At 41.3% G+C, this 144,179-nt stretch overlaps 2 long non-coding RNA genes and 1 other non-coding gene across 4 annotated transcripts in view; all 3 read left to right on the plus strand.

Moving 5' to 3' along the window:
* The first annotated feature begins 2,963 nt into the window (after positions 1–2,963).
* LOC121826939 (U6 spliceosomal RNA) lies at positions 2,964–3,070 on the plus strand. The gene has a single exon (XR_006069100.1). It is a non-coding gene; the product is annotated as a U6 spliceosomal RNA (small nuclear RNA).
* A 3,632-nt stretch (positions 3,071–6,702) lies between these two features.
* On the plus strand, positions 6,703–94,655 carry LOC143272367 (uncharacterized). Its single transcript, XR_013049876.1, has 3 exons — positions 6,703–6,721; positions 87,903–87,963; positions 94,482–94,655. It is a non-coding gene; the product is annotated as an uncharacterized LOC143272367 (long non-coding RNA).
* A 37,770-nt stretch (positions 94,656–132,425) lies between these two features.
* Positions 132,426–144,179, plus strand: part of LOC121826840 (uncharacterized) — a 42,048-nt gene continuing 30,294 nt past the window's right edge. Inside the window, exons 1-3 of one of the 2 annotated variants that reach the window (XR_006068983.2) lie at positions 132,426–132,553; positions 132,761–132,838; positions 135,141–138,090. This is a non-coding gene — a long non-coding RNA (uncharacterized LOC121826840). Of the gene's footprint in view, positions 132,554–132,760; positions 132,839–135,140; positions 138,091–140,474; positions 140,611–144,179 lie in introns of those variants that run through there. The other variant, XR_013044746.1, reaches the window with a different exon arrangement.

Consider the following 144,179-nt stretch of genomic DNA (forward strand, 5'->3'; position numbering starts at 1 on the left):
CTAGGAGTCAGCATGTCATTAGGAGTCATTTTATTGCTTTGTTCTTTTAGTAGAAGAGTTGAACTTGGGTTTACACTAGGCCCCTGGGCTATCCAGTTTTAGGTTCTTGGTCACCCAAGCAGTGTCAGGTATTGGATCCATCTTGTGGAATGAGTCTTAAGTCATTTTTATTTGGTCTGGTAGATTGGGCATCAAAAATTGTCTACCATGCTGAGCAATGTCTACCGTCTTCTCAGCAATTCCAGTCTTTCCTCCAATTCCTTCTAGTCCCTGAAATTCATGGAGACCTCAGCTGGCAGTGGCCAATGTCTAATGGTTCATATGAGCCAGTACATCAGGGACTGTTTTTTCTTGAATTGACTCAGGTTCTATGGCTTTGGTCTCAAGGAATGACAAGTAGTTATATTACTCAGTTCGTCTCAGATACTCAGACTGATCCCATCCACCCCAATTTTTCCGTAGTCTCAGAAGCCAGGCTGAGAGAGAAGTTCTTCCATTTCTCATTTAAAAATCCTTCCCAGTTCAAAGAGTTCAGAAGCAGAATACTTTGTGATTTCCTGCACTGAGGCATCATTAAAGTCTTCATAAGCACCCCAAATCCTAGATTTTATCTTCGACTGTGTTAAAGGTTGGACTTCAGGCATTTTTCTGTCATTTCTGTTTCATTATCTTCCTCCTCACCATTGTAGCTCTTCTCACATGTTTCGAGTGTTCATATAATGATAGGGGTTCTTTAGCAGAAGTATAATTAGAACTTCTTCTTCCTGCCCCCAAGTTATAAGAAATTACAAACCAGCTCCTGCATCTCACCCTCTCTTATCAGAAGATAACATGGATGATGCCTGAATGTCATTTTCCCATTGTAAAGTTTTATTTCCACTTTATACTAGCAAGTTCCATCTGTATGGTGGACTTGACTTCAGTTTCATATCTTATAACCATTGCAATGGTGTGTCAAAAATGTAATCCCATATATACCAATCTCAGGAATTATAATGTATTCTGTAGTTCTTCAACCATTCTCAACGTGTTCTCATACTCAGAGAAGTGGCACTCCATACCATATGGAATAAAAAAGGTCACCCTAGGCTACCTCAAGAATGGCTCAACTTACAGAAAATATGATCTTGTCAGGATTTCCACCCTCAACACTCCTCCCTCAGTAATTCAGCCTCAGCTGTTTATCTTACAACTCATGGCAGGGGTCACACAATGCTTCTTGTAAACTTATCCTTGCTTCTGGTTGTTTTTATGCTTGTTATACATTTATGTTGCTTTTCCTGGGGAGACATTAACAGACATCTATTAATTCCACAAAAAGTACCAGTAACTGACCACAGAAACCATTCTATTCAATACCAATTTGATTAATGACTTTGGTTTTTCTAGATTACTTACAAGACTGTGGATGACCCATAAACCACTGTGTCACCAGGAAGTCCTACTCCATTGCAGATGATGATTTCATAGAAGATACTTTATGAAGCCCCCCTTCTTCTGCCTTCTGTAAACCTATTTTCCATTTGCTCTAGCACCTCCAAAGATCATGGGTGGTGGTCAGAATCTCAGGAGAAGCTCATGTGCCCTGCCCCCTTCTACTAAAGAGTGTTAATAGCACCACTTCTGTCCACATAGCCCTGGCTATTGCTGTATTGTTTTGATTATTCTATTGCCATAGCTACAGGGGCAAGGTTATCTCTTCTTCGTGATAGTGATGGGATACAGTCATTCAGGCCCTTGCCCAAAGGAGACCGTTTTACTGCATCAGCTATCATATCAGATCCATGGTATGGTTTATAGTGGTGTCTGTTCCAGAACCACATCAAGATTGTGGTCATCTCTGTGCTTCTATAAATCTACTGATTGCCTTCAAAGAATCCCTAAAGAAGGAGGCTACCATGCATATGTAGCTCTCCTCTATCTTAGCCAGGAGTTCCCCTGGCTTTTCTATTATGATAATAACTCCTACTTTGCTCATATTGCTTTTCTATCAGCTCTCATGGGTCTGCACAGCTCAGCTTTCTTGCATTAGTTCTTTCATTGCTGTGACCAAATACCTACCAAGAACCAACTTAAGGGAGAATATTATTTTAACTAATCATCAGGGTATGTGATCCATCAAGGTGGGGGAAGCATGGCATCAGGAACTGCTCAATGTTGTGGCCGTGGGGATGTGCTCACAAGTCAGTAGATCAGGAAGTAGAGAAAAGGGTGTGTCTTCCCTCCTCAGTTAATACTCTCTAAAACTCCCAGGTGATTCTGGGAGTCAAATTGCTGAAGAACTATGAAGAATACAACTCTGGCTACTTCTGCTCTGGCAATTAGGCTCATCTAAGCATGTTTTACTATCATATGGTCAGATGTTTATATATAAAATGAAGTCAGGGTTGATTTGTTGGAAGATTTTTAAAAGGTTCTGTATGTCTTTGACTTTGGGCAATGTTGACTTTTTCGGAGTGGCTAACACAGTAATGGGGCTGTAGATGTTTTCCTCATGGAGGAGGCTTCTGCTTGGTACAAACCAGAAATGGTAAAGTCATGAGAAAATCAAGTGAATTCGAGAGTTAGAGGAATGATTTTCAATGAGGCTCCATGTGGACTAAACAGGTTCACTGCACAGTCATATTAGGGTCTTCATTTTAGATTTTTATAATACTCAAATTCCTGGTTCTTAGATGATGCTTACCCCATTGTCCATCTAAAACAAACCCCACAATAATTCCCTGGGAATGTCTTTCTTTCAACCATGAAACAATAATGTAGGAAAATTAACTGGAATAGACAAAAATAAGGAGGCTTGATTGTTAAGTGAGCCCTTACTACTGCAAGATCTGAGATTCTTCTACAAAAGATGATGATGTGACTTAGTTTAGCTATTGAGGTTCTTCCAAAGTTTCATTCGTTATTTCATTGATCCACTCACTCATCTATTCTACAAATGTGTGTTGAAAGTACGCAATATTATGCTCACTTTGGCAGCACATTTACAAAAATTGAAATGACACAGAGAAGATTAACATGGACCCTGTTCAAGGATAACATGCAAATTTGTGAAGCTTTCCATATTTTTTCTATTTCAATAAAAGAGAAAAAATTCATAAAATAAAAATTGAAAATATGAAATTAGACATAAGAAGTTAACATATTAATGCTAAATACATAGTGAGAGTGGGATACACGTACATGTACATATACACATATATATGATATATATATTATATATATATATCATATATATATATGATTTCTATGAAATTCACAGTCAATCAGGAGTGATGGACAGTTTGTTTTTAGTCCTAGAAAAGAATCTAGGGCTTTAGCTGTGCTAGGCAAGTGTTCTATCATTGAGCTACACCACCAGCCCTAAACGGACAATTTAACCAAGTGTGCTACTTTATAATAAAGATTTCCAGAAGTAAAGTACCATGGATGATCATGCAAAATATGCCTTTTTAGGAGGTAAGTTGAGACAAAAAAACCCACTTGCATACAGTATCCTTGGCCTGCTAAAGCCATAGAGGAACATTCTAACATTCCCTGAATAGGTATGGAAAAAAGAGACAATATGGTGGATTGGCAAGGTGCCTCAACGCATTAGTAACCAGGCCTGGGACTCTGAGTTTGGAGTCCCTCAGACTCACATGGGGGAAGAAGGGAACCAATTCCTGCAAGTTGTTCTCTGACTTCTACATGTACCTCATAGCGTTTGTGCACATTCCTGCACACACAGGCCCATACCATACATATCATAAAAAAAATTAAAAGAAACAATATGGTGGATTTAAGGAAAACCATATTGTCTGCATGGCAGGGCATGAGAACAGTAACAGAATCCGAGGTTGAAGAAGAAAAGAAGAGCTGGCTGTAACTGTCTGGTATGATGACGTATTGTGCAATATGCAGGCCCCCGTTTCAGTTAGCCTAACCTTCTTCCTAGCCATCTGCGTTATTTTTGTACTGAAGATACCGGAAATGTGAGCTCATCCATTACCAGAACCCAGTGTCTTTCACACTTTCAGTCACCTCCCAAATGTCTCTGGCAATTGTGGTGTCTGGGCTTGGCCCAGCTCTCCTGGCAAAAGACAGAAACACACATCTTCCAGACTGGGCTCAGAACATGTCTTCTTGCCTTCTGGGAGAATTGCTGCTTGAGACATCTAATTTTACAGATCATGGTTTTGGAGAAAAAATATGTCACCCCAGAAGTGAGTGGGAAATTATTCACTTTTGGAGAGATAGAAATGTCAAGTTAGATTGGTCAGGCCTCAAGCTAGATTCCCAGGCAGCTCCGTGAGAGAGCCAGGAACCCTAGCACCCTCTGCTCCCATCCAATCCCAGGATGTACTGATGTAGGATCTGGAAGATGCTTGTCACTGAGCTCTAGCTCACCTTGGAGCAATTTCTCATGTTGCTGCTTGTCCTTCATGCCCTTAGAGAACTATTACACATCTCCTAGCTTAAGTATGGCTTCCAAGGACACCTTCATTGAACCCACAGGTGACTCAAAAGACCACATGTATCCTGTGCTCCCAGAGCATATTTTAACACAATGTCATCAAAATATCAATAATGCCATTTTGTGATTATGGTATATATTTAGTTTTATACCCACTTTAATATCTGTTAAAATATTCAATGTTTAGTAATTTATTTTTCTTAGATGAACAGAGTGATAAGAATATTAGTGGATGGATTCTTGGGCTTGAAGACCCTTGTTAGATCGTTGGCCACAAACATGCTAGCCTTTAAGGTACTAGTATCTAGAATAATCAGATGTCGGGTCTAGAAGAAACTTAGGCTATTGATAACCTATGAATCCACAGACTGGCCTTCCAGGGACACTTCTTTTTGGATCTGTATGGGTGGAAGCAGGAGAGTGTGCAGCTCAAATATGCACAGGGGATGCTTTGTTGTTGGAGAAACACGGAAAAATTTCAGAGCCTTCTAGAGGAATTATGTATAACCCGGAACCTGCAGAATCCTTGCAGCTTATATACTTCCAAAGAGGAGCTAAGAGATGGGAAGTTCTAAGGTGATCTGTCCTCTCATTGGAAGTTTTTTTTTTTTTAATGTATGTGTTTGCTGTGTTGTGTGTGTATAGTGTGTGAATTTGCTAGTGTAGCTGTGTGCACATATGCATGTAAATACATGTAGTGTGTGTGTGTGTGTGTGTGTGTGTGTGTGTGTGTGTGTGTGTGTGTGTGTTAAGGTCAGAAGTAGAAGCTGGGTATCTTTTCCTGGCTTGCTCTCCCCCTTTATTTTTTGAGGCAGATTTTTCTCACTGTACCTGAATTTCATCTATTTGGCTAGATTGATTAGCCAATGACCTTTCAGGATCCTCCTGCTTTTCCTCACCTTCCCTTTTTGTAGGTTAAGAACATGGAACACCTTTCCTAGTCTTTTTTATTGGTTCTGGGAATCCAATCTCAAGTCCTCATGATTGCCATCTCCACCACCTCCTCCATCAGGTCTTGATATCTTCTTACAGCATTGCCAAATGTGCTGACAGGTGATCCCTGCCTGGCCACCTTCCCTAATGGAGGAAACCCTATAGGCCAGGGCAACTTAGTGGTCTCAGCTGTAACAGTCTGTTGTACTGTGCACTGTGTACTTAAAAATGATGCCACACTCTCTCAGTGCCAGTTCACCTGTCTCCCAATTGTGACAATGGAAATTGGCTTCAGAAAATGGCCTATTTCCATGGGGATGGAAAGCAAAACCACCCTTGGTTCAGAACATCTGACTTAGAACCCTCCTAGCAGGATGTGGGCATCTTTACAGTGTGCAGCTATTGATTTTGTTTATGATCTGGTTTTTTTTCTTTTTTTTTTTGTCAAACTAAAACAACACAAAACCAAATAAATCTACCAGTCATTTTCTTTTTGAAAACATTTCTTCCATCCCTCCAGAACATTTAGACCTGATAGGCCTTTTCTGAACACACGGGGACAGAATCTCTCTGGCTATAGACTTCCAAAGAAAACAGTAAAAACTCTCTGGAGATACAAATAGCTGCTTTATCAGGGTTCATCTAAAACAGGTCTATTGTAGAGGAAAATAGGCCAGCATTGTGAGATTTCTGAAAATACCATCTGAGCCCTTGGATTAAGCTCGTCTCAAAGTCAAATTATCTAAATATAAAAAGTCCCTGTGCTTGTTAGTTGCCAACACAGAGCATATCCCTTCTGGTAGTTTATTGTAGCTGCGTCTCTACCAGTTACAACCAGAGAAGAGGTATGAGGGTTTTTTAAATCATATTTTTTTTTTGTATTTCCAGCTGTTTCTCAGAATTAATAAAGATGTATTTGTTCTTTTTCTCATAATCCAACCTCGCTGGTTTTTCAAGGTCTTGAAACAGATACATTTGTTGAACTCTGAGCCTCCCGACCTCTGGACTTGCTCTCCAAGTCTTCATTTTCCATGAAAGACCTTTGCAAGGCACAGTTCTATCCAGGCCGCTATTCTGTTAATACTCTTTGATAGCTCTGACTGCCTACAGGATAACTGTCCCCATGCTGGAGTCAAGCCTAGCAGATTTTCACAATTGAGTCTCAGATGGCACCTGAAGCTAGGATGTTTGGAACTATTTCCTGTGGGTCCTGCAGGACAGCACTGATAATTTAGCACACTGTGCATGACTGGGTACTGTGTAAGCCTTATGTGAGTCTTTGCTGAGTACTTCCATTTGACTGCTGTCTGTGAGGAAGAGACATCTTTCTAGGTAGGTGCTCAATTTCCTGCCTTTTCTGAATGTGTTTTTCCTAGTAAGAAAATGCTTAGAAGCAGAGTTGATGGTGGTCGCCCACATTCTATCTCCATCTAGCTGAAGGAGGCCTCTGATTACTATCTTCCTCCAGAAAAGGTCATTGCATGTCCAGCCTTAGATGCAAAAAGCTAGAATGACCCAGAATCACACACACATACCAGTCTGCCATCTCTATGCCCCAAACATCCTCTAGCAGTCTCATTTGAAGGCCTTTCTTACCACTGAATACTGTTTCTTTGATGATTATTTTGTCTCTGGCCTTTGATTTGCTCTTCCTAGCGCAAGCAGACTTAACTTATTATTGTTTGTACCAAGTGTCTAGATTAGAACATGACCTGACTGGGGTGAATTGTGATGTTGGAAAAATGAAACTTAGAGGCATAAAGAATTCACTCTGGGAATAGTAAAAGACAACCTGTGTTGGAATTTTACTTTATCACCATGCCCGGCTCATGAACAAACACTTTGAAAGATAATCAGACTTGGGCTCAGATCCTAATTCATGAACTTACCAGCTGTGTCAGGACTGTTAATGGTGGCTGTAGCGATGGTGGTGGCAGCAGATGCTCTGGACAATGGCAACGGCAGCAGCAGTAGCAATAGTGGCAGTGACAGTAGCCATAGCTGTAGCAGCTCTATAAGCAACAGAGATGACACCCATACCAGGAACTATCAATTACAAGGCATTATACACAAAGGAATTTATTTTTTCTCTCCATTACCATGGGGCAGGGCTTCTTATCTATTCTCTGTCACTGTACTGTCACCAATGCCAAGCACTGTGCCTGAAATTTGGAGTGTGTACAGTATGCATTCTTGAAAAAGATGAATGATTCCATGAAATGGATATTATTATTATTAATAATTATTATTATTATTACCATGTAACAGATGTGATCATTGAGAGTAAGGCCACTTAAATGAGAAAAACTATAATTATGATTTAATGCTCTTTGTAATTATGTGTTAAAAACAATGAACATCTGTAAAATGCTCACAATGGACATAATCTAAGAGATTTAGTTTGGTGAAAACTTTAAAAGTTGAGTGTTTTAATGAGTCTGAAATTAGAAGGACCAATCTGAGGCAGAGGAACAGAGCTGGATGGTAGCTCATCTTTCTGAACACTGGTCATAACTTCCTGGCTTCTGGGAGCTGACCTGGAATGCCAAAGCAGAAAGATCCTCATCCCTGGTAACTCCTCCCAGATATCTGTTACAGAGAAGAATCAATTACCTTTATCTGAAGGTCCATAACACATAAGAAAATGTGTATTTTAGGCAGTGAAACAAAAAGTACTGGAAAGAGGCTTTCTGTACAAATGCCTTCATTGTGCAACCCTACTTAGTTCTCAGAGGGGTGGTCATACTCTATTTTCCACCTTGCAGATGAGAAAACAGAAGCAGAAAAGGGGTAACTTACATTCAGTGAAGAAATGGCAGTGTTTGCTCTTAAACTATGAAATACTACTTATTTGTTTATTTATTTATATATTTATCATACAGGATCTCACTACATAGCCCTGGATGGTCTAGAACTCATAGTGTAAACCAGGCTGGTCTCAAACTTACAGAGATCTACCCGGTTCTACCTCCTGAGTGATGAGATCAAAGGTGCACATGTCCAGGCCCACCCATGGAATTCTATTTACAATTACTCATCTTGAACATGAGGAAGGAAGCATCCTTTTAAGAACCTGATGGAAACTGCAGTTCATCTTCTCAGGGCACCTTCTCCTCTATTCTCTTTCTCTACCCTCCCCCTTTCTTTTGGTTTTCAAACAATTTAATTCCACCAATAAACCCCTACTCTATATCACTGTGTATAAAAGTCTCAGAAGAGAACACTAGATATCAACAAATTCTTCTGGTGATGGTGGTCTCACTTTCCTTTGTGTTGAATAGAGAGATTTTATATGTGCCTGACTGATCCTCGATGACCTTGTACCACAAAGATATTATCATAAAGCTTTGAAGTACTGTTGCTTGAAGTAATAAGATGTTATTAAGAAAATATTCCAGGAATAAGTTGGAGACAAGATGTCTGTGTTCTGTTATCTACTCCAGCACTATATAATCACTATAGGACTTGGCACATATAGTGGGCATTTGGAAAGTGAAACTACTGAGTCAGGATTCTGAGGTATGGTTCATAAGTTAGGTGAAGAATGGGTCAGTGATTTAGAAAATCAGGAAATGCTAGAATGGTAATTATTGGGCCAAAGGAGTCTAATGACAGGCACCTTGGGAAAATTACAAGAGTGCTTCATTGGCTAGATTATAAAACCAGGTTGATGTACAAAAAAAAAAAAATCACAAATTAGAGCAACATAAATAAAAGATAGTTTTACTTCTTCCTAAAAAAAATGGCTCAAAATACCCAAGTGGCAAGGAGTTTGAGAAGATAGCTCTATCACCTTCAACATAAAGTTTCTGTTGATGCATAGCTGCAAGGGAGTCTGGAAATTGTCTAGCAGAAACTGTGTGGTTAAGAAGACAGAATGTACAATAGTAAAATATTAACACTCTGCTATAAAGGAAAAGCAACATTGCCTGGGGCTAGAATTTCAGAGATAGGGTTTCAGAGTCTATTTATATGGCCCAGAAGTGACAGTCCCAGTGACTCAGAGAATACCCGGGTCAGGACCTTACCTGAAAATAACAGAAGGTAGCATGTAAGCACTGTACTTGAGCTCAGGAAAATCAGGTTCAGGTCTCAGTCCTGCCTTTATGGATCCTCATTTGAATCTATCTGTGGAGAACACCTATTGTTTTGCAATTTTCTTGATTTGCATCTTACCTTAAAGCCCTAGTAGGCATGGCTTTTCCTTTGGAGGTTACTCAGTTTCTTTTTACAACATGTTTCACATACATTAGGATTGGGTTTGGCCACATGATTTTGGTCTGGCTCATTAGAGTCCTCCTTTTGTGTAGCAAGTGACTCAATGACAGTTCTACAGTTTGACACAGTTAGGCCAGGAGATTTGGTCTTGGGAAATTGTATGGAATTATTCTCATTCTGCCAAGGTTGCTAAGAAAACAGAATGAAAGCTCAAGCTTCAAGTCATTAGTATCTATTTTTGCTAGGATAGGGAAGTACCCATCTGAGAATAAAGCTGATCTGAGAGATGGAGAGCAATTGCAAATGACATTCTTTAGAGCTTCTAGATCTAGCCATACCAAAAGCCATTTATCCTGGGATTAGTTTGAAGAACAATGAATACCTGTTTTTCCTTTTGCAAGTAAAAATTAACAATGGAGTGAGAACACTTTTAATCTACCACAAAGTGTCTATTTTTTTTAACCTATACTGTGGCTCTCAAAGTTGGTTGCTCAGAGATATATCTAGGGATATTTTATTGTTTGGATATGAAGTACTCCCCCTCAAAGACTCCCACGGTGAAGGTTTGGTACAGCTGGTGGATTCAGTCATTAAGAGGTGACCAGATCATGAGAGCTCTGGCCTGATCAATACATAAAACACTGCTGGGTTCTCATTGTGGTGGCACTTTGGGGAGAGCAGAAATAAGGAGATAGAGCTTAGCTGAAGGGAGCAGATAACTGGGGCATTCATTAAAAGGTAGACATTGTCTCTAGTCTCTGGCTTTTCAGACATATTGAAATCAACAGCCACTACTGTCATATGTTCCCACCATCATGATGCTCTGTCTCCCTGCTGACCCATAGAAATGGGGCTAATGACCATGGACTGTAGCCTGGGAAACCGGGAACTGAAAAGAAAGTTTATCTTCTTTAAGTTGGTTTTCTCAAGCATTTTTTTGTCACAGAAAGGACAATTAATTGATCCAGATGCCAAATTTGGACCTGAATATAATGAATAACTGTTATTATCATCACAATTTCCTTAACCTGCCTATAATCCCACTCCTGGGTAGCCTCGGCTTTTCTCTGGGAATATTCTGCTTGTTCTCAGTCTGAGCAGAGGATAGCAATCATCCTGGTTTTCTCTGGGAAGTTTCTAGTTGGCAGTTCAATTTGGAAACAGCTATTAATAATTACCACACATTTCCTACAAATGTGATTATTGCTTGATGACTAAAAAATGTTGACAACTCCAGGTCACTGTTTCATCACCGATAAGAGAACGGAAAGAAGGGGGTGATTTTTCAATGGACTTCCTGTTCTAAAAGTCAGCCATCCTGGCAGGTCTCTGTCTGCTTGGTTGTTCACCTGTGCACATGTGCACACATGCATACACGCACATGCTCAGTGTGGACATGCAGAGCCAAGAGATGCACCTCTGAGTATGTTGCCCAAATTTTTGCAGCATTCTCTTACCTCCACTGCAGACACTGACAGGTGTGAGCTAAGAAAGATACAAGCCCTGTTTGAAGAATCCTGATAAGAGGAGCTGGGAGACAGGCTGAGGAGAAGAAACAGAAATATTGATCTCAGAGGCTGACAGGTTTCACTGAAAGATCCAGTGGTGGAAAAGGATAAGCCCAGACTGAAATTTTATACTTCCCCTGTGCAGAATTCAACTGTAGCAGAATCTTTATTAAAGCATTTTCTTGTGTTTACTATATTTCAGAAATATAGACTCCCCATCCTACCTATTCCTGCATTGACAGACCTTGAAGTTTGAGGTGTTAGCTATTCCTGGAGCCGGCAAGTGCTCTTTTGTGACTCTAAACCAATGGTTCTCAACTTTCTAATACTGCAACCCTTTAATAACAGTTCCTCATGCTGTGATGATCCCCAATCATAAAATTATTTTTGTTGCTACTACATAACTGTTATTTTGCCACTGTTATGAATCATAATGTATATTTGTTTTGTGATGGTCTTAGGTGACCCCTGTGAAAGTGTTATTTCACTCCTCAATGGGTCATGACCCACAGGTTGAGAATTGCTGCTCTAAACTCTGCCACTGCCAATTTGCTTTCCACCAACTTGAATGTCTGACCCTGTCTTCCTGACCCAGGTTGAGCAGACTTTTTCTGTGAACCTTGCTGATTTGCCTCAGGCAGATTTGTCAAATTCTCCCTCATCTGGGCTTCAAAGGCCTGATGTAGGTTCAGTGACATGTTTACTCTGTGTTATGATTATTTGTTCACATGCCTACCTTACTATGAGAGGTGAAATCTACATGCCAAGATAAAGTCATGGCTCAGAGGACTCTTACTGAGTAGATGAGCAGATCAGTAGAATAGTAGTGAAGTAATGAAGCAAAATCTCACATTGTTGTCACTGGATCTGTAGACTGAAGATAAGTGAGTGAAAATGCATATACAGAATCATCAGAGAATGATTTAACTTTTCTATTGTTGTCATTATGAGCATCCTTTAGAATGATAGTTCCCAGCCTTGAATTTTAGTAAGGATGATGTAGATTCTGGTTAAAACACTCCTTACTGCTTTCCAGCCCAGAGATCCTCATGTAGAAGGTACAAGAGATCAAGTATCTGTTATACTTGAATTAATACATATGAGTAAGTGAATGAGTGAATGAGGAAAGTTATATGGATGAAAAAATGATAAAACTTTGCAAAGGATTAAACAGGCAAAAGAAGTGAGAAAGAGGAATCATGAGAGATCATTGGAGCAGAAAGGTAGGTGAGTTGTAGTACCACCGAGCTGACTCTGTTCCCTCTGGGGATGCTTACCCATAACATCCTAGTGACTGGTACTCAGGATAATTCTTCTCAGATGGGCTAGAGTGACACACATTCTCTTATCTCACTCCTCCTTAAAATGTGAATTCAGCATTTCTCCATTCAGACATAGGTCTACTAAAAGTAAGAGGACTCTATGGGGGTGGGATTGGTGGGTAGAAGAGGAAGCAAAGAGGAGAGAGAGGGTAGAAAGGCAGAGGGATATGATTAATCCATGATATATTTACACTCAGGAACTCATATGAATCCCACTAATCTTTGCAATTAGCAATATATTAATAATCATGCCTTTTAAAAAGTTGAGTGTATTGCTTCATCTTTTAATCTAATTGGTCATAGGATTTGATTTGGCTGAGGAGAGACTGGCAAGTGTGAGTGATGCTTGCAGAAACTTAAATAGAGCTTGCTATAGAGTGCTCAGTCCTAAATGGAATGTCTATATCACATCCACCCCTCAAAGGTAGGTATGTAAGCAGAAAAATTTATACTTTCCCTGTGCAAAATTAAACTGCAACAGAATCTTGATTAAAATACTCCCTTGTATTTGCCATGTCTCCGAATTATAGAGTCCTCATGCCATTTATTCCTGACAATGAAAAGCTCTTTCTTCCATCTCCTTTGTTTTAATGTGCATAGGAGAGGGGGCACTGGAGAGGAAGGAGTTTGAGAGAGACATTTGCTCATGGACAAGCACTCATAGCCACGGCTGAGAACATGGGTTTTAACCTGTTTCTAACACATAGCTGCATGCACAGAGGCTAATGGCAATGCAGATGTATCATTTCACAATCTCAGCATCAGCCATGGCTTAACTGGGGGCCTAGCTGACAGCCTTTAAAGGTCACCTAGTAGAGCTTTTGTCAAAATATAGTCATCCCTTATGATTATAAGACTGAGGGCTTTAGTTTGTTGTTGGCTCTTGTCTGGGGCCTTCTCTCACCTGATAGAGAGAATGCTTAGCTTGTGAGCATGTGGCCTTCCCACCATAGGTGACTCACCTCATGGCAATTCATTTATTCAGAGATAACAGAATGGGGACAAGAGCCCCATCACAGACAGACAGCACACACACACACACACACACACACACACACACACACACACACACACACATCTCACATCTATACTGTCACCCCTACCACATTTTATGCTTTAGGAGCAAGTCATGGGTCCTACCATCACTGAAAGGACCCCATAAATGTGTAGATATTGGGAATCATGGATTGTTAGGAATCATTTTAGAAACAGTTAACTACATTAATTTTAACACACTGACCTGCAAGGGACTTCTGCCTCATTTACTCTTCACTGAACAAACATTTACTAAGTGCTTTCTGCATGGCAGACACTGGGGAAGCAGAAGCAGAGCCAGTTGTAGAAGGTAGCAGTGGTGATAATTAACCATGCTGTGTGTCATTGTGAAGGTCTGGCTTTCACTCTAAGAGGACAGAGAGGCTAGTGGAGAATGTCAAGGAAAGTGGAAATTGGATAATGCCTATGTTTTAACTTCACCACCAATCACTTCCATTGTGATAAGAGACTTCAGACAGAAGAGTCAGGAGTTGATATGTTGTCAAGAGAGAAGAAAAGGATGAGTGTGGGGCTTGCAGTACAAGTAGAGAGAGATGGAAAAGACTATTTTCTCGGCAGATACGTCAGGCTTCTCCTGGGTTTCTGGCTGCCTTGGGAGAGAATGAACATCATGCTTAAATTCTTGGCAACTATTTCATCAGGTTGGCTAGAGCCCCTGCTTCTGTCCTGGACAGTTGGAACACCTGCCTTGGATCTACAACTAGCCATTGCATTCTCCAATGCCTTCTGATAGGTCTCTGGCAACAATCCAGGGAGGTATAAAATTAAATGCTTATGCCTTTGGTGTCAAGACAATATGGGTTGAAAACTACAGATCACTGAATGAGTCTCATTCTTCTACCTCTACAATTGGGACAGCCATGTCCTAAGTCTGTTGGCAAACCCAGTAACGTAATGGGTTCAATTCTTTGTTGGAACACATTGTTCTCTTCTCCTTCCTTACAATTCCTGCCTGATTGTGCTTGATCTTTGAGCAAGTTTACCTTCTTTTTATAAAGCCTGTCTCTGTTCCTTCAATTTGTCTGTTTTGATGACACTGGGGCTGACATAAGGAAACCACTTGGACTGTGAAACATGCTTTTGATACATGTTGACAGCTTCTCTTGGCTGAAATGGCCAATCTTTACCTCCACCACTTCCCTCCCAAGGGCACAGATTGCAAAGCCAGCTGATGCCTGGCAGAACTGCCACTCAACTCAGAGCAAAGACGATCAGAATACCTTCGAGAGGTTGAGAGGGGACAAGAAAAATTACATCAAGTAGCAAAACAGAATGAAGGCTGCTTGTGACATTGGCTTTGTCTAGTGTCACAAGCACTTATGGAAATGCCTCAGCTAGTGCCCATGTTCCTGCCTAAAATTCAGAGAAGGGGGGGAATCTCAACCCAGACAGAAAGACATTGAGCATACAGTGAATGTCCTGAGTTTACACATTTTTTTGCGCACCTGGCACTGAGTGCTTACCTGACTTGTCAAAAATCCAGAAGGGCAATGGAAAAAAAAGTCCAGTTATCAGTGTGAAAGTGTTTATTGAACATTCTTGGGCTTGTAGCTGTGATAGCAACATTTAGGGTAGGAAAATAAGGATGTTATAGGATGGTGTGATCATGGCCATCACTGAGATTCTGAGAAAATTACATTCAAAAATATCACGTCAGTGGCTTGGGGGCAATTATTACTAAGCAACCAAGCAGAAGTCTAATGAAGCAAATTTTTGGATTTTGATCTTTAAGTAGAAACCCAAAGATCAAGTGTCAGGCAGGAAGAGGTTAATTAGAGCAGGGTTTAGCTATCCTCTCCATCTTGCTAGTGCTAGTCAAGCCTATATTTTCATTTTCCCTTGTAGGGTTAATTAGATTCATTAGGATTACAAAGAATCAGACAGGTAGAGACATGGGATCTGTGATAAAAACACAAAGAAGGCACAGAGAGAGCCAGATTTGACTCCTCAGTGACTACAAATTAGGACACATTAACACCAATATCCAAGTGACCCTAGCCTGGCCTCATTCAGATTCTGCCCTTTGCGTGGCTTTGCTATGGACGCAGACAACAACCTCATTAGGATTCACATAAGATATCAGTATTAGGTGCTCTATGGATTGGTGTGATGGTACACACCTTTAATCCTGGTGCTTTGGGGGCAGGGGCAGGTGGATTGCTTCAAGTTCAAGGCCAGCCTGGTCAAGATGGAAAGTTCCAGACCAACTATATACTTTCATGCTGCAGTGCTTGCACATGCCTCCGTTATATCTATGTCTTCTTCTGTCATTTTCTTGAAGGACCATTTCCTGACTTCCTAAAAGGATCCATCCTCAAATTGGATTCCATCCTAATGTCGCAAGAATTCTGCCCTGGTTCTTTGCTAACTCTTGTCACCTTGGCTGAAATGACTCTGCTATCTGTGTTCTAGCTTTTACAAGGGTGTCAGCTTTGGCAAATTTTCCCTACAGCTCCTTTTATTTTCCTCTACACAGAGAAGCTCATTTCTCTGCACTTACGTGAATAATCTAGGGGCATATAAATTTATGTAAATAGCACTGAGCATTGAAGTGTGCTATAGGGAGTTGTTGAAAGGAGCCATCCAAGGCTCCATGCTTTGCTCCAAGGCATCCAAGGTTCCAGCTCCAGTTCAGGGCAAATGCTCTACAGCAAGCAGGTATCATGGTAGCAGTCCCTATAGGATTCACAGTGGTACTATTCAGGGTTCAGTGGTGTCTCTGGAGTCTCACTGATCCCTAGAATCAAACTTCTCCATCTCTGAACATATTGTTTACTGAGAATCTAGTTGAAGTCCTACATGCACTGTCTGCTCAACTTCTTATTACTATTCTCCCCTGTGTGGGTATCTAGATATCTATATTGTCTTCTTGGCCTCTCTCTCTCTTGTGTGATGCCCATGAGAAATGATCTGTAAGTCATTTAACTCTCTAGTAGAGTCAGCTAGCCAGCATGCAATGTAGCTTGTTCACCCACAAGGGACAAAATATTAATTGAGTGTGAGGTCAACCAAACTCATCATTTATAGCCATGGCTCAAAGAAATGCCAGACAAACATAAATGCTTATTTATTATCTGGCTGCCTGGAAAGAGCCCGGATATGTAAGAGGCATAATGAGATTCATAAGTTCTTCCCCATTTTAGCCAAATTCCAGCTTCAGAAATTTAATTTTATGCTACTTATATGCATGTGAGTTTCTCAAAATTATCACATCCCAAAACTAACTCTTCACTGTTTTTACAAAGTCTTATTGTTTTCCTACATAGATACTCTTACTTGGGTCCCGTAGGCTTACCAGAAATCTTGGACTTTTCCTATTGATCCATCAGATACATTCAGCATGTCTTGTGTGCTCCTACTCACTTCTCAAATACCCCATGGGCTCTTGCTCTAATTCATAATCACATTACTCCATGTTTTGCCTACTGAGATAGTATGTGTGTAATCTTGCTGGCTCCAGCCAACCCAAAGTATGCACAGGTGCTATAAAACTTGTTTCTAAATATATCCTTTATTATGATATTGTCTATACCTAGATGGTCTGTCCTTTTACCTTTGACTTACTTCCTCTATTCTTTCATTGTGACATAAATCTACTTCTTCAGTGAGAAACTCCCAAGCTTTCTCTTCTTTTAGCCAACCATACCCTCAGTTCATTTTACTAAATCTTTGTAGATACTTCTGTTATGGTACTCATGAACTGAACCATTGATTGGTTTTTGACCTTAATCCACAGGACAAAGGTCCCCAAAAGGAAAATGTCAAGGAGGTAGACCAGAAATGAAAAAATAAAGAATACAGAAAACTAGAACCAGGATGTCTTGCATATGTTGGTGACTTACACCAAGTAAGTTTATTAGCAGTACCACTTCTTATGTATTGTTTGCAAAGGGAAAATGGACCAAGAGCATCAGAAAGCTGTGGTGATATTGTATTCCCCAAAATATTGTCTACCCTAATAAACTTATCTGGGGTCAGAGAACAGAACAGCCACTAGACATAGAGGCCAGAAAATGGTGGCACACACACCTTTAATCCTATCACTTGGGAGGCAGAGATCCATCCGGATCTCTGTGAGTTTAAAGCCACACCGGAAACAGCCAGGCATAGTGACTCTTGCCTTAAATCCCAAGAAATGAGCCTTTAATCCCAGGAAGTGATCGCAGGAGCAGAAAGATATATAAGGTGTGAGGACCAGGAACTAAAGCTGGTTAAGCTTTTTGACTTTTGAGCAGCAGTTCAGCTGAGATCCATTTGGATGAGGACTCAGAGGCTTCCAGTCTGGGGACACAGGATCAGCTGAGGAACTAGTGAGGAGAGGAAGCTGTAGCTGGTTCTGTCTCTCTGATCTTCCAGCATTCACCCCAATACAAGGCTCTGGGTTTGATTTTATTAATAAGACATTTAAGATTCATGCTACAGAAAGATAAATCAAACAATGTTAGCAAATAGAACACAAAATTCAACACAACTGCCTTAGGACTGATAACCACAGTCCTTCAGGGGGAAAGCTGGTTTATCAGGAACTGAAACCTTAACTTCTTTAAGGCCTTGACTGCATCCCTTCACCAGACCTTGCCAAGTCTGCCACTGGGCAGAGATGTAGGACAAGAGTTCCCTTTGTCCCTTCATCAGGATCTCTGAGAAAACCTTGGATAGGTTCTCAACAGCTTTCATATGCAATTCCACCCACTTTGCCACATCTTTGGGTTGAAGCTGCTGAGTTTACAAAGCATACATTCTATCTCATTGATACTTTAAAAAGAGGAAGATTTAGTGTGGCAATGAGCAACTTGGCAGCCAGGGTCATCTAGAGCCCATTTCATGATTTCTAGATGTCATTTCTCAGTCAAATAATTAGAAAATAGGCAAAAGGGATGTGATGTGTTCAGGGCTGAAGTAGAAGATTTGCGTTGTTACTTTAGAAAGTAAGAAAGCTGTAAATGAACTACTGGATTGAAGTTAGAGACAGAGAAACCAGCATGGCCAAGATCCTAGTGGCTAACCACAGAACAGCTAGGACATCACTGTGAATGCTGACTGTGACATATGAAAACATGAACATTTTCTCACATCCATGAGGACTCTAAAACAACGAAGAATTGACTGTTCACTGTTGAAAAATGCCAGAAACCAAATTATTGTTCTGAAAACTCATAAACAAAGGGAGGAACAGAATGTTTGCCCTGACTCTGTATGATGGTCCTCTTCACTATCAACTTGATTGTATTAGGAAATATCTGGGAAATTTACTGAAGCTCATCTTGGAGTATATCTGTGAGGGCATTTCCAAGTCACTTATCTGAGGAAGGAAGATCTACCTTAATTGTCAGTGGCACTGAGGGAAGTACACAGACCTTTAATCCCAGGAAGTGATGGCAGGAAGCAGAAAGGTATATAAGGTGTGAGGATCAGGAACTAGAGGCTTTTAGCAGCAGTTCGACTGAGACCCTCAGTGGTGAGGACTGAGAGACTTTCATTCTGAAGATTCATGGAAACGGGGTCAGCGGAGGAGTCGGAGGCAAATGGAGAAAGCCAGCTGAATGCCAGAACTTTCTCTTGCCTGCTTCCCAATCCACCTAGATGTGAGCAAACAGCTCCAGCTCCTCTGGCTTTGCCTGCTCTGCCATAATTGGCTGTTCCCCACACATGAGCCAAAATAGTCCTTCCTTCCTTCCATTGGTTGGTTCTTGTTGAGTTTTCATCATAGAAACTATTTATTGAAAAGTAACAATGAAATCTTTCTTATTATTTTTTAAATTCCAGATAATGAACTGAGAAAAATAGTATAATGTTAATGCCATATTTCCATGAATAGATATAGTCATTGATTAGCAATGGATATTACCAAGACAGGAATGGAAACTATTAATGGAAAGACACACTTCCCAATATTTTCTTGATGGTTATTTGAACCCAAATTTCATCAAGTCTCTAGATCTACCACTGATTTATGGGAAACATAGAAGATAAATAATTGGAAAATCTAGACTATGAGTAATCCATCAAAAAGTGTGATTGCTTTATCATAGATATCCATGTTTGTGCCTGTTTCTATATCTAAGCTTGATCCCTACCTCTAGTTCTGTTTGTGTATCTATCTCTCTGTATATATTTGCAGTATGCTGTACTCTGTATCTATCCCTATATCTAAGACTGAATATATGCTAAGATTTTATTTCTCATCCAAACCTGTCTTTTGGGAAGAATCAAGTCCAGAGTGCTCACTTTTTTGTTAGCAGATGAGAAACATATTGTTCAGCCATAGTGTTTGCACTTTGTTGATTCTGTTCTATTACACTGAATTATGGTGTTTATAATAACAAGTAGAATGTAAATAATGATATTTGATGATATAAAATAATAATAATTTTAATGAATCCTGGCATCAAGATTGAACACTTCTATAAATAGATTCTAATGTTCAGAAACATGCTTAAAACTGCATGACAACTTAGACTTCAAAACTGTGACACAAATACAGGGGCAAAGTAGATGACTACGAGTGTGGATGAAACCAGATGGGATTGGAAACGTTTGAAGTATGGTGGAGCAACTGGGGTTTTCTTACATTATTTTATCTACGTTTTCATGACTGACTTTTTTGAATGAGTGAAAAGAAGACTAAGAGGACGCCTCTCTTTCTTGCTTTCTTTGTTAGCTCCTATAGTAGTTTAGCTCAGCTGCACTGTTACTTTCTCAGAGTAACTACAATGGGCACTTGTCATTATTTTTGTGTTCCCTGAAAACTGACAAAACCAGATGCTTTTGTCTCCAGAATATCTTGAAGTTAAAAGGAAAGAGCACTCTTCAGCTGAGAAAAAAATACACATGCCTCAGTCTCCAAATTGAAATAACCAGGGACTGTTTCGTTTCAAGTGTGTAAGCTACCCAATATCCATTGATTAACATTCTCTTTCTGTTTAATTTGACCAGAGGTGGGTCCTGCTGCTTGCAACCCAGAGCTTTACTTAAACAAAAGCTTTCCCCAATTCCAGGGTAATTCACACTTCTGTTGCAGGTTGTCAGAGAATGAGAACGGTTCGCTTCTTTTTCATACAACTTGACACAATTCTAATTTGTTGAAATGCCTATTTAGTTAATAGATGTGTCTCTAATCATAGTGCTTCTCAACTGGAAAGATGGTATGTTTTTCTTCATCTCTGCATTTCTGACACTCAGCCCCCTGCCCTCGTGAATTACACTAACCCAGGAAATTATGCTGAATGAGTGAGGAAATGAATGGGAAGACAAGAGTGAGGTGTTAGAGAGGGTTTAGCCATAAGAACTCACCATGTTTCTTCTTGGACACATACACAACTTATGTAATCCTCTTACGCCTAGGTGGACCACTTATGTAGTTAGTAGTATCTGAGCCTAGGGTCAGGTGTATCTTTCAGCAGAAGGTGTTGATCTGTCAGTGTTCTATTTTCTGTTCAGCTTCTTTCCTTGCTTGATGGCCAAGAATGCCATGTTCTAAATGGTGCACTAGAAGAGGGCAGAATCTGCTAGCCTAATTGCCTGAGCAACCATGGAGCAAAGCTACACTGCTTTAGACAATAAGTAGTAGAGAGAAAAATCTTTCTGCTACAACAAGCCACTGATTTGTATAGACATGGTCACCTTTTGTAACCTGTCCTGTTCTGAACAAGTAGAAAGAAGTGAAAGAGGCAATGAAAGAGTCTGGTGTTCACAGACAAAGAAGAGACTAGGACAACAGAGTCTGCTCCAGTAGACAGATTTTGGAGCCATTGGTGGATGATTTCAAGGGTGAGTCTAAGCTCTTCCCCTATTAGCTGTGAGATATTAGGCTTCTTAATCTCTTTGATAGTCAGTTCCTTCATCTGAAAAATAGGAGAAAGACTGATTCCAACTTCCTAAAGTTATTGTATAAATGGAATGTAAACAAAATAATTCACATGTAAGTGCCTACCCCATCTCTGTATGGGGACTCTTTGAGTGTTTATTAAATGGGTGAATGGAGGCAGAGAATTTACAGGTGAGAGCAGAGAGGGACAGAGGCAGAGGAAACCATGCTTTGGTGAAGTTTTCCAATTGTTAAGCAGACCCAGGCTCTGAATTGCCCAAGTCTGTCACTGTGCATTGTAATTTAGTAAATCATTTCAAGCAGTGGGGTGTTTGCTTATTCAATCAAGAAGCAGATTTATGCCTGATTCTGGCAGCTTCTTTACAAAGTGCTATGAGCTTAGGAGGTTCCCCAGCTCAGAAGCCAGATTGCAGCACAGTGATTTATGGGATCTGGGAGGTTGGTCCCACAGCCATGAGCATAGGGCATAAATCTGAGGCTTGCGGGGAGCCCCGATTTGGCTTGGCACAGCTTGGCCATGCACCAGCCATGTGCACCTCCACCTTACTGAGTGTTTCCCAGAGCACGGGCTCCTTAAGTTGAAACATGAAAACCTGTGGGAGGAGAGAATGAGAAGCACATGCTGAAGAATTACAATATGAGGAAAGAGGGCCTGGGGAGCTGGCTCATCAGGTGAAATGTTTGCCATGCACATGTGAGGACTGGAGTTCAGAGTTCAGATGCCTGTGACAGCCTATCAGCAGACTCAGCTTATGGGGACAGGGAGGCAGAGAAAGGATACCTGGAGCAAGCTGCCTCACTAGACTAGAATCAGTGAGTTCTGGGTTCAAGGGAGACACCCTGCCTCAATATAAAAGATGGAGAGCAATGGAGGAAGACACTTGACGTCAGCCTCTGGCTCCACATGTACATGCTCATACATGTGTGCTCTTACACATGCACACACACATACAAACACACTTTTGTTTTATATCCTATATACACTAAAAGTAGAAAAATTTGGGACAGAATATCATTGTAGATAGCTGGAAAGCAGAATTAGAGGTGGCTTTGGAGCCATAGCTGGAAACTATTGGCAGGGAAATCAGTTTTCAGCTTTTAAAGACTTCTAGGAGCTTTTCTAGGCAGAATTAACTGGCGGGGACTCAAGACAGAACTTCAGGTGAGAGGTGATAGTGACTTGATTCAGGTGAGACATGGGGGGTTCCAGGCTGGCTACAGGGTAGACAAGAGCTGCTGAGCACTCACGGTCTCAAGTGCCACTTAACTGACTTGATTTTCACAAGTCTACCTTGAGGTTCTGCAAGTGTGTGAAAAGGAGGGCACAGAGAAGTTAAGCAGTTTGCTTCAGATCATACAGCATGTAAGAGACAGCAGGGAGTCAAGCCTGTGTTCCTTAATTTCAGGATCCATGCATGTAACCCAGGAGCTCTGTTGCCTGGCTGCCCACTAGTTTTTGAGAAAGTTATGATCCAAGATCACAGCACATGTCAGGTCACCTGGTGGTAATCATTTCCAGTTTCTTTTGGGTATCTGTGTATGTGGTATACAGGCATGTGCATACATGTATTTGTATGCACGAATGCTCATGTGTCATCCTCCATAGCTCTGTATTCACCATCTGTAATGAGGCAGGGTTTCCTGATGAACCTGGAACTCATGATTCAGCTAGCCTAGCTAAGCAGCTTGCTCCTAGAATCCCCGATCTCTGCCTCCAAAGTGCTAGGATTGCATGTTGGGTGTCTTGTGTTCACCTGGGTGTTGGAGATCTAAACTCCAGAACTTAGTATGCCTGTGTGCCAAACCCACCAGGCCATCTTCAAGCCTTCAGTTACTATTTCTTGAATGAATAACTAGATTAATGGACAGGGAACAACCCACGTGACTATGTATCACTACCTGGTTATTTTCCTGCTTTGACCATTCCAACCAAGTCCATTTTCCCTGCAAGCCTTGTCCTCTCCTCTATAACAGAGGCTTAATTGGGAGTTTCTTTGCACACCCCATGTGATAATGGATGTGAGGGCATTTTGTAAATGACAAGGCACTCTGCCAGGGTGGTTATTGCAATTGTTACTGTGCAGGCAGAGACCCCACATTGGGAAGCTAGGTGACATTTTTCTTTCTGTTGAGCAGCACAATCTCCCTTTGCCTGGAAATCTTCAGTGCAAATTAATTACTGTTATCTGTGCCCAGGGGCTGAGGCCACCTGGCCACCCCTCTCTTCTGGACAGCTAAGGCACTGTTGAGCTGAGGACTGGAGACCTCCTTTTTCCCTGAGGCAGCCCTCTCTCCCCCTCTGTACCTCTCCTTTAATCTGCATATTATCATCAACACAAAGCCCTCAGAATAACATCTGACAAATGATGCCTATTAAAAAAAACTGCGTGCACTTCTCTTTCCCCGCCTTCTAATTTGGAATAGCATTATAACTATGCATCGCTAGACAAGCAATATTATGTTAAGAACATGATAAAATACCAGCAGCTCTGTAATGGCACCAACCAAATGGTAATTTCTGCTTCAGAAATTGGTCATTTATTTTGCTGGTCTGTTCTTACGTTCAAATTAGATGAAGTTTAATATACTGTAAAATTGAATGTATTCTGTCCTTTTCAACAAATATGGCATGTGTGAAAATGATTTATGGCTCATGGGAACCTCTAAAATGTTAAATAATCTCTTTTTTTGTGTGTTTCTTAAGTAAGTTATGGCTCAGGAGTTTAAACACAGGAAAAGCAAAACTTTATTAAGCTCCAGGCTCTGGTTCTCCTGCGATCAGAATGGGAGCCCTGGCCCGGCACATATTACAAGGGGCGGTAAGAGCACACACAGTAATTGCTACATTAATTTTCTTCTATTAACTGTAATTGGGAGGAAAGCAAGTCTTCCCCAGTGAGTGTTATAATTTGCGACTTAATTTTTAATAAAGCTGTGTTGAGACTATGGGTGCTTACCACAGGTCATTTCCTCAATGGTAGTGGGGCATCCTATCTCTGATGGACCGTGAGAAGATCAACTTCAGTGGTGTGCACGTGCGTGCATGTGTGCGTGCGTGCGTGCGTGCGTGCGTGCGTGCGTGTGTGTGTGTGTGTGTGTGTGTGTGTGTAGAGAAGACAGGAAGCAGAACTTATAGGCTTCTCATGTTAAGGCACCCGAGTTTCCCTTCTGGCTTAACTAACCTTCTCCAAGACCCAATGAGAATCTAAGAAGTGTGGACAAATATCCAAGGATATGGTTCAGTGGCAAAGACAGTTCCTCTGACAGATTTGCTTCATGGCAACAACTAATTCATTTAAATATCTCAAGACTTAGCTTTCTTGTTCTTTAAAATGGGAGGATGATAGCAACAGGAACAACTGAGTCTTTTATCACAAGTACTACACACTGTTCTGAGCATTTTGCACACAGTACTTCACTAGGTGTACATGAATACTCTATGATGCCATTATATTCTCATTTTCATTTTACTCATGAAGAAACTGAGTCACTGCGATAGTGAGGACCTTGCCCCAAATACTAGAGTGAACAGCAGTGATAAAGCTTAATCCAGTCCACTCAAAGTCCAAGCTTCAAACTGTTGGGGTAAGACTTCCAGAAATGTAAAGGGACACAAAGAAGAGTGGGTGAAGCTGGACTTAGTGCTTTCTCATGCGGAAGTCTTGCACTCTGTAGACATTTGGTCTCTGTTGTCTTCTACTTGAAGCCCTATGCTCCATAGACTTGCAGATGGATGGCAGAAGGGCTAGGAGCCTTAACATACTTGAAATGCCCTTGGGAGACACCATATGAGCCCAGTTATCTTGTTCTTGCTGTCTGCAGAGTGCTGATATTCATACAGAGGTCCAGTTCAAGCAGTTGTGAAAGTGTTGGGGTTATTTCTTGTCACAGTTATTCCAGACACATGCCAGATTCTTATGCCAATTGTTTCATTCTCATAGCAGCCTGGCTGAGTATTCTCCAATATCTCTGTTTGACAGATTCATTAACAACAGGTCAGTCTTCAGGTACAAGTCTTACCCATGATCCTACAGCATCCTCTAAACTTGCATCATCATGATTCCCTAAAATTCACCCCAAAGCAGATTTAGTCAATAGGATCTTCCAAGGATCTCAAGGGAGGAATCAATCCTGAGCAAGCAGATGTTCTCTGGAAGCACAACAGACAACCAGGGCAACAAGAAGGCTGGGGGTAGACACAGAACAATGCTGGACAGAAAAGGATAGACATCAGTGATGAGTGCTTCTGACCATATCCTTTATGAAATATTAGTTTAAGATGTCTTACAAAAAAAGATGTGTTACAATTGTTTATGCTGTGTAATATTTCTTTAATGATGTAAAGTTGTGTTGTGTTATTTTATGTTGCATTTGTTCAACTCTATAAAGCTGTGTTACTGTGTCTGTCTGAAACAACTGATTGGTCTAATAAAGAACTGAACTGCCAATAGCAAGGCAGGAGAGAGAAACAGGTGGGGCTACAGGCAGAGAGAATAAATAGAAGAAATCTAGGCTCAGGAGAAAAGGAGAAGGAGAGGAGGAGCCAGCCACACAGCCACACAGCCCGCCATGGAGTAAGAAGGGTACAAAGACATATAGAATAAAGAAAGGCAAAAAGTCCACAGACAAAATGTAGTTAAAGAGAAATGGGGGTAATTTAAGTTAGAAAAGCTGGTTAGAAACAAGACAAGCTAAAGCTGGACATTCACAAGAAGAATAAGTCTCCGTGTATTTATTTGGGAGCTGGTTGGTGGGTCCTCAAAGAATAAAAAAAAAAGTAGCTTCAAAATCTGGACTGGAATCTATCATTCTCCACCCTGGATGGACTTAACCGATTTCTTAACCTCTTGGAGACTCAGGGCATGGTGAAAGGTTGATGTATTCCTTCAGAGCATGGAGGGTGTTAGGAAGTTCTTAACAATTAGAGAAGGTTGCTCCAAAGTGAGTGCGCCTTGGCCATTATCTTCTCTGAGTCTGTTTTCACTTCTGATAACTCAGTAGAATCACTACAGATTTCTGGATGTTCTCCTCATGCCACATGCACTCTTTCTGATTTGGAGTATCTTTCCTTGTCTGCAGATATTTCTTTCTCCTCTCACATTTGGATTAATGATTCTGGCTTTCTCGCTCACTTCCTTTTTTCTCTTATCTCTCTCCTCTTTTCCCCACCCCCTTTCATTGTCCTTTTCCCCCATTCCTTATTAAGTCCTAGCACATATCAGATTTTTTTTTCTGGTTTCTAATCGTGTGTTTTAGTCTCTCCACTCTTCTGGAGACCCAAAGATACTTTTGTCTGGATGTTTATAAAGAGTATGTTTCTTCTTACTGATTTTAAAATAAGTAAGTTGAATGCTTCATATTTCTCTTCAGATCAACAAAAGGAATATATCTCTTTACAATAGAATCAACTCATTTTCTCCCTGGGAATGTGACCCTCCACGAAAGCATAAGCTATTTCTCTGGGTCAGGTGCAGTGGCACCAGCATGTTTTCCAAAAAGTAAAAGAGAAAAGGGCATTTCAAGATGCCCTGGTTCCAGCACTTACTCCTCTGCTAAACCAGCCTTTAGAGTTTGAAAATGTCATTTGACTTTTCTGGGCTCCACTCCCATTCATAAAGTAAGTGGGTTTTACAAACATTTCTAAGGCATTTCTTTGTATGGAATCTTCCAAGAGTTTAATCTTTGATCAATTTCCTACAGAAATGCTATCAATTTTCAAATTTCATTAGCCTGAGAAGCTTCACTAGGCATAAGCAGAGGGGGTTTGGGAGCAAATAGAAGACTATTGGCTGTTTCCCCTCCAGTGTCCCCAGGAGCTAGTGCACACTGTTAAGTGTAATGTCTTCCTCTTACCTTTGTTAACATTTTTTTCCCTCAGAATTCCAAGAGCATCAACTGAGTTATTTAGGTCATGGAGGGTGTTCCCAGACTTTCTTGTCCTGAAGGCAGATACCTTCTTTTCCTGTTCCCTGAAGGTACTTGAAAGGCATAGCACTGTGTTATGATCCTTTAATGGTTTCCACACTCCATTCCTTTTTCTGCCCAGCAAATTCTTTCACTCCCGGTTCCCTAATGGGAATTTCTCTCATTGAATTTTTAGCACTGCTAAGGAAAGTCCTGCAGACTCTGACATGCTCCAGTGAGACATACTAAGAAGTAGCTGGCAAATACCTGGACACCCTGCTTAGTTCCTGGCCACCTAATCAACAGGTCTTTCTTCCTTGACTGTGTTTTAATTTACTAATTATCTATGTGAAATGAGACCCTGAGAACGATATCCAGTCCTTTACTACACATTACCTCCAGATTCCACATTCTTAGGTATTTTGGACACATCCCCAAATGAAAATGCCTGTTTGTAGAGGAAGCAGGCCACATTCCTGATGCCCAGGAACTTTTAACTTCCTCTGCACCAACATCCTTCTCCTATTTCTAGTTCTGATCATCTCTTAAGATCTGCTCAGCCATTCCAATCATAGCTACTTCTCTGCTTCCCTCTCTCCCTAGACATAATTTTATATTTTCCATCTGACCTCCAAATTATTTCTTAATTCAGAATTCTCTTCTCTGTGTCCTCGGTCATTATTTTAGTTCATAAGCTAATGTCCTACTTAAATTTCTGAATGTTTTAATTCATTATTTTATTCTTTATATTGATGTTGTTTTGTGTTTGAAATAGGGTTTTATAAAACCAGGCTGTTTTAAAACACATTGTATAACTGAGGATGGATTTGAACTGCAGATCCTCCCGCCTCTACAGCTTTAGTGACAGAATTGCAGGCCTGTGCCACTATGTCCAGCACATCTTTTAATACTTAATGTTCTCTTATATTTAATTTTCACAAGACAGAATTATATCCAAAATAGGAACCTTTCCATTCTTTGGAACATTCATAATAAAGTCTAACTTTCTTATCTTCTTGCTGTGGCACACAAAGCCCTTCCCAATCTGCTTCTTTAACATTCAGAGTTTTCAGACAATGCTGAGAAAGTGGTCTTCTCCTTTTGATAGAAAAGATAAGGTGATATGATACAAGTTTTAGTGGCTGGAAGATGTCTTTTCTATCCCATGACAGTATCATATGTAGTATGAAAGCCTAAATGAATGATGGAAGATGGAGTGGAGGGGAATCCTAATGACATGCTCTCTGCAGATGTAGATTCAGCTGTACATGAAGCAATTTTGAATTCCCAATGACAAGAATTGTGGACATTACAGCACCTCCTTCCTATCTCTCTTCTCCTCTCTTCCTCTCCTCTCCCCATCTCTTCTTCCTCTCCTTTTCCCTCCTATCCTCTTCCCTCCTTTCTGGCCCCTTCTGTCCTTTCTTCCTTCATATTAGAACTCATTGTGTTTACCATTTTAACATAATTTTTTATAAATTTAAAAATATTCGTCTATTAGTGTGAGAGAATGTGTATGATATGTATATGGGCACACATATTCTGGCATGCATAGGGAGATCAGAGGACAATTTTGTAGAGACAATTCTATTCTTCCACCTTCATGTGGGTTTCAGGAAATGAACCTGGGTTGCCAGGTTTTCACTACAAATGACTTTACCTACTAAACTATTTTGCCAGTCCTTTACTGAATCTTTACTCAGAAGAAGGGAAAACATCTCATTAGAAGCATTCTCCTTATTTTTCTTAATGTATTTATTAAAAACTAAATTGGACTCACCATATCATGTATTTCAGAAAGAATAATACATTACATTTACAATCCAATATCAGGCTGTTTTTAGACCTTGTCAAAGAGGTTTAAGCATGTGTGTTGAAAGTATGAGCATGAATATCAACATCCAGAAGAGCCTCTGTTGACTTACACAGTAATACTAGGCTCACAGACATATTACATCTAATAATTGCTATGATCCCTATTCAAATTAACTTCTTTTTGCATCTTAAAACATGAAGGCCTAAAATATTAACATTAAAATCAGATCTCCAATGGTTTTGGTGGATGAAATTTTATCTTGGAGGTATCTGCCTTAGAAATAATGTTTCCAATATGACAATAAACTGTTCCATATATACTGCAAACTAAAAATTGGAGCTAGGTTCTTCATAATAAAGAACAGAGCAAAATAAGTCATGTTCTATGTGTTAAATATTATTTTTTTTCATTTTTGGTGGAAGATAAGTGTATAGGCAATAATGAAAGTGTAAAATCCATTTTGATTCTTCACAGCACCAAAATTGTAAACCAAAGTTCACTGAGATGTATAGACTTTGGTATGGTTAATGTTGACGTATGATGGTTTTTATTTTCAAGTTTTTCTAAAACAATTTAATTGTATGTTTATCTCTCTCATGCAACAATTGAGAGAAAGACCATGCAAAACTGACATGGCATTTCCATGACATAAAATCTTCAGGGACCAACCCATTATGATCCAAGATGGCAGCTGGAACTCCAAATATGATTTCCAAGTTCTAAGTGTGGGCATGGAGAAATTGATGAAAGTATAAGGAGAAAAGGGTGAAAAAGACTTGGTATGTAAGAAAGTAAATAAGTGGCATCTCCATTCCACATTCCATTGGTTAAACCTTAGTCACATGGTCACACCCAACTGAGAAGGAAGCTGGGAAATCTAGTCCATTCCCCTATAATGTCGTATTCCTTACTAACCCATCCCATTATTGTGAAGAGAAATAAAACGGATAAACAGAGGGAGCTTCTATCAGTTTCTAACACACACACACACACACACACACACACACACACACACACACACACATACACACACACTTGTTTTAAAATAATTCATCATTGAATATAGCCACTATGTTTACTAAAAAACTAATGCTATATAAATGTTGGATTATAGCACAAAGGAAAATTCAGACATGAAAACTAAATCTCAGCCTCAGAAACAAGTCTCATGAAAAACAAATAATCCCCAAATGGCCCATCACAGCAATCCATTCTCAGCAAAGCTTAGGCGAATCTATTGACTTATCTTGGGAAGATTCATGTCATTAAACCTCAAATTCTTGTTCCTAAAGTGCAGATAATAATACACATCATCTAAAAATTTTTTGTGTGTGAGAATAGGGATGAAGTAGTGACTCTCTATGCAGGTCAGTTTGATTTTATAGTTGTGTTTTGTAAAACAATATTATACAGTTTTATTTGATCCAGAGGTTTATAAGCCTACAAGGAGATCAGATAAGCAAGGGCTGCTCTAGTCAAATAGCAGTATATCCTAAGCTAACACCATGAATGAAACCTTACAGAGGAAGCTGATTGGCTGTTATTTTAATGATTTCATAAATTACTGGGATTCAGCTCAAAGGATGTTAGGGTTTTTGTATTTCTCATCTTTGATCTACTTACTTCTCCATTAACATAATATCCATCAAGCCCTTTTGATCCAGTGTAAAGATGGTTCCAACTCTCAGTTTATTAATTTAAAAGGAAGGAGTCTTGTCTTCAGTGCTTCTAGTCATCTTAAAACTGTCTTCGGTTTTAGTCTCATTGGTTCTACTTTTGGAAATACACTGATACCTGAACCAACTGCAGATACCTCAGTAGACAGAATATGGCCATTGACTGTTCTCAAGTTTTCAACCATCTTATGGTTTTGGTATCTTGATTCTGTGATATAACTAGGAGAAAACTAGATAGACTAAATAGGTTCAACATAGAAATGAGTTTTTATTTTCTTTTATAAATCAAAGACTTTCCAGAGTCCAAGAAACTACTGATATTTCTGCCCTTTGTTTTGTATTCGTGTGTGGTGGCAGTTACTCTGCATTGTCAACCTGACTGGAATGAGAACCACCTAGGGGATTTAAGCACTTCTCTATATGTTTCTGCAAAATCTTTCCAGAAAGAACTGACTAAGTGGAGAAGACTCACATAAATATAGGTGGCATCATAACATGGTTTGTGAGCCTGTGGTTAAATAAATGATATAAATGAGAAGCCAGCCGGGCCAGCATCCCCTCTTCTCTGCCTCTTGGTCTGCTGGCATGAACTGATCTTCAGTACCACAGTTTCCTCTCTCTGAAAGAATGAACTCTCTAAAATGGTGAGCCAAGCCAGCTCTCTCTTCCTTTATTTGAGTCAGGTATTTTGTTGAAGTAAAGTGCAACTTGTGCAGGGTGAACTGATCTGGCTAATAATAGCCAGCTGATGAGTGACAGCACCAAGGTGAGCAATTGTTTCTCTTAGCTTCAGCTTATTGGTTTTTCTCACCATAAATCTCTGGCTCTTCTTAAAGGGAAAATGACTATTAACTAATTTGTAAGAAAACTCGATAGTAGTTTTCTCCCTTCTTTAAGCCATTGGTTCTTTTCTCTCAATTTCCACAAAGGACATTAAACAAGAATGAATTTAATGCCACAAAATGTATTTTTTTTTTACTGGAACTCTCAGCAATAGAATATTTGAGATTTACATTTTATTTCCAAGAAATGTGATTTTAAAATTCCTCTCTAAAATTATTACTGTTTTCTCATGGGAACATCAATTTTAAAACAACATTTTTTTCTCTTAAGAAATGAATTCTTATTGAAGAGGTGGCAGAAACACAGTGAAACAGAATGACCTTCACCACACACTGCTTGGGAATGACTTCCGTTGGCATGCTGAGAAGCAATGATGTTGTGTAAAAGGACATATTACACACAGTGTTTTGTAACATGCTTCTCCTGTTTACCAGCATGTTATAAACATATTGCAAGTTGATCCATATAAATCCACAGCTCCCACTTAAGTGTTTCCTTGTTTAATTAAGTATTTGCTTATAAGCCTGCCTTATGCTGTAGTACATTTAAATCACTAATTTTTCACCACTATGAACATTGCAAAAATGAGAAACTCATAGTTTTAGGTCATATTCCAGTTAGTATTACTTAATTGTGGGAAATGAAAGTCAACCATGGTTAGCTTGAAAAAGGAAATACAATTTTATTGAAATGATTGATACAATGTGCATATTTGAGTAACAAATTAAGTTATTAATTTCAGAAAGGAGATGAATCTGGGAGGTTGTAGAGATCTAATTGTAGGAACTAATGGAAGGTCCATGGGTCATCACCTTGGAGAAGAACCAAATTCAATGAGATTTTTCCTGTGAATCAATTACTGGGGTGCAGGGAAGACAGTCTGTGAGGTTTACCTTGGACCATTGTCCACTATTTGCTCAAGAAAATATCTGGGATATTTGTTTATAGTCCTACCGAAAAACAAAGATAAAAGGTTAAATTTCTAAGAAAATTTCAAAGGCTTACATTAAGGGGAAAGTCATAGATTATGAACAATTAAAAATCAGCAGAAAAATATGCTTTTCTAGATACTTCTTAAATTCCTTAAAAATAAAATGTTTAGAAGAAATAAAATAATTTAATTTTTTAAATGATATCAATTATTTGAGGACTCAAACAAAAGATAATTGGTTAAGAGTGTTTACTGATCTTCCTTTGAATCTGAATTTGATTCCTAGTCCTCATGATTGGAGACCTGTAACTCAAGCTCCAGGAGAGCTGATGTATTCTTCTGACATTCATAGGCACCTGTACACATCACAGCACACACACACACACACACACACACACACACACACACACACACACACACACACACTCATAAAATTAAAAAAAATAGCAGCATGCAAAATTAATGGACAAAAATCAGTAATCTTTCTATATGAAAATAGCAAACATATGAAGAAAGAAGTCATGGACACAAACTCATTTATAATCTCTCAAAATATAAAATATCTTGGACTTAGAATAAGTCTAACCACAGAAGTTTTACTTTTATAATGAAAACTTTAAGACACTGAAGAAAGAACTTTAAGAAGATACCTGAAGATGGAAAGCCTTCCCACCCCCATGAATTGGTAGTGATAATATTGTGAAAATGTCCATCTAACGCAGTCTACTGATTCAACTCAATACCCAAGAAAATTCCAACAAATTCTTCACATACACTAGAAACATAAGCTTACATTTCCTATAAAAACACAAATAACCAGGGCAGCCAAAATTATTCTGGACAATAAAAGAACTGCTAAAGGTATCACTGTCTCTGATTTTAAGTTGTATTACAGAGCTATTGTAACAAAAAATAAGCAAGGCACTGGCATTAGAAACAGACACTTTAGTCTGTGGAATAGAATTGAGGACCTAGACTTAAGTCCACACACTGTGGACCCCTCAGTTTTGATAAAGAGATCAAAATGAGCACTGGAGAAAAGACAGCAACTTCAACAAACAGTGCTGGTAAGACTGGATGGCTGCATGTAGAAGGAGGAAACCAGACTCTTCTCCATCATCCTGTTCAAAACTCGACTCCAGATGGATCAAGGATCTCAACATAAGACCTAATATCCTAAATCTGATAAGTCAGAAAGTAAGGAATAAACTTGAACTCATTGGCACAGGAAAGAACTTTCTGAATAGGACACAGGTAGTGTGGGCTTTAAAACTAATTGAAAAGATGGGACCACATAAAACCAAAGGCTTTGGCACTGCAAAGATCACCATCATTCAAGGGAAGAGACAGCTTGCAGACCGGGGAAAAGCTTTACCAGCTATACATGTGAGAATGGGTTAGTATCTATAATATAAAAAGAGCTAAAAGAATCTAAGCATTAAGAAAACAAACCATTTTTAAAATGGGATAAGAACTAAATAGAGAAATAAAAAATGGCTGAGAAATATTTTTAAATGTTTAATATCCCTAGCCATCAATGAAAATTAAAAACACTTTGAGAATTCATCATATTCCAGTCAGAAAGAAAAAATGTGAGAAGATGCTGGTAAGGATACAGGGAAAGGTGATCATTTATTTACTGATGGTAGGAGTGAAACTTGGTACAGCCACTTTGGAAATTAGTATCTTTAAATCCTAAAAGCTAGAAATAATCTACCACATGATCCAACTATACAACTCTTTTATATGTACCCAAAGACTCTATATCTACCTATAGAGATATTTGCTCATCCATGTTCATTGCCGTTCTAATCACAATAGCCAGGAAATGGAAATATCCTAGACATCCATCAGCTGATGAATGGATAATGAAAATGTGGTACATTTACATAATGGAACATTATTCAACTATTAAGAAAAATTAAATTATGAATTTTTCAGATAAATGGATGGAGATGAAAACATCATCCTAATTGAGGTAACCCAGACTCAGAAAAGCAAGATCATGTTGTTGGTTTTTTTTTCATATGTGGATGTTAGCATTTAGCCTTTAAATATATTTCTTTCATCTGGATTACCCACAGAAGTTAAAAAACCAGTAATGTGTAAAGGGAGAAGAGAAGAATCTTTCAAGGAAGGGAAGATAAAATATAGTGTTATAAAGGGGAAACATAGAACCAGAAGTATTAAATGAGCTGGGGATAGAAGGGCAGGGCAGATGAGTGATAAGGGGAGGAGTAACCGACACTAAATGTGCTTCAAAAAAGCCATATGAAACCCTACTACCGTAAAAACTTCCTAAAATATATGCATACATAGATACCAATATAGTTTAAATTGTGTTACCCTATAATGGGAAGACATTACCCCAACTAGACACCACATACTACCAATTAAAACTCCCAATACCAGGAATGAGTTGCCTCTTTTTGGTTTCTTGGCCAATGGGATCCTCTAGGCCCCCAAACATTATAGGCTGTTGTCATTGCTCTAGGTTACCCTCCTGAACTTTATAGGAATTGGCTGAAGATTCCACGTTGTCTAGTCATAGAACATGGAGAAGTCTATCTGGTGCTCAACTGGAAGCTTCATCATACATACTGATTGTCTTTCACAGAGCTAAAAAGGTGCTATGCACACTACTAGGAGAGAAAAGCACTCATCCATGTCATCCACTGTAAACTCAGGGAGCTGCAATAACAACCTGCCTAGCAAGGTATGCCTGCTGATTAATTAGTGGCATGACATCATCGGAGTAACTGATTTCAGATTGGACTTAAAGTCCATTTCATGAGATAGAATCTCTATATAACACTGTCCACAAGGGCAAGAAATGTGGATAGATAGGCCCTAAGGGAGAACCTACTACTACAGTTCTGCTAAATGGACATAGCCATACAATGGCTCCTAATGACTTACTGCTAGACTCATACATCAGTGACATTCCTCAAGGCTAATCAGAGAAGCATCTTCTTTAGTAGATTACAATTAACACAGCAACTCGTAACTGGCCAGCATACAGAGAATAAAAGAATTTAGGGTATCCATCCATAAATGAATGTCTGTATCACATACCTCCCCTCAAGGCTCAGGGATCATTGCCAAAGAAAACCGGAAAGACTGTAAGAGCCAGAGGTGGTAGATGACTATAAGGAAACAATGTTTTCTGGACACAAAAGGGTAGACGCACATATGAACACTCAGGGATTGTAATGGCATGCACAAGACCCGAAAAAGCTCAAACCAAACAAAAATACCAGCATGGAAGAAGGGAAGTGGGCAAGAAGTCCCACTCCTAGCTGAAAAGTTATTGGCACTTGATAGTTTCTGGGAGAGGGTGAGTCAGTTTTATTTAATGTTATAAACTTTGGCATATCAATCACACTCATAGTCCAGGGCAGGTTCCATGCCCAAGAGTAGTCAGCCAATACAAAGTGAACTCAATGGGGGACAGGACAGGGAGAGTGAGGAGAGAGAGAGTGAGAGAGAGAGAGAGAGAGAGAGAGAGAGAGAGAGAGAGAGAGAGAGAGATTGATTAGGTACAGGGTAAATATATTCTATGAAATTCTCAAAGAATTGATAAAAACATTCCTTAAAAATTATAGGCCCTCTGCATACAGGAGACAGTTGTGTAGCTTGGTCTGTTTAAGGGGCGCCTGGCAGTGGGATTAGGATCTACCCCTGGTTCATGAGCTGGCTTTCTGGAGCCATTACCTGTGGTCAGATGCCTTGTTCACCCTTGATGCAGGGGGAGGAGCTTGGACCTGCCTCAACTGAATGTACCATGCTCTGCTGACTCCCCATGTGAGGCCTTACCTTTTTGGTGGAGGGAATGGGGGGTTAGGGGGAAAGGCTGGGGTGCAGGAGGGGAATAAAGAGGGTGCTCTGTGACTGGTATGTAAAATGAATAAAAAAATTCTTAATGAGCCGGGCGGTGGTGGCGCACGCCTTTAATCCCAGCACTCGGGAGGCAGAGGCAGGCGGATCTCTGTGAGTTCGAGGCCAGCCTGGGCTACCAAGTGAGTCCCAGGAAAGGTGCAAAACTACACAGAGAAACCCTGTCTCGAAAAAAAAAATTTCTTAATGAAAAAAACTCATTATGGAAGCTACAGTGCAATCCAACAAGTCATGCTGTATATTCCTTGGTTCATACATCTCTACTTTCAAGTGTTCATTCCAAAGAATCATTGGTCTGGTTCGAGGCCCCTGATCTCCACGACCCATTCAATGCTGGGCCCCCACTAGGGACTCTTCCTGGGCATCCCACTGGAGACCTGTGTTGTAGAAATCCTGAAGTTTGAGTCTTCAGGTCAGGTCCCTCCACATGCTCCAGCAAATCATAGATGGGGTGGATATTGGGGCAGGCCAAGTAATAACCCTGGGTCTGGTCCTAGACAGTGGTAGAGTTGGTCCACCAGATGGGAAATGGGGACAGCTGTCCCATGTTCATGATTTTGGGGGTGGCTCACCCACACATCTACTAACAGGGTTGGATCTGTTGTGCAGTCCTGGTAGGGTGCAGGATCTACTCTCCTGAGTATTGCAGCTGATGGGGATTGGAGATGGGTCTCCCACACTTATGACTGACCACATAGCCAGCTCTTCCACCTGTCCCATGCTTTGATGGGTGGTGGGGTGGAGGGTGGAGAACTTTGTAGTTTCTTATATACAAAGAAATCATTCTTACCTCTGAGTTTCAGCTCCCTCCACAGTAAAGCATAAGGAATTAGTCATTACTCTACAGGACTATTGTGGAGATAATACAAAATAATTCTGGTGAATCAACTCAGAAGAGTGGCTTAATTCAAATAAATATTCAATGATGTTCTTATTTTTATGAGTGACTTGTGGCCTGACATAGCTTTAGGACTTCCCAGGAGAACCCCAGGTTTGTTACCATGCTACCCACACTGCAAACAAAGATATGAAGCAATTACTGATGTCCCCAAAGCACTATGAAACACACGTCACCTAATCTATCCTCTCCTGGCTGGCATTCCTGAGGGACGTTTCAAGCCACTTTCTCTTCTTAGCAGGTTGACAGTTGTTTTCTGATGGTTTTGAAATAGTCTTACTGCCTCAGAACTGTATAGTTCAGTAGAATTTAGTGTATGCACGGAGATCTCCAGAACTTTTCACCCAGAATATTGGGTTTAAACCCCTTTAAAGGCACTTCTCCTGCCCCTCCAACAGCCACCTCCTCTTCACTATCATGAACACTGCACCCTATGTTTTCTTCTAGGAGTTTACTTAATATGTGATATGTGCAAATAATGTAAAGTCAGAGTCTGCCTCCGTTCTTGTGCATGTGTGTGTCCAGTTTTCCCAAGACCATTTATTCTAGATACTGCATCATTTAGTGTAATCTTATATGTTTCATGATAACAGAATATTTTTACATGAAAAAATTTGGATAAAATATCTCCAGTGACAAAGTGATCTTATAGCACCAGGCATGAGTGAAATTGTCATGTGGCTCCAAGAGGGGACTCTACAGCATTAATTCTAAAATGGCTAGTGTCATGGCTTTCCCCTAAAGACTCATGCAAAGAAAATTTGATCACCAATGTGGCAGTATTCAAAGATGCAGTCTTTGGGAAGTATTTGGATTATGAAAGCTCTGATCTCACCAAAGGACCAATGTACTGATAGATTCATAGCATGATGATAGACTAATAGCTTTATGTGCTATTGGGAAACTTGAGGAGCAGGAAGAGAGGTCTAGTAGAGGGCTAGATCCAGGGAGGTACTCTCTCCTCTCTCTCCCCTTAGTCTGTCTCTCTTCCCATAATGTGAACATCTTTGGTCCAGGTTATCTTCCTACATTGATATTCTATATCACAACAGGACAAGAAACAATAAAGCCAGGGACCAAGGACTGAAACTTCTGAATAGTCTAGAAGTAATCACAGAATTCTGGCTTAATCGCTGGATTGTAAGTCACAGAGGAGCTCAGAAAAGAGTAAAACTGACTGCATTTCCTGAGGAGTTGGGACTCAAACTACTCCCACTCCACTATGAAGGCCTTAGTCTATGTAATTTACTACAAACTACTCGCATCTAAAGTGAACTTGAAAGGTCTCTGACTTTTGCTCTCTTTCCATCATAAACCTGGTTGCTCATAGCCACCAACATCTCACAATCATTTGACTAGTATTTGGCTCTGCTCAACAAGTAACAGAGAACAATTTTCTCCTGTATCTCCAGGGCTTGGGCCAGTGAATGAACTACAGCAGGTGTTGAACTGTTGAGAATGACTGTCCAAAATGCAAGTTAGTACCACAACTAAATACAGAGCCTATGCCTCCTATTTCCAGAGTCCACATTATCTTTCCCATGACTGAAGGTACTCCAGGTCCTTATACAAATGCCCCCAAAGAAGCCAGCACCACCCTCCACGGTTATGTGTGTGTCCTTTTCTCATTTTACATGATCTTCCTTCATATTCAGTGCCCACTTTGAGTCATGTCCTGTGCTTTTCTTCAGGCACACAGGGTCTGTGTCACTCCCTGAAAATATGTATTGCTTTATAACACAAGATGGAATGTAAATGTTCAATCTAGACTGTCTGTATCCAAACTCCCTTGTTTTTCAGTGATTAAGATCTTGGGAAAGATATTTAATTTCTGTCTCATTTTGCCTATCTATAAAGTAGAGATAATAGCAGCATATCTCATAAAGTTTCCTGAAGATTAAATCGTCAATATTTGTAAAGTACTTGGAGTTATACTTAGCTCATGATAAGAACTATTTATGTATTAACCACCACTGTATTATTAAATAAATAAGCCTTGGATAGAATAGCAGTTCTGAAAAAAGAGTGGTTGTTCTTTATTACTACCATTTTTTTACCTTTCTGTGGGCTGTTAGGGAGACAAGCGTTATCATAAACTTTGTCCACCTGTCTTAATCTTAATGACCAGACACTGTTGAGTGTTGCTGGAGGGCTTCTCTCCAGGTTCCCCAAGCCCCGCAGTCCCACAATCCACTTATAAAATAATCACTCAGACACTTATATCACTTATAAACTGAATGGCCGTGTTAGGCTTTTTGCTAACTGTTCTTTTATCTTAAATTAACCCATTTTTATAAATCTATACCTTGCCACGTGGCTGGTGGCTTACCAGAGTCTTTACATGCTGCTTGTCCTGGCGGTGGCTGCAGTGTCTCCCTCCTCAGCCTTCCGCTTCCCAGAATTCTCCTCTCTCCTGTCCCACCTACTTCCTGTCTGGCAACCTACTTCTTGCCTGGTCACTGGCCATCAGTGTTTTATTTATATAGAGCAATATCCACAGCAGTTGAGCCAATGTCCTTATCTGCTGTAAGATTAATTTTGCCTACCATCATTGTGGAAATAGTAATAGTATTCACTCTACAGACTATCCTGGGAGTTAAAATAGAAAGCATCCAACACATCCTAATACATAGTAAGAACCTAGTAAAAGACAGCTATCTGCTGAAGAATTTAAGAAAGAAGGATATTTCCTTGCTATTGGACACAGGGGACAACTCTCCATCTGTTTTCCATGAAGTAGACTTCTCTGAAAAACTAGAGGGCTTTCTTGATGTCAAAAAAGATATGCCATCACTTCAGCATGAACCCTTTGCTGCCACAGGCAATGAGCAGAACTGGTTTCACATCCTCTAACACCTCCATAGGTTTTAAATCTGCCAGTATTTTACTGTTGTGTGAGGCACTCACTAGATGTCACAGGGGAGACAGTTCTGAATCAGAAATTATTCTTTCTAGTTAATCAAAAGAATGAGAGACTCACAAGTGTCTCAAAAGTAAAGACAGAGCACAGTGTATGTGAGGGTGTGTTGGGTGGGCATTTTCCACTTAGCATCATATTTCAAGATTAATCTCTAATTTGATGATGATCAATGCTGTTGAATAGCATTTTATATTCACATATAGTGTAGTTTTGGGGTGAGGTGAGATTAACTGTAACCGTGCATGAGGACATTTTCTACAGATCATTTTTATGACATGTGAGTTACATCTCAGTAAGTTTTTAATTTGAAAGTTTAATGGAAATCTGAATGAAGAAAATATTTTTAGGTTTGGATAGTAAGGAAGTTTCCCTGAAAGAAGTGACCTGTAGTATGGAAAGCTTCCCGGAAAAGGCAGCCTGAATTTATGGGGTTGATAAATTGGATTTGCCTGAGTGCCAAAATATGGAAAGGATCTGTCGTTTAAGGTTTGGACATGGAACATTTATGACAGAATTGTCTCAAGAAGGCCACAGATAAAGAGTAGAACAGCAATGGAGGTTAACAGTAACCACAGTAAAACAGTTGGGAAATGGCCAGAAACAGATACATCCATGGAACAAAACAGCCACACAAACAATACTCCTTAGTTAAAATGGGGCAAACCACTGTTAGGACAGGCTGGGCTAAATCCCAAAGGCATAATCCTAAATACAAAATGTTACACTCAAAGACACACACACACACACACACACACACACACACACACACACACACACACACACACACACTGTGCAGCATGACTTTCTCAAGATATAACTCCAGAGTTAGAAATCAGAGCAGTGGTTGCCAGCTGTTAGGAGTGGTGTGTGGTTCTGAACATAAGGAAAACAATGGGCCTAGGAATATGAACCCTTTCTAGAACATCCCGTTTTACTCCTAGAACAACTGCATGTGACAGACAACAGAGCCTACCTGCAGACATTCAATGACTTACTTGAAACCGTCTAACAGATATGACAGAATAGACCATGTACCCTCACTGCAGCATCAGAGCCCACACCTGTAACCACTCTCGACTGCTGCCTTGGGCTACAGCTCCTGAGTCTCTGGGATATGGGAGTGGAAAAGGCTTGTGCACAATACATCATAATCTTGTTTGCTGAAAGATGACCTCATTTGCCATCATCTAACTGAATTCAAACCTCATGGAAAGGTGACATAATAAAAACACTCTCCTCAGAGTGAGCTGGCTTCAGGCAAATGAATCATTCAGATATGAAATTAGAAGTATGCTTTCAAAGTTCATAGAAGCTGCAGGACACATTGTGCCATGACACTGATTTCAATTACACCTTAACCTTCAGCATGATGATGTGACATTTTACTCCTCTGTCACTTACCGATCAGCTCTCTTCCTCTGATTCCTTTTGTTAAATATGAGCTTTGCTGCGCTCCATCGATCTCTGCAAAGATTCTGCTGTTTACAGCTTTGATAATCTTTGTTTAATCTGCAGGAGTAATTGGATTCCCACAATGGTGGCTGGATTTCCCAAACCACTGAGACCAGAAAAAAAAAAAAAAAAAAAAAAAAAAAAAAAAAAAAAAAAAGCATGGGAGAGCCAAAGCAATACGAACCCTGAAATTCAGAAACTTCTTTTGTGCTCCAGCTAAGACTGACCTTTTCCTCTCAGGTTTGAAAGGTTATGTCCTAATCAGTTTGGATGAAGTAACAAAAAAGATGTGTTTCCCTTAAATGAAATGAGGCTGTAAAAGTCACAGCTCTGTGGCCTGGATTCCTTCACTGCTGGGACTGATAACGATCTCATTCAAGAAAATAAGAATGAAAAAAAAAAAAAACCTAATTTCTCTCTTAAAAATCATTCTCTTACACATGGAAGCCAAGACTCCACAGTTATGGCAATTTTGTATAGTGACATTCACTGTCTCCCAGCAACAGAAGTGGAGGGAAGGAACATGGCTGGTGTTGGTTCTTAACTCGACTCTGCCCTTTAATGGAGAGGTGACCTTGGGCAAAGTGACCTCTTTACTATTGTAGTTCTCCACATGGAAAAATGAAAGGCACCAGTAAAATTTACAGAGACAAATAGTTCTGTTGACTCAGAAAAACACTGAGATCACTGGGAGAGTGTCACATGTCTGTTAACTAAAGAAGAAATGTAGAATGCAGATAACGTCCTGGAGAAGTTTAGGCAATAGGAAAGTTATTGTTTTTATATTACATGCAGAAAACTATGCGTACTTGGAAAAGAAAGGACCATATTGAGGCAGTGGCCTCTGGGCCTGTGGGACAGAGAGGAAACAGCCTGGAAAGAACTCTAAGAGACACATCCCTAACAGATGGGACCCTGTCTGCAAAATTCAGCAGTTGTTTAACACCAGGGTCACAGTGTAAACAGAGCATCTTTCCTGGCTGTAAAGAAGTAAGGAGCCTTGGCTTATAATCTGTTCCTGTTAATGCTTCATTGGCGTGCATTAATTATATACAAATAGGTTTCATTATGTTCATTCTCATACATGTACATATGGTGGCTTGAAGGAGAATGATCGCCCTAGGCTCCTATGTTTGAATATTTGCTTCCCATTGGTGGAACTGTTTGGGATTAGGAGGTGTGACCTTAGAGGAGGTGTGTCCTAGGGAGCAGGCTTGAAACTTCAAAAGCCTCCCTCCATTCCCCTTGTGCTGTGTCTCCTGCTTGCCAAGCGGTGAGCTCTCAGCTGTTCCTGCCTCCATGCCTTTCCTCCACCATCATGGACTCCAACCCACTGAAACCGTAAGCCCAATTAAACACTTTCTTTTGTGAGTAGCCTTGGTTGTGATGTTTTCTGACAGCAATGGAACGGTAACTAATGGGGTACATCACACAGTTTGGTCATCTTCACCCCTCCCTGTGACTGCCCATTGCTGACAAATCATTTTCTTCTTCCTAACCAGCACCTTTTATGAAAAGATATTTTCATATCTTTTTGGGGGGGTTAGGTTTGTCTATAGGAGCATATACATTTTACCAGTGTCTACATCACTGAAGAAAATGCCTCTCCCTCCCTCATCAACCATACAGAAACTCATGCAGCAGTGGGGCTCCATGTGTTTCTCTCTCGTCTATGGGAAAGTGTCAACAGGCCAAATCCTGTTCAAATCTTGTGCAAGTAAACCCAGCTGCTGTGAACTCAAGATCATGTAATACCTGGTTATCAGTGACTCACCCTGATCACCACTCCTTGCTACTTCTTCCTCTTGCATTCTTTTAACCCATTCTTTCATGTTTCTCAGGCTTTGGATAGGATGATGTTGATGTCCCATTTATGGATAGATATTCCACAGTCACTTATTTTCACCATTTGAGTTTCTGCAGTTCCTACTGACCACTGCAAAAGAGGTTTCTTGGACCAAAGCTCTAAGCAACACTAATCCAGGGGCATAAACATAATCATTTAGAAGGTAATTTCATGGGCACATCACATCCATTTAGCAAAACAGCCATAGTGCCTTCCCCCAATAGGGTCTATGACCTCTCAGACAGGGACATTTAACAAAAGTATAGTAACTGACATGAATTCTCTCAATATGTCCTTTTTATAGCAATGTCTTTCATATAAAATGTAGTTTTAACAGTAAGATATTACTGAAAATAACTAAATTAAATCCACTTACTAGAGTTAATTATAATGCTGCTACAATTTTTCAGGCATCACAACAGGAAGATGTTAATGATATATTGTGATGAGTCCATTTGGAAAACAGATATATAGTTAGAAAATTGTAGGGCTGATGATCAAGTTATAAAATACTGATTTTTTTTTTACTTTTCCTCCCTTTGTTGGCATATTCCACCATTGGTTTCCCTCTTCCTTCAACAATATCCACAAGCCCCTGAACTTCTTTAATCATTTAAATTCTTGCCAACCTGTGTCTTCATCTTCACCCCTGTTCCACTGTATCTGACCTCCTGTATGTCCTATGATAATGGGCACTGCTGTGTTGGTCAAATCTTCAGCCTCTAATTATTACCGTCATTCTGGGGCTTCAACATGGAAAGGAGAGCCCAGCACCACCCTGGCCTCATAAGACTTCCTTTGAGTCAGTGAGAAAGTCTGTGTACCACCATGTCAAACACTGGAAGCCAATCATTGCAAGGTCAACACCAGACACAACTTTTATCCAAGTAACTGATTGATGCAATTCTTCCTAATCACCTTTATCACTTCAATTTTTTTTTTGTGCATGTGTGGAGGCACATGTATGTGTACAGGTATTTGATTTCTATATGTGCATATATGTATGCATGTAATCCTTTCTCTGTCTCTCTGTCTCTGTCTCACTCTGTCTCTCTGTCTCTCTCTGTCTCTCTCTCTCTCTCTCTCTCTCTCTCTCTCTCTCTCTCTCTCTCTCTCTCTCTCGTGTGTGTGTGTGTGTGTGTGTGTGTGTGTGTGTGTGTGTGTGTGTAGGCCAGTAGTCATCCTCAAGTGTCTTTCTCTATCACTCTCCACCTTATTTTTGGAGGTAGGGTCTCTCTCTCTCTCTCTCTCACTGAACCTGACTGGAGCTTGCTATTTTAGTTAGGTTGGCTGGCCAACAAGCTTCCAAGATTCACCCATTTCTATTCCTCTCTTCTTCCAGTGATGGGTCACAGGTACCTGTCACTAAACCCACCTTTTATGTGGGGGCTAAGGATCTGAAACTGGATGTTCATATTTGGCAGTAAATATTTTATACACTGAGTCATCTCCCCAGATCCCAGTCACTTCAACTTTTCATGGGATGCATTTGCTTGGGTGTCTCAGATACCTCCAACTTCAAATGACTGAAATTGAGAGGAATCCGGCATACACTTACAAATATAAACTTTGACACAAATTTGTAGACAACAGATAGTTGGAACTTCCCTGCCTAAGGCTAGTTGTGTCATTGAAAGAAGCTATGAGGTATGGGATTTGGATATCAACAGTTCTAGTATCAGGTTAGTTTATTAACTGTGACATAGTTGAATTATTTTTCCCTCTTTTTTGAGATTATGACATAATTTTATCATTGTCCCTTTCTCTCTCCTCTTTCTAAACCCTCCCATGTGCCCCTCCTTTTTCTTTTTTAAATTCATGGCCCCTTTCAAATTGTTGCTATATGCATATATGTCTGTGTATATACATAAATCTTCCCAAATACAACCATCTCAGTCTGTACAATGTTACTTGCATGAATATTTACAGGGCTGGCCATTTGATATTAGATATTTAACTAGTATGCTATTCCCTGGGGATGATAGGTATCTACACTTGGGTTTGTGGCACACTACCATATCTACATTGTGTGTGTGCATGCGCACACATGTAGGGAGGGATGAAACAACCCCAGTTTGTGATGTGAGTCTTGTTGTCCACTTGCTTCAGAATGTAACCTGCCAGATGATAAAGACTTGCAGAAAGGAAGCTGAGTCTATGCAAAGATGGTTGCTGGGAATAATGGCCCTCCTACAGAAAGTGAACAACAAAAGTGTGATACAGCTTGTCTCTGTAAAGAAGGATATCTTATCTCATGGTCATTTTCCCAGATGTGCTGTTTAGAAGATTTTTTGATTGGTTCAACTAAGTTCTTTAGATGACCTGGACTCTAAAGACACATCTTCTCATTTCTATCTACAGCATTTTCATACCCCAATCCCTTACTGGATAGTGAACAACATTTATGATGTTTAACATGAAACACCTTGACAATTCACTTGCATCTACTGGCCACCTTTGGATCTGGGCTTAAGAGATTCTCATGACAAGAATTTGGTCATATTAATGAAGGATCTTCTAGAAAGAACTCTTTTTCACTTGGCTAACAATTTAGAAATAATAACTGTTTACATGGAAAACTTTCCTTGTTTTTTTTAAAGAGGACATTCTTCTGAATTCCATGGCTTTGGAATTGTGTTGTATTATATTTTATTGTACTGAACGGTAATTATTATACTGTACTGTATTGCATTGTATTGTTTGATATTATATTGTCCTGTCCTATAGTATGTTATACTATAGTGTATTATGTTATATCACACTACAGTATATTATATTGTACTGTATTACATTGTACTATAGTATATTATACTGTATATATATATATATATACACTGCACTGTATTATATTTTACTGTAATATATTATACTATAATTTTCAATACTTTACTATATTGTACTACCCTATACTGCATTATGCTATCACAGAGCATCGTTTCTTTGCCTATGCTGAGACTCAATCCAAGGCCTCCAGAGTGCTAGGCACAGACACACCCCTTAGTTGCACCCTGGCTTCTGTCTTGAAGCATCTTCACAGCCCTCCTAAACTTTAGGTCTCTGGTAGATCTCCTTTTGCAGATTCTGTCTTCTCCCACTGCTATAATAAAACCAATTTTGCATGAATTTAGGTATTCATTTTTCTATTTTTATTAATATTCATGTGTCTATCTTTAATTCTTTTCTTTTGAACTGGCTATAACATCTGCCCATTGCTTCATGAGTTGAATAGATATTTTGTGTTTTGTTCATTTCATAGCTCCATGCATGCCATGACTCCTGCATGTGTAAAAGCGTCCTTTGAGTCTTAGCACTCCCAACAACATGTCAGTAGATTCACCTTTGACAACCAGGTTAACATGGTTGGCTGAGAAGAGCATTTCATGCACAAGTCTAGCGGTGCTGCTTGCTTTATTCTCTCTTGAGGTAAATCCCACATGTCAACAGAATTATATTGATTTAATATTCATAGAAATTTAAATTTCTCTTTACTCACTTTGTATTTCTTTCTTATGATATGTTTATTCCAAATTGTTGAAGTGTGGCTAATTGGGAATTGATGGGAATTTACTTTTGTAATCCGACCACTGGGAGACTCTACAAGTGAATAAATGGTGTATGGAGTTTTAATCTCTGTTTGGTGAGAGTCAGGGGAGGCTGCAGTTTCTGGGCTTTTGTTTCTTGTTTCTTCTTTAACTGAAGCCACTTAAGAGTCTCACACTTTCTAAATGCAGAATGGCCCTTTGACATCTGAACTGGTAACTTTTCCAATTCTATGTTCTCTGGGTTTATGGTTGAAGTTACAGAAGCAGGAAGAAGACTCTGTGGAGTGTGTATCCCCTTCTTATCCCTCCTCCCACTCCCATCCAGCCTTCTCTCCCCAATCTCTCCCCCATCCCCTCCTTTGAAAAGGTAAGGCCTCCCATGGGGAGTCAACAAATCCTGGTACATTCAGGAGAGGCAGATCCAAGTGCTTACCCCTGTATCAAGGCTGTACAAGGTATCCCACCATAAGTAATGGACCCCCAAAAGTCAGCTCATGTATCAGGGATAGATCCTGATCCTACCACCAGGGGGGCCCTTAAGCACACCAAACTACACAACTGTCTTGCTTCTACAAAGGGCTGAGTCCAGTCCCATAGAGGCTCCACAGCTGTTGGTCTAAAGTTCATGAGTTCTCACTGGCTTGGTTTGGTTGTATCTGTAAGTTTCCCCATCATGATCTTGATGCTCCTTGCTCATAGAATCCCTCTTCTCTCTCTTCAACTGGACTCCTGGGGATCAGCCTGGTGCTCAATGTGGGTCTCTGCATCTGCTTCTATCAGTTACTTGATGAAGGCTCTATGATGACAGTTAGGTTATTCACCAATCTGATTACCGGGGTAGGCCAGCACAAGCACCCTCTCCACTATTGCTAGCAATCTAAGCTGGGGCCATCCTTGTGGATTCCTGGGAACTTCCCTAGCACCAGGTTTCTCCATATCCCCATGATGTCTCACTCTATCAAGATATCTCTTTCATTGATCTCCCACTTTGTCCCTATTTCAGCTTGACCATCCCATTCCCTTATGTTCTTATCCTCCATCCCATACCCTCTATTGCCCATTCCCTCATCCCGAGTTTATTCATGGAGAGCTCAACTGTTTCCCCTTCCCAGGGCAATCAATGCATACCTCTTAGGGTCCTCCTTGTTAGGAGCTGTGGGTTGTAGTCTGGTTATCCTTTGCATTACATCTAGTATCCACTTATGAGTGAGTATATACCACATTTGTCTTTCTGAGTCTGGGTTACCTCACTCAGGATGATATTTTCCAGTTCTATCCATTTGTCTGCAAATTTAATGATGTCATTGATTTTTACTGCTGTGTAGTACTCCGTTGTGTATATGTAGTACATTTTTTTTTATCTATTCTTCCTTTGAAGGGCATCTAGGTTGTTTTCAGGTTCTGGCTATTACTAATAATATTGCTATGAACATAGTTGAACAAGTGTCCTTGTGGTATGATTGAACATCCCTTGGGTATATGCTCAAGAGTGGTATCACTGGGTCTTGAGGTAGATCGATTCCCAATTTTCTGAGAAAACACAATACTGATTTCCAAAGTGGCTGTACAAGTTTGCACTCCCACCAACAGTGGAGGAGTGTTCCCCTTGCTTCAAATCCTCTCCAACATAAGCTGTCATTGGTGTTTTTGATCTTGCCATTTTGACAAATATAAGGTGGTATCTCAGAGGAGTCATTTTGATTTCTATTTCCCTGATGACTAAGGATGTTGAGCAATTCATTAAATGTCTTTTGGCAATTTGAGTTTTTTTTTGTTGAGAATTCTGTTTAGCTCTGTAGCCCATTAATTGGATTGTTTTGGTATTTTGATGTCTAGTTTCTTGAGTTCTTTATATATTTTGGAGATCAGTCTTCTGTCAGATGTTGGGTTAGTGAAGATGTTTTCCCATTCTGTAGGCTGTCGTTTTGTCTTGTTGACCATATCCTTTGCCCTACAGAAGATTCTCAGTTTCAGGAGGTCCTGTTGTTGCTGTCAGTGTCTGTGCTACTGGTATTATATTTAGGAATATCTCTGTGCCAATGTGTTCAAGGCTACTTCCTACTTTCTCTTCTATCAGGTTCAGTGTAGCTGGATTTATGTTGACATTTTTGATCCACTTTGACTTGAGTTTTGTGCATGGTGATAGATATGGATCTATTTGCAGTCTTCTACATGTTAACATCCAGTTATGCTAGCACCATTTGTTGAAGATGCTTTTTTTTTCATTGTACAATTTTGGCATCTTTGTCAAAAATCAGATGTTCATAGGTATGTGGATTAATGTGAGGGCCTTCAATTTGGTTCCATTGGTCCACATGTCAGTTTTTAATGCCAATACTAAGTTGTTTTTATTAATAAAGTTCTATAGTAGAGCTTGAGGTCAGGGGTGGTGGTGCCACCAGAAGTTGCATTATTGTACAGGTTTGTTTTAGCTATTCTTGATTTTTTTGTTTTGTTTTTCCATATGAAGTTGAGTATTGTTCTTTTGAGGTCCATAAAAAAATGTGTTGGGATTTTGATGAGGATTGCATTGAATCTGTAGATTGATTTTGGTAAGGTTGCCATTCTTATTATCTTGATTCAACCTATCCATGAGCAGGAGAGATCTTCCCATTTTCTGATATCCTCTTCATTTTCTTTCTTCATAGTCTTAAAGTTCTTGTCATATAGGTCTTTCACTTGCTTAGTTAGAGTTAGCCCAGGGTATTTTATATTATTAGTGGCTATTGTAAAGGGTGAGGTTTCTCTGATTTCTTTCCCAATCTGTTTATCATCTGTATTTAAGAGACCTACTGGGTTTGTTTTGTTTTGTTTTGTTTTGTTTTGTTTTTCTTTTTGGTTAATCTTGTATCCCACCACCTTACTGAAGGTGTTTATCAGCTGTAAGAATTCCCTGGTAGAATTTTGGGGATCACTTACATATATTATCATATCTTCTGCAAATAGCAAAAACTTGAATTCTTCCTTTCCAATTTGTATCCCCTTGATTTCCTTTTGTTGTCTTATTGCTCTAGCTAGAACTTTGAGTACTATACTGAATAGGTATGGGGAGAGTGGAAAGCCTTGTCTTGTCCTTGATTCTAGTGGAATCACTTTGAGTTTCTCTCCATTTAACTTGATGTTGGCTGTTGGCTTGCTGTATATTGCCTTTATTATGTTTAGGTATGCTTCTTGTATTTCTGATTGCTCCAAAGCCTTTATCATGAAGGGATGTTGGATTTTGTCACAGGCTTTTCAGTATTTAATGAGATGATCATGTGATTTACTTCTTTCAGTTTGTTTATATGGGATATTATATTGACAGATTTCCATATGTTGCACCATCCATGCATCTCTGGAATGAAGCCTACTTGATCATGTTGGAGTATTTTTTTGATGTGTTCTTGGATTTGGTTTGCCAGTATTGTATTGAGTATTTTTGCATCAATGTTCATGAGGGACATTGTTCTGTTTGTCATTTTCTTTCTTTTTTACATCTTTGTGTGGTTTGGGTATCAGGATTACTGTAGCCTCATAAAAAGATTTTGGTAATGTTCCTTCTGTTTCTATTGTGTGGAACAATTTGAGGAGTATTGATATTAGCTCTTCTTTGAACTCCTGCTAGAATTCTGTACTGAAGCCATCTAGTCCTGGACTCTTTTGTTGTTGTTATTGGGGGACTTATAATGACTATTTCTATTTCTTTAGGGGTTATATGTCTCTTTAAATTGTTTATCTGTTTTTTATTTAATTTTGGTATGTGGTACCTATCCAGAAAATTGTCTGTTTCTTTTAGATTTTCCAATTTTGTGGAGTACAAGTTTTTGCAGTATGGCCTGATGGTTGTCTGGTTCTCCTCATTGTCTGTTGTTATATTTCCCTTTCAATTCTGATTTTGTTAATTTGGATGTTCTCTCTCTGTCTTTTGGTGAGTTTGGATAAGGGTTTGTCTATCTTGTTGATTTTCTCAAAGAACCAAGTCTTTGTTTCATTGATTCTTTGTACCATGCTCTTTGTTTCTATTTTATTGATTTCAGCCCTCAATTTGGTTATTTCCTTGTGTCTGTTCCTCCTGAGTGAGTTGGCTTCTTTTTTTTCCTAGAGCTTTCAGGTGTGCTGTTAAGTCACTAGTATGAGATTTCTTCCAATTTCTTTATGTGGGTATTTAGTGCTTTGAATTTTCCTCTTAGCACTGCTTTCGTAGCGTCCCATAAGTTTGGATATACTGTACATTCATTTTTATTGAATTCTAGAAAATATTTAATTTCTTTCTTTATTTTTTCCTTGACCCATTGGTGATTCAGTTGAGAATTATTCAGTTTCCATGAGTTTGTAAGCTTTCTATAATTCTTCTTGTTGTTGAAATCTAATTTTATCCATGGTGATCTAATAAAAAACAGGAGGTTATTCCAAATTTTTTTCCTTTTATTTTATTTTACAATACCATTCAGTTCTACATAATGGCCACAGATTCCCTTGTTCTCCCCCTTCCTGCCCCCTTCCCCTCCCCCCAGCCCACCCCCCATTCCCACCTCCTCCAGGGCAAAGACTCCCCCGAGGACTGAGATCGACCTGGTAGACTCAGTCCAGGCAGGTCCAGTCCCCTCCTCCCAGATTGAGCCAAGCGTCCCTGCATAAGTCCCAGGTTTCAAACAGCTAACTCATGCAATGAGCATAGGACCTGGTACCACTGCCTAGATGCCTCCCAAACAGATCAAGCCAATCAACTGTCTCACCTATTCAGAGGGCCTGATCCAGTTGGGGGCCCCTCAGCCTTTGGTTCATAGTTCATGTGTTTCCATTCATTTGGCTATTTGTCCCTGTGCTTTATCCAACCTTGGTTTCAATAATTCTCGCTCATATAAACCCTCCTCTTTCTCACTAATTAGACTCCCAGCGCTCCACCTGGGGCCTAGCCGTGGATCTCTGCATCCAGATTCCTCAGTCCTTGGATGGGGTTTCTGGCACAACTATTAGGGTGTTTGGCCATCCCATCACCAGAGTAGGTCAGTCCCGGCTGTCTCTCGACCCTTGCCAGCAGTCTTTTGTGGGGATATCTTTGTGGATTTCTGTGGGCCTCTTTAGCACTTTGTTTCTTCCTTTTCTCATGTGGTCTTCATTTACCATGGTCTCCTATTCCTTGTTCTCCCTCTCTGTTCTTGATCCAGCTTGTATCTCCCGCTCTCTTTCCCTCGACCCTTGCCCTTCATTGCTCCCACTCATGTCCAGATTGTTCATGTAGATCTCAGCCATTTCTCCGTCATTGGGCGAGCCTCGTGTCTTTCTTGGTATCTGTCGAGATTTGCTTTGTCACTGAGTATGTGGTCAATTTTAGAGGAGGTTCCATGGAGTGCTGAGAAGAAGGTATATTCTTTTGTGTTAGGGTAGAATATCCTATAGATATTCCTTAAGTCCATTTGAGTCATAATATCTGTTAGATCCCTTATTTATCTGTTAAGGTTCTGTCTGGCAGACCTGTCCATTGGTGAGAGTGGGGTGTTGAAGTATCCCACTATTAGTATGTATAGTTTGATGTGAAATTTAAGCTTTAGTAATGTTTTTTTTACATATGTGTATGCCCTTGTATTTGGGGCATAAATGTTCAAATTTGAGACTTTATCTTGATGGACTTATCCTGTGATGAATATGTAATGTCCTTCCAGATATCTTTTGATTGATTTTAGTTTGAAGTCTATTTTGTTAGATAGTAGGATAGCTACACCAGCTTGCTTCTTAAGTCCATTTGATTGGAAAGTCTTTTCCCAACCTTTTACTCTGAGGTAGGATTTACCTTTGAAGTTGAGGTATGTTTATTGTATGCAGCACAAGGATGGATCCTATTTTCATATCCATTCTGCTAGCTTGTGTCTTTTTATAGGTGAATTGAGTCCATTGATATTAAGGGATATTGATGACCACTGATTGTTAATTTCTATTATTTTTTGGTGGTAGTGTGTATTTCCCTTCTTTGGGATTTGCTGCTGTGGGATTATCTATCGCTTGTTATTTTGTGAATGCATCTAACTTCCTTAGGTTGGAGTTTTCCTTCTAGTGCTTTCTGTAGGGCTGGATTTGTGGATAGGCATTGTTTAAATCTGGTTTTGTCTTGGAATATCTTGTATACTCTGTCAATGATGATTGAAAGTCTTGCTGGGTATAGTAGTCAGGGCTGGCATTCGTGGTCTCTTAGTGTCTGTCCTGGTCCTTCTGGCTTTCAGAGTCTCCATTGAGAAGTCGGGTGTTATTCTAATGGGTCTGTGTTTATAAGTTACTTGGCCTTTTTACTTTGCTGCTCTTAATATTCTGCTTTATTCTGTCTGTTTAGTAGTTTTATTATAATGTGACCAGGGGACTCAGGGGCATCTAGTCTATTTGGTGTTCTGTAAGCTTCTTGTATCTTCATAGGTATTTCCTTCTTTAGGTTGGGAAAATTTCCTTCTATGATTTTGTCTAATATAGTCTCTGTGTCTTTGAGTTGGTATTCTTCTCCTTCTATCTCTATTATTCTTAGGTTTGGCCTTTTCATGGTGTTCCAGATTTCCAGGATGTTTTTTGTTATGACTTTTTTTTTTTTGGCTTTAGTGCTTTCTTTAACTGACAAATCTATTTCCTCTATTGTATCCTCCATGCCAGTGATTCCCTCTTCCATCTCTTGTATTCTTTTGGTTATGCTTTCATCTGTTGTTCCTGTTTGTTTACTCAGATTTTCTATTTCCAGCATTCCCTCAGTTTGTTTCTTCTTCATTGTTTCTATTTCAATTTTCATGTCTTGAACTGTTTCCTTCACTTGTTTGATTGCTTTTTCTTGGTTTTCTTGACTTTCTTTAAGGGATTTATTGATTTCTTCCAATTTTTTGTTTGTCTTTTCATCAACTTCTTTAAGGGAATTTTTCATTTCCTCTTTAAAGACCTCTACCATTTTCATAAAGTTATTTTCAAGGTTGCTTTCTTCTGCTTCTTCTACATTGTTATGTTCAGGTCTTGCTGTTTTAGAACTGCTGGGTTCTGGTGGTGCCATGCTGCTTTTTATGTTGTATGTATTTTTGCACTGGCATCTGTCTACCTGTCTCTTTCTCTAATCAGTGCAAGAGGTGTCTGTGTCTGAGCTTCATCATCCCTTGAAATGGTATTATGGAGTAATGATAGCTTAACACTTACTAAGCACGCTCTCTACCACTAAGCTACACCCACAGTTCTCTTGAAGAAATTTATAACTTAAAATCTTCTTTGTGTGTTGTTAGTATAGCTAACTCAGGTCTGTTTTGATTATTCTGTGAATGAAACACACTCTTCATTCCTTCACTTTCAACTCATTTGTGTCTTTTTTTAAATTTTTTTATTTTTTTAATTTATTTTAATCTTTCAATTAGTCCAAATTGAGTCAACAGGCAATCAAAATTTAAATTTTTCTTTCTTTAAATAACATTGTAAGAGGAATGAAGAAATCAGCCACAGAGTAAAATAAAATATTATAGATGATTTATTGGATAAGTATGTGTATCCAGATATGGTTTTATATATATTTACAACCCCTGCAAAATTCAATGGTAATAAAGCAAACAAACAAATTTAAAAAATATATAAAAATAGACAAAGGCTGAGTGTAGTGGTACACACCTATGATTCCAGCACTTTGGAAATTGAGGCAGGATGATCATGAGTTCTAGGCTACTCTGCTGTACAGGGAGAGATGCTATCTCAGTACAAGGCCCACAAAATGACAAAATATTTTAACATATGCCCACCAAAGATAGTATAAAGATGGCATGTGAGCACAAATAAAAAGTCCCCAAATCATTAGTCATTAGGAAAATGGATGAAATGTCACTGTATTACTACTAGAATGGCAAAATGATTGCCAATACCTAGTGCTTATAAAGAGAGCAGCAAATGGGGCTCTCATATTTTGGTGATAGCAAGACAAAATGCTACACATACTTTGAAAAAAACACAAGATTATTTTAATCATACATTTCCTGTAACAGCCAGAAGTCCCATTTCTTTGTTTCTAAGAAAAACAAAAATTATTTCTCCACTGGAAATTCATATATATATATATATATATATATATATATATATGAATAACTCTATAAGAATGTTAATAATGACTTTGGTTGTGATTGTCACAAATTGGAAACAACTCAGACACCCTTCAACAAATGAATGCACAAATAAACCATGGTCAATTAAACCAGTGGAATGGTGTTGAGCAATAAAAAGGAACGAACTAGTAATACATGTGACATCTCAGATAAATTTCAAATTCATCATGCCAAGTGAAAGAAGCTGAACCCAGAGGCTGGATCCTTTGGATTCCATTTACATAACATCTGGAGAAGAGGAGGTTATAAAGAAAGAAAAAAATGTTGCTGCTGGGAAACGCTAGGTGGTAAGACACTGACTGTGACAGTAAGATTTTAGAAAGTGATGAACCATCACACGTAGCTTGGCAGTGCAGCTGATTATGGAGCTATACACTTTTGTCCACACACAAATAGCTACACACTGAATGGGTTGGATTTGACTGTACTTACTCACTATTCAAAAAGTGTGAGAAAGATTGGACATTCCTCTAAACTCTAACTAATGAAATCTTCAAAGAAATGGACACTGTGCTGTGTCAAGGCAACAATCCCCGATGTGAGTCTGAAGGCACTGGGATCAAGCAGATGCCAGCCCTCCCCAGGTCCCACTCCTTCTGTAGTTCATAAGTACCTAAGGACCAGAATGCCACAGCCCCTGTCTGCTGTGCAGTCTCCCAGATAGGAGTCCTAAATTGACATAGCATCAAAATGGGGGAAAGGGAGGACTACATTTGACAGATTTCCATCCTAAATTATCACAGGAATTCCTCTTTAAAGTAGAAAATCTTTCCTGATTACTGAGCCGACTTTGCCAGTCTACTTCTGAGCAAAGCTAAGCTCACAGCTTCGCTGTTCCAGCTCTTTCCTTTTCTCCTGTGCTGATCACAGTTGTCCAATTGATACTTATAAAGACAACTGGTATATGGATATAGATAAACTATATTCATCCCAGTGTCTAAATACAACTATCTTCCTCTTTGAAGCCTTAGAGATGTGATTTCATTTATTTCTGCATTTCACTATAAGATATTTAAAACTCAATGCCACAAACGTAGAGCTAGGTTTCAAGATGGGGCCTTTCATCTTCAAATTCTCTTCAAGTCTTTTTTTCCATTCATCAAAGATCATCTGGCTCACCTATCAGCCATCGCAGTTCAGAGAGCTGCCAAATAGTCTGAGACTGGCATCCATGCAAAGATATGATTGAATTTTACCTTCCAGAGTATAGATTCAAGAAAGAGCCACCTGTTTATTTTTCGCATTAACACAGAAATCACCAAAGGAGCTTTTTCATGAAGCCTGAGCTTCACGAACAAGCACTAGCATGCTCTCTTCAGATTATAAGTTTTTTTTAATCTTATTTGGGAATTTAGTATAACTACCAATTCAGAGAGAAATGGTCTCTGCATACAGCCAAATAAAATGTGAATCGATTGGTGAAATAGCTCTGCCTGTCTTCACAAAATTTATGTATATAGTAAGATATATCCAAGTGTGAAATACAGAAAAGGACACAGAATATAAAAATCACCTACAATCTCATCCCTGCTATAGTGTGTCTTTTACCAAATTAAGATCCCAAGGTACACAATACATTCTGGCTTACACTGGATCATTTTGTTTACCAGGATGCAATATGCATTATCTCATGCCACTAAATATTCTTCTGCAACATGATTTTAATGGCTTCATAATATTTCATTGTGTGGCCATATTATAATTTATTTCACAAGGCATTTGCAGTGAATATTTATGCTGTTGTGATTTATCACTATTATAAATAACATGGTAACATCACACTTGCATTCCTAAGTATTTTCTTTGGATAAATTCCTAGCAGTCAAATCCCTTGGGGAGAGTAGATAAATGCTAAAAACCTTCTTACACATTTTGTCAACTTGCCCCAAGAAAGGGCACAGAAATTTATACCACCACAATCAGTGGATGTAAGTCTTAGCACGTGGCATTAAGAGGTGTTCCATGTGGAACTTTATTCTTGTCATCTCAAAAGATGAGTAATGGTATTTCACTTTTGTTTTAATTTCCATCTATTTGATACAGAATGAGATTTTTTTATGACTGTGGTATCTGTGGGTCTTTCCACTTGTAAATAGCAATTTATATCCTTTTCTTCTTCACTATTGGCTGTCCATTTTCAGTCTTACTAACCATTAAATTGCAAACAAAAAAAGTCAAATACATTAGTTTGGAAGAAACGTTAGTGCTAAGAATGTACGTAAAAAATATTCTAGCAAGCCAGGCATGGTGGTTGGTGCATACCACTAATTCCAACATTTGGGAAGTAAAGGCAGAGGGCCAGGAATTGAAGAATCACCTTGGCTTCTTAAAAAGTTCAAGGCCACCCTGATCTACCTGATACCTTATTTCAAAACTGGAAAAAAGGACAACAACAGATGTTCTGATACCGTAAGCTCCAAATTAATTGTGGTGGGTACTGCTGGGTTTCTGGGAACTGAAGTCTGGAGCTCACAAGTGAGGGAAGGCTGGTCTTTCTGCTTTCCTTCTCAAGTTGGCTCAGTCTCCACTGTTCTGCTGCACTCTTTACCCCCAAGATGCTGATCTCTATACACTTGGTTGCTAGTTGGTTAATTTCTTAGTTGGTTTTGGTTAAAGTTCATCCATGGCAATAGACAAGTAGATAACAGGAGTAAGACATTGGGATTGTGTCCACTCTGCTCCCTGTCTGTCCTTCTGAATCTGCATTCCTTGTAGCCAGAGCGGTGTTGGGTGGACATGTCCATAGACCCAATTACTAATCTAGAACGCTTCCTTTATTACTGTATTTATACTGGAGTGTTGATAGTTTGTTGATGTTAAAGTTAATACTTCCTTTTTTCACTGTCATCCCCGCAGGTCCCCTTCACTGTGTCCATACCTCTGTACGCTACACTTTCCTTTGCTTTGTTTGTAAACCCCTCATAGAATCACCTGTGTTACATGGGAAGCGGTTCACTTTATACTCAAATATTCCTATAGTGTTTGTTGATTTCATTTTTCATAATAGCTATGCACTAATTGTATAGTAAACCAAAGATCTTGTCATCCCTTCCCATGGGTCACTTAGCTTTGCTTTACTGTGATATGGTAAGCTTTGTCAATTTTTCTATTGTGCAAATGGCCTTTGTAAGTTCAGTTTGTCAGTTTACTGTTTATTATAAGCTTTTAGCCACTTACTATCATCTCTGTTAAAATTATTCACAAATTCTATTTTTTGTATTCTGATTTTGTTTAAAATTATAATACAGTATAAAATTATGTTCAGTCAAGTTGCTTGTAGGCTGTTCAACCAATAAGGCTTCCAGTGCACAGAGCTTCCCTATGCTAAGAATTTGTACTTGTGATCCCCTGGGTTTTCTTTAATCTTTTAATTTATATTTTATCTATAAATCTGTCCATTTTCCAGTTAATAGACAGTAAGGTTTTTTCCTAATCTTTGAGTGTATTGAGTAACATTGCTCTGAATAACCATGTGAGCAGTATGTGTTCATATAAATTTTAATTTTGTGTATGAAATGAGTTAGGGTTCAGACACATTTATAGTCAAGAAAAGTAAAATGAATGCAAGAACAAAATGTCATTTTGATCTAAGAGTATGAGAAAAATAAAATTATTATTAAGTCTTATTCCTGGTGGGCATAAGAGCAAAGTCAGTGACTAGAAGTTACTGGAGGCAGTGTAAATCTTAATAGTGCTTTTGGAAAGTAAAATAGTAATAATTCTTAAAATTAAAAGTACACCTGTCACTCGACCCAGAAACTCCCTGCTGAAAATTCAACTCACAGTAATAAAGGTGCCAACATGTCAGGACACATATATGTAAACCAGCGTACTTACATCAGTGTGGCTGGCATAGCAAAGTCAATGCCAATGACAAAGACAGGGCAGAAAAACCTGTAGAATAGGATATTTTGCAGCCTTTTTTCAAATAAGGAACTGTAATTGTAGCAGTTAGAAAGCCTTCTGAGGAATTGTCCAGTAGTAAAGAAAATAAATATATGCCATATGATGACATTTTTGTTAGACTAACAGTGACAAAAGGGGATTGTGATTACAGATGCAAACAATTAGATAAAATGCAGAAGGATGGAGCCAGCTCTGTAAATGTGTTGTTAGTACAGTGTGTTTGCTGCTTTCCTTGTTACTAGGACAGAATACCTGACAAGAAGCAACTCAGAGGAAGAGGGGCTTAATTCTGCTCACAGTTTGAGGGTGCAGGTCAGCATGGTTGGCAGGATGGTCAAGAGAGTATGAGTGTGAGGCAGGTGGTCACATTGCATGCGCAGTTAGGAAATAGAGAGAAGAATGCAGGCGCTTGCCATACTTCATTTAGTCCAGGATCTGGTGGGATAGTCCTGTTCACATTCAGGGCATGTCTATCTGCTCAGTTAAATCTTTCTGAAGACAGGTCCATAGACACACCCACAAAGGTATTTCCAAGATTCTAAACCTAGTTGTCTACCATGAAAATGATCACACACAAGTTAGTTGTTCATGGGATTTGGAAGAGAGGCAAAAACAGTGAGCAAAAATAGATAGATAGATTGATAGATAGATAGATAGATAGATAGATAGATAGATAGATAGATAGATAAAGACTAGCCTACTCATATGTCTTACAATCTTTTTAATCAAGTGAAGTAAAATCATTCCCCAGATTAAACAACTCTTGGACTGTCACAGACACCACTGCTGCTAAACCCTGCCAGGAACTAACCAAGCTGACACAGATCCTGCATGCTCAGGGCTCTTTCTTGTAAAACCAAGCCCCTCACCTCAGCCCTCAAGATGCCTTCCATTGCTGTCTTACTTAGCTACAAAGCTGGAGACCCTCCTCCCCAGCTGAGACAGTTCATAGCACTTAAAGGACATTTTTACTAATGTTGATTTCAAAAGGGAAACTCAAAGTAAGTGTGTTGGAAATAATGTGTTTTCCCAATCTCCTGTCCTGAAGCAATGAACAGAAACTAGAGTTTCTCTTCCCCAAAGTAGATCATGGAAAACCAAACTCTTCATTCCCAAAGCCATAAAATAAATAAATAAAAATAAAATTACTACTTTACTGTGTAACGGCCAATCATAAAAAAAAAATTCTCGGACCAGCCTAGCTTAGATTGTCTAATTATAGGACTTAGGATTTCCATTCCAGAAAACTTCTGCAGAGGAACCTGACAGTGCTAATGGCTTTCCACACTCAATCTGTTCTACCCCTGATTCCTATTCCTGGGCTTGCTTGGACTTGCCTTGTCTAGGAATGTTTCTGCATGACTGACTTTAAGTCATCAAACCGATGAACAAAAATGAGAAGATCACCCTGGGTCACTAAGTCCTTATCTGGGAGGCTCCTCCTGTGCATGTAAAACTTTGATTAAAAAATTTGGTAAGCTTTCCTCTCACAAACCTGTGACGTTTGGTAGGTGAGGGAAGGTTCCACCTCACCACTCTCTTGCTCCCTGCATCCCTCTTCTCCCTACACTTACTAACTGATTTTAAGGATATTATAAAAGATGCAAAGAAACCAGTATTGATCTAGATCTGCATTCCTCAGGTGAAAGAGCCTCTGTCTCAAAGAGGTTAGGTGCTCTACCCTCCTAGCATGTGGAGATGACCTCCAATTTAAAATCTGTGGGACCTTGTCATTTAGGGTTTGTCTGTTTGTATGGATATCCCACTACACAGGTGTAATGGATTAAATTCCTGCATGTTGGTAGCTGAACTCTGTGGTGATATTGTGTTCCCCCAAATATTGTGTACCTTAATAAACTTATCTGGGTTCAGAGAACAGAACAGCCACTAGATACAGAGTCTAGAAAATGGTGGCACTCATGCTGTGGATATCGTTCTGTATAGATAAAACACTGATTGGCCAGTGGCCAGGCAGGAAGTATAGGCAGGACAAGGAGAGAGGAGAATTCTGAGAAGTGGAAGGCTGAGTGAGGGGGACACTGCCAGCTGCCACCATAACAAGCAGCATGTGAAGACACTGGTAAGCCACAAGCCACATGGCAAGGTATAGATTTATAGAAATTGATTAATTTAAGATGTAAGAACTATATAGCTAGAAGCCTGAGCCATTAGGCCAAACAGTTTAAATAATATAAGCATCTGTGTATTTATTTTATAAGTGGGCTGTCGGGCTGCCGGGGTTTGGCGGGACCCAGAGAGAAAACTCTCCAGCTACACACTCACGCCTTTAATCCTAGCATTCCAGAGGCAGAGATCTACGTGGATCTCTTTGTGTTCAAGGATACAGCCAAGCATGGTGACTCACACCTTTAACCCCAGAAAGTGAGCCTGTAATCCCAGGGAGTGGTGGCAGAAAGCAGAAAGGCATATAAGACATGAAGACCAGGAACTAGAAGCTTTTGGCTGGTTAAGCTTTCAGGCTGTCGAGAAGCAGTTCAGCTGAGATTCATTTGGATGAGGACTCAGAGGCTTCCAGGCTGAGGAAACAGGATCCGCTGAGGAATTGGCAAGGTGAGGTGGCTGTGGCTTGTGCTGCTTCTCTGATCTTCCAGCATTTATCCCAATAACTGGCCTCAGGTTTGTTTTTATTAATAAGACCTTTTAAGATTCATGCTACAGAACTCAGTATCCAACTACTTTTTTTTCCTTTGGTGGTTGGAGATGGGACTGAAAGTGGCAATCTTGTCAATGGGTGCTCCCTGGGCAGCCAGTCCCATCCTTCAAGGAGTCATCTCATTAGGGCTAAAGGTGGCTTTTACTATGAGCCAAAAGCTGTTACTCTTACCCTGTGAAACTAGAGGTACACCCAGTTTTGAGTCATCTGATGTGGGTCTGGGATTCAGGATGTTCCAAAGGATTTAGGGGTGCTGTACTAAAATCTTGGATATATACCAAATATTTCCTACTCTATCACAATGGATATCAGTTTGTAAATGCATAAACAAGTTAGAAAAATATAATGAATAGACATAAACTTATGCAGAAATTTGTTTATTGTGTTAATTTTTTTTCTAAATCTATCTCCAGATATATAAATTTTTACTTTAAAGGCTTCTCTGCATGCAAACAATGATAACTTGACATGAAAATATGCTGGAACCTGTACCAGATAGGTGACTTGCAGCTAATCACAAGAAGCCATGTTTGTGACCAAAGTATAAACCATGCTTTAAAAGACATGTAGGCCAGGCGGTGGTGGCGCACGCCTTTAATCCCAGCACTCGGGAGGCAGAGGCAGGTGGATCTTTGTGAGTTCGAGGCCAGCCTGGTCTACAGAGCGAGATCCAGGAAAGGCACAAAGCTACACAAAGAAACCCTGTCTCGAAAAATCAAAAAAAAAAAAAAGACATGTAGATGCTATTACCAATAGGGCTATCTCAGAACCCATTTCCAGTTTCGGATCACACTTCACTTTCTGTCTATGCATTTGGAGAGGGGAATTTTAAACCTTTTTTTTTTTGTCCTGAATGCTGCCTGATTCTAGAATCACAAGTAAAGTCAATTAAGATCACTCAAAGTTGATATGCTAGAATTTTTCTCTACTGACATTCATCAGGTTAGAGAGATCACTCAGTGGTTAAGAGCACAGGCCTGCTTTTGCAGAAGATCCAGGTTCAGTTTCCAGTACCCACATAGCAGTTTACAATTGCCTGTAACTCCAGTTTATGGGAATCCAACACCTTCTTCCCTCTTCTAACCTCTGAGGATGTCTGCATGCACATGGTGCTCAGTCATACTCTTGGGCACACACACATAAACATAAAATAGACACAGCTTAATGTTTCTGAAAAATCTAGAGTACACAGCTACTTATGCTAATTAATGCTAATTAGTGTTAATGAATTAATATAGAGTTATGTGAGTTCTGGAGCTTATCTAGGTGTCTACCAACAGGAATGGATGATGATAATATGGTATGTATACACACACAGAAATAAAGAGTTAAGTTACATTGTTTGCAGGGAAACAGATGCTACCAGGGACAATCATATCATCGTAAGCAAATCAAGACAGTTTCAGAAAGACAAATACTGTTAGGTTTTCTATCATTTGTGATTCAGGTAAAGTCACATATTAAAAGAAAGTAGAAATAAAATTGTCTAGGTGGAACAGAAAAGAAACAGGAGGAGAAGAGTCTAGAAAAGGGAGAGGAGGACTGGGATGGGACTGGGCAGGATATGTTCAAAATACAATATATACCTTATGGAAATTTTTTAAAAAAATTTAATTGAGAAAGAATATAAATGGTATTGATTCCCAATTGTTCCTCTGTGCAGGGGGAGGGGAGAGGGCAGAGAAAGGCAGGGGAGGGCAGAGAAAAGGTGGCTTTGAATACACACAGCTTTATATTTTATGTCAATCAAAGCATTCTTTATATTCATCTATTTATTTTACAGCCCAGCTGCAGCCTCCCCCATCATCCACTCCCAGTCCTTGTCTCCCATTCCCCCCTCCCTCCCAGTCTCCTCCTATTCCATTTCCATCTGGGAAAGGGAAGGTCTCCTGTGAGTACAAAATATGGCATATCAAGTTGCAGTAAGCTAAGCAACTCCCCGTGTATTAAGGCTCAGCAAAGCAACCCAGAATGAGGAGTAGGGTCCCAAAAGCCAGTAAAAGAGTCAGAGACAGCCCCTGTTCCCACTCTTAGGAGTCCCATAAGAGGACCAAGCTACACAACTATGACATATATACAGAGCGCCTAGATCAATTTCATGCAGATTCCCTGGTTGTGGGTTCAGTCTCTGTGAGCCCCTATAAGCCCAGGTTAGTTTAATCAAAGCATTTTTATAACCTGAAAAACAAATCTTTGAAATAATATAAAAGAGGAAAGAGAGAGAAACCTTATGATAGGGTTTCCAAAGGAAGATAGCTATTAACATTGCTTGCAGAAAATAAAACTGACTGAACAGGATATGAAGTGTCCCCAGAAAGTTCATGCATTAAAGGCTTGGTGGGCCAATGATGGGTTTTCAATAATGGGGTTTTGGAAAGTGAAAAGAGCCTTCTGAATCTGACCTATTCAGTGGAATCTTTGATATATTCAAAATATGATATCACTGGGAGGTGATGCCTAGTTAGAACAAAGAGATCATTGAAAATGCACCCTGGATGGACTGCCTCACGCCTTCTCCACCCCCATCTCTCTCTCTTTCTGCTTCTTATCTACCACAAAGTGAACAGCTTTTCTCCACCATGAGCTACCATTCCACCTGAGGCCCAGAAACAGAGACCATGGACTGGAACCTCTGAAATAATGAGTCTACGTGATTTTTTTCTTCTTTCAAGACATTTACCATAATGAAAAACACAGAAGAAGACAAGAATTTCCATGGCAGAGAAGTAATAAAAGGCATTCCAACTAAAGCAAGCAGTGTTTATAAAGACACAGTGAGAAAATGGGATCCTCAAAATTAAATGAGACAGTAGAGAAAGCAGTCTGGTCGTATATGTCACTGAGGATGTTTGGGTTTGATACTGTTTTTCAAACTCAGCAACAGTGAGACCTAGACTCCAGGACTTTGTAGAATGCTATCTTCCAGTATTCTGAAGAAGTCTGTCTTCCAGGATTCTGTAGAGGGCTATCCTCCAGGATTCTGTAGAAGGATATCCTGCAGGATTCTGTAGAAGTCTGTCCTCCAAGATTCTGTAGAGGGCTATCCTCCAGAATTCTGCAGAATACTATCCTGAGCACAGTAGGGTCTTAAGCAGCACCTCTGTCAGACATCAATAGTATCCCATTCCCCACCCCTAGCCAGCTTTGGAACCCGAAGTACCTGTACACTGCTGAGTACTGCCTTTGGGGCAAATCCTTCTCTTCTCCTTCTGTAGAACCACTATTTTGATAACAGGGTGGGGATGTGTGTGAACAGGTCTTTAGACCTAGGCAGTGGGTTTCATGCTGACTCTAAGTATGACCTTCCTGGTAGAAGACAAACTGGAGATGGAGAAGTGGAAGGCAGGGACACTCTGGGAGGCTGTAGCAGTGTTGTGGGTCAGAAGTGAGACCAATGGTGTCCTATGGCAGATACTAAACATTTGAAGGCACATTTCATTCTGAACTAATTTCAAATCTATTGCCTCCTCTCCATAGCTGCAGCAACATCCTTGTTCAAATCAACCTTATGAATACACCTTCTGTCTACCATCTCCTGAACCTTCCCTGTTCTTCAAATCAGTCTCTTCATTGTCTCAAATAGAACTTTCTTAACAACAAACCAAATTATTTTTATCTGCATCTAAAGAACCTATGGGTGATGCCTGTCTTTGAAGGATCAAGCAGAACCTCGATATGCAGAATAAAACCCACTACAAACCAAACTCTTCCTCGTTTCTTTGGTCTCCTGACTCAATTTCTAAGAAATAACTTGATGCATTCCAATCTCTTGAATATGTCAGAACATCTTTCATAATTTCCCTCTGGCCTGGAATGTTGTTCTCACCTCCTCTTTCATTAGTTGAGACTCACCTGGAGTTTCTTCTTCACGGAAGAGTCTTCTCTGCAATCATGTCTGTCTGGAAGTTCCTCACTCTGCTTCTGGTCCTGCAGTGCAGATCACACTGAAGTTTACTTCAATTGTTGTGAATCCTTCAAACTCAACCTTGTGTTCTGGCTCATCTTTCAAATCCAGTGCCTGGCAGGCACAGACTCAGCCCTGAAATACTCTTTTGGAGAGGATGAAAGAGGAGAAAACTAGCAGAAGCAGATATATGACTGCACTCACTTTGTAATCTCACAAGTATTGTTGAAAAGAAAAAAAAAATGTGGCGTGGAATGTAGGGTGCCTCAGTGATGAGATGGTCAGTACATTTGTCAAAGGTGGGCTACAGGAAGATAGGACCCTGTGTATCTGTCAAGAAAAATAACTCTTGTCAGAAGTTTTATATACTGAGGGACATAAAATTGAGCTTTGAAATTTTTGATCAGTTTTCCTTGGCCACTAAACCATCACTGACATTTCTAAAACAAAAACAAAAACAAAACAAGAAAAAAACCAAAACAATAGTACTTGTACACAATCACTTATGTAATCTTTAACTACATGTTAAACAATTACGAATAAGATATCAAAAATGGTGATTTGTAGCTGGGTGTGGTGGTACATACCTGTAATATCTTTGTAGTTACAGGCAAAAGCATCAGGAGTTCAAGACTCTGTCTAGAAAAAAAAAAAAGAACAAAAACAAAAATAAACAAGAATACTGATTTCATGTAAAATACCTGCAATCACAGCACATGGGGTAGATAGACAGGAAAAGCATAAGTATGAAACCAGTTGGGCTATAAAGTGTGCTCCAGGCAAGCCTGGCTTATAAGAAATGAGGCTATCCTCTTAGACAACAAAACAAAACACAGATTTCTGACAACTCTAGGAATATATTGCTAGAATAAGAATAAGAAATAAGACTTAACCAGTTGGGCTGGAGGGGGGGATGCTTCAGTAGTTAAGAGTGTTCTCGCAGATGATCCGAGTTTAGTTCCAAGCATTTACTTTGGACAACTCACAACTGTCTGTAACTCCAGCTTAGGGGATTCTATACCCTCTTATACTCTACAGGTACCCATTCACACATGGCAACACAGACACATACATACACATGAATTTAAAAAAATATTAAATTTTATGAGTTAACCAGACCAAGTAAATAAGATTGTTTCAGAAGTTAGAAGCCAGCAAGTATGCTCTTACTCACAATGGAGTCAATCAACTCAGAGCTACAGAGTCTGGGCTAACAGTAGAGTCTTCCTGCAAGTGAACATGGGGGTCAGTACTGATCTATGGTGGTTGAATCTGCAGTAACTTATGTATGGGAACAGCAACATTTTGATGCTCAAAGAACCTCCAAGAAGGTGGAATTACTTTGTATTTGTGGAACCAGCATATTCATGGCATGTTGAACTAGAGTATTATTTTACCCAGAGCAACTTCTCAAAATATGTCATGGGTGATCTGAGCAGAGTCTGTAGAATGGAGCCACAGAAGTGTGCTCTGGGGTTGCAAACACTTTTGCTGAGGTGTCTTGTACAGTGTTTTATGAATTGAGAAGAGCAGTAGCAGCAATTTACTTTCAATTCCCAAAGAAAAGCAACCAAACCTGGAATCGATTGCTTTGTGCTAGTTCAATACTTACTTAATGTTACATGTTAAGCAACAGGGTTTTACAACTCACTAGTCCTTCACTTACAGAGAATTAAGCAATAAAAAATCCATTCTCCTCCCAAATGCCAAGAGCCACAGCCAGGCGCTAATAAGTGAATGAAGGTATTGAGTGAGTCAGTCAGCACATTGATTCCTTTTTTACCTAAATATCTATAACTTCACAATATGTAGGGACTCTTTAATAGACTCCAAAAGCTCTTTCCTCTGACATACTGTAACCTCCTGCCTTCTTTCTTCTCCTCCCAAAGATGGAGCCTCAGGTACCTACAGATGACCACATTACTAAGTACCTTAAGTTAGAAACCTGGTTCATCTTGCTCAAGGTCCCTTGCATCAGGGAACTCTCTTGAACCAAGTAGAATTTTGCCTTCATTCCATCTTGTGAAATACATGCTGTTTATTTCATGATCATATGACACCCATTTGAGCTTTGTACAGGTTGTCAATGAGTGGCAGATCTATAAACTGAACCAACTGTTCTGGCTCCAGTCTCTGATGTCTGTCAACCTTCATGATATGCTTCCTCTCTGATAGTCACATGCAATTCTACAGGAAGATACTCTCCCTAAATGGTAGATGTTCAATGTTCATTCACAGCCTTTTATCACCTCCCCCTTCTTTTGGCCCAGTGTTCAGTGTATAAGAGCACATAGACACAGGTGGATCAGTGATGGACAGCAGGAAGTGATGACATTCTACAGCCATCACTCTGAGATGATAATTTATACATTTCTGGGGTTTTATAGAGTTCCTCAGGGTCAAAGAGAGAAAGGCTTACCATTCTTTGAGGTTTGATGGAAACATATTAGCTGCACAGTCCTTGGCAACTCTAACCAGGACCCAGCATTTGGAATGGAAAGGCAGTTATCTTTTAAGTAGGTCCTAGGCGCCTATCATGAGGCACTTAGTCAAAGGAGCCATCTTAACAGGACAAGAACATGGAAGCTTGGGAGACTGCTGTGCCATCCTGAGCCAACAATGAAGGCTTCATTAGTCTGCATTTTGGGTTTCTAGCTGTTGTCTCAGTAGGGCCCAAAGTTGCTGCACACATATCTGAGGGATCAGGTCATGAGGAAGAACATAAACACTGAGTATTTTCTTACCTGATCATGATCTTGTAGTACAGCTATGATTTTGATAAGAATAAATAAAAAAATAAAATATGCTAAAATGTTTGTTTTCTTTCAGACAAGAAAGTATAGATTTAAATAGAAACACACACATATGCACTTGTACACACACATGCATGCACACCAGAACACACACACACACACACACACACACACACCCCACATACCATGAAAGTAAAAGATCAGCAAGAGACTTCAGATGAGGGACAGGTGGGGATTAAGAAGGCAACTGGGAACAAGGTACATAATACATATTATGTCTTAATCAAAGCTATTATTTTGTACAAACTAAAGATTTATTTAAGAATGCCAAACAAATTACCCAGTCCTACCATTCCAACTCCCAAATCACCATTATCAATTACTACTTTTTTCTTTAAAAAACATATGCTGAGCCCTGGCTAAATATTTACAAGCAGTATGCCATTAATCTTACCAGTGTTTTTAGAAAATATACAATGATGGTCTCTTTTATGGAGGAAGATCAAAGAAGCTAAACAAATCAGCCATATTCACTGAGTGGAAACAGGATCTGACCTCAATATTGAGAAGGTCTCAGTCCTGGGATGTTCATTATCTTTCTAAAGTACTGTAGGCCCTGGACTCTCCCCTGCCTCCTGCAGCTCCCCACTGCAGCCCCTGCACTCTCCCCTGCCTCCTGCAGCTCCCCACTGCAGCCCCTGCACTCTCCCCTGCCTCCTGCAGCTCCCCACTGCAGCCCCTGGACTCTCCCCTGCCTCCTGCAGCTCCCCACTGCAGCCCCTGCACTCTCCCCTGCCTCCTACAGCTCCCCACTGCAGCCCTGGACTCTCCCCTGCCTCCTGCAGCTCCCCCCTGCAGCCCCTGGACTCTCCCCTGCCTCCTGCAGCTCCCCCTGCAGCCCCTGGACTCTCCCCTGCCTCCTGCTGCTCCCCACTGCAGCCCTGGACTCTCCCCTGCCTCCTGCTGCTCCCCACTGCAGCCCCTGGACTCTCCCCTGCCTCCTGCAGCTCCCCCACTGCAGCCCCTGCACTCTATCCTGCCTCCTGCAGCTTGTCATCCTACCCAGCAGCCTGTCCTGCACAATGGATGGTATCTGATAAAGAATTGCTCCTTATTCAGTACCATCCATCTGTGGATTTCTGATGCTAGCCTTGTGCACCCTAAATTACAGTTGTTGAACACAGGGAAGGGTACTTTTCCCTTCATCCACTGCAGAAAGAGGTAAGAATGGGGAGTTTTATGGGGGAAAAACACCTTTCACTTGCCTAGAATATCCTTTTTCTTTTTCCTCGCCTGTGTTTACTTGGCTGGGTTCTGTTTACTATACTTGGGATTCTTTTAAAATTAAGCAGTCTTATATGTTTCACTTAGTAAATACCATGGACTGTCTTCAGTTCATGTGTAATTAGCTCCTTTAACCATCATAGCTCTAAAAGGTAAGTGCTCCTCTTTTCTTCGTATCTCAGATGAGTAAACTGAGGCACATCAAGGTCATGCCATGCACGCAAGGCTCTAACCACTGTAAACTCTGTGACCCAGATTATTTGTGTCATGCCTCTGATGCAGCTGTTTGGGTTTCTGGATCACTATATTCTGAACATTCTGAAAGGTTTTTCAACTCTTGCTTAACTCAATCTAAAGACAGAAAGGGACAAATTAGTATTGGGCAAAGAGAACAAAAGGAGGTCCTGGCTGCTTCTGCTGCATTATGAGTACTAAGATCACCACACTGTGTGACTGTAATCCACAAGCTGCTATATCTTGAGTGAGGACCCAAGGAGTAGCCTGGTCCATGTTTAAATTCACCTTCTGTTATTTTCCCACCCTTAGGACCACTGCCTGATGGTAGGTAGTCAGTAGCTACGAATAAGTGAGTGAGTGAATGAATGAATGAATGCATTCCTCATAGTGACCTCATTACTGCACTTCCCTATGTGATGTCAGCAATGGGTAGATACTGGCCTCCTTTTATTATACTGTTGCTGCGATCAGCTGCCACAAACTTGGTGTCTTAAAAACAGCATAAATTGATGACCTTAAAGTTCTGGAAGCTAGAAGTCTAAAACAATCTCACCTGAACTTTTTTCCTTCTGGGATCCCCAGAGGGAAAAAAAGGCCCCTTCCTACCTTTTCTAGCTTCTAGAAACTTCCTGCCCCTTGGCTGTTAAATTCCCTCCGTCTTTCATCTTCAAGGCTATACACATCACTCCATGGTCTCGTTACCTTCTCTATGGTAGCTCTGCCTTTTAAAAAAGATCACGATCATCCCTGAGACTCTGTTGTGTCCCTAAGGTAATCCAGGACAACTCTCTGTCTCAAGAGCCTCAATCAGTCATAACTGTACAGGTGACAACAGGGATTCTACTCCATTTATGATAGGATTTGGTCTTTTTTTTTTCAAGACAGGGTTTCTCTGTAGTTTTGCACCTTTTCTGGCACTCACTTTGTAGAACAGGCTGGCCTCGAACTCACAGATCCGCCTGCCTCTGCCTCAAGTTCTGGGATTAAAGGCGTGCGCCGCCGCTGCCACCGGATTTGGGTCTTAATACATCACCCTTTCTGTTTCATTTCATTCATTTATTCCTTCACCCACTCAATATAAGTCTTCATAATGAAGTAGAAATGTGTATGTTTACAGATGAGTATTGTACGACCTTTATCTTAAAGAGATCCCATAAACATCTTGGAAATAAAATAACTCCACCACTGAAAGACAAAAGATGTCCTAAACATTTTAAAGGAGATCATGACCACTTGTAGTTGAGAGAGGATGAGGATGTTCCATGTAAGTAGTGCCACAAAGACTCCGTCAAAGTTGGGAGTGAGAACATGGAGGAGGAAGAGCAGGAGCTTGCAGGAGGGAAGTTGTAGAAGGCTGTTTTCTGGGCATGACACAACTACTACCTTCTTGATATTAAAACATTCATGGTTATGGGAGTGAAACCCTCACAAGACTGGGAACATAAACCCCCCTCTTATGAGGGGCAGCACTCAAAAGATGGGTAAGGCACATGAGACCCCTTTCTCTACCTCACTGCATGGCCTGCCTTCCCTGACAGAGAAGTTCCACAGAAAGGGAGCTAAAAATGAAGCTGTAAGACTCAAAGTCTCATAATACTGTTTTCACAATGCCTAAGCCCCAAAGGAAAAACATTCACCATTCCAAGTGCCAGGAAAACCACAGTGGAAAAAAAAAGCCAGCCAGAGCCAGCATTGGGATGGCAGATATTTGGTGGTAAAAGATGCTTTAGTGAGCAAGTATGTTTGTCACACATAATGTATGAGGTGTAGCTCAGTGATAGAGTATGTGCTTAGTCTGTGTGAAGTACTGGGTTCAACCCCCAGCACTGAAATATAATCACACTTTAAAAATAAATACATTAACCCCCCAAATAAAAGCAAAGTCAGTTTTAGGAGTGAAAAGTCCAACTATAAGAATCTCAGCGGATGTTCAGAATGGAGACATCAGAAAATGATTCAGAGAGGTGGAAGACAAAACAAGAGAAATGAGTAACATGGAGAAAAACGACTTGAACAAAAATGAGCAGGGTCTGCTAGACTAAGGCAGAGATCTCAGCATGTGTCCTGAGATCTCCAGAAGCAGAAAGTACAGCAGGTCAGAAAAACGTATTTAAAAAAATAATGGGTCAAAAAATTTCAACGTGGCAAAAGATGTATATCCATAAATTCCAGAAATAGTCAGCCCCCACCCAGGATAAACCACAGAGTATTCACATCTGGAGAAAATGCAGCATATTTAGTTTCCAGTGACTCAGAAGATGGATTTTAAGCATGTAAAGAGAAGCTTTTTTAAATAATTGTATTTGTTCCTTGAAATTTCCATACATGTATATAACATATGTTAATCATATCCACCCTCCTTTCCCACCTTCAAGTTATCTAAAGACCCTGTCTCATCTCCTTCTCAACTACATGTCTTCCTTTTATAATTATTCATTAATAATTAATTCTTTTAACCCATTGAATCCCAGAAAAGTGATGGTCTCTCATCTAACAGTCATCAACTGCCAGTGGCTCCTCCCTAGGGGTAGGGCTTCAGAAGTGTCTCCCCCTCCATGCTGGAATCCTTAACTGGATTGATCTAGTGCAGGTACAGTGTAGATTACCACATTACTGTGGATTGATGTCCAATAGCCATGCTATGTCCAGAGAAGAGCATTTCATAGAACTCCTTCCCATCTGCCAGCTTTTACATTATTTCCAACTCCTTTTCTCTAATATTCCCTGAGCCTTGAGAAGGAGTTGATATAGACAACCCATCTACAGCTGGGCACTCATAGTAACTTCTTCTCAGCACTGGAGCAGCACTGTGGTTCTTCACTAATTACTACCCGCTGTAATAAGAAGCTTTTCTGACTGAGGTTGGCAGCAGCACAGATGTATACATCACATAAATCATGTAAATATTTAGAAGGTAGTTAGACAACATGAACATTCAGAAAAATGACATCAATATGTTCACCTGTATGGCCTATGGCTTCCCTAGCCATGGGTTTTGACTGTGTTTATAGTATCAGGCATCAATTCTCTCCTGTGTCACAGTCCTCATCAAGAGAGTAGTTGGTATTCCCTGTAATCTTGCCACCATTGGTTATCCCACCATTTTGCATCAGTGGGCATATCCTACCTGACAGGTCAGCACTGTAGCATGCAGAGGTCAGTGCTAAACGAAACCATTGTTGATTTTCTTCCCAGAAATTTATGTGGTACTTTCTAGCCTATGAAATCTAGCCAGAAGGGACAGTTTCTCAGCCAGTTCAAGATTGGTGTTTCTGTGTCCTGCAACCACTATATGGTTGCAATAGGGTCTTACCATGTAGTTATAGTGGGTAACCAAGGGCAGTGGCAATAGCTGGTATTGTTTTGGGTACCTTTGGAGCCTCATAGACCAATAACTAGTGGGAAAGTATCTCATGTCTGGCATTGAGACTTTCATTTAATGCATATCTTCTAGGAAGAACATTGTTCAATAATGTGGGATAATTTTGCTCAAACTCCTTTTCAAAAATGTGCTTTGTTGGCTTGAAATCATTACAAGATTTTTTATATACATCTTTGATTTTAATTAACCCACCTTAACCCTCCTTTCTCCTACCATCCTGTCCTCAACCCTGCTTAAACTTTTATCACCCTGTATTCTACTGGTATTTCATATCAAAGATGCTCTATTATCCTCTCAAATGTATATGAGTATATATGTATATACATAAGTATATATATTATCTATATTATCTATAGATAGATAGATAGATAGATAGATAGATAGATAGATAGATAGATAGATGAGATTGCAGAATCATAGGTGGCTAAGCTTTCTCTTGGTCCCTCATTGGGATTCCCTATCCCACCACACCATTACCTTTGTGACACTTGTGTCCCCACCACTGCTCCTATATGTGTTCATTTTACCAAATCTCTGCTGTTCTCCCTTTCCAATCACATCCTTACCGCCAATAGCTTTTTATTAGTTTCCTAGCTTCTATACATACTCCATGTTAAATACACAAAAGATTTTATACTAAGACCCTCATGTGAGAGAGGACACGTGGGATTTGTCTTTTGAAGCCCAGGTGACCTCATGTGGTATATTATTTTCTAGTTTCATCCATTTACCTGCAAATTTTGTGATTTTTGCGTTTTTAAAACAGATGAGTAATATTCCATTGTGTATATGTACCTAGTTTCCATTACCCATTTGTCAGTTGATAGACAGATAGATTGATTCCATTTTCCACTTATTGTGAACAGAGCAGCAATGAACATGAATGAGAAATTATCTCTGTAGTAAGATGCAAAGTCCTTTGGTATGTGCCCAGGAATGGAGTAGCTGGATCATATGGCAGACCTATCTCTAGTTTTTATTTGTTTTTGAGAAATTTCCAGACTCATTTCCAGAGTGGATGTACCAGTCTGCAGACTCACCAACAGTGTGCAAGTTTCCTGATTCCCCAAATTCACATCATTGTTTGTTGTCATTTGTGTTGCTGATGACAGTCATTATGACTGGGGTGAGATGGGGTCTGAATGTAGTATTATTTCTCTGGTAGCTTCAGATGTTTAATATATTTTAAGCATTTACTACTATTTCATGTTTCTTCTTTTGAGAACTTTGTGTGAAGTTCACAGCCCATTTTAAAATTATGTTGTTTGTTTCCTTGGTGTTCAGTTTTTTTAGTTCTTTGCACATTCTAGAAACTAGTACATCCTCTCTCAGATGCTGGCAAAGCCCGTTTCCCATTCTGCTAGCCACCTTTTGCTGGATCGACCATTCCCTTTGCTGTGTGGCTGAACAGAAGCTTTTTAGCTCTACAAGGTCCCATTTGTCAACTGTTGGTCATATTTCCTGAGCAACTGGAGTCTCTTTAGACAGTCCTTGCCTGTGCCCATAAGTTGAGCTGTGCTCTATATTTCCCTCTAGCAGTTTCAGGGACTCGGAATGAGGTCCTTAATCCATTTGGAGCTCTGAACTTTGTGAAAGATGACAGGTAATGATCTAGTTTCACTTTTCTGCAGGCTAAAATCCAGGTTTCCTAGCACCATTTGCTGAAGATGTCATATTTTCTCCAGTGTATATTTTTGGTGACCTTGCCAAAGGTCAGTTAACTGTATTTGCATGTGATTGTATCTGAATTATGTATACTATGCTATTGATCTAAGTGTCGGTTATGTGTCAGTATCATGCTGGTTTTATTACCATGTTTCTGTAGTATAATTTGAAATCAAATATGGTCATACCACCTTCAGTATTCTATGGCAATACCTCCTTCAGCATTCTTTTTTGTTCTGACTGCTCTGGCTAACTTTGGTCTTTTGTGTCTCCATAGCAAATTTGAGATTATTTTGTCTATGTCTGTAGAGAAAGGTCATGGTGTTTTGATTATGGTTGCATTGAATTTATATATTACTTGTGGCAGTATGGCTATTTTCACAATAGTAATTCTGCCAACCCGTGACCACAGGAGGTCTTTGCAGTTTCTGGCTTCTTCCTCAATTTCTTTCTTTGGGGTCTCAGAGTTTTCATGGAAGAGGTCTACTGTTTCTTTAGCTAGGCTTCAGTTTCATTGTTGCTATTGTTTGCTTGAGATTATTTGGGTGGCTATTATGAATAGGATCCTTTGCTTTATTTCTTTTTTGACATGTTTGCCATTGGCAACTAAGAAAGCCAGAAAATTTTTGTGCATGTTTCTTTTGTATCCCACCACTTTGCTGAAAGTATTTGTCAGTTTTAAGAGTATTTTTTTGTGGAGTCTTTAGGATCTCTTGTGTTTAGAGTAAACATTGGCATGCAGAGATAATTTGACTTTTTTTTTATTTGTGTCCCTTTTATCTCTTTCTCTTGTCTTATTGCTCTGGCTAAGACTTCTAGCACTACAGTGAATAGGAGTGGAGAGAGTGGACACCCTTGACTTTTTCTTGATCTTCGTGGGAACACTTTGAGTTTTCCTCTGTTTAGCAGAATGTTTGTTGTGTATAGCCATTATTATGTTAAGATATGCTCCCTCCATCCATAGTCACTTTATGACTTTTGCAATGAAGGGAGGGACTTTGTGAAAGGCTTTTTTTTGCTTCTAATTAGATGATTGTATGATTTCTAGATTTGAGTCTATTCATGTGATGTATAATCCAAATTAATAGATATTGAAATGAAAATGGTGACATTGCAAAATTCATTCATGAAATTTGGAAAGATTTAGGACATTAAAAAACTGTTCCATTGCATTGAAAAATATAAAAAATAAATTTCTAGTTGCATACAACATATTAAAATTAAACTAGGAGAAAATAAATAGCTTAAACATATTCACAATCAATAATGAGACTAAATCAATAAAATGTCTTGCAACTTTAAAAAAAATAGTCCAGGACCAGATGAATTCACTGCAGAATTCTAGCATAACTTCTAAGAAGGATTAATACTAATACTACTTAAATTAATCCATAATATAGAGAAAGAAGGAAGCCTTTTACACTTTTTTTGTGAAACCAGCATTACCCTGATACCAAACCAGGCAAAGAGATCAAAATATAAAATTCACTGATTAATCTCTATGCTGATCATAATTTCATGAGCATAGAACCAAAATTTCTCAATAAAATACTAGAAACTCAATCCAAGATATCAGAAATATCATTGATCACAACATTGGCCTCACTCTGGAGATACATGGATGGTTCAACATATATGGGAGGAAGCAATTAAGATCAAAGGAGATTCCTCCTGGGCCAAGGAAACAGCACTGTATATTATTGTAAGCAAAATAAAACTAAGTATCAATAGAAGATACTATCTAGTGAAAAATGTTGTTCAAGGATGAAGGCAAAAATCAAGACCTTCTCAGATAAAAGAGAACTAAGGAAATTTGTTACCAGTTGCTGTATGTTAAACATGGCTAAAGGAAAATTTATGTAGATAAAGAGTCATAAAAATGGATACCAAATGGGGAAAAAAAGCAAATTTAAGCACTAAAATATCACTACTTATATTAAGAATAAATTGTTTATGGGTAGAGAGATGGCTCAGTGGCTAAGAATAAATTATTTAAATACACAAAATGAAAGGTGGGAAGTGTGGCCCAAGTACTTGCTGTGATAAGAAATTCATTTCACATATAATACAGAAGCAAGTTGAAAGTAAAACCATGGAAGAAAGTTACACTATACCACATAAACAATCAAAAGACTGGCTGGCTATGATGGTACCATATAAAGTGATTCGGACCAAAGAAAACTACAAAAGACAAAAAGGAATGTTGCATAATAAAGGGTCAACCTTTAGAAGGAGCAGCTATCCTAAAAGCGAAGCCACTAAATAGCACAACTGCAGACTGCATGATGAAAAAGCTGATGGAATTGAAACCAAGAAGCCATGCACCCCGGTCACAGGTACACTTGGAGACCTCAGCACTGAATGGACAGAGAGTAAGGAAGGATACAGAAGGATGTGACTGTACTGTCCACTCACAGGGTCTAATCAGCACTGACCGACATTCCACCAGCCACCAGCAGAATTCATACCCATTTCAAGTACCAGAAAACATAGATGAACCATAAGTGCATTTAACTGAATGAAAACACAGTAAGTCAAAATTTCGAGGGCAGCAGCTAAAGCAGAGCTGAAAGGAAGAATCAGAGTGCCAGAACAGATGGCAGGAAACAGAAAAAGACTCAAACCAATGGTCTTACCTCAAGAAGTCAGAAAAAGAAAAGCAAAATAACTCTAAGAGGAGTAGAATAAAAGGCAACAAAGAATGGAAATTTGTGGAATTAAAACAAGACAACAGTGGAGAAAATTCAATAAAACAAACAATAGCTAGAAATATCACAAAACTGAATATTCCAGAAAGGCTGACAAAGAACACAGGGAATAGATAAAATGACCCTGAATCAGAGCTCAACGCTGCAGATACGGACACACTAATGAAGGGGATTTAGGAGCAGCTTTCTTTTATATACCAATTTGACATCTTACACTAAATGAGCCTATTCCTTGGAAAGCAAAATCAGAACTTATCCAATACAAAACAGATACTTTGAATAGCCTTATAACTATCAAGGAAAATGAATTTTTACATTTGTAAGAAACACCCCAAGCAGTCTATATTGCCTGATGATAAAAAGATCCATTCTCTATAAATGAGTATATTTGTTTAAGATAACTCAAAAACATCCAAGAGAGTTAATTTTTTACATAGACACAGTTTGGTTTATTTGATTTTTTGTTTGTTTGTTTGTTTTTGTTTTGTTTTGTGTTTTTGAATACAAAGAGGCAATGAAATTAAAGTAGAAAAAACGGTTATGGGAAAGAGGACTAAGTGGAAGTAATCACTCTGCCCTATTTCAAGACTCACTATATAGCCATAGTAATCAATACTACGAGGTATTGGTGGAGAGATAGAAACAGATCAATGGGAACACAAACAGAAATTCCAGAGACAGACTCATGTAAGTATTGCCAGCTTTCTCCTCCTGCAGGTGCAAATGCAAATCAATAGGACAGTTCAGCTTTATGAACAAACCACACTGGAGCATAGGGACCCACAGGCTGAGCAAACAAATACAACGGCCCTCTACCTAAGTCACACATCTTATATGATTATCTAAGCTGGGTGTATATTAAACTATAAGACACGATGCTGGTTTTTAAGATAGAAATGTGGAAAAATATGTGCAATACCCTCAAAGGGAAAGTAATATGGAGGGGAAGAAAATGACATGACAGAGAATGAAAGAATTTAATTATAGTATTAGTACTAAATAGTGAGGACAAAGAGAAACCGGAGTCCTCACACATTGTTGGGGGGAGTTTGGGGTGTTACATCCACTCAGGAAATCATTTTGGCCATTTCTTTTTAAAAACAAAAATCTAATGTATGCAAATGACATATGACATAGAAATTATATTGGTGGGCATTTATCACAGAGAAATAAAGCCTTGTATTCATGTAAAAGCCGATACATGAAAGTTTACAGCAACCCTATTCCTAACACCCCACTTAGAATTGCCCAGATGTCCTTTAATGGGTAAATGGAAACAAGCTGTGATTTGTTCAGACCCTTGAACATTACAATGCTCAGTGATCACAATAAATTAGGTTTTTATACACAGTATGTGGACAGCTCTTGAGAGAGTCACACTGAGTGATGAGAAGTCCTCACAAAACAGTACATATTGTGTGAGTCTATTTAAATAACATTCTTTAAATACTAATTTTGTAGAAATGGAGGACAGATTAGTGGTCACCTGAGGTGCAGTAGATGGTAGGAATGAAAAGTAAGTGGGTACAATAAGATAAAGATACAGGGTAGATTTTTGAGCCTGGAAGTGCTCTTTACCATGACTATATCTATATAGTACTCTGTTTGCAATATTAAATTGTAGTTTTGAAAGATGAAACTAATGGGAGAAATTATATGAAAGATATTACAGGGTTTTCTTTATATAGTTTTAGAGACCTAAATAAATCTGTAATTGTTTCAAAATAAATGCTTAGTGGCAAAATTTGTGACAGAAGCCTCTACATAATTAACAGAAAAACAAAAAACATGGCATCTTAAATTTAATTAACCAAATATCAGAGGATAGAAAGGAGTCAAGATGATGGGAGGTTAATCAGCGACAAGCTACAGGATAAAAAGAATGGACGATTGTTTTACTTTCAAGTGTTTGCTAATTGTATGTAAAAACTGTAAGTCCTACTGGTCAGGGGGTGATGTTTATGCATGAAGTGTCTAGGTGTTATCCTCAACCAACCCAGAAACAAGTACTCCTTAGTCCTGCCTTCCATCCCAGAACTTTTTCCATGACCCTCATCCAGCCAACCCTCTTATCCATAACTCGAACAGGCTCAGCACATGTTTTCCCCAAAGCTTATGAAAGTACTCTTAGATCTTGGTTCAGCTAATTTTTTTTAGCTGTTGCCTAGCCCTGTTTCTTATTCTGGATAGCTGTAAACCCTTTATTTCAGAGGCCCCTATGCCTCAGGAGTTTAGGCTTAGAAACATCATTAAGCTCAGAACAAATGATTTCAGGACAGCCAATCCCTTCAGGACAAAAACAAACATGGGTCTATTTGGAGCCCAGCCTCTTGGAGGCCTAATCCTGTAGTGCCCAGATAATCACAGTGCTTCTCTCTTCCTTGCCTAGAGACAAGAGAGAGCATCAAGCTTGGCTTAGAGAGGCCATCTGGAATTTGAAGAGTCAATGCCTTGCTGTCTAGGCTGTTTCAGAACCTTGATGGAGGGGAGGCCATGGCTTCAGCAGATTGAAGGACTGGTCAAAGAAATTTTCTTTGAGAGGTGACAAGTATTTGTACAGTGACAGGATGTCTAAAATCAAGTTCCAGTAAAAGTGTCTAAGATGGGTTTTATGGACTAAGTAAGAAATGTCCTCCACAGACCCATGTGTTGAGAGCCATGTCCCAGGCTGCTGGTACCATTTTGAAAGGCTGCAGGAAACTTTGAGGTAGGGCTTAGATGAAAGGAATAGGCCGCTAGGGGCAGGCCTTTTGGAATACACTATCCCTGGTCTCTTTTTCCCCTTTGCAACCTTAAGCAAAAGTAAATAATTCTTCTCCTTGTTATTTTTCACAACTCACCATAGTGATCTCCTAGTTACACAAGGAGGTGCAGCTGTCTGTTGTGGAGGTGATTAAACAAGAAGCCTTGACGAGGAGTGTAGAGCAGAGTACAAAGGGAAAGAAAGGCATTACTACCATGAGCAGTGGCAGAGGCTAACAGTCACAATGAGCTCTAAAAACAGCCCAAACGAGGGCTTTAACCACTAGAATCTCAAGGAATCCTCTCTATACAAAGAGAAATAATGATTCAGGGAAAGGGGAAGTTTGGTATCTTTGTAGTCACAGTAGCATCTGCTAGAGGCTGAAATCATAGCAAACACAGACAGGTGAGGTCCCCATTTCCAAACTGTAAAGTTGGCTGGCTCTGCTGGCTGTGTGCTTCCTTGTGTGTGAGGAGAGGAGGCCCTACTCCTCCAAGTGTGGGGCCTATGACTTCAGGACAGGGCAAACCTAAAGATATGGACTGTGGATGCTGGCTGCCTGGTCCAGAGTGGGATGATGAGGCTGCCAGGCCTTCTCCATCCAGGCCACTCAATGGCCACAGCCTGGATTCAGTCCAGATCATTTAATCACCAGAAATCACATAAGCAGACACTGCTGGAGGAATATGTTACTAAGACTGAAGATCAAAACAAGTAAAGCAGGTCTTGGGGAAAGGCTCCAGCACCACAGAGGCTCTCAGCCCTCAGCACTCAGCACAGCTTTACAATGAAGGCATTGGTGCTGTTTATGAACTTGGCCAAGACCTCACAGTGAACTCGTGATACATGTGAGAGAAGAATCATAGCCACAGTTTTTAAATCAAGGCCAGTGAAAACCTCAGCAAAGATAAGTCTGCCTGTTTCTAAGCAGGAAAATATAAAAAGGCTTCAAGTGTCTGAAAAGGAAGGAATCTAACACTAGGAATTGTTTTGCCTAGATGATGGAGTAGTAGAGGTTCAACATGGCAACCCATATAAGCAACAAGAAGAAGTTGCTGTCTGGTCTGAAAGAGAGAGAGCAAGAGTAAGAAGGAGAGAGGCAGAGAGAAACAGAAAGACTGTGGTACCAAAGACTCTCAGCAGGTCTTTCTCTTTCCAAAGAGCCAAAGCAAGGTGGATGCACAGCCTTTGCCCCGAAACCATCTGAACCTAGTAGAAGGACAGGGCCTGAATTTTCTTCTTGCTACCTACTTGCCTGCTACTTTGTGCCTTGGCCAAATCCAGTAAGAGTCTGGTTGTCATACAAGCCACTGCACATGAAAAACTCTGTCATAATACAGTGCAGAGAAAGGAAGTCCAAGAAACCAATATGAGGGCAAAAAAGCCCAGAGTCAGCTGCACCTCTCATTGATGGTGGACTTTTGATTGTAGATTGTTCATAGATGTGCTGGCAAATCAGCAACACTACTCAGGAGCAGAATTCTTTCAGTCAAGTGCCCGGTGATAGAACACCATCAGCCCCAGGTTGCAGCCAGAAAGAACAGCAAGGGTAAGTCTACGGAAGCTCAATTGACTTGCCTGCAGGGTGTGCTCCCTGTGAGCTGAGCCACTCCCTGACCTAGAAAAGCTGGATTTCAAAGTTGATGGCTTTCATCTCGGGAAAAGAAAGCAAAAAAGCCACAGGCATTCTCCCAACAGGATAAATGCATCAAAACACCAGTTTTCAAGAGAATAGATAACTAATGTGTCCGTGGCCAAGAAAGATCAGTCTCTGAGGCTTTTCCCCATTTTTATTAAGCTACAATTTGCATACATTAAATCCAACATGTTTCCAGGAGTTTTGACAAACGCATTCCATTAGGTAACTAACACCGTGAAAGAGATTCCAAACTCCACCACTCTCACAACGTCTTTTGTGCTCCTTTAGAACCTGCCCCTCACTGCAAACATGGCCAGGACTCATCTATGTACTGTCTCCAAAGTTTAGCCCAGCACCAGATAGCTTATAAATGGACTCATTTAAGCTTGGTTCTCCTCACAGCAAGCATAATCCATACATTTATAGAGGGGTGTTTGGGGATGCACGTTGCTTACTGGGCACGTATATGAGCAGTAACTCATACTCTTTAGAAGTGCTTGTGTGGCTATGTTTTAAGGTCTAAGTGGTACACTTTTCTTACGCAGTTTATTTTTAGATTATTTTCTTTTTGATTATGTGTATGTGAATGTGTTTGGGTGTGGTTGTATGTACTTGAGTACAGGTGCCTGTGGAAGCCGGAAGCGAATCCAATGGACGGGGAGTGAAAGCAGATTGTGAGCCCCGTTGTGGGTGCTGGGAACTGAACTCAGTCAGGGTGCTTGCAAGAGAAACAAGTGCTGTTAATCTCTCCAGAACCAGTGTCTTCCTCTTGTAGTTGGGGATAATAGCAGTGTCCATCTGCTGAGCTTGCTGTGAGGACAAGTAAGTTCATCTGCATTTCTGATGTAGCTCAGTAGCAGAACCCTGTCTAATATCTGAGGACCTCCAGGTTTGATTCCCACTACATTAGAAAACAAGACACAACAAGATAAAATTAAACAAAATATTGAAGGGCTTAGAACTTAAGCCAATATTACTATGATGATTATAAGTGCAACTATTTTGACTGGTGTTTCCATTCTATAACTGATCAGGACACCACCAGGACCTGCCAACAGGGGTGGACTACTCATAAGTGCCACTCTGGAGATCTGACTCCATTATTCTGAGTCTTTGCTCATTGATATTGTGGGTATCTAAGGTTTTCTCTCTCTTCTCAGCACCCTTGGCTTCCGCTGCCACCTAGTAACTGAGTTTTGTACATCCATTTCTCATGTTTCTGAAGGGCTCTAACATCAGGAACATGATCCAGTTCTTATGAAGAAGAGTTCTTTGTCTTTGACCATGGTGATTGGATCAAGCTGGACTGATGACACAGGCCTAACTAATACGAGTCGTCCTTGGAATGTTACCAGAGCTACCGGGAATACGATGCTTTGTTCTTCTCTTTTCCTTGAACTGCTAAGTTTTGAAGCTGGATTTTGCAGTAGATTTTTTTTTTCTTGCCAAAAAAAAAAAAAAATTGGCCCCACCAGTGAATTAAAATCCAAGTGGAAAGCCGGGCGGTGGTGGCGCACGCCTTTAATCCCGGCACTCGGGAGGCAGAGCCAGGCGGATCTCTGTGAGTTTGAGGCCAGACTGGGCTACCAAGTGAGTCCCAGGAAAGGCGCAAAGCTACACAGAGAAACCCTGTCTCAAAAAACCAAAAAAAAAAAAAAAAAATCTAAGTGGAGGAAAGCACACTTGGAATGAGAGAGGGAGCTGTAACGAAGTTAGCAAGCAACAGGCGCAGCTGAGAGGACCTGTGCAAACAAACCATGCAAACCATGCAAACAAGCCATGCAAACAAACACGTGGTTTTTGTATTTGTTTCGCCTATACCAGCTTAAATTAGATGCATTTAGCTATAACCACAAGAATCCTGACTTATGGGTCTTAGGATTGTGGGTAATAAACCCAAATTGTGGACTGTAAATGGATAACATCAGTGAAACACTAATACATTTTATAAGTCTTATTAAGTTATAAGTGTTTGAAGTCATGGAGACATACTTAAATCATACCCTAAAACATCTGAGCCATCCTGAAGCCACTTAGTGGGTAAGCATACTCATATGCTTATACCTCATACCTCAGTCTTCCCACAGCAGCTAGTTAAACTGCAATTGCAATCACTTTTATTTTCTGTTAAGAAGCATCTGTATCTGTTACCTCTTTGCAGGGCATTGAGATTATGTGTGCGATGAGAACAAATACAACAGAAAGTATACTTAGCTCATGTAACAGTACCACAGCCAAGACTAAATTGAGCCACGCAGCTATGATGTTCTCTGAATTTCAGCTTTCCTAGACTTAGTGGAACAGAGTGATCAATAACTCTTCTTTTTTTTTTTTTAACTTCAAGATTACTCTTTGGTTAAAAGAGGAAAATGTGTGGGGACTTTGAAGATTGGTACAGTCTCATATGTGAGTTAGTTTTAAGTATTAGTATCTAATCACAATGGTTTGTGTATGTGTCCCTCAAAATTTCAGGATGTCCCTGTCAGAAGATGGCAGAATCTTTTGGAGATGGGCCCTATTGAGCGGTCTTCATATCAATGGGAGCGTGCCCTTAAAGGCGGGTCTGGAAGTCCTGTCTCCCCACTCCCGCCCTCCTCTTCTCTGTTTGTGGTTTTTCAAGACAGGATTTCTCTGCCTTGGCTTGTCCTGGGACACGTTAGGTGGACTAGGCTAGCCTCAAACTTCCAGAGATCCTCTTGCCTCCCAAGTGCTGGGATTAAAGGCCTTTACCACTATGCCCAGCTCCCCTCTTTCCCTTTCTTCTCTGGTTCATGATATTAATTGTTAGACTGGGTCATGAGTTCTCACTTGATGTGCTGCCTCATCAGAGGCACATGACAATAGGCTACCCTGATCTTGGGCTGAAACCTCCCAAACCAGGAGCCTTTCTTTTAAAATGTAATTATCTGAAGCTTATTATAGTAACAGGAATCTCACTAACAAAATTTTATCATATAAATGTGCATTCATTTTCATTAGAATGACATCATTTCCTTGTTCTTCATGATAAATAAAGCTCCATTGTGTATATAGACCATCATTTCATTTATCCATCAATTTGGTATTAGATGCCTAAACTTATTTGTAATTGGCTATTATAATAATTCTGCAGTCAACATGGATGTGAAGATCTGACAAGGACTTTGTAGCCTCCTCTATTGAGAGATGTAATGCTACTTTCCCTTGAATTTGGGCTACCCTTTTGGCTTGCTCTAGCTAACAGAATTTAGCAGAAGTAGAGTATTTTAGTTCTGAGCCATGAACTGGAGAAGGCCTGCAGCTCCCTTCCTGTCTTGGGCTCAGGCAGACACCTTTCAATGGTCTAGGCTCACTGGAGGACAAAAGCCCATTAGAGATTAACTGTGTATACTGACCTCACCCCAGGCCAGCCAGCTCTCAGAGGCTTGACCTAGTACTCAACTGATCTCTACCATGACCCAGTGAGACCCAGTAAGCTACTGCGTGGAGTTCAAGCTATTTTACCGTTCTACAGTGTGATGAGCTAAATGGAAGATTATGTTTTATGTTGCTATGTTTGTTATGACACTATATTATTTTTGAGAAGGTTTGTTATCCAGTGAAAGCAGAAGAATGCATGCCACAGAGGCAGCAAGTTGTGGTCATATTGATCATATTATGTCACTTTCCAAGGACGATTGTCTGAGTGTCAGCTCAGTCATTTATTCTCATGTGACCTTGGGTAAGTCATTCATGTTGTCTTTCACCATCTTTAAATTAGGATTAATGGTCTAATTTACTTCACATGATTTTGAAGATTCAACAAGACAAAATCAATGCCTGGAACCAGTAGGGTGGGCCTGATGGAGGTGATGACCTTGGGGCTTCCTTGCAAAGTTCAGTGTTTATAGGGACTGTGTAGATGCAGGCTATTAGTGTTGTCATTATGCACAGAGAAGACACTTAGTCGATAATGATGACAGTATTGGAATAAAATTCCTCAGACATGAAAGTGAAAAGGCACGATGCTGCAGGCCATGTGCGTAGCATTGAAAGCTGTTTTCTTCCAGGCATTCGAGAAAAATGATGAATGAGACAATGACAACCATCCCAACCTGGACGCAAACACACATGTGCTTCTTGAAACCCACTGTATTCAGAGACTATCTAAGAAGCAAAAGGTTGAGAAGGTGGTCAAGGACATTCCTGACTCTCTGCCTCAGTCCTAGAGAGCCAGGACTGAGAATTTCCCAGGGCAGATGTAAATTGGGGAAGTGAGAAATAAAATAATGCTTTTTACAGTCAAGCCTGGACACCACCAGCACCCAGCAGCTAACAAAGCAGAGCCTTTGCAGGGCTGTAGTTGATGGTGCCGCCTGTGTTGATGTGGCCCTAATGAGTCAGCCATCTAGGAAACTGAGAGGACTCCATCCCCTAGAACCCAGCAGTGCCTAGCCATTGGCAGGCCATGTCTTTCTGTGCATCTTGTTAGTCCAATCCTTGCAAACATTTCTGCCACAATGAAGTCCCTTAGGCTAGGCTGCTTGTAAACACAGGTTCTCATTGATCACCCGACATTCTGAAGCCTGGATGTCCACTCTCAGGACCCCAGTGATGGCTGGAGTGAGGGTCTTTCTCCAAATTGAAGACTGCCCAATTCTCTGTACTCTCACACAGTGGAAAGTGTGAACAGTAATCCCAACTGGGAGGGCTCTACCCACATGACTCAGTTACTTCCCCAAAACTACACTTCTTATTACCATCACTTAGGGGATAGGAGTTAAGCATTTCTTTCTATTTTTTCAAATTATTTTTTAAAATGTTATGCCTGTGTTTGCCTGCATGTATGTATGTGCTCTATATATGTGCCTGGTGCTCACTGAGGCCAGAAGAGGATGTCAGATTCCCCAGAACTAGAGTTATAAAAGGCTATGAGCAGCCATCTGAGTGCTGGGCACCAAACCTAGGTGCTCTTCAAGGACAGGAAGAGCACTTTATCTCCAAGTCATCACTCCAAACCCTCCAAATCTAATTTTCTGTTTTGTTGTTGTTTTTCAAGACAGGGTTTCTCTGTGTAGTCCTGGCTCTCCTAGAACTCACTCCGTAGTCCAGGCTGGCCTTGAACTCAGAACTTAGAGAACTTCCTGCCTTTGCCTTCTAACTGCTGGGGTGAAAGGCATGTGCCACCATCACTCTGACCAAATCTGAATTTTAATGGGACAAAAATTATTCAGTCCTTAAGTGTTGAGGACTCAAAAATGACCATATGGGTCTAAGGACATTTGGTCATCCCCAGAGTAAGAGTAAACTGATTTTTTTAGTTTCTAATATCAAAAAGATTGTGCACGGGAGTGAAGATGCAACACAGCAGCATGGCCTCTAAAACCAACATTCCCGACCCATCATTTTAGCCAGTCACTCAGCGGCATCGTGGTTTGGAGCAAGTCTGGCCCTATTACCTCCTATAAAAAAGAATCATAACAATGGAAACAATAATAATAATAAAAAAAATAACCCCTTGGGTAATGATGAGGTCTGAATTCATATATGAAACTTGTGCAGAATCATATGTATGTACGAGGACTTGATAAACATATCCTTATTCTTTTATATATTGAGGTACACTATCTCCTGTCCTCAATATGAGATGGTCAGGCCATGAGAACCTACTGGCTACTTTTTATGTCAATTGTGGAAGAGGGGACCTCAATTGAGAAAATTCTCCCCAAGAGTGACCTGTAGGCAAGCTTGTTGTGCATTTTCTTGATTGATGATTGATTTGGGAATTATGGGAGCAGCTCACTGTGGGCAATGTCTTCCCTGGGCAGGTAGTTCTGGGTGCTATAAGACAGCAGGCTGACAAGCCATGGGAAGGAAACCAGTAAGCAACACTCCTTCATGGTCCTTGCTTCCTGCCGCCAGGTTCCTGCCTTGAGTTCCTGACTTGGATTTGTAATGATGACCTGTGATCAGAACATATAAGGTAAATAAACTCTTTCCTGCCCCAAGTCGCTTTTGGTTATAGTGTTTTATCATACCAACAGAAACCATAATTAGGACTGAAATAAATTGTAAAATGTTCTTGTCTTCACAGGGTTCTATAAGTAAAAGGGTGGTAAGGACCAAGTGAATAGCCGTGTAAATAATTATAGATATCCAGGGGTGCACTGAAGCACATGGTGGGGAGACATGACAGGTCAGTACACAGAAGAGGACGGTTTATCTAGAGAGGTGGCATGGGCAGTCTTTAGTTGAGTCCTGATGCATAGAAGATTAGAGACACAGTGAGGAAAACACACAAAGGCCCAGAAGGACATTTGAAAAGAACGAAGAGTTCCCACGTGTAGTTGAGTGAAAGAAGGTCAGACTAGGACCATGCTGAGAATCAGGGAGCCAAGACATGGGGAGTTCATGCAAGATATGGAAAAATATCAGATTGGAATTTTAGTTTGTGAACTCTGGAGCACACATTCAAACCACAGATGTCATGCAGAATGACCAGTGGCCCAACTACAACGATCGATGAAAGGTTATTTTCTGTCCCCACTGTCCTCTCCTTCAACAACAGCAGCCCTTAAATACTATGCATATGTGAAAGAAAAATCACCACATCTGTGGGGTAGGTTAGTGTCTCTGATCAAACATCTGTGAATAAGGCATCAGAGTTTCCTGTAGATCGTGGTCAGTGTACAGGAAAAGCAGAACCAATGTCTGTGGAACTGAAGACTAATATTATCGTAACAGGATGCATGCAACACCACTCCTGGAATTCACAGACTCTGAAATGAGCTCAGAAGCCATGTTCTAACCTTCCTTCCCAATCAGAATAAAATCAACTTCCTCCTGGCTCCTTGTCACTAGGACTACTACATCTGTGGTAGGAATGCCCGTATCCTTCTGAGACTCAGAGGGGAAGCATCGGTTGTGTTAGCTTCAGCAACTGTCTTGCTTTAATAATTTAGAAAAAAAGTTTTGAATGAGTCTGATTCAGTTGTACACATTAAGTGGTCATTCAGGACGCTGTTTTAACTCCAGAAAACTCTGTCCAGACCTTCTTGGTCAATATAAGCTCGGTTGCAGGCAATTCTAAAAAAAGAAAAAGCAACTTGAGAGCTAGTTTTCCAGATACTAGTTCAGGCTTTCTCATTCCATACTTACATGATATCACCACAATTAGCATGGGAAAATGCTGAACATGGGTTTGGGGTTCCATTTAGACTCTGTTGCTGAAGACACTTGGTATTTGAGTCACAGAGCATGGAGAGAGAGCATGCTGGTACTTACCGGGAAGCTTCATTTCTATTGGCTGGGTTTTGTAGTGCTGGAAGGTGTTACACATATGGCCAGAGGAGAAAAGGAATCACAAATCTTACACAGCTGTCAACCCTGTGAGTTACAATAATGTCTGATTTGTCAAGACATGTCCACTGGTGCAATAGAGACATGAGCATCATGGGATTAACCAATCCCTTTCTTATTGTATCCAAGTCCTACTGCACAAGATGAAATTCATGCCTGAAACAATTGTCGGGCAAAGATGTGGATAGGCAGGCCATAGGCTCTAGTGGGGAACCTAATACTATTATTCTTCTTCTAAATGGACATAACATTTAACAAACTCTTAATGACATCATTATACCCGTAGGTCCATGAATCTCTCAACTCTCATCAGACAAGCTTCTGTTTGCAGTAGGTAGTGATTATCACAAAGATCAACTACTGTCCAAGGTGCAGAGGATAAGACTGTGGAGTTGTCAGTCCTAGATGGAGTAGTACATCACATCCCCTCCACCCAAGGCTCAGAAATCATTAAAAAAGAGGGAGTAGAAAAGCTGTAAGAGGCAAAGGTATCATATAACAAGGAAAGTGTCTTGCAGACACAACAGGAAGTTACATACATTATCTAATAGGGATTATGACCACATGCACAAGCCTTGTGCAAACTCAAGCCGGGAATGCCTCATTCACAGTGGTTTTGCTGGTCTGGGGGCTAAACCTGCCATGGAACTGAGACTGGATTAGCTCCTTTTCAGGAATGGAACAGTGTAGGTTTTTCCTCGTTTTATAGAGCTCTGCAGGCAGTACCCTGCAGCTTTAAGTGTCCACTGGCCAGGGAGGAAGCTGAGGGTGGGAGCCACACAGGACTTTGGAATTTGCTCCACATTGGGCACCAGATATTCATGAAATTATTAAGGCTACTCCATGTAGTTAAAAGGGAGGTTTATTTTGTAGGGTAACTTACAAGTGAATGGATAGGTTGCAGGGTCTGGGAAAGGTGTGTAGCGCTGTCGGGCGGTGTTCTTTGGAGAACTCTGTTTGGTCTACCTTCAGCGTCCCGGGTCCAGGAACCAAGAGAGCTGGCCCATCCAGATCTCAGGTCTTCAGGGTCCTCTCTTGGCCCCGCCTTATAGGTGTGGCAGTTACCGAAGCCTCAACGGGGGTTGGAACTTCCAGATCAAAGCTGGAATGGTTGCCCACTGCACAAGCCAGATCAAATGTCATCATAGAAAGGAGTTGACCATGAATTCCCACACCTCTCCAAGGAGCTATTGGCAATCGATAGCTGCTGGGAGAGGGAGAGTCGGTTTTCTTGCAGAATGTTGCTCCTGGTAAATCTGCGAAAGTCACACATCCAAGAATATATGGACAGCAGAAACTGGACTTGATGAGTGGGGTATAAAAAAAGGAAGACACAAGGTTAGGCGGGGAAAGAAGGAGCGTAGTTCTCGGAGGAGTTGGGGGAGTGGGCATAGATATGATTAAAACTCATTGCATGAAATTCTCAAAGAACTAATCAGAATAAATTCCCTGGGGGCGGGGAGCCTTTTCTCACTTTATCAACATTTTTGGGTGGATTTCATACGTGAATATTGTATTTACACCATCTTTTCATTTTTTTCCCTGTGTGTGTCTTAAGTTTCTAAGATCAAAACCAATTTTATTTCAGCTTAAAACTCCCAGTTCATATTCCATCACTGAGGGAAACCAAGGCAGAAACTCAAGGCAGGAAGTGAAGTAGAGACGACGGAAGAGGTGCTTATTGGCTTGCTCAGTCTGCTTTTTTTATACAAGGCAGTATCACCTACAATGGGGGGAGGGGCATAAAGGGCACTGCCCACATTTGCCTGGGCCATCCCACATCAATCATTAATCAAGAAAATGCACTCACATGCTTGCCTACCAATCAGTCTTATGGAGACATTTTCTTAATTGCTATTTCCTCTTCTCAGATGATTCTAGCTTGAGTCAAATTGGCTCCTCCCTCCCATCACGTGTTTGTGAACACTGAAAAACAGCCTTGGGTGTTGTGTCTAGGGTGTCATTGGTCTGGACTTTTGAGACAAGGTCTCTTACTGGCCTAGAACTTCCTGATTAGGCTAGGCTGAGTAGCTAGTGAGCCCCAGAATCTTCCTGTCTCTACCTCACCAGTGCTGAGACTACAACTGTGTGCCACCACACCCAGTGCTTTGTATTTGGATGGGTTCTGGAGATTGAACTCAGATCCTTGGGCTTTAGCAGCAATCACTTTACCAACTAACCCACCTCACCAGCCCTCTTTGTCTTTATTGGCATTCTTTAACACCAATAAAGAGGGTATAACTTTTTTTTTTTTAATTTAGTTATGCCCTTACTTTTTCAGAAGGGATTCACAATGATTTTCTACCAGCGCATGCAATACTACAAATGAATGCAAGTTACAAGTAGGGTATACGTCTTTGGTAGAACAACTGAGAGGTATACATGCAGTCAGATTCAGTAAGTAAGATTCAGATTCAGTAATACATGCAGTAAGGTTCAGATGCTGCCACTGTGCCCTGAAATGGGTGAAGCAAATGTTTGACCTTGAGCTTCCTGTGGGAAGCCCACTGTTTTTCTGTTAGCTGTAATAGCTGTGAAATTAAGGCAAGCCACTCTTTTAGGAAGAACGAACACATTTTTGACATAAGAATCAAATCGAAACTTATATAAGACTGTCCATGACAGGATTTTTTGTTTTTAATTATAATTGTCAGCAGTATGTAAAGTTATTCCACTAAAGCGTAATTTGAGGGGGAGGAGGCAATTTTGCAGGTATCTGTACAATATCTTTTGGACTCTTAGCAATTTAGTGATTGGCTTTGTCCAGGGAGATAGTTTAAAATACCCCAAATCACAAACAATACTTTAAAAGTAACCTCTGCATGGTTTTTCTTAATTGTGGATCTGCTAAATTTTGAGCTACTGCCATGCAAAAAAATGTGTAGCTCTTGAAATTACTGGTTAAAAACATGGCACTGTTGATTAACGTGTGAAGGCCCAATGGCTGTGTGAAGAATATCAGCATCCTCGTGTGTGCACGCTGGAAGATAACGTTCTTCAAAAACATGTGAATGTAGTGGGATCCATTGGGAAAGACAGTATCTTACTCATCCAGTGCGATAAATAAGTGATGGAGTCTTCAAATTCTGCTCTGTGTGGAAGTAACAAAAGAGTGCTGATGAGAAATACCACACAGGTGGATGTCATCAATAATTGGTGAAATTATTAAGGCCACTCCACGTAGTTAAAAGGGAGATTTATTAGTGGTGTAACTTACAAATGAAGGGATAGGTAGGTTGTGAGTTCTGTGAAAGACTCAGCACAGTCCGGCGGTGTTCTCTGGAGAACTCTCCTTGGTCTACTTCTAGTGAAGAGAGCACATTCTGATCTCGGGTCTTCAGGGCCCTCCCTTGGCCCTGCCTTGTAGGCATGATAGTTACCGAAGCCTCAATGGGGGTTGGAACTTCCAGACCAAAGCTGGAATGGCTACCCACTACACCACCACCAGTCAAAAGAGCTTAAAACCTTCAAAAGGACAGCTTTGTATGGTGAGCTCTTAATAAAGAATTGAAGAATGAGTAAATAGTTGTTTAGTGATTATTATAGTTGAGGAATGACAAGGATATGCTGAAATCATAAAAAGAATGGTCCAAAGAAAGATCATATACTGAAGAATAAAGAGGTCTCAAGAGCTGTATGGAAATTTTCTTTGAAATAAGGTTGGAGGCTCTTCACTGAGGAACTGAATAGAGAGGACATGAGATAATATTGAGGCTCCCTAGTTATGACGATGGTGTAAAGAATAAATGTAGTTTCCTAAGAAGAGTTAAGGAAAGAGTTACTTTCTGTAAGACCTTGTGGTCTTCATAATAAGAAAAGTGAAACACTCAAAATGATTCAAGTTTTAGGAATGATTAGAATGCAGGGTGGGGGTGTCCAAGGCATGATGAAACCTACAAAACTGTAAAAGAATTTGAGAATTGCTTACCGACCAATGTAGAAAGGACAATGGGGATAAGCAGGCACAATCTAGAGACTGACCATCTAGTAGCTATTAATGGAATAGTAAAAAGAAGACTTCAAATAATACATATATGTTTATAGGCAGAGAAATCAAAATTCACAAGTGTAAAGAAGAAATTCTAATGAGTCATACTGATGATTGCTCACTACAAACTAAAACAATTATTCCATACAACGGCACTAAGAATGAAAATGGTGAAGATCATACCAATAGCAATGATGGTCATGATGGATGGTGCTGGTTGCTGGTGCTAGTTGGTAGTGATGATATGACTGATGGTAGTGATAAAGATGATGATGGTAGTAATGGTAAGTAATGATGAAGATAGTGGTAGCAACTATGGTGATGACTGTGGTGGTCACAGTAATGATGGTAATGACATGACTGTGATAGTTGTGGTGGTGTTGTGGTAAAGATGATGGTGATGGTTGTGGTGGTGATGTTTCCCCGTGAGTCTGCTATTCCTGGTGACTAGGAAGACAAATCCCCAACCATTTTTCACTCCTGTACCCCTTGTGCTTCTCACTTCTATGATAATTTTTCCTGTGCTGCCTTATTGTGTGTCTGGGTGTATGCCTTTGCTCAGGTCTCTCCATCTGTACAGTCACTTCCTAGTCTAACACACTATTATTCCTCAACTAAGCTACCACCACCATTTTCCAGCTTATCTCTCTCTACTTCTAAACCTGATCCAAATCTATTCTTCAGAAGCCAGAAGGATTATTCAAAGGTATAAATCACATCTTGGTATTCATGAGCCCCAACCTTTCATCTAGGAAAACAACAACAACAACAATAACAAAAAATCCACAAAATTACTGTCATAAGGCAGCCTGCCAAATTTTATATGTGGTTCTCACTCAGTCTACAACCTTGTTGATGCTACTTGGTCCTCTGACCCTCAAGCCCAGCTACTCAGTTGTCTCTTCAGATCTCTGAAGTCTTGCCTGTTATAAGTCTAAATATCCATCTGAACATGTAAACCACATGACCACTGCATGTATTTGTATGCATGTGTGGATGTGTGTGTATGAATGTGTGTTGGATAAATGAACAAAGTGAATGCTCTTTTCTCTATATCATAAGCATCTTCCATAGACATCCCTATTACAGAATTTCTGACTTTTAGGTTGTAATTTCATTTTTTTTCTGTCTGTTTTTCCCATCATAACATGAAGCTGGGACCATATGGGATTCACTTCTACTTTCCCAGAACTGAAGACAGCATCAGGAAGCTGACATGTCTCTACGCCATTGTAACTGTGGAATCAATTGCCCGTGAGGTCAGAGTGTCATGTGAAGGACCAGGTGTGTCCTGGTTAAACAGAACAACAGAGCACCAGGAAACTGGAAGTGGGGGCCATGTGATAATGAAATGAATCCTAAGGATGGAGGACAAACCCACGTGTGTTTACCCCAAGATGGTCTGTATCCCGCCTTCTTTGACAACATCTTGTGTATATTCCAGGTTGTTTGAAACTTTCTGTTCCATATTTTCTCTCTGAAGTCAAAGGACAAGCAGAGAAATGACATTTTCTTTGGCAAGATCAATTTGAAGTTCTCAGCAGGAGCTCACATTAATCACCTTCTAAGAGGCTGCCCAGAAAGACCATTGTCACAGGCAAAGGGGCCAGGAACTCCATTGATTCCCTCCTCACCATGTATGAATAGGTCTTCTTTATCTAACTAAAGAGGTGGATTGTCACATGTCCCTGTATTCAGCCCCTAGTACTTTGAACTGCCTGTGGCTCCTTTGACCCAGAACAACAAAAGCATGCAAATTCTGTCTGCTGGCTCTGGGAATAGATAAAGCCAAGGTCACACATTCATGTTCCCATATGGGCCAATTAATGTTTCTTCTATTCAATGAACCAAAGCAGCGCTCATGACCGAGTCTTCACTGTGATGTAGGCTTGTGATAATCATAGAGAAGGAAGAGATGAATGGCATGGTCTTTCCCTTGGAGGATGTAAAGATACATCAGGGAGAAAGAGATGAATAAACTGTCATGGTAGAACAGCGTTAAAGGTGAAGATGGAAGACAGACAAAAGAATTTGGAATGACAAAAAAAATGGTGACTGCGATTGGTGATGCTGGCAAAGCTTTACCAAGGAAAATGTCATTTATGTTGGGTGAAAAAGGAGGGGGTGTGGGGGTCTTTCTGAATAGCCAGAAGAGAAGAAACCTGCAGAGAAAGAGAACATTCTTTACGCTGTGAGTGTGCAAAAGGAGACTGGCCCTCCTGGTCTCATCTTTTCCTCTGCTACAGTCAGTTACATGGCATTCAGAGGCTCTGTGGCACCCCAAGAAGCTGATGAGAAAACAGGTTACTGTGTGCAAGACTTGGCCCTTGCGCTTTGTGGACTAATTAGGGGGCTGAGTATCCTTTATCTGAAATGCCTGGGACCAGGACTGCTTTCACACATGATTTTGCCCTATATACTACATATTATATAGAATATCTTGATTATGAAGCTCAAGTTTATATTCAAAATTAATCTGTGTTTTATATATATATGGCAATTTCATACACAATTTTAAATTCATTTTGTGCATGAGTGAAAGTTCGGTAATAAGGAATTATCTACTTATATAGTCTGTAGATGCTATAAAAGTTTGAGATTTTGGAGCATTTCAGATCTGGGGTTTGAGTGTAGGGATGCACACATGTAGTGCCAGCATCAACGAGTAAAGCAGGATCCTTCACAGTTGGTCCACCATCTTCTACTTATGTCATCTATCCCAACACTGTCTGTAGCTACAGAAAACCAAGTGAATAGTCTGGCTTAAACCAAGCAGCTTTGAATATGTGCCGGTTGAGTTTTGTTAACTTGACATACACCTATACATATCCAGAAAGGGAATATTAATTGAGAAAATGCCTCCATGAGATTGGGCTGTAGGTTATTGTTGATTAATGGATAACAGATGGAAGGGCCCTGCTGATTATAAGTGCTTTCCCTAGGCAGCTGGTTCTGGGTGGTATAAGAAAGCAGCCTGAACAAGCCATGAAGAGCAAGCCAATAAGCAGCAGTTTTCTGTGACTACTGCTTCAGCTCCTGCCTCCAAGTTCCTGCCCCAACCTCCCTTGGCAATAAAATGTGATGTGAAAAGTATAAGCTGAAATAAACCATTTCCTCCCTAGGTTGCTTTTGGTTATGATGTTTTATCAAAGCAATTGGAAACCTAATTAAGACAGAAATTGATACTGGATTATGGAGTATTTCTGTGACAGACTTGACCATGTGTTTGCAGGAGTTGCATTTTCACTTTGGTCCAGAAAAGCCACTGAGTGCTCAGTGCTGAGTGAACTGTTTTGGAAAAGCTTGGAGGATAAGAATGTTGAGACTGATACAGATGATGAAGGCCTGAGTTGTGGAGGTTCACAAGGAAGCAAAACTCTACTGGCCATTTGTGTGGTAGTTTATACTAAGAATATGTGGTTCTGGTCATCTAGCTTGAAGAACTGGCTGTGATTAGCAAGGTTCCAGAAACACTAAAATGAAACCTTTGCTTGACTGAGACAGTTGATACTGGTCAGTTGAGATTGAAGAGTCAGCTGTGATGAAGAAATCAGAATCACTGGGGATCATAAAGCTGGAGTTACCTCCTTAGCATCAGCACATAGACACTGTGGTCCAGAGGGGCCAGAGGCTGCATTTCATGCTGGCAGCAGAACATGGTAATGTGTAACAATCTCCTAGGTGGAACTAGTTTTGAAAATATGAAAGGTTCATGAAGAGCAGCTGAGACTTGGCACTGTAAAAGGCTGGAAGAAGCCATTGGTGAAGGTGCAGGCTCCATTGTAATAGAAGCCCAGGTTTGAAGGGGTCATAGGGAGAAGTTGAGGCTTGGCACCCATGTAGTCAGACACCCTGAAGAGAACCCAGGTGAAGCTATTGGTGAAGGTAGAGTGCAGTTGCATGGAGAGTCCAGTGTATGGGAAATACCAGTATCCTGGGACCTCAAACAAGGACAGCACCAAGTGTGGAGAGGAGCCTGCCTGAGTGTAGACATGCTGTGTGTGTTGTTGATGGCAGAGCTGGGGAAATGGAGCCATCTGGAGCCCAGAAGAGCTTGTGTAGGTCCCAGATGACAAGCAGAAATGTTTTACTATTGAATTTGGTTTTGCTTTGCTTTGATTATGACTATGCCCTAATTCTTCCCTCTGAGAGTTAGAAAGTATGTAACATTTTTTTTTTATTTTACAAGAACCCACAGTTAAGAGATTGTGGCTATTTTAGAGAGAAGTTTTAAAGATACTAAATTTTTAAGGTGTTTGAATTTTTCAAGACTGTGGGGCTTTTAAAAATTAGAATGTTTTATATTATGGTATTGATATTAATATGAGATCTTGGAGATGAATAAGAAAGGCAAGGTTATGGCTTAATAAGTAATGTCTTTGAGTGTCTAGTTGACAAGTGATCAATTGTGTTGGTTGTTTTTTGTTAATTTGATACAAACCTAGACATATCTGCAAAGAAGGAATGTTAACTGAGAAAATGTCTCTATAAGAATTACCTGTAGGCAAGTCTGTTGGGTATTGTCAGTATTGATAGCTGATGTGGGAGGGCCAGCTCACTGTGGGTGGCACTTTCTCTGGGCTGGTGGTCCTGGGTGATATAAGCAGGCTGAGCAAGCTAAGAGGAGCAAGCCTTAAGCAGCATTCCCCCGGGATCTCTGCTTCAGCTCCTGCCTCCAGGTTCCTGCCCTACTTGAGTTCCTGCCCTGACTTCTCTCCATGATGGATTGTGCCATGGAAGTATAAGCTGAAATAAATCCTTTCCTTCCCAGGTTGCTTCTGGTCATGGTGTTTTGTCACAGTAATAGAGACCCTAGCTAAGATAGAACACTTTGTTGAAAATCAGACTATATTATCTTATGATCAGCCCTCCCATTCTCTCAATCTAAATGATTATTCAGCAAAGTGTAGTGTACCCTAAGATAAAGGATGGGAAAATACCCTCTGAAATTAAAACCATCCGTCTGGGAGTGGAGAATGTTGTTGTCTGACTGTGTATGGGAGCTTGGCCTCCTAGTTAGATGCTTCATAGTCAGGGCCTAAGTATCTTCAGCCTTCCTTTATAGCTGTATGATCTGATTGCCACTCACCCAAATTAAGAGGTACTGAAAATGAAATATACGCAATAAATTTTGAATTTTTGGCATACAACCTATAAAATATATTAATAATTATTATATTGATTTTGTGTTAAAATGATAACACTGATACATTGGGCTAAAAAATACACTATTAAAGTCAATGTTTATTTATTGTACCAATACTGGTATATTTGACTCACCAAATAACTCCTGAAAATTTTAACATTGATGATGTGGCCTGTGTTGTATTTCTACCAGCTGGTACTGTCTGTAGGATTAAAGACATGCTTCTCTAAGCTGCCAAATTTGTGATCATTTCTACAATGATAGGAAATGACCATGTGACCTGTGCCTTTTTGTTTACCACCTGACATGAACAAGCTTCCATGAAAGTATGGGCTCGATTATCCAGTCACTTAACCATAAGCCGATCCTTGTGGCTTCCTTAATCAATGGAACACCATTGTACACCTTGCTGTTTGCCTCTGAAAGCCTTGGAACACATCTGGAAGTAAGACCCCAGCTGACAGTCAGTACCTGCAGCCACACTTGTGATCAAATGTGACAAGTCTATGATTGCTAGGCCCAACCTGGGTCTTCTAGATGAGGACAAAGATGACACAGTGTCAACCAGCCACCCCTGCTGTGTCTCAACATTCCCCATCTCATCAGTGTCATACCAGGACTTGAAATGCAGCCTGTGTGATGTCCGGGGGTAGTTGGTAAACCACCAATGTAGCACAAGAAAAGTCACCTAGATTATTGTCTCCACAATTTAAATGCTCAGCAAACTAAAACAATAAGTCTTTAGAATTACAGGTCCTAGGTGCCTCTCACATCATGTATATTTGATATAATATTCATCTCACAAGGTTTCTGGGCTCTCCTCAAGTCCTGGAAAGTCAAGGATGTATCTTGGCTCCCATTCTCTTCCAGTCAAAAGACCACATCTTAGCATTTCTACTTTGAATAATTTTCTTCCACTCTGCCTCAGGCTTGGTACCAACACCTTAGCTCATCTTATTAACACCACTCACACAGTGTTTCACCCATCCATCTGTCTAGACACCTCAGAGGTTCAAACTTTCATGAGGTGGTTAGGGCAAATTTCTTAACTTTTTTCCTGTTTATGACTCCTTTCCACTAGAGAAATTTGTGCACAACCCTGGGTATCTAGGTATATGAAACAGATACATAAACCAAACACCTGCTCATAATAAAGCATGACAAAAATTACTTAAAACAATTTCTGATATATATAAAATATCATTTATTAAAAATGAAATCAAACTTGCACACTAATGAGATGGATGATTCTGTTTATTTTTACATAGATAATTTAATCAGATAAATAGCTGATATTGGAGACACAGATCATCTTCACTGATCTGAGTTGATCAGTATTTTGATTCTGGAATTGTCAGTGCTGAGGAAGCCACTTCACAGAAACGCATAGCGAAAATGGCAAGAGTCGTTTAAGGCTATTTTAGAAACTCTTGGCAATTCTGTTCCATCCCAAGACCAAATCCACTTAATAGTGTTTCATGAAACCAGTCAGAAACTCAAACGGCAATTTTTAAATTCAAACATTCTAACACAATACAATCCAAAGATGCACTGATTTGACACTGACATACTAGAGAATGATGAGAGAAAATACTCCAAGCCCTTGTTTTCCATAACTAAACCATCCTGCTTCTGTAAGAGCAGACACCCTTGCAGGCACAGTAGAAACTTCACATTTTATTATGTACCACAGTTGCAGTTTGAGCTTAGGGGATTCTAGCAGCCGTCATTTGTATTGTGTGGCATGATGACATGCAGGGCAAAGTATGCCTGCCCTTTGTTCAGAGCCAGGGCTGCAGTGATGCACCGTGGATGAGCACTGCCAGAAACACTTTATATTCATGACCTGTCTGATTATTGAAATAATGTTTTGGTCACTGCTGTCTCAGAAATCTTTTACTGTTGCAAATTTTTTGGGATCCCCACATTCAGTTATGTGACCCTTGATGGGGAGTATCATAATAAACCTTGAACAAAGTCATACCCTCACCAAGGAATGCTGCATTCTCCCTAAGGCTTCCTGACATCCCCCAGCCCATGCTGAAACTCCAGCTCCTCCCCCCGTCACTGTCGTTGCCTAACTCAGTATCACTCACATCCTGATAGTCTAAAGATAAAATGGCTGTGTCTGGACAAACAGCTACAGGTATTGAAGACTACAGACCCGTGGGTAGCCCCCTGAAGCCGTATTTAACTTGCCGTTCCCTAACCCCAGCCCACATATATTCCCAAGTATTCCCTTCCCTCTAGGCAGACTCCTTCACTGCCCACAGGAGGAGGGTGCCCCTTGATGTGTGTGTTAGTAAACACAGTCTCTTGTAGGGAACTTAGACTCTGGTCCTTTTCCTGCTTTCTGTCTCTGTGCTGTCTCAGAAATCTAATACCTGGTGCCAAGACCTGGGACACAGAGCACTGAGCACCCCTGTTCCCTCCCCTCGACACACACACACACACACACACACACACACACACACACACACACACAAAGGCAGACTTCTCTTGTTCTCAACTGCTTGCTGCCCTGAGCCCTGAGTAGGCCTGGCAGGGCTGTCTGTCTGTCTGAGGAAGCCATTTCTTTCACTCTTCATTTTCATCCTTTTCTCCTCTCCCCTAGTTTCATTCTGACAGAGTCTGACCTCTAGGTGGGAGACCACTCTCCATTAGATCAGACCCCATATCCAACACAGTCAAAATATCTGAAGAAGGTAAATCATGAGACCTAACTCTGGAATGCCCTGGTTAGATTTTGGGGGACTCTAGGAACTGCCCCTAGTCTTGTCTTGAGATTTGATCCATTGAAAGTTCCAGGAACTTTTCACCAGTGACAGGTATCGTGGCTCCTGGAAACATAAGAATCTGGGGATACTTTCCCTACTTTCCAGGCCTGTTTGCAGGCTAATCTAAAAGAACAGCATTTGGGAGAGACCTCTGAGGGGTCACACTTGGGTGGCTCTTGCTTCAAATCTTCCTGTCATATACATGAGACAATCACCATCACTGGTCTGAATTAGAAACTTTGGGTTTTAATTACCTAAACTGATCCATGTAACTTCATAAAATGGAATGGGGAATGGTACGAGGTCTCTCCCCCCATATAATTCCCAACTCATTTTAACCCTTCTCATCCTTACCACTCAGTTCTTGCTTGCAATGGTACAGAGAGCCAAAACTGAATTAATTTCCACCGCCTCTCACAAAGGACTCCTCCATGCCGTAGGACGTGAGCTACAAAGATAATGTCCCAGCCATGACAGCCTGTGAAGCAAGCTGAATAATGGCTATAGGAGGTGTGGAGTGGGAGCTACAAACTGTCCAGCATCCCCTCCCACTTCTTTATACCTGCTGAGACCTCCTGCATCCTGGTAGCCTTGCCAGGTGATGAGTCCGTAACTCCACCTCAGAATCACCACAGATACAGGGCAAATTTTTCTATGTAAGGCCAGTTTTCTCTGTGCTGGAGTCTCTTGGCTTTGTGGCTCAGAGAGGAAATGGAGATAGAAACTACACAGGGCACTAATGCCTGCTTTGCCTGAGATAAGATAGTCTTTCTGTTCTTGGGACTTCTTTACCTTATACCTCTGGCCTGTCTTTGTCTTTGCCACAGGAAGCCTGGGTACTCTTGCTTTTATTAATACTTTTCAGTTATAAAGACATGGAACAAACTAGAAAGAAAGACTGCCTGATACCAACAAATGTCTGCGTTGTCTTAAATGTTTTATTTGTATAACTTTCTTTTGATGGACTCTAGGTTATAGGCACTTAAATTATCCTGCATCTTGATGTCTTTTTAAGAGAAAAAATACTTGTTAGTCTTTTCAGGTTGTCTGCCTCCATCTGCAGACACACACAAACTGGTTCTGGATGTGTACATCACTGGGTTCGCTCTCACAGAGACTCAAATGTATTTTGGGTGTGGTTAATATTGGGAAATTGTCACACACTTGTTTTATTTCACTGAAAAGCTGGCTCTGCAGTTGTGAGTTGGCCTGCTAACTTAAGACCAAAGCATTATTATCTCAAATTTTGCTTCAAAGCCCCTATCCCAGATCAAGCCGGCCCTTTGACTCTGTAACAGGGAGTAGAAAACAGAATAGCCCAGGGAAAAGGGTATCATGTACCTCAGAACAACCAAAATGTAAAGCATTTCCAATAGAGGCTTCTATTGTCTATCTTGTGGTAAAAAGGTGTCTAGAATAAAACTAGCTAACAGGAAGCTTACACATGGAAAGGATAAAAGGAGACCTCTGTATAAAATCTCTCAGTAAGAACTCCAACTCTTTTTTATAGTGGTACTTGCTCCACCCTTGACCTTGGGCTATAGGGCCTGAAGGGGTGGTGCTACCTGCCTTTGTACATGACCTCTTATAAGGGAAGGGTCAGCAGAGAGGTGGCTCAACAGTTAAGAGCACTGACTGATTCAATTCCCAGGTCATCTGGAGTTTGATTATGCCAGGATAATAAGTAAATAAATAAATAGATAGATAGATAAATAAATAAATAAATAAATAAATAAATAAATAAATAAATAAATAAATAAATAAATGGACCATGTGACCCCTCTCCCTTCTCTTCCAAGAAGTCATGTACAAAGGCAGGAAGCACCTAGCCCAAGGTCATGGGCAGAGCAAATACCACTACAGTGTCTGCTTAAAATAATTACATCTGAACTTGTTAAATGTTAATATTCCTTTTAAAAAAAGGAGGAGCTAGGCAAGGTCATTAGACCTTCATCCACGTAGCTAGTCACTCTTCCCAGATGGTTATATGCAGTTAGGCCCCAGTTGGATGAGACGTGTGGTGCTTTGAATAGGTGTGGCCCCTATAGACTCAAGTCTTTGAATGCTTTGTCATAGGGAGTGGTACTATTAGGAGGTGTGGCCTTGTTGAAGTAGGTGTGACCTTTTTGGAAGAGGAAGTGTTTCACTGTGGAGGAGGGCCTTGAGTTCTCATATATGCTCAAGCCATGCCCCTTGGGACAGACTTCTGCTGCCTACAGATCAAGATGTAGAATTCTCAGCTCCTTCTCCAGCATCATGTCTGCCTACACACCACCATGTCCTACCATGGTGATAATGCACTAAACCTTTGTAAGCCACTCCCAATTAAATGTCTTCCTTGATAAGAGTTGCCATGGTCATGGTGTCTCTTCACAGCAATATAAACCCTAACTAAGAAAGACCTCAAGGTTTTCTGGACAATTATGGTATACAAGCTAAAAGCCAAGAATGAGGAGGGAGTCCACCTATGCAGTAACAGAGAAGCTGTAGTGTATACTGAGTTAAGGCCCTAGATAATGCCTAACACTTCCCCTTGGAAAATTTTCTTACAACAAATGATGAGTTTGTTACTGTTATGTCTCATGACGTTTAAAAAAATGCAATCAAGTAAGAGTTACATATAAAAGTTAAAATGGTTACGTGTAACTACAGATGTTTATCTCTCTCAATACTCCCCCTATGGCTCTTGTTTACAAAAATGTTTCCTCATTGAAGGTCATGGATATCTTTGAAGCTGTTGCAGAAACAAACTTTCTCTCTCAGGATCTGTAGGACCACACTGGGGGAGAAGTCAAAAAGCTGTAAAAATTCCAAGCACAGAAGAGTTATTTTAAAACTTGGAACAAAAAAAATTGATAGTTAAAAGTCAATGTACCAGTAATCTTAATTTGCTACAGCATACCATGTGTATAACTTGAATACAACTCTTTTTTATTATTATTAAGAAAATTTTTCCATTCATTTTATACACCAATCGAAGATCCCCCTCTTCTCTCCTCCCATGCACCCTCCAGCCTCCCCTCTTAACCCACTCTCCATCCCCCTACAAGAAGGCAAGGCCTCTTATGGGGAGGCACATCCAGTAGAGACAAGTCCAAACCCTTCCCCCTGCCTCAAGGCTGCACAAGGTGTCCCATCATAGGTAGTGGGCTCCAAAAAACCTGCTTGAACAGGAATGGATTCTGATCCTACTACCAAGGGGGCCCCCAGACAGTTCAAGCTACACAACTGTCTCACCATGCAGAGTGCATAGCCCAGTCCCATGCAGGCTCCACAGCCATTGATCCAACTTTTATAAGTTCCCACTAGTCTGGCTTGGTCTTCTCTGCAGGTTTCCCCATCATGATCTTGATGCACTTGCTCATAGCATCTCTCTTCTCTCTCTCTTTGCCTGGACTTCTGGAGCTCGGCCTGGTGTTTGGCTGTGGATCTCTGCATCTGTTTCCATCAGTCCCTGGAGAAAAGCTCTGTGATAGAGTTAGGGTATTCACCGATCTGATCACTAGGGTAAGCCAGTTCAGTTCAGTCACCCTCTCTACTGTTTCTAGTAGTCCAAGCTGGGGTCATCCTTGTGGATTCCTGGGAACTTCCCTAGCACCCGGTTTCTCTCTATCCCCATGATGTCTCCCTCTATCATGGTATCTCTTTCATTGCTTTCCCACTTCATCTCTGTTCCAGCTCAACCATCCTGTTCCCTTATGTTTTCATCCCCTATCCCCTACCCTCCATTGCCCACCCCCCATCTCCAGTTTATTCATGGAGATCTCATCTATTTCCCCTTCTCAGGGCAATCCATGCGGCCCTCCTTGGGTCTTCCTTGTTAGCTAGCTTCTCTGGAGTTGTGGGTTGTAGTCTGGTTATCCTTTGCTTTACATCTAGTATCCACTTATGAGTGAATACACACTATATTTGTCCTTCTGAGTCTGGGTTACTTCACTCAGGATGATATTTTCTAGTTCCGTCCATTTGCCTGCAAATTTCATGATGTCATTGTTTTTCTCTTCTGAGTAGTACTCCATTGTGTATATCTAGCACATTTTCTTAATCCATTCTTTAGTTGAGGGGCATCTAGGTTATTTCCATGCCTTATCCCAATACTCATTCCTCTGCAACCCCAGTAGCTTCTTGAGACATGGAATCTGCCAGCTCTCATTGGACCAAAAGGTGAGTGACTCTTCTCTGATTCAGAGAGTCCTGCCTCTAGGACCTAGGCCCTGGGACACAACTAGTCCCTGGGAATCCCCACTCATCTCTACCCCAGTTGCCGGCCAGCAGGGAAGACTCTTGCAGGCAGGCTCCCCAACCAACACGCCCCATTGGACCCAGCAATCTACAAGACCCAGGCCCTACCCCAATATCCACCGCCCTACGACACCAGTGGCTTCCTGAGACACAGAACCTGCTAGCTTTCATTGGACCAAGAGAGGCTTCCTGATACACAGAATCCACCAGCTCTGACTGGACTTAAATAGAAAGAAACAGTTGGTATGTTTGAGAAAAATGTTTAAACAGATATAAAATATAAGACTACATTTGATAAAAGGGTTCAAATATTTTGGATAAGGACAGATTTTGTATGACGAAATGAAATTTTGTCCTAAGAATGAAAAAAAGATAGATGAGGATAAAGCTTAAAGCTAGTCTCAGGAGATCTGAATAAGTTATACAAGGGTTATGAAGGATGGGACTCAAGGATGATATGTATCTGATGATTAAGGTTAATAAATTCCTAAGGTTATAATGGTCTAATCATGCTAACAAAACTGACTTAAAGATACATGTCTAATAACTTATGTATCTGCTAACTTTGTTAAGCTTTAACTATTTGGAGAAACTGAATTGCATAAAACCATATTTCATAAAAATATGCTATAAAAGGATCAGGAAAATGATGTTCCCCATCTCTCTATGAACTGCATTTATAGTTTAAAGTTTATTTTTGATACTAAAAGAGTTTCAGTTAAAAAAGTATAGTTTTTTAATGCTCAAAAATTTTAACATGAGTAAAGTTATAAAATTCTAATTTTATGAGAGTTACTAATTTATAGTAAACTGTTAAAACAAAGATAATTAAGACATAAAATTTAATGGTTGGTCTCTTTATAAATGATCAAATTCTTTAATGTGCTCAGAACTGTTTGTGGTAATCCTAAGTACAAATGTAATTCCTTTATAGAGAGAAGGTTGGAAGGAGGGACCAATTTATATCTCCCATTATAGAATCTTTTGTCTATGTTGTCAAAATTAAGTCTAAAGCAAGTAACTCTAATGAAGTTTAAAGTAAATGTGAAGTTTGTTCAATGTAACATAATATTCAAAATCACGTGTATCAAAAACAGGTTATGAAAAGCAAATGCTTGAGTGAAATAGGTTAAATTACAATATACTTGCATCACAGGGCACACACATGCTCCAAGAGTACCATTTTCTTTGATTCAGGCTCCCGAGTAAGTTGCATGCTAACCTCCTTACAGGATAAGGATGCATGTGGAAATAAGACCTGCTAGAAGTCCACTGGTCCTGTTTCCAGCTGTGGAAGCCTGGCAAGCTCTGGCATGTAGGCCAGACCAGGAAATCCTCCTCCTTATCTATAGGGAAGATGAATTACTCCTCATGTCTCACGTGACAGGATGGATTCTCTTGCTTAGTTGAAGATCTTAGAGTCAGCATGTACATCCTAAGTGGCTAAACAACAGAGAAGAAAGTAGAAATCACTGTACTCTCAGTGTCTCCCTGACATATGGGTGAACAGGAGAACCTTGTACCTAAGCCTACCACCCGACTGGTATAGGATCTGCATGCTAGTTCACTTGGTCATGCTTTATCCTAGCTTTCATTCTTCCTTTTAAAAGCTAGTTCCAGGGTCCATACCCCAGCCACCCATGTTCCCTGATTAAAGAAGGCTGCCAGAAACTCTATCACCAAATTCACAGCTTTAAGCTGGACTTTGCTGGACAATCCTATAAAAATTAACTCAGTAGGGTTCTATTTCCCTTTTAAATTGTCAATCAGATGCCGAGTATAGCTGATTTCCTTTACAAAGTTCCCAGGTGTTTGTTCCTTATGCATGAATCTGATGCAACAAACAGCTAATTACAGTTACCTCATCCTTCTACATAACTGATACGTGGTTCTGCCAGTTGTACATTGTATTTCACCTTACTAAACAAAAATTTTGTAAATCATGATGTTAAACTCTTAATGTTTCTGACAAGGTTGTAATTGAGAAGATCTAAAAGATGACTCTGAACTTATGCTGGCCAATAAAAAAAAAAGTCTCAAGCTTTTCCACAAAACTAATGGCCTTCCATTCTTTTTTCAAAAACAGTGATACAAATTGTCAGTCTTGCAAATATTTGTGGCAATGTGTGCCAGAGATTCAATGGATGGTTTTTCTTGCTTGATTTCTTTCTGCAAGAAGGACAAAACTACCCTAACTATTTTCTTAATTATACCTTCAGCATAAAACAGTACTCATGGCCTCACTTTTTATGTTACAGATACCACCTCCCTTGCATAGCATGAGTACATGCTATCACCAAATGCCTGTCTTTCGATCTGGACCATCTGTTAAGTTTTACTGTGGCCCTTTGAATGGATCTTCCTCTGAGGCACTCTAACTGCTGCCCTTTCTACATTGCCCCTTTTGTCAGCTCAGAGCACTTAAGAGAGATCAATGTCCTCAAACCCCTGAAAGAGTTTGGGTGACCTCTGAGAAGGGGGACTAATGGGCTGTGGGCCACCTAAGTCATCTCTCTTCTTGGCATTCTGGCCATGTTTTCAGGAGTTAGAACAGCTGGGCTGAAGCCTTCTTTGCATCAATTAACTTCTCTTGCTCACCAGTTCTCAGAAAACCTTAAAGAAATTTCAAATCAGCTTAACATTGTTCAGAATCAATCCAATATTTTTGGCTGCTGCAGTATTCCAAGACTAAATCTGACTACTGCTAAGGGTGGATATTGTCCTCTCCTCCATGAGCCATGCTGCTTCTGCACCAACCAATCCTAACTGGTTTGAGATGGGGCCCAAAAACACAGGGACCAGATGTAAAATTCAAGTAGAAGCCTCCCCTTATGTATGGACTTTTGGTTCAATCTCAATCTGCCTCCTCCCTGTGATCATTTCTTTCCTCCTTATTATTCCCATACTTACATTTCTAACCAGTCTTTTAAATGTTTTACTTACTGAACCCTCCTCCTTGAGAATAATAGAACATCCCCCCTGTATCCAAACAAAATGTTCCACATAAGCTCTCTCAATATCTCTCACATCAGCTCCATTTTTTTCTTGATACATTTGCAAAAAGACCTTTTAGATGCTATGGAGAAACCCTGGCTGCAAGGGACCATCATTCCTTTTACTCATGGCCAGATACAATTCATTACATGAGTCGTCTATTGTCTCCTGTTCCTCTTCCTTCAATGCTCTATAGCTCCCTGTTGCTTCTTCTAGCTTAGTTTGGGGCAGCACTCCTGATGGTAGGACTAGTCGCTGTCATCCTGAATCATCTCCAAACCTACTCCTTCTCCCTGGCTCCTGCCACCTCTGTTTCAGATGATGTTTCATATGGAAACAGACACAAATGACTCACGACTCCATCATCATTATCATGCTGTTCAGGGACTCCACCACTTGGAACAAATCTCTGTACCTCATTCCTTAGTTCCACCAAGGACATTTGGACCTATGAGAGGGCCCCTAGAGAACCTGTAGAAGATACTCACTGTGGGAGAGCCTATTAGTCCTATTTAAAATGCTGTTTCACTGAGTTCCTTCAGCAAAGGATACAGACCTTCACCATCCAGAAGGTCACAAACTTCTTCATGGCAAGAGGATACCAACCATAACCTGCCAACAAGTCCACACCTACAGATCTCTTCCAGTCCTAGGAAGTGGAACAAGACCTCTACCCACATTCAGGAGGAAGAATACCCTCCCACAACTCCTGCCCTACTCACAGAACCACTATCCTCTCTGACCCATTCCTTAGGCTTATTCCTAGATAGTTCTTATAACTTAAATTAACCCATAGTTTTTAATCTATGCTCTTCTATGAGTCTCATTACCATCTCCATACTACCCATCCTGCTCTCCTCTGCATCTGGCTGGCGACTCTGCCTTTCTTCCCAGAGTTCTGTCTCTGCCTGGAAATCCCACCTGTATTCTCCTGCCTAGCTGTTTACCAGTCAGCTTGTTATTACATCAGTCACAGAAGTACATTTTCACACAGTGTACAAATATCCCACAACACCTGTCCCAGAAACTCTCCATTACCCTAAGTCTTGCTGAAATCCCTGGCCTCTGTGTCAAAACTAGGAGTTCCTTTACCCTCACTGTCATTGGCTAACTCGGTCACCCAGCATCACCTACATCCTGATAGTCAGGGCAAGGCAGTTTTTAAAGATGAAATGGCCTTGTCTGGACAAATACCTCCAGGAATGGAAGATTACGGACATGCAGGTAGACCCCTGAAGCTGTATCTAACTCCCCATTTCCCCACCCCCTATATAAACCCCAAGTGTTCTCTTCCCTCTTGGCAGACCCCTCCAATTGCTGTGGGAGGCTTCCTCTTGCTCTGTGTGGTAATAAACAGTCTCCTTTGGTGAGGTTAGACGCTGGTCTTTTCTTGCCTTCTGTCTCTTTAAGCTGCTTCAGAAATCTAACAGGGAGTGGCCAGGAAGGAATTATAAAGCAACGAGTGTAAATGAGAAAAGGATGAGACACTGGGTGAGGTCTGCTGCAGGCTGCTAGGTCATGTTGGGTCACTACTAGGTGGTGATGAAAGCATGACAAGGAGTTTTCCACCAAGGAGATGGGGCACAGGACGTTTGTCCTTTGTTCCAGCCCCCACCTCATGGCACATCAGTTCTTCTAGGCATAATGAATACCAGGCTGGAGGCTCATACTTTCAGCTTTGCCCACACAAAGGTATAGGGCAAAGAACGAGAGATGTGACAGAGGTGAGGTAAGGTACTCCTGGGTGTCACCTGCTGCCACTACAAAGCCTCAAGTCAAAGGTAAGTTGGAAGACACACAAGATGTCTAGTATGTCTCAACAGGCCCCCTGCTTCCCATACTAACAAGTGCCATTCTGAAATTCTCACTGTAGTTTCTACTGTATGATCTTAAGCCCCCAATTATGTAATTTATCTGACCGAAAACTAATGTCAACTGTTGCCTTATGGAACAGTAGAACAGGTCACCAGTTTTGCAGGAAATACTGGACATACTAGTGGACCCACTGCTCAAGAACTGTTCTGTGCCCTTTGTCACTCATCTTCCCTATTCCTTTCTCCATTGGTGAGTAGCAATGCTTACTCTGAATTAGTGTGCATGTAGTAGAATTTCACATAAGTGATGTCATACTTCATAGAGTAATTTCTTTCTTGTTTTTTACCCTAGTTTTGTTCTTGTTTGGTTAGAACCCTTCGTTGCAAGTTCAACTAGTGCTATTTGGATGAAACTGTTCATGTTTCTAAGATGCAGGATTAAGAATATGATTGAGATTGTCCACTGAGAATACTATATTCCCTAAGCTATCACCAATTGCCTAAAAAAATATGAATCATATCCTGTAAAAGCTAATCAATTCTAGGTCTTGATATATTATTCTGACCATGCCAGCTCCAGGTGTATATCTAGGGTACATCCAGGAGTAAAAACCCATCCCTGATTTCAAGCTATACTACAGAACTATAGTAATAAAAACCACATGGTATTGATATAAAAATAGATGTGTGGATCAATTGAATTGAATCAAAGACCCAGACATAGATCTAGACATCTATGGACACCTAATTTTTGATAAAGAATCCAGAAACACACAATGGAAAAAAGAAAGCATCTTTAACAAGTGGTGCTGGTGTAACTGGATGTCTGCATGTAGAAGAAAGAAAATAGATTTATATTTATCACCCTGCACAAAACTCAAGTCCAAACACCTCAACATAAAAACAGACACACTGAATCTGTTAGAAAAGAAAGTATGGAATAGCCTTGAACATATCAGCATAGGCAGACAATTTCCTAAACAGAACAGAATACTGATAGCACAGGCATTAATATTGACAATAAATGGAATCTCATAAATCTGAAAAGCTTCTGTAAGGCAAAGGACACCTTCAATAGGACAAAACGACAGCCTACAAAATGGGGAAAGATTTTCACTCACTCCACACCCAAAGGAGGGCTAATATCCAAAATATATAAAGAACTGAAGAAATTAGACATCAAAAACCTAAATAATCCAATTAAAAATGGGGTGTAGATTTAAACAGAGAATTCTCAACAGAGGAATCTCAAATGGCAGAGAAAATTCAACATCCTTAGCCATCAAGGAAATGCAAATCAAGACTACTTTGAGATTCCATCCTCCACATGTCAGAATGGCTAAGTTCAACAGCACAAATGACAGCTCATGCTGGCGAGGATGTGGGGCAAAGGAAACATTCCTTCATTGCTGGTGGAAGTACAAACTGGTACAGCTACTATGGAAATCAGTATGGTTGTTTCTGAGAAAATGGGAATCAATCTACCTCAATATCCAGCGATATCACTCTTGGGCATATACCCAATAGACACCCCATCTGACTACAATGACACTTGCTCAACTAAGTTACTAGTAGCTTTATTCATAAAAGACAGAAACTAGAAACAACCTAGATGTCCCTCAACCAAAGTATTTATAAAGAAAAGGTGGCATATTTACACAATGGAGTATATTACTCAAGTGTTAGAAAAATGACATCATGAAATTTGCAGGTAAATGGGATGGAATTAGAAAACATCATCCTAAGCCAGGCAACACAGACCCAGAAAGACAAACATGATATGTACTCAATTATAAGTGGATATTAACTGTTAAATAAAGAATAACAACAGTACAATCCAGAGACCAAGAGAAGTTAGATAGAGTAGAGAGGTCGATGGGCAGAGGAGTATACTGGATGTTACTGGCAAGGGGAAATAGATTAGATTTTGTAGATAGACTGGAGACAGGTGGAGATGGGAACAGAAGGGATCTGGTTGGGGAGGGAGGGAAGGAGGGAGAGAGTACAGGGAGAAATGTCTGAAATAGATGGGCATTTAAGGGCAAAATGGAAACCAAGTACAGTGGAGACTTTCTGGAACCTGTGAGGTTGACCCTAGAGAGGACTCCTAGTAATGAGGAATATGGCGCCTGAACCAGCCGTGTACTAGATAGCCATTCCAGCTTTGACCTGGAAGTTCCAACCCCCACTGAGGCTTCAGTAACTGTCACACCTCCAAGGCGGGGCTGAGAGAGGACCCTGAAGACCTGAGATCCAGATGGGGCAGCACTCTTGGTTCCTGGACCCTGGACGCTGGAGGTAGACCGAGCAGAGTTCTCCCAAGAACACTGGTGGACTGCATTACACCTCTCCCAGACCCTGTTTCCTATCCCTTCACTTGTGAGTTACCCCACAAAATAAACCTCCCTTTTAACTACGTGGAGTTGCCTTAATAATTTCAACAATACGGCCATCTTCTGTAACCAGGCTAGCTCCTGGTGGCGGGATTGGGACACCAACCTAGTCACAAAATCTACCCACAATCTGTCCTGCCTGCAAGATGTGCTGGGGCAATAGTGGCTCAGAGTTTGTGGGAGTGGACAGCCAATGACTGGTCTAACCTGAGAGCCACACCAGCCAGGAGAGGGAGCCCATGCTCAGTACTGCCTAGATGGCCAGGATCCAGAAGTTGATGACTCAGAGACTTAGGACAGAACCAAAGACAACAAACACACACACACACACACACACACACACACACACACACACACACACACACACACACACAGTGATGAAATGATTCCTAATGATATTCTGCCACATTCATAGGACTGATACCTAGCCCAGTTGTTATCAGAGAGGCTTTCTCTGGCAGCTGATGCGAGCAGATGCAGAGACCCACAGACAAGCATTAGGAGGTCTTCAGGAACCCCACAGAAGAGGGCTGAAGGATTGTAGGAGTCATGGGTTTTGAGGACTCCATAAGAATACAGCCCACATTATCAACTAAGCAAGGCCTATAGGAGCTCACAGAGCCTGAAGTGAGAACCCTGAGCCTGCTTGGGTCTACGCCCGGCCCTATGCATACATGCTTCAGTTGTTAGCTTGGAGTTTTTGTTGGATTCCTAACAGTGGGAGTGGGCGTGTCTCTGAATCATTTGCCTCCTTGTAGGACCCTTTTCTTTGTATGGTACATGCCTAATATATGTGATACATACCTATATGATGGTACATGCCTAGTGTTATTGTATCATGTTATATCATGTCTGGTTGATATCACTGGGAGGCCTGCTTTTTTTTTTCTGAAGGGAAATGGGTGAGCAATGGATAGAAGACTTGCAGGGTTGGGGGTCTGGAGAAGGAGGGCTGTGATCAGGATATATTGTATGAGAGAAGAATTTTTTAAAAGTATGAAAATAAAAATAAAATATATCTGTTCCTTCACTACATCTGATTCCTCAATAGGCAAGATGGAGTTGTTGACACTCACAGTGTACTTCTGGCAGACAGCCTACCTAAAAATGAGAACAGATTAGAAGTGGAGCCAAGATACAAAGGGAGAAAGATCTCTGACAGCATTATTTGACACCTAGGTCCCATCGTACCTGAAGAAAAAACCTTTCAGTTACATGTGGCAGTCCAATTTCTCTTATGATTAAACTAATTTGAGTCCCATGTGGCCACTTGCAAATGTGTCCGCCGGGATGTGTCTTAGTCCCTCTTACTCCCTCAGGCTTACACTGTCACTGCCCTCCATGCATTTCGTCATCAGTACTTCAGTCTTGCCTGTTGGAATGCCAGGTGCTTTTGTGGCTCCATTCCTATGGCATATGTTCTGATATCCTCACACAATCCTATCTTTCCCACCAGAAATCTAAAGTGTTTCTAGATAATGCAGTGGTATCAAAAGCATTTATTTCATGGTGCAGTAGGTGGTAGATATTCACGTTGACCAAGGCAGATTTCTTCTGTCCTTATGAAAAGTACATTGAAACAAAGAAAATGCCCAGATGTTTCTGATGGATTAAGCTTTCCATTGCAGACTTAGCTTCACCTTGGAATTTATTCATGAGCACAGTCAGAGAATTTAAGATCAAATGAAGAAGTGAAAGGAAGAAAGAGGAGACAAATCCTCCATCTCTTAAAATTATTTTATCAAGGAAGTCAGATGTCAAATATGGAAGCAGGTTCCCATCCCAACCTCTGCCCACCCACGGCCCCTGCCCACCCCTTGGCACCTGCCCACCCCTTAGCCTCTGCCCACCCCTGGCCTCTGCCCACCCCAGCCTTTGTCTACCCCAGCTTCTGCTCACAACTGGGCCCTGCCCACCCCAGCCTCTGCCCATCCCTGGCCCTGCCCACCTCAGCCTCTGTCCATCCCTGGCCTTTGCCTACTCCTGGCCCTGTCCACCCCTGACCCCTTCCACCCATGATCTCTGGCCACCTCTGGCCCCTGCCCACTCCTGGCCCTACCCACACCTGCCCCTGCCCACCCCTGGCCCTACCCACCCTGGTCACCTGCCCACCCCAGCCTCTGCCCATCCCTAGCCTTTGCCTACTCCTGGCCCTGCCCAACCCTGGCCCCTGCCCACCCCTGGCTCTACCCACCCCTGGCCCTGCCCACCCCTGGATCCTGTCCACCCATAGCCCTACCCACCCCTGGCTCCTGTCCACTCATAGCCCTACCCACCCCTGGCTCCTGCCCATCCCTGCCTTCTGGCCAGCAATAGGCCCTGCTCACCCCAGCCCCCTGCTCACCCCTGGCCCTTGTCCACCCTAGCCTCTGTCTGCCCATTGCCCCTGCCCACCCCAGTCTCTGCCCACCCATTGCCCCTTCCCACCAATGGTCTCTGCCCACCATAGCCCCTACCTACCACAGCCTCTGCCCACCACTGGCCCATACCCACCCCAATTTCTGCCTGTCCCTAACCCCTGCCCACTCCTGGCCCCTGCCCAATTCCAGCCCCTGCTCACCCCAGCCTCTGTCCATCCCTGGCCCCTGCCCAATTCCAGTCCCTGATCACCCATGGCCCATGCTCACCCCAGCCTCTGCCCACCCCTGACCCCTGCCCACCCCTGGCCCCTGCCCACCCCTGGTCCCTGCCCACCCCTAGTCCCTGCCCACCCTGGCATCTGCCCACCCTGGCATCTGCCTACCCATGGCTTCTGCTCATCTCTGGCCTCTGCCTTGGCATAAGCTACACTTTGTCTTTCTGTGAAACATGGTGAGAAATTACAAGGTCAAACTTTGGTCAGATTCTGTGGCCTAGAACACCACTCCTTTAAAAAGATTATTTTGAGGTATTTTATTTATTTGTTTGGCAGTCATGTGGTCAATATCTTCGAACTGAATCAGCCTTTGATTCATAAGATTTTTCCAAACAATTTTTAAGTATTCCTCCTTATACTCCCAGGCTGATCGAATCGGCTGTTGATGGTTTGGCCTATACCTTGGAACAGTTGATCCAGCTGTAGACATTTTCTCTAAGCTTCAATGATTCTCTCACGTCAGGTGCCTCCCAAATCCTGCACTATTTAAAATCCAGACACAGGCACTCGCCGTAAGCCTTCGGCTGAAAGACTAACATGGTATTTAAAAAGTAAAAGACTTTGGTCTCCTTTGTCCAACAAAGTTCAAATTTCCCCTACAGCAATAAACACCTTATCTGAGGAGTATGCGGTATGGGCTAAAGTCTTCAACCATGAAATTATATGACTCAGCCTTGACCTCTGCTTTTCTCCAGTGAATCTCACGCATCGCATACAAACAGCAGCTCTGGGCTGTTTCTCTGATCCAGCCAGTGAGCTGCGTAAATCTTCAGGCCTGTGGACGCCTGTATGAAGGCACCCCAGAGATGGGGACATCTTTATCTATCCTCACTTACACGGAGCAAGAGTGAGCAGCCTCTGGGGCTTGTGCTGTGTGATATATGTATCTAGGTGGATTTCTGCTCTTGCCTCAGGCAGGACAGTCATCTCCTTCAGAATGCAGGAGCCAAGGCCCAGCACAAGAGGCAGCAGAGACAATGGGAAGTTGTGTCAAGGCAGAATGTCACCTGCTCAGTCTTACCACCACCAAGGCTCTGACACAGACTTGTGCAATGCCTTGGTACTAGCAGCCCTGTCAGAACACAGTCATCAGAGTCCCATGGAGCTCATTATAGATGCAGAATGCAAAGCCCCACTCTAGACAAGCTGAACCAACACAGCTTTCCTATGCCAGCAACCTATGCCAGCAACACAGCTTTCCTATGCTGCTGTGCTCATTAGGGCCTGAGATTTTATTGTGTGGTGAATCTCTGTTATACTTGTCCTTCGACTTCTGTTAACAGTATTCAGAATAACTTTAGGGAAATGGGTGAAGACTAAAGATGTTGTTCAAAGGTGGACAGATGATTGAGAGTAGAGACACTGAAGATCAAGACAACTGTTTGAACTGTTGTGTAGGATGCTATCTTTACTTGTGGTCCCCAAAGGACATAAACCTGGGAATGTCAAGGGTGACCAGCACTCAGAAATTATAATCAGGAAATGGAAGGAAGAAACCCAAGTTTTCACTTGATCAAGCATTACCTGAAACCCAACCACATTTATCTCATTCGCAAGAAATAATAAATTCCTCGGAGAATCACCACTTGTGATATTGCTGGATTACAATTCTAGTTGGGGTTTGAGTATTAGTCATGTATCTCAAAATCAGTCAAGGGTCCGTGAGAAAGAGAGAGGTGAGAAGTGAGAAGAGGGACTGCTTTAATCTGACTCACAAATTGGAGCTGGCAGGTGTAAAATCTGTGGGATAAACCTGGGATAAAAACATAATGTCTCATATCACAGCCTCAAGTCCTAAGCCTGGGATCTGAAGGAGACATCTCTCTCAGTTTGGACATGACGTCCTTCTTAGACTTTGGACTTCAGACCCTCCAACTGATTGGGTGGGGCTCACCCAAGGTAGGGAAAGCTATCTGCTCTGCTTAAAGTAAACAGATTGTAAATGCCAATCACTGGTAAAGCCTCTTCCTGCAAGCGCATAGAGTTGACTAGCATTTGACCAACAAGCCAGCTGTCATACTAGGGTGACTAAGTAGACAAGTCACCACGACCAGGTTTTCTGAACCCCGCACTAAGATGAGGGCGGGTGGGGTGAGAACTCTTAGAGACAGGGCTTCCACACAGTGGGACACACTGACCTTCCAGTTTTTCTGTTTGTTTGTTTGTTTGTTTGTTTTTTGAAAGCATCATCTTTGTTCAAGAAATTCAGCAAAGCATTGAAACCCCATGTTCGGTTGTATGGAATCGAAAGAGCTAAGAGTTGGGAAAGACATCAAGGTCTCACCAGGGCCCATATGCCACTCATGGACTTGCCACTACAATAATGCCTTGCCTTAGTTATGGTTCACAGCATAGATAACTTGTGCCTAGGTGTATTTCCTTTTGATCAATATGATTCTTTTATAAGGTAATCAATTTATAAGAGTAATCACCATACTCTACCGTAAATACAACCCCACATTGCTAGCCTTAAATGCATAAATGTATACGTAAACAAATGAAGCAAAGTGATATTGATAAAGTCCCACAAAACTGCCACCTGTGAAGTGTGTTCTTACAGATTTATCTCCCTTCCTAAAAAGAACAGGAACAGGCCTGAAGTACAAAAGTCAAGGGAGGAGCTCTCCTTGAAATTTTGAAATAATTGAAAGAAAATGGAACAGGAAAACTCTCATTACTGCTTGGGTTGCCACTGTTTAAGGACCCATCTGTGTGACAACCACCATGACCAACGGGGACTATGCTGCTCCTCTGGGAAACACAAATGTAGCCATTGCCTGACATCCATCTACAACAACCTCGAGGCAGTACCCAGGATTTACCTGGACTCTTCATGTCACTAGAAACACATGGCCCACCAATGCAGACTGCATCCTTGGCTACAGATATGAACTAGAAATGTCTGTTCTTTGCTGAGCTGACCAACCATCCATATCTGCCTCCAAGCCTTTTGGAAAAGCTCCTTGGTACACACAGACTATGATACTACACCTACTCACATTCTCCAGGCCAGCTTTCCAGAAGGATGACTTTTGAGGATGCTAGGAAACGCCATGGCTGTGCCTTCAGTTGCTGACCTCGTGTCCTCTGTGCATAATAACCATGTCAGTCAAACTCTAAACCTGACCTAAGACCCAAAGCATTGCAGTGGAAGATGCTTTGGGACAATGAACTACCTCTGTAGGACAGATACACTCATAGGTGACACTTAGTCCAAACCTCCTCCCATGTGGTACAGCTTTACTAGCATCACACACACACACACACACACACACACACACACACACACACACACACACACACACACACTTTACCTTGTGTACACACTTGAATAAGTTTTCACATTTTGCTCCTGCTCCCCAGGACACTGTGGTTCTTTTGGAGACTTTCTTTTTAGTTAAATCCCATTTCAGATAGCACTACCTTGGAGAGAACTGCTTTGAATAACCGAATGGAAGAACTTTTGATCCTCCAGACAGTTCCTGCTCTGGCATCCTTATCTGTTTCCTTCACAACACACCATTCTCCCAAATGGTCTCTTCATTCACTTGGTTTTATAAACATATGAGCCATGAAATCATGCTGGGAGGCCATGATTTATTTAGTAATAATTTGTTAAATCAAGGGATAAAAACAAAGTACAGGATGGATATTTGCAAATTTTAAAAACAAACTCCCCTCCATATATGCATCACTGCAAAGATTACCCAGAATTTTGACTCCTATTACTACTTCAATCGTCTGAGATAAGTCAAAGTCTGAAAATATTAAATGGAAAAATAATAGAAATATTTTGGTATTGGATGGATGAGGTAACTGTATACTGTTCTGAGTGGTGTGGTGAAATCTTGCCCCCTTCTGCTCCATTCTATGCAGGCTGTGAGTCCTCGATTTGTCCAGTGCATTCACACTCTTTACACTACCCCTGTCTTGAAAAAAAAACCAAAAAAAAATACACTACCCCTACTTAGTCATTCAGTAGACATCTCCATTTTCAGATTGACTTGCATAATGGTGTGCTTATGTTCGACTAACCCTGATTGTACTTACTAATGGTCCCAGAGCTCAAGAGTTGAGTATGCCAAAGGGGAGCCATAAAGCACTTTCTTTAAATAAAAAAAGGCAAATACCTCTGATTTAATGAGAGAGAGAGAGAGAGAGAGAGAGAGAGAGAGAGAGAGAGAGAGAGAGAGAGAGAGAGAGAGAGCTGCTTGCTGAAGTTACTAAGGTCCATGCTAAGCTGTTGGGATCCCTTTACTATGCTTAGTTAACGGGTTAACTTTTGTCTTCAGCATGGGTGCACAAGAGACAGTAGTATGCACAGAGTTTGGTATTTTCAAGTGTCAAGCAGCCGCACTCTGTGTTGGGACAGGTCCTCAAGACTAAGAGAGAGTCATGTGTCACTTTAGCCAGGTTTTCCTATAGTGACGGCCTCTGGCCTCTGGCCTCAGCTGATCTGTGTGACTTTTCCAGTGTCTTCTGATCCCCTTAGGGTATGTGCACAACTGTCTTCACTGGCGGTGCTCCACTCTATTCATTAATGTTGTCACCAGCCACAGCACGTTTCCTGGCAGCCACATTACTCTCACTGTACTTATAAGCTTAATATAAGAAAAAAAAAGAAAAAAGAAAAAAAAAAGACTGAGTTTTTAAGAGGTGTGTTCCTGCTAAGCCCCATGTCCTTGGGCAGCTGGCTTTTAAATAGGAATCCAGGGCCTTGCATTCATCCTTGTTAAACTTCATCACAGTGCTGACAGGTATCCGTGTCATCGTCGTGTCTCTCAATCTGGAGCCTGATTTGCACTGGGGCCGCCTGTGTACCTGATGATCGGCAGAGCTGCTTGGCTGCCAATGAAGGTGACTGACAACTGAGCAAACCATCTTCTGTTTGTGCACTGACTTCAGTGTGGGTCTAACCAAGGCAAGGGGGAAAGGAAACACCATGGAAACAGCTTTAAAACAATGGCAATCACAGTATTACTTATAGCTGGGTAATAAATGATATTAAGACGTCGCTGTGTAACACAGTTTGTTTCCCATACTCTGTGACTAGATGAAGCTGCTCTCCTGGTGATATTGGTGGGAGCACAGAGAATGCTACATTTTGGGATTGCTTGGCTCACATACAAGCACCTGATGCTGGATACCCTCTCAAGGTATAGCTCACTATGGAAAATGTTCTTCTACATGCTGAATTTTCTACACAGCCGCTTGGCTTCTTCACAGCGAGCAGACTGGGTGCCAAGGTCAGTGTTCAAAGAGATAAGGGTGAATACTGATGCCCTCCAAAGATCAAGCTTGGAGGCTGCTCAGCTCCTTCCTACCACACATCATTGACTAGAAACAATCAACACACATACATACATACACACACACAAACACACACATACACACATACCCTTGTGTTACACTGTGTCTTTTCTCATTCAAAAACATGCTGTGTGTTTAAGAAAATGAAAATACTATGTGATTTGACTATTACACATTACACATTAAAAGACATATAATAAATTTTCCTACTGTGCATCATAAACATGTGTAATTAAAAAAGAAAACTTTGCCAACAAGTACTTATAAATAAAACATAAAATGAAGGAAAAAACATTTAAAAAAATTTAAAGATGTGTCACCAACATCACTTACAGAATGGTACTAAATGTTTATCTCTTGCATGATTTTAGTGTCTTGCACATTATTTCATCTACTGGCCCCCATTATTAGGCATTTGGGTGGCTATACTTATTTGTTTTTTTTACCCTTTGGTATCTCACTGCCAATAGGCCGGTGGGATGGGAGTCACTGGGAGCCAGACTCAACAGAAAGCCACCCTATGACTATAGCTTATGTTCTTTGAAATGTAGCTTTCGTTCATCTCAAGAAGAGCACCAGTCCCAGCCCACTGTGGCCTAGCCTCTGCCTCAGGTTTTAAATGAGAGTGTTTGGGTGCTGTTCTTCAGAAATTGTCTCTTTTTGGGCCCGTGGAGCTGACCCCACACAGTCACATTAAACTTTGAGGCAAAGGCAGGTGCTTTGGAGCTCATGGTCATCACTGGACCAGAGCAACTCTGAAATCTCCTGTGTATGTTCTCAATTCTCTCTGCTCTGCACGCAGGAGAACGGGGATGGATCAAAGCCCATCGGTGTTTCCTGGACTTTTTCTCAGAAGCGCTAACTGCCCCTTGAGCTCTGGATTTTGCCTTCTGTGTAATTCTCTCCTCCTTCCCATTAGAAATGGCCTCTTATAGCCTTGGTGTAGGGAGGAGGGGACTGGACCTGCCTCAACTGAATCTACCAGGCTGGGCTGACTCCCCAGGGGAGACCTTGCCATGGAGGAGGGAGTGGGGAGTGGATTAGAGGGGGAGGGCTGGGGGGTGGGAGGAGGGAGGACAGGGGAATCCGTGGCTGATATTAATTAATTAAATTAATTATAAAATGAAAATATTTATTTTAAAAACATCACACAAAAAAAGAAATGGCCTCTTCCTAGCTGAGTAGCTCTTTCTTCCCATTCTTAGAAATATGAGACCAAGGTTGGATAAAGCACAGGGACAAATAGCCAAACGAATGGAAACACATGAACTATGAACCAATAGCTGAGGAACCCTCAACTGGATCAGGCCCTCTGGATAAGTGAGACAGTTGAATAGCTTGATCTGTTTGGGAGACATCCAGGCACTGGGACAGGGTCCTGTACTCAGTGCATGAGTTGGCTGTTTGAAACCTGGGGCTTATGCAGGGACACTTGGCTCAGCCTGGGAGGAGGGGACTGGACCTGCCTGGACTGAATCTACCAGGTTGAACTCAATCCTCAGGGGAGTCTTTGCCCTGGAGGAGATGGGAATGGGGGGTGGGCTGGGGGGAAGGCAGCAGGGGGGGGAGCGGGAGGGAGGAGAACAAGGAATCCGTGGCTGATATGTAAAATTAAATTAAATTATAAAATAAAATAAAAATTAAAAAAAGAAATGAGGGATCAGAAGGGTTTTTTCTTTTTAATTTTGTTTTTGGTTTTTCATTTACAAATGTCTCATGGCTGAGGGGAGGGCTGCTCAGTGGGTAAGGTACTTGTACAAAGAGTAGGGACTGGAGTTCAGATCCCAGAACCCATATAAAAAGCCTTGGGGTAATAAACAGTCTGTGATTGCAGCCTCAGAAGGTGGAGACAGGAAGTCCTGGGGGCAGGTTGGACAGCAAGAATAGCCGTGTTTGTCAACTTAGGGTTTGCCTGAGAGACCCTGACCCAAAGAGTCATATTGAAGAGCATTTGAAGCAGATTCTTGGCTTCAACTTCAGGTCTCTGTATGCACATGTATCTATAAGCATTCATGTGCACCCATAGCACACATTCATGCAACACACATGTAAACACACCACACAAGTAAACATAAAAGATAATAAAATTATAAAATGTCCTTGAGTTTTTAGCTCAAGTCAAGGTCACCTTGTTCTTAATTTAAGATTTTTTGAGAATCTCATGCATGAATATTGTATTTACATCATTTCCATCCCTTCCTCTTCCACCTGTGACTCATTGCTTGTCTCTCTCTCAAATCCATGACTTCTTCAATTGTTATTGTTACACATACACATGTGTGTGTATAATTATGTACATATGTACAACCTCCTGAGTGTATTTAGTGTTGCTCATATGTTCATGTGTTCAGTGCCAGCCACATGGGATTAGATAACCTACCATGGGGCACATCCCTGGAGAAAGCAGATTCTCCCTCTCTTACCTCTCTTACTGCCTATAGCTCTTCATCTATGAGTAGGACTTTGTGAAAACTCCCCTCTCTACCTTGGCATGCAACTGGTGTTTTCATTAGTCGAGTCTTGTGTAGGTGACCATGTGATTGAGATTTTTGTGGATGCAGCTTTCTTGTCATGTGTAGAAGATACCATGTAGCTGCAGATATTCTGACCCTCTGGTCCTTACCATCTTTCTGCTCCCTCTCCTATGATATCCCCTGAACTTTAGGTTTAGAGATTACAACACAGATATACCAATTGGGATTTGGCACCCCGTGGCCATGTAGTCTCTGCATTTTAAATATTCGTGGATTTCTGCAATAGTCTCCATTTGCTGCAAAAATAAGCTTTGATTAGGGGTGAGAGCTATAGTTATCTGTGGGCATAAGGATAAGCATTAAGAATACATTTAGAAATTATTTTGTTTTAGGGAAGTGGTAGTTACGGGTTCTCCTCTAATGCCTGTGATCTCTCTCCTGGGTAAATGGCTAGACTTAGTACCAGGAACAAATTCTCTACTATTGAGAGGGCCATAAGTCTGGTCTAGATGGCTTTTGGTTATGCTCAAGATAAAAATACCACTATTGCATTACTGGGGATATCTTACCAGAATTTTTATTTTGTACATAGGCTTTATAGTTGGATATGACTATTGATTGATTTTCTCCCTTGGCAGCTTGCATAGTCCCTTCCATCATCAGGAGATCTGGTTTTCACGGTGAGGAGCTTCCATGTGAGTTCCAGGCTGACTTTCAATCTCTAAAACAAAGTGATGTCTCCTTTGGGTTGAGGTTGAGATTCTAGGCCTCACCACTCTTAATGATTTTCTAGGTGCTTTTGTTTAGATGCTGGGGTCTGGAAGGTACTTTTTTTGGTTTATCTGAGGCCTTAATATAGAATACTGTATTCATACTTTTTGATCTTAAACAGGAGGCCATATTTTAGTGGCATTCCATGATATTTGATCATTTCCTTTCAGGGTTTTACTTACTTCAAGACTCTTCTTTACTTGAAGGAGAGAGTGGAAACGAAACACCTTTCCTAAACCTCAGGTTCGTGTTTGACAGTGTTTTATATAAATTCTGCTTGAACATTGCACACTTGCTTCTTTCACTCCATATTTTAATATAGTAAAAAGGCCGATTAATAAATTCAGCATTCTCCTGAAAATATTAGCAATTCAAGATTTCCACTCCAGTTTTCCACTTCTCACCTTAGGCAAACTGAAACCAAGTGTTGGTCCATCATGTGGCACAGGTTTCCCTGTTCAAAACTCCAGCGGTCATTTCCTTCACACTTTGTAGCAGTTTCATTGATGGCATTCATCCTCTGCTTGCTGGACACAACGTGAAACCAGTATCACATTGAATCTCCTCTGAGTGATTGGGCTTCCTCACAGCATGGAGGTTCATTTCTAAAATGCAGTGCTCTAAGAGGTGAAGATGGTGGCGGAAGGTCTTTTAAGACTTCATTATCTGGCTTTCTTCTACTGTGATCTAGTGAACAGAACACATGACAGGGCAAGCCCAGGTTTAAAGCAAGAGAGCACAGACCAGTCCTTCAGGAACGAGTGTCACGTTCATGGTGCTATAGAGCATAGGGAATGAAAACAGTGCTGTAGTCATCTTCGGAGACATAGCCTACATCATTTGGAGACATAACCTGCATCATTTATGTTCACGTTCTGAGTCCTCAGCTATGTTCTAAGAACACCCCTTTGGGATCCATTGATTTTTATCTTCATTTTTACAGATGAGAAAATAGAGGCACAGATAAAATAATCAACACAGGTTGAGGGTAATCATCCAAAGTTCTGAACTCCACATGGTCCATAATCCAAAATATTTGAGCCCTGGCATAGTGCCAGAGGTAGAAAATTTACACCTGACTTCCAGGTGGATTTCAGTTAAAATGCAGGTGTAATAAAAAGTCTCATTCAGTATTTTCTTCATGCCATGTGTATGAGGCATCTATTAAACAAAATTTTATTTTATGCTTTGACTCGGCACCTATCTACTAGATATAATATGCTAAAACTGCAAATACTTCAAAGACTGAAAAATTCAAAATCAATACTTCTAGTCCCAAGAACTTAGGTGTACTCAGTCTGTGTCCTCAAGGTTATAATCTTAAATGTCACACAACTGAAAGTCAACCTCAGGCCAGTTGGCTTCTGAACCTGTTTGCTCAATGTCTGTTTGGACAAAACAGCATATGATCTCTAAGTGGTTAGCTCTCTCTCAGGGTGAGTAAGCCATCTTACAGAGAATGTATCTCCTGCATACTGCATCAATTCATCCCAAACCACTTACTGAAAGACCGCTAAATACCTGGCACTGTTCTGAATGTTGGAAATTCGATGATGAATAAGTCAGAAATTATTCCAGCATTCAAATAGCCTATAATACAGATTAGGAAAATAGCTATTATGAATTTGAAATAATTACTGTTGTAGTTTCCCCATGTATCCAAAGAAGCAGTAACGAGCACCGTGGGGGAGTTTTAAATACTTGGTGATTCATGATTTGGCACAGGGTCCAAGAAATTTAAACATCTAACATTTAAAATCATATTTCCAAGATTGATCAAATGCCATGCCCTTTCTGCTCAGCAGCTTTTCCCTCTCCGAACCTCCAGGTGTCACTAATTTCAGAGAGTGCAGGTGCTGTCTGGACTGAGCATCCTTGATGGCTGACAGAAAGAGCTGTGCCCATTCTGTGGGTCACTGGCTCTTCACAGCAAAGGGGAGATCCTGCTCACATCCCTGTTTTTATGTGTGTGAAATCCCCAGTTCTTCCCGATTTTCCTCAGTACACTCTGCATCTGAGGGAAATAAATTCAGAAATCCACAGAATATTCCTGGTGGAGGTGACACTTAAAAACACATGAAACTTTATGATTTTGTTGGCTATCCGTGAAAAAAATGTCATACAGATTGCTGTCTGTGGTGCCACTTTGGGTACCTGTGGGCAACACATTGGACATTACAGCCTGGCCCTGTGGTCAGAGGCCTATCTGAATCCTTTCCCTGAACATACTTGCAGTATGACAGTAAATAAATCACCCAAGCTCTTGGAATTTGGTTTTTGTCTTCTGCAGAATAGTGGACAGAGAGTCACCTCAAAGATCACCTGGGATGTCACTAAGTATGTGGTAGCAGCTATGTGTTAGGTCAGCAGCAGTCTTTGAGGTCAGCATAGAAGAAGGCCGGCAGGGAGAGAAAGGGTTTCCTCATATTCTCTGCTGCGTACTATGTAGAAATGGTGACTCAGCAGACCTGAGTTGACCAAACCTGCACATTCTAAAGGTCCTGTGGGATGACCCATGCCCTCCTCCTGGGAGACGGTCTGTGACCTTTTGGAATATCTTCCTCAGTAGGCATGTCTTTACATATCTGAAATATTTTGCCAGGACAGACAGTTCATGCTAACACTGTGACCTACAGGGAACAATCCAAGTGTATGCTTGGGCCTAGGACCACACTAGAGTAATGTCCCACCATGCTTCACATGATATCTAGAGACCCAGTAGCTAAGGCCAGCCATGTTGGTATCCCATGCCTATGAGTGACTTCCAGAAAGCCCCTCAATGCTAGGGCTCAGCTGAGCTTCCTTGGCTGGGTGTGCTTCTCATGGATCACTCTACCTGGAGAATTAAGTGCTCTCTGTGTGACTCCACTGAAACACACCATACAGACCGGCAGTGTGACTTCCTGCCCTCTGATCTAGGCGAACTGGAATGCCTGTCCTTTCACCCTACCGAGTCATGACTGTGAGCAAACAGGATTTTCTTAGTTCTGTGAGCCCTAGTACTCCGAGGGTGGTTTTTGGGGTTTCTTGGCAGACACGAGGAACTTTCCTTTGTGATATCTGACCTAGCCCGATCTTCAAGAACACTGCGATGAAGCAGATATCTTCAGAAGTTAGATTCCAAGGAACTAACAGTTTGAGTGGGAACTGCTGGATCTCAGAGAAACAAGTATTGAGTGGGAACTGCTGGATCTCAGAGAAACAAGTATTGTTTGTGCCAGTGATTTCTGAAAGAACCTAGTAGAGACACACTACCCACGTCCAGGCACTAATGGCACCCAGCTTTATAGAGGCACCATGCCTTCTTTTTGTGTCAGAAAGAAGCACTCGGTATGAGAGAGAGGCAGAGAGACATACACGCAATACCAGAAGCACGCCAGCACCCTCCCCTCTCCACCACCACCTGCTGAATTATCTATAAGCTCCTCTGGGCACTAGCGAGACTGCTCAAAGGGAAGCAAGTGCCCCTCACAGACCAGAGCAGCAAAGAGGCTGAGTCTCCAATCTGATTTGAGGCTTCTGATTTCCTTCCATATTTTATATTAAAAAATTTTTGAAGAAGAAAGCTTATCTGTGTGCACGGATATGGGAAAGTTTCCAATACAGGCTGCTGTGAGGAGATTAAAAATAAGATGTAGGAAGAGGATCGGTGGATGGTTATTTGTGTAAAGCAAAGCAAACACACACCTATATACACACGATACAATCTCTTTTTATATAAGATATTCACTATGTTTCTTATGCTTCTTGTTCTCTCTCTTTCATTATGAATATATATTTCATCATATGTATCTCTCTCTATCGGTCTCTGTTTCCCTCTCTCTCTCTTTCTCTCTCTCCCGCTCTTTCTCTCTCTCTCTTCCTTCCCTCCCCCCCCCCTCTCTCTCTCACACACACACACACATCTACATCTTGAAGGAAATGTTTGCTAGGAATAAGTATTGCAAGGTAACTCCAGAGAACACATGGGCTCTTTTTTTTAATGGATTTTTTCATTTATTTTACATACCGACCAGTTTCCCCTCCTTTCTCTCTCTCTGTTCCTTCTCCCTGTCTCCCATCTACTCCCTCCCCATGCACTGCTCCTGTCTAGGTTCAGAAAGGGCCAGGCCTCCCATGGGTATCAACAAAGAATGGCACATCAAGTTGAGGCAGGACCAAACTCTTCCCCCTGCATCAAGGCTAGATGAGGCAACCCAGCGTGGGGAATAGGTTCCCCAATGCCAGCTCAAGCTCCAGGGATAGGTCTTGATCCCATTGCTAGGAGCCCCACAAACAGACCAAGCTACACAACTGTCACACACACACACACACACACACACACACACACACACACACACACACACACAGATTTGGTCAAGCTAAGACTCCTAGCAATAGTGGAGAGGGTCCTGAACTGGCCATCACCTGTAATCAGATTAGTGACTAATTGTCAATAGAGCGCCTTCATCTGGTAACTGATGGAAGTCAATGCAGAGATCTACAACCAAACACATGGACTCTTAAAGCCAATAGAAAGTCTTTATTGGATGGTTCTCAGGCTACACAGGGAACTTGCCCAAACTGTATAGCCCCCGGGTCCCACTGTTCTTTACTTCTTACCTATGAAAACCACATTCTGGTTGACACATATCCATTAGCAAGAACAGTCAGTGAGAAGCCAAACCACAGAAGCTAAAAAAACAAGGTTAGCACATTTAGGAACTTCCCCCAGATCCTGGAACTATGGCCTAGGTCTCTGATGGATTAGATCATTGTTTTGGCATGCACTGGGGCCTACATTCTGGGTTCTGAGGTCAGCATGGTGCCTCTGATGTGGAATCAGCAGTACTAAGGTCTGGGGGACTATTAAGTTCCAGGGGCCTGTTACATGAGAAGCTTCTGGGGAGGGAACTGGGTAGCATGAACAGCTTCAGACATTGGACAATACTGCTACAAAACAACCGTGGCTTAGAACCTTAAAGCAAGCAGGCCCATCACTTGATGTTTCTAATGTCAGAAGTCCTAAAATGAGTTGGCACAGCAACACCCTACTGGGTCCTGAGGAGAACGTCCCCTCCTGGCTTTGCTCAGCTCCTAGAAACTACAATCCACATTCTTCTATGGAGGACCCCGACTTCCTTCTCTGGAGAATCTGCATTCTCCCACTGTGGGCCTGCATCCCTTCACCCTGTTCCATCCTTACTTCTGTCCCTGTGATCCTCTGCTCCCCGGAGGGACCTTGTGACTGCCTGGACTCTGCATCTCAGTGTGGAAGTCACTCACAGCAGGGCAAACCTGCTCTTCCTGTTGTGCGGCACTGTCACAGGCTCTAGGCTTGAGGATGTGAACCACTCTGGGGACAACTACTCTGCCTTGGAAAATCACTGCCACTGGGCACAGCTGTCATTTCAAAATGTTTTCCCATGTGTAGTATTGTGCACTCAAACTGTAAAGCTGTACTTATATTTGATAAGGCAATTCCTATAGTTGATTAGTCACAAAACACGTTCTTTACAGTTCTGGGAATCAAACCTGGGTCCTAGTGCATGCCCTGCTTCTGACCTACATCCCTAGCCCTCTAAGACTATTCATGTATATATGTGTCATGTTTCCCTTCTTCTCAGAAGCAGCTATATTGCTTTTTTTTAAATTGTGATCCTGAATTTCCAGGAGGGCTGCTGCAGCCCTAAGTGAATAGGGTAGGGTAAGGCACACTTCTGTAATGTTTAGTGTCTTGGGGGGGCTTCTTTCTGCTCTCTTAGGAGGTCAGTCAGTTGTCATGGGAGATGCTGGGTACAAGCTACACAGGGCCTCAGAGAGGTGTCCTGGGGGAAGCAGGCAGTACATATGCTCAATTCTTTCATTTCTTCAGCCTCCAAGCTGTGGGCCCTCCCCCAATACAGCTGGGTACTGGGAAGGGCATCGGGCAGTGAAGAGATATGCCCAGTATCTCTTGCCAGGAACACATTGTATATCTTCCAGGATGGCATCGTTTTCCGGCTGTGTATTTATGCCTGAGCTAGTGTTCCAAGAAATACCATGATCAACCAAAGCATGATTTCCCTGGGAACCACAGGGGCATAAGGCTGTCAGCCCAGCTGATATAGGGACCTCCCTGGCTCTTTTGTGAGCAGCCCACAGCCATGAGGCAAGAAGGCACCAATGATGCATAGGTCTCTAGTTCACTCTTTTCCCCTGGGGCTTAGCTGATTCATCCTAGTGTCTCCAATCAGGCCTGGAGCTGAGGCCCTCATTGGGAGAGAGGGTCCCCCAAGATGGTAAAGGGGTACTGTTAAGGCAATTGCCCTTGGTCTGGCACTAATCATGGGGACTTGCAGGGAATGTCTTTTCTCTTTCTTTTATCTGGCTGTGTATTTGAGATGCTTAAACACCCCAAATATATCAAATACCCACTCAAGCCGTAAGCCACTCAGGTCAGTGAATCTTAGACAAAGGAAAGCACAGAAGAGAGGTGCAGGGGCAGATGGGAAAGCAGATGCTCAAGGCACACAGTCTCCAAAGAACAGGCCTGCCCTGGTTGTTGAGGATGGAGCACTAACTGAGAGATGCCATTCTCTGTTGGCAAGGGATCCTTTGGACCGGTCACATATACATTTGTTTGCTTTTGCACAGAATCTCCCTGCATGTCCCAGGCTGGCCCTGAACTCCAGATCCTCTTGTTTCAGCCTCCCTAGTGCTTCCAAATAAGCATGTGCCAGCACACCCAGCTCACTTCCGTAATTCTTATTTATAGTACACAGAGTCTCCTCTGAGTTCCAGAAAAGACCTTTCTGGGATAGGATGAGTTCCCACTGTCCCACCCCCTACTTTTTAGGTAGTCAAACATCCTACTCGCAGACTTCAGGGAAATGTATTACCTGTGACACGCAGACCTCGGTCCATATAGAAGAAAGATGTGCAAGCAGGCACCATGGAGTAGGCCTGTAATCGCAGCACTCAGCAGGCAGGAAAATAATGAGTTCACGGGAACCTGGGTTGTATAAGCCAAACCCTGGCTCGCCCCCCTGTACACACAGCAATAGGAGGCTGCACATTTACAGAATCGATTTTCATGGGAAATTTTTCCGTCCACAGCCATGCAGCAACGATTTAACTAGAACCACAACCAAAGAGGCAGAGATCAGCAAAGGCAAGTCTCAAATTGTCTCAGAGCTCAGTGGACAAGGGGCATAAAATCCAGACGACTCACCCTCCCTCGAAGCCTTGGTGGAAACCAGACACCTTTGACTGTAGTGTAGATTTTCGGGGCACTGGAATTTTTCCTCTCTCATGACACAGTGTCCCATTCTGCTGTAAGAAGAAAGAGGTGAAAAGCTGAGTCCCAGAATTCAAAATCATTGTCGAGAGACCTGGGAAGGACTTTAAAAGGTGATCATAACTATTTCCTTCTTCTTGATAGCACACAAAGGGGGTTCCCCATCTAACACCCACACAAGACCTTGGCATAAAAGAGATGAGTTCGGTATTGTTCCAGTGCCTCTCTGGTATTTAAAAGCCCTTCTTGGGGAGAAGAATTTATTAAATATTGTAGTCAGTTCAATGTCTCCTGTTGAAACATGTGCTTTAATGGGCTTATTAAATTTAGATTATGATAAAAAGAAAGAGAATAAGAAAGGCAGTTCTCCCACTCAGAGGTCCTGGATGCCACAGGATGACTGGGTACTGCTAAAGGAAAAGCTCCCAGCCTTGACTTACCCCTGTGGCAGGAGAGAGAGTGACTCTTCAAGAGGACACAGAGGACTTTGCTGTGTAAACATGCTATGCTGGTCACAGCCCGCCTCTACTCCAGAAAGAGCAATGAGAGCCTTTCTTCTCTTTCCTTTCTTAGTCCATCCTTTTCCCGACTGGTATTATACATTGTTTAATAACATGAAATGCACTGCTCATAGGTAACATTTAATGATGGCTCCCGCTGGGCTAAGCATGGCGGCACACATTGTACCTGTATTAACACTTTGAATACTTACATCATCCTATGAAGTGGTATTATTATTGTCATTGTTATCATCGTCATTGTTTTCGACACTGACGTCCGTTGTTATCATTGCTGCCTAGGGATGAGAAAGGTGAGACACTGAGAAGCTACACAAAGTCCCCAGGGCCACACAGTGAAGGACACAGCAAGAGTTCTAACTCAGGAATCCGGATAGATTTTGTGTCTGTCTAACGGATGGATCACATAGAACATATTTACATGTTCTATCAAGCCAGATATTTTCCATAAAAAGTCAAAGTCTGTTCTTATTACCGGCCCAGTTCCTGAACCTCTCTCTCTCTCTCATGTCCTAAGTTAACTATTACAACCCTCTTGGGAAATAATTTCTCACACATATGAAAATAAATAGAATCACCATGTTGCTGAGCCCAGCACCATCATTCCCAATCTTTCCTGTAGCTACATTTTCATTCAAAAACAGCCCCTAGTGACCATCTAACACCCCGTCCAGCTTTATTTAGGGGTTCCCTTCTTGACAGACAGGTTGCTATTGATATTTCACTAAATTAAACAGCATTGCATCACATGGGCAGGTCTGTCCTCAGGGCAGAGGGCGAATGCAGCATGTCAGGGCCCTTTATCCTTTGACAGATAGCGCCAGCTTACACTCTTTGCAATGATACCTGGATGTGGGGATCTCTTCAGCCTTTTCGTCACTCTTGTCCTGTAAGGTGAGCTTTAATGACTTCTTGCTTCCAGTCCCCTTATTGATTGAGTTTGTTTGTTTGATTGATTGTTATAGGGTCTCAGTATATAGCCCAGGCTGGCCTCAGACTCACAGCACCCTGTCACAGCCTCCAGTGCTAGGATTACAGTCGCAGTCTGCTATCAGTGAATCCTCACCTTTAACGCCCAGACCTTCTGCTCTCCACCCATAGAATGCAGCAAAGACACAGAGTGCAGTGTGGACGACAGGGAGAATTTGCTTCTGAGCAGAGGAGAGCACACCGTCTAAGGTGAGATCAGGCAGTGGGGGAGAGGCTCATAGCTCTGACCTGATTTTGCGACAGAGGGGCAGCTTCTCCAGGGTTGTCTTCCTGTCTGGGTGCTTGACTCACAGCGGGGAGGGCCTTGTTCCCTACCAGAGAGCCTCTGGGTGAATAGTGCTCTATCAGGGTTCACAGTGGGTCTGCTAATGACTTCCAGGCAGTGCCCAAGGCCTGCCTCCACCCAAAGCCCAAGATAGGACTGGGTTACTTTTTGTCAAGGGCCAGCCCAATGACTCCCTGCTCCTGTCTGGCTCATCACCTCCACACCTCCTACACACTTGGCTTCCCATCACTTTAAAAACTAAACTTTTTTTTTTAAGTGACTGCTGATCACCCTGGATAAAAATTCAGAATTTTTATTTTTATTTGTCCTACTCTTCAGGTAGGCCCTTGACCACTTGGTCCATCTTTATTGCCTGTGTCCCCACACAACCAGGCCTATTGGAGGCTGAAGTTGGGGTTACCTTGACTCTTAGGCAAATGTGGTGAACACAGAATGTTAATGAATTTTGTACTTGTTTGACCTGGAAAAGCTGCTTGGGTTTCTAAGATTCCCCAACGCCCCCCTCAAAAGCTATAGAGGCAAAGCCCTGTGCCGAGAGAGGTTTCTCTTCAATCCCAATATCCAGCTCCTAATTCAACAAATAACGGGGGAGGAGTCAATGTGCTGGCACAGTAGCAAGTGCTAGGGCCACAGAGTTGTCACCACATGCATATTGTCCTGTCCCCACAGAACTGCAGGTCCCTGGCTCCCTGCTCCATTGGCTCACGTGTCTGCTTTGTCCTTTTTTCTATTTTCTGCTGCTCATCTCTTTCCCAAGAGCTTCTTCACCTGACTCGGGTGCTGGCCTTTGCAGAGATGCCAGCTCCTGCCTGTCAGGGTTCTCTACTGCTTCAAACCTCCATCCCTGCCACAAGCACTCTACAGGGTGTAGCTGAGTATTTCAGAAACATAGCCAATATCTGCATTTACGGCAATTGGCCCAGATGAGTTAAAATACTTCAGAATAGAGGGTCCTAGACTCTGCAAATACACATCCACTATTCTTCCCTAGAGATTTCATGGGCCTCCTCCATGTCTGCATTTCTTGAGGGCACAAGCCTGACTGATTTTGTTGGGGACTGTCTAATGGTAGAAGTTTCATCTTCTTCCATTGTGTAGGGTATATTTACTCACACACTGAGAAGCAGAAATCCCATGGGATAATTTAAAAATTCATCATGGATTTGTTTCTTCCCCCTCTCCTCTTGGCACAGAGCTTCTAAAATACTTAAGATTTCCTGAGTGACAGGAATATCTTTTTGTCCACCAAACCTGAGATAATGAGGGTTATCATGGTGGGCACCTGTAGATTCAGGATGGAGGCTGGTTGCCAGAGCAACCAACCATGTGAAAAGAGGGTTGAATATTTCTGCCTTGTTTCTGTTTTATGAGGAAGGTTGAGACTAAGTTGATCATCAGTATGATGTTATTCTCAGTAGGCAAGTTATGGAATCAGTATGGGCATCAATCAGTAGGTGAATGAAGGAAGTGTGTACATATATACACTGTGGGGTTTGATTTAACTGTAAAGAAGGAAATGATGTCCTTTGTAGGAGCATAGATGGAACTGAAGACAATTACGTTGAAGGCAATGGGCCAGACTTGAAAAGACAGTATCACTTATTTTCTCCTGTGTAAAATCTATACTTAAAAAGAAAACACACAAGTGAAAGGTCACCATTTCAGTGGAAGAGGAGCAAGGAGGTGGGCAGGAAAGAGCCGTGGCCGGATACGATCAAAGCACATGATACAATTGTACAAATGTGTTAATGAAGCCTGCCATACTTACTTAGAATTTTTTAAATCCCTAGTGGTCAATGATCTCATCAATCATCCTGGCATAATGAGCCATCCATAAAAACCCTAAACAAAGGGATTCGGGGCCTTTGGGGTTGGTGTCGAGAGATGTGAAGACCCAGACACTACACCCATATCTTGTGCTTTGCATCTTCTCTATTCTCCATTGGCTGCTTCAGAATTGTATCTTTTACAAAAAAAAAATGGACCATATCTTCTGTAATAAATTGGTGATAGTGAATGTAGTGGCTCCTAGAGAAAATTATCTGACCCAATGAAGGCTTGGTTGGTCAGACGTGCTGGGACTGGAGACTGTCTTGGTGTGAGCTGGATCTTCCAGCCTGAGGATTTGTGCTGACTTCTCATGATGCTAGAATTCAGTTTGATTGATGGATGCTCTGTTAATTAATTTATGGATGTTTTGTTTAGGTCAGAGAATTGGAGAAATGGAGAAATGGCCAGTGTCAGAAAGCCCCCACAAGAGATAGCTTTCCTCTGAAGCAAGAAGTGGAGAAGGTGCTTGCTGTGCAGATCAGCCCAGGGTCCTCTCCTGCAATGCCCCATCTGCCTGTGCAGGTGTCACTCTGGCCACTCTGCATCAGCCCATGAAGACATTCCCAGAGACCCACAAAAGATGCTGATGCTCTGAACTGCCATTTGGTGAACAACACCTTTACCTTCATTTCAGGTCCAGGGTTTGTATCTTCCCACAGCATCAGTGACACTGTGGTAGGTTAAGTTGCTGCTTGCAAATGGAAATATCTCAGGCATATCACAGTTCTTGATACATGTATGCCTCCAATCAAACAGTTAGTGAATGTTGGCTGAGTGTCAGGTACTAGGAACACACGGGTAAAGTACTCCAGTCCTTCTTAGGACGTTGCCTGCTAGTGAAGAAGACGTGGAAAACAAGCTTTGGCAGTTAAGCACTGCAGTACCATAGGAAGGGCAGGGCACAGGATGAGGGAGGGGGCACTAAGAGATGAGATGATGCTTGCCAACCAAGCATTCAAGGATATTCAAAGTGTGTGCAAAGATGCTGAGGCAAGGTACCACTCGGGGCTGCTCATCAGCTGAAGGTAATGCACACTGAGGTGGGGTAGGACAGCAGCATGTTGGTGAGGTGAGAGAAGTGGTTGGAAATGCAGGCTCTCCCTCCATAAATCAGGGTTGTGGTTTTATGCTACATGGAAACCAAAACAGTTGGAGTAGCAGAGGGTATGGAGGGGCAGGATCCAATTCACACCTTTGACGTCCCCTCCACACCAGAATTGAACATCCCGTACCTGGGTCACCCACTGCCATGTTTGCACCCAGATGTAACAGCCCCTCATCCCACACCCTGCCTGATGAGTGTGTGTCTGACTAGTCTTGGATTCTTCTTCCATTTGTCTTCTTGCTGACCAGAGCACAGGGAATAACAGTTTTTCCACTTGAGACATGAAAAGGATAAAGAGTGAATCCAAGGATAAAAATGTGGGCAATGCTTCAGAACAAGTCACTGTCCCACTGTGACCAGAAACAACTTTACAACAGACAGAAGAACTCACTGCCCCCTTTGCCAGGGAGAAATCCTACACCAGTTCCCAAGTCTACTACTTCAGAGCATTCAATCTGATATCGACACATTGGATGGGAAAAGGTGTGGACATATGGAAAACAAAGTATGGCAAACTGAATGTATATCTTCCAGTCTTTCAGACAATCACTAACATGGGATGGGATTCAGGCAGGGGGCACTTAGTTCACGCTTTGGCTCATGACCCGTGATATGTCACTTATTTTCTTATTCAAATAAATCCAGTTTCCTCAGTGGGATTTCTTTCCGGTTGGTTCCTGTATCCCTCCTGCATAAACCGGCTTAGTGTTAGTTTCCTGAGAACCCCTTCTTCTGTACTCCAGTATACACTAGGCTTCCATGCCCAGTCCTAATGTGGGCATTCCCACAACAAAAGGGTTCTTAGAAATGAAGACAGGGCAGCAACAAGTCAGGTCATCCTCGGGATTCCCACCGCTGTGAAGTCCCCTGTCTCCATGGTCTCATCTTTGCCTGTTTCTCTGACATGACTCTGTACTGATTTCTCTGTCTCTCACTTGGAGTTCAGCCTTTGCTCTTCCCTCCTGGATTACTTTTTCTATCTCTACTAGTGAGAAATTGGACTTTTGTCATCTAGGGTGCACATGCTTGTGTGCTCAGCCCTAGTATAGCTAGACCGCTTTGGGAACTGATGACATAGGCTTTTTTATCTTGGTGAAAATGGCATTTGTAAGAGAGAGTTAAGGGTTCCTATGACAATTCTGATGTCTTTAAGCTCCAAGTTAATAAAGTGTTCCTGCTCCCCATCTTCCCTCTCCTTCTCTCCCTACTCCTCCTCTCTTCTCTCTTCTATTTTCCCCTTCTCCCCTTTCTCTTCTATCACCGCTTCCTCCTTCTCTCTCTTCCTCTTTCTCTTCCTGTCTTCTAGCTCATCTCCCTCTTCTCTTTCCTCTTCCCCCTTTTCTCTCCATTTCTCTTCTTTCTCCTTTTTTACCCCCTCCTGCTCTTTTTCTTCCTCTCCCTCCTCCCCTCTTTTCATCCTTCTCCTGTTCCTCCTCTCTCTTCTCCTCTTCCTCCCATCCTGCCTTGGAAATGTATGAATCTTACAGATCCTTATATCCTACCCTCCAGCACTCCTCTATCTTGGTGGTAAGACCCTCCAATGGGCTTTCAAAATGATCTCCAGGATGAGGAATCATTGCTTCACAAATCAGAAGCCATTAGAGAGTTTAAAGCATTCCTTCCATAACTTCCACTGCTTTACTAGTTGGTAAGAACACAACTTTTTCTGCAGTTTAAAACAAAGTAGAGGGAATCCTTTGGGGTATAAGAATGGTAGTCTCCAGTTCTATTTCTGTTTTTTTTTTTGTCTGTGTTTTTCTGTTTTCCTGTGTGACATCTGAAAAAAATAACTTGGTCATCCTTTGTTGACTTTTTTGTTGGCGCCATTTTTTTAAAGTCTTTCTTACAGGACTGCTCGATGATCTTAGAGAACTGTTTGAATTGGAGGAGCTGTCATCCCTGAGTTATGCCTGCTGATGGGTTTTCTCTTGAGGGAAACCACAGCTGTGTTGTTAGTTGCATCCTGGCATGGTCATGACCCTCACCAATTGACCTGACCAATATGCAGGACATTGGCCTGCCAGAAGGAAGATAAAACAACAGATGCACAGAAAAAGAAAAAGAAAAAGAAAAAGAAAAAGAGAAACATCACAAATACTAGCCTACAAAAACACGAGATGAGGAAAACAGTGGTCCGGCTCAGTTCCAAGCAGCTTTTAGTCATCTGTTATGCTCTGAATCTCCTGGATACAAACTACAGCCACCCTGCCTGGTGCTTCTCCTCACCATAACAAACCACCTCCTCCAAAGGAGGGAGGCTGCATTTTGGCTCCTGATCTCTTTTTGTCTTTGTGTTTTTTGTGAGAGTGTGTTCACATATATGTGTGGTGTATTCGCCTGTTTGTGTCACAGTGTGTGTGTGTGTGCACACACATGCACGCACATGTCTATGGTGTGAGTGTGTGTGCATGCATATGTCCAGGGTGTATACACATGTGCATGATGTCCATGATATGTGTATATGTGTGTGTATGTGTACATGTCCATGGAGTGTATGTGTGCACATGTGCATGGTGTGTGGGCATATGCTCATGGTGTGTGTGCATGTGAACTTGGTGTGTGTATGTGTACATGTGCATGGTGTGTATTAATACATGTACATGAGGTATGTGTGTGTGTATGTGTGTTTGTGTGTGAGTGTATGTGTGTGTGTGTGTGTGTGTGTGTGTGTGTGTGTGTGTGTGTGTGTATGCATAGACCAGAGGTCAACACTGGGTATCTTCTATCTTGTTCAGCTTTATTTTATTACTTTGATTTTTTTAAAATTAAAACCCTCCATACCCTTCCATATACTCTTGCTTGCTATCTCTCTCTTATTTTCATGACCTCTTTTTATTTCATTATTGTGAGACTCTCTGTGTGTATATGTGTGCATGTATGCGTGTGTGTGTGTGAGTGTGCATCCTGCTCAGTCTGTCTAGCATTACTCATATCTATATGACTCCTGGTCCAACAACTTGGTATTGGATAACCAATGACTGGTTTGGGGCTCTTCCCTGGGGAAGAAACATTCCTCCCACTTTCTTACTTTAAGCATTCCTTAGCTGCCTGTAGTTCTTTGTCTAGGCTGGAGTCCAGTGTGAAACCTTCCCTTCCATATTAGTGTGTTCACTACTGACATCACCTTATTTTTTGAAATGTAGTCTCTCACTGATCCTGGAGCTCATTGATTTGGTTATGCTGGCTCACCAAGGAGCTCCCATGATCCACCTGTTTTGCACCACCCGCCTTCCACCTGCACCAGACTCCAACACTGGGGTTACAGATACATGGCACCACGCTGCCTTTTGCATAAGTACCAGGGATCTAAGAACTCAAGTCTTCCTGCCTGCAGAGCAGACACTTTACGTACTGAATCATCTCCCCATTGCACCCTGTGGTCTTTGATTCTTGTTTCTGGGCTATAGTGAAGTGGACAGCATGGGCTGGAGCAGAGATATTTCACTCACTCAAGGTAGCTGGGGAGAAGAGGTGGCAGATGAGAGGTGGAAGGGAGAAGTACAAGCCACACCATGGCAGCTCACACCCCTAATGGCCCACTCCCCACTCCCTAATAGCCCATTCATCTATGGTCTCATGAATAGATTTTTTTTTTCATTGACAAAACCAACACCTTCATGATCCAGTCATCTCCAATGGAGCCACCATTTAGGCACTATCACCATAAGAACTTTTGAGGTGGCATTCCACACCCAGCTGCTACTAAATATATTATGCTCAGTGACCTTTAACTTAATAGCTCTGGGCTTTTCTGATTGGGTAGAAGATAATGAGAAATTTCAGTGTTGAACTTCACCTATCCCGGTTCAGCCAGGATTCATCCAGGTGAGTGGTGAAATCACAACGGGATCCAGGGCAGAGGGTCCCTCAGCTGTGGCTTTGTAGGAACTGGCGGTTCCATAGTCTCATGGATATACATGGGACAGGATATTAGCAGCATCTTCCCAAGTCCTGGTCTTCTATGAGAGGCCAGCAGCACACAGCTCTAGATATCTCAGCCCCTGGCTGAGAAGACTGCTCTAGTGAGGACAAGCATTTTTGTTCCTTCTAATAACTAATGAGGTCTCATATGCTGGTTTTATTACTTTAAAAATCATCATGAACCTTTCAAAAATCCCCCCCACTCATAGTGCCAACTGATCACATAGTGGCTGGCTGCTGAAGTGAGATCAAGAGGTACATCTAGAGAATTGCACGGAACTTTTCAAATGCTGTCAGGATGAGCAAGGGGAATTGTCTCTTCTCACTATGGAAGACAGTAGCCTGGCATGAAATGTTTGTGTCAGCCATCTAATGCTTATTGCAAGATGGGAAATACTCAGAGGAGTTACATTCTTGCTCACTTCCGGTTTTCATTTTCTTTTTTTAGATTTAGGTCAAGTTCCATGTTCTTTTGAGGCTTATCTGTGTCATCTGCACAATGCTAACAGAATCAATAAAATCACATTTAGTTTTAAGTGAGCGAACATTCAAATCTACAATTTCAGTTTAAGTGAAACTGAAATTGGTTCACATAATATAAAACAAAGGGTCGTGCCTTTGGGCATAACTGGGTTCAGGAGTTAAATGGTGTAACAAAAATTTAATTTTTCTCTGTCTTTCAGTTTTCATATTGCATGGAGCCTGATAATGTCAGGCTCAATGATGGAGGCCCTCCTTCAGAATGGAGTATGCTCAGCAATTCCGAAGTACACAAGATCATCTTCAGATAATGGGAATACATCTGTCTCCCAGCAGCAGGTGCCCTTTGTTTTACTTTTTTGTTTTCAGTTCTATTTGGGTCAAAGGCTATGTGCATGACCATCTTTGAAGCATCTTTGATGCACTGATTGGTTTGACTCTAGTTTATGTGCCAATTCCTGAATCTGGGTCAGAAAGTTGAAAGAGAGAAAGCTCCTCAAACAAATCAATGGCTGCTATTGAAAGAATAATAATTTCTGGAAACAGACAATGGAAGTGAGCTACGCTGACCTTCCTATAACAGATGTATAGAAACAGTGGATCTCTGGCAATGGTGGTATGTAACAGGGGAAGGATTCAACAGAACATAATGAACCAGGAAGCATAATGAGACTGGAAAAGGCATACCTTCTCCATGATGGTAATTGTTCTGTGACCTAGGAGCATCCCATCAGATCTCACCTCCTAAGGGTTTCATTCTTCCCAGTGGTGTTCCCTGCAACATGCAGGCGTCTAGAGAACATTCATCCCCAAACAAGCTTCCCATTGTAAATGAAGGAAACAGATCCTAGGAGTCTTGAGACCACTAAAGGTTCTTAGCAACAGTAAAACCAAACATGATCAAAACCTCACTTTTAGATGGCATCCAAGTTTCCAGGATATAGACTAGAGAGATGGACATAATCCTGGACCAAAACAAAAGTGAAAACATTTTCTGGGACTCACTTGGTAGCCCAGGCTGGCCTGGAACTCACAGAGATCCGCCTGGCTCTGCCTCCCGAGTGCTGGGATTAAAGGAGTGCGCCACCACCGCCCGGCCGTGAAAACATTTTTATCATACATTCCTGGGATCATCTTGTTCCATACTCAGTGTGTGTGTGTGTGTGTGTGTGTGTGTGTGTGTGTGTGTGTGTGTGTGTGTGTGTTTACTTTTAAATTTTACTTGCTTAAAAAAATAACCTGTGGTGCCTGTAAAAAATATATAGGTTCCCTGGTTACCATCTCTTTGATTAAAATTTACAATGGCTCCAGTTGGTCAAGGAAACTATCCTTATTACTGTGGAAGTTTGTAGAAGTTGCTGATGCCGGTAATTCGAAGTCAAAGCTGAATTTTAACATTTACTGGATGCAAGTGGGATTTGGGATGTTTTGCTGTTTCCTGATGTTTCTAATGTGCAGCCACATTTGGGAATCAATGCATTAAATGGTGTAGCAGCTGAGACCTTAGTATCAGTAGAGAAGCTACTGTCCGATTCTACCTTAACAAGCTTGTGAGTCCACTCTGTCAGAGTCCTAGGTGAATCTTAAACACGCCAACATTTGAGAAACACTGCTACCAAGCCGCAGCATTGGCACTATCTGAGAACTTTCTAGAAACATACTGCTGGGTCCCACTCCAGACTACTGTCAGGATCTGCAGAGTATCAGCATCTCTAACAATCTGTGTTCACTCCAAAGTCTGAAACTCTCATCCGTAGTCCCTGTTTCTCTCACTTCTAGAAACTCATTTGGAGATGTATTTAAAGATAGCCCCCAGGCTGCTGAGATGGCTCAGGGGGGAAGATGGCCCGATGCTCAGGCCTTATGGCCTACATTTAGTCCCGGGAATTCGTGTAAATGTCAAAAGAGAGAAATGACTCCACAAAATTGTCCTCTGACCTCCACACCTGCACCATGGCACATGCATGCCCACACACATCACACCACACAGCTAAGAAATAAAAATACATAATTTTTAAAACAGCCCATTCCCAGTCTCACTTCGGGGGGAATCTCTGTACCATCAATTTTTCTTTTTCTTTTTATAAAAATATTTTTTTGAGATTATAATATAAATATATCATTTTTCCATGTCTTTAACCTTCAGCCAAGCCCTTCCAGGTACTACCATCCCTTTTCTCTCCTTCAAATTCATGGCTTCTTTTTCTTTAATGTTGTTGCATACCCATCTGTGTATATACAGATTCCTAAAGACATCTGCAGATACTTCTGACATCCAGACAGAGCTGAAAGCACCTTATAAAATGGGCTCAGCTTTAATGTCAGCTGCAGCACTTATCAGTAACACCAGTCACTGTGTCTGTAAACAGCACAGGCCCACAATACTGTGTGTAGACAAATCCTACCACCAGAGGCTCTACCTTGAGTCCAAGCTGCTGGGAAACTTCTTTGTATGCCCATGTTCAAACACCTGTAGCTAAACAAAGACTGAGAAATTGGGAGTTAAACTCCGGGGGTTTTTTGTTTGTTTTTTGTTTTGACACAGCAAAGAAGATTACAACTTCCCTCTGGGATCCTGTTTGCTCCTTTCTAATAAGGTGGGGTTCTTGAGGGGAGCCTGGCTAGGCAGTCTGTCTATCTTTCTGGATCCTGCAGCTGTTAAAGTACCAACTTACCTCCCAGAAAATATAAATGGTGCTTTATGCAACAGTGAGTTTTGTTATGGGCTGAGAGGGAGGTACTGGGCTCCCTCAGATTCTTCCTGAGTCCTTTTCCTCATTAGGTGTGCAAACAATGAGCGCTCTGCTGTGGCCTAATAGGCAAAAGGAGCTCTGGCCTTCATGCTAGGTTGTCAACAGGCTGGCTTGATATGCCTGCATTTCTGACCTAATCAGCTGCCAGTGGTCTCTTTATTGAGTTCCCTTGGGGCATCAGAGCAAGCTATATTTCACACTCTCACAGCTTAAATCAGTTCCCCTCTCACAGAGCAGAGCCTAAAGAAAAAGAATGTTGAATAAGGCTTGTGTATGCAAGACCCTTTTTGATCATGGCAAGTTTGTTTGCACAATCTGCTCCTTGCTTGAAGCCAGACCAGAGCTTCCATCAATAGGGCCAGAGAGACATTCAGGAGAACATGTGTATCTAAATTCTAACTAGATCCTCAGGTCAGTCAGCACAAACTTGAGTTTGACTGGAGAGCTTCCATGAGGGAGATGTTGCCAAATATTTCACGAAAGGAATCACTAGCTTCTGGGTGTGTGCTTTGCTCTAGTTCCAACTCTGGCTAAAATCAGCTTCCATCTTTTTCCAATTATTTTTTATGAACTGTCGTTTTGATCAGCATAAGATGTTTGTATACATTTATGACTTCTGTTTGTATTGCATATGATTAGTCCCAGATAATTAGTACATGTCTAGCATCTTAAGCTTTAATCACATATTTATGATGAGTTCATCCCAATTCTTGGAAAGAGAGATAGGGAGAGAGAGAGAGAGAGAACACGTGTAAATGGGTGTGTGATGTGCAGGAGTAGATAAAGAGGTATCTTTCTCAATCTCTCTCATCTTTGAGACAGGCTCTCTCTCTGAAGCTCTGGCTTCACTGATTGAATAGCTGGCCTGTCAGCTGACTCCAGAGGCCCATCCACTTTTCTAACTTCCCAGTGCTGGGGTTACAGACAAGTCGCCTTGCTGACTTTTTATATGGGTGCTGGGGATCCAAACTCAAGTCTTCATTCTGTGTGGCAAAAACTTTACCACTTAAGCCGTCTCCCCGGGCCCCTCCAGACTTATTCAATATACACACTGCATCGTTGTTCATTGCATGTTCTCCACTGAACTGTAGAACATTGGTTGGCACTTACTTCTCCTATCAAACACTAACATTGTTCCTATTGCCTGACTTCTCA

The sequence above is a fragment of the Peromyscus maniculatus genome, chromosome 1 (assembly GCF_049852395.1).
Source record: "Peromyscus maniculatus bairdii isolate BWxNUB_F1_BW_parent chromosome 1, HU_Pman_BW_mat_3.1, whole genome shotgun sequence".
NCBI lineage: Eukaryota > Metazoa > Chordata > Mammalia > Rodentia > Cricetidae > Peromyscus > Peromyscus maniculatus.